Source organism: Mesocricetus auratus, unplaced genomic scaffold (genome assembly GCF_017639785.1).
Source record: "Mesocricetus auratus isolate SY011 unplaced genomic scaffold, BCM_Maur_2.0 Super-Scaffold_100022, whole genome shotgun sequence".
Classification (NCBI taxonomy): Eukaryota; Metazoa; Chordata; class Mammalia; order Rodentia; family Cricetidae; genus Mesocricetus; species Mesocricetus auratus.
This window is the reverse complement of record NW_024429203.1, coordinates 6,905,802-7,037,445: the sequence shown is the minus strand read 5'-3', so window position 1 is coordinate 7,037,445 and position 131,644 is coordinate 6,905,802. Positions and strand designations below refer to the sequence as shown.

General features: G+C 44.9%; 1 protein-coding gene across 1 annotated transcript; it reads left to right on the top strand.

Annotated features, from left to right (window-relative positions):
* Positions 1-68,799: 68,799 nt before the first annotated feature.
* On the top strand, positions 68,800-131,437 carry Jam3 (junctional adhesion molecule 3). The gene is made up of 9 exons (XM_005078493.4): positions 68,800-68,948; positions 122,029-122,094; positions 122,810-122,923; positions 127,213-127,365; positions 127,784-127,986; positions 128,644-128,743; positions 129,888-130,017; positions 130,102-130,156; positions 130,441-131,437. The coding sequence occupies exons 1-9, from the start codon at positions 68,873-68,875 to the stop codon at positions 130,474-130,476; spliced, it is 933 nt and encodes a 310-aa protein (XP_005078550.1). The 5' UTR covers positions 68,800-68,872; the 3' UTR covers positions 130,477-131,437.
* Positions 131,438-131,644: the final 207 nt, after the last annotated feature.

Here is a 131,644-nt window from a genome sequence, read left to right as displayed (position 1 = left end):
TAACAAGAAACATATACCACAGGTCCAAAGTCAGGCTGGGTCAGAGCATTAACAGCTGAGTTTAGTTATGGCTTCAATATTTATTAGTTTTGTAAACTTGGGCAGTTCGCTTAACATCTCAGAGCTCTGGCCTCTCTTCTGAGGATAAGAGGATAATGCGAGCTCTGTCACAAAGACCCACTATTATATACATACATACATACATACATACACACACACCGCAGAGATGTTGATTTGACATAAGGAAAGCCCTGGTTTTTATTCTTTCTTTTCATAATTTCCTTTCCTGTATGACAAAAGCTACAAAATACAACCAGATGAGCCACAATGAGAGAGGGAGCCGCTGGCCGAGATAGCTGTCACATTAACGTCTTCAGTGCTGTACTCTAGCACTCAGACGGCAAGCTGAACACCCAGACTCAGGTCCATTAGTCCATGGAGCTGTTCTCTACATTGAAAGACCATCTGTGGCACTTTCTGACCTGCACTCAGTCGCTGCCTGCTGCGCATTGGAACCTGCCCGCACATCACCCGGAGGTATGCATTTAGTGAATGAGGATTTACGAAAGATGTGGATGTGAGGAGGCAAGGAGTTGGGGCCGTGGAGACTAGGCATTGCATGTACAACTGAATGGGAAGAAGAGTCTGACTTCAGGCTGTAGAGAGTGCACTGGGGCATCAACTCGAAGCCAAGACAAAGAAGGAAGGAGGGAAGTCACCAGGTTAAATCACGGAGAAGCACACACTGTCCATTACGTTGTACCTCTCGGCAGATTAGACTCATGGAGTAAAACAGGGGTGCTGGGAGGACTGATGGTGCCTATGTACCTCTGAAGGGTTCAGGCTATGTAACTTAACACCCAAATATATGTTGGAGAGGGGGTCTTCAGGAAGAGACTAGGATTAGATGAAGTCTTGGAGATGGAGCCTATGCAATGGCATTAGTGGCCAAGTAAAAGAATAGACACCCAAACTGGCACCATATCTTGCCACGTGATGCCCCCTGTCAGCCTATGATACAGCAAGAAGGCCCTCACAGGATGTCAAATAGAGACTAGAGCCATGCTCTTAGACATCCCAGTCTCCAGGATAGTAAGCTAAATAAACCGCCACTCATTGTAAATTACTCTGCATCAAGTATTTTGCTATAGCAATAGAAAATAGACTACGATACCATATGGGAGATGTTGATCTGGGACAGCTTAGTCATCCCTAAGATGGCTTTCTACTCCAAAGATTCAATGGGATCATGGGGACAGACAGGCTACCCAAGAACCACACACTTATAAGACCTTGGGTTAAATACTTTAGATATCATTTTCTGTGTGGGTGTGACTGGGTCTTTTCCCTTACCTATCAGTATCATAGATAAAAACTAACAGAGAGTGAACCCAGCCGGGGTTTCCAGTGTTATCCTGAAGTCGCCGATTAAGGTGTTTTTCTGAGGTCCTGTGTCCTTGCCTGAGATGTATCCATGGCGGGCTGCCTCCTGCCTCTCTGCAAGCTGTTTGTGGGTGCTGAGTGACATACCATGTCCTCTGCCTCTCCTGCCTGTGACTTCACCCAGCCCCTTCAAGAGGCTTAGTAACAAAGCCCATGCTGGCTGTTTCTCTCCCTTCTCCTTCATCCCCTAAAGATTCCCAAATGGAAGGAAGGGAAAGAAGCCAGAGGAGAGACTACCAATTGCTGTGTTGTTCTCACTCAATGCCGATGGCACAGAGCTGATCTAGTCCCCAAGGGTCCTTGCAAAAGCGGATCTGATCTCAGGGGTTGGCGGTCTGTGCTGATGCTGTTTGCTGCTCTGGGAAAAACGCAGTCAGAGCCTTTCTGCTCAGAACCACCTGGCTGCATCCCTCCAGGGAAAATACAGGACAGAGACTCAGCGGCCACGGGATGGAAAAGCAGGCTGGACCTTGATGCCCATGAAAATGGCATCATTTGACCAAAAAAAAAAAAAAAAAAAGGCTTCAGCGAGCTGGACCTCAGCACCTGTCAGCAAAGGTATTTCACGGTCTCAGTGCTCAAGGTAGGTGGCAGATGTGGGCAAGGATAAAGTGAATCCAATAAAACATATTATGCAAGCAGCAGAGCTGCGAGGCAAATGCCAAGGGCAGGAGGACAGCGTTTCTTTCCCATGGGCCCCTGTTTCACTGAAAGACAGTCCACCTTCCACAGCAGCCTAGAGCTGCTCTCCTCCACTAAGTGAGGAAGCCTGCAGCGAGATGTGCAGGGATCTTGACCCCTGGGCAGAAGACAGATACACATAAACGCAGCTTATTCTCCTGGGGGAGAGAAGACCTGGCCAGCTTCCATCCTGCTATTTTGTATACATTGTCACACGCAGAGCCCATTTTAATCTGTTGTAGAGACTATCTGTCCCCAGTATACACTCTTTCACTTCTTCCAGCACAGTGCCACTAAAGAGAGGAATCTGCGTGTTTTCTCCTTTAATGGGAGCAGCAAGAAATCTGAAGTCTCTAAACCCCTCCCTGATGGCTTAGCAAAGGACCCTTGCCTTCTGAAGGACTTATGTAGTCTCTCTCTCTCTCTCTCTCTCTCTCTCTCTCTCTCTCTCTCTCTCTCTCTCTCTCTCTCTCTCTCTCCCTCTCTCAATCTCTCTATCTCTGTGTATGTGTCCCTCCCCCTTTCTCCCTCCCTATCTCGTATGTGTAGAGACTAAAGACACAGCTCAGCGGGTAGACATTTGTCAATAAGCCTGATGACCCGAATTCAGTCTCCAGGACCCAACTCCCCTAAGTTGTCCTCTGACCTCTGTGCACAATCATGCATACACTAAAGAAAACAAACATGTATGAAAACTTAGAAAAGGGCAGTTATTCCAAAGAAAGCTGGGCAAGAAGCCTGGATCTCGAATAGACAATTCCTACCAGGCAATATCTGGACAGCCACGAGATACACCACATTATCTCAATATTCAAGAAAATGGAAGTTGGAACTACAGTGAGATACCAGTACACACCCACTGAGGGAATCAAAATGAGAAAGACTAAGAATGTAAAATTCCCACAGGACTGTAGAGAAAGAGCTTTCGTGTGCTACTGATCATAATTAAAAATGTACATCAGTATGGAAAACGTGTCAGCAGTTCTACCATGACTCAGCAATCCCTGTTACATCCACAGCAAGGCCCACATTAGAATGCTAGGCATTAGGATTTGTAACAAATACCGACAAGACAAATATCCACCAACAATGAAATGAATAGTTAGATAAACTAACGAACCAGCACACAGAGCAATATGAATGAACCCTAGAAGATCTTTAAGCATAATCTTTAATAAAAAAACACACAAGCACATGTAATATGGGATGATATTTATGTAAAATGTATAGATACTACTACCAGTTTTCACAGATGAAAGGCTAAATGGTAAAAGCATGATAGCTTCTTAGAGAAGAGATAACGATGGCCTAGTGGGAAGCAGGAGAGGTGACAACCCTTGTCAAGAGGGGGACAGGAGGGTATGGCAATGCAGTTTACTTGACTTTTGTTGGTAGGCAAATAGGTGTTTGGTTTATAATGGCTGATCGACCTGTACACTTTAGTTCTCTGCATTCTTCTATTTGCGGGTACATTTAGAAATTAAAAACAGTAACTTTTTCAAGTAATGTTTCTGACCTGTACCTGTCTTATAAGATTTGGGCTAAGGATGGGTTTGGCTTGTAGGATTCCATCTTAGCTCTAACTTTACCACCTGGGTGACCTTGGTAAGTGACTTTTCCTCTCTGCACCTCGACTTTCTTTGGAATGTTAGAGATGATGATGGTTAGTAAACTGGAGTGATGGAAGGCATGCATGCCCCATAGTAAGTTGAGAGCCCAGCACAGTCCTAGAATAGATTAGATGATAGAGGAGAGCAGCCAGAGGAGTAGCAGCTGGGACTTCTTGTTCTGCCTTACGTTTACTCTAATCTACTTTTCTGTGTGAGTCAGCTTCTTGTTGCTATAAAAAGAAAAAAACTGAAATAAATCAACTTATAAGGAATAACCGTTTATTTTTGGTTCAGTTCTGGAGAGTTCAAACCGTACTGGCCTTGATACTTTAGGTCTGTGGTGGCACATTGTAGATGGAGAGCGTGACAAAGGAAGCCGCTCACTTGAGTGCTGTGTGTAAAAACAAAGGACATCAGTGTCCCATAGCCCACCATCACCTTAGGGAGCTAGGACTTCTAACTACACCCCATCTCCTTTTCTTTTCTTTCTTTCTTTCGTTTTTTGGTTTTTCAAGACAGGGTTTCCTATGTAAAAGCCCTGGGTATCTTGGAACTCCCTCTGTAGACCTGGCTGGCCTCAAACTCACAGAGATCCTCCTGCCTCTGCCTCCGTACTGCTGGGATTAAAGGCGTGAGCCACCGCCGCCACCCGGGTTAGACATCATCTCTTAAAGATCCCTGAAATGCAGCACTTTCTGGAACCATGTCTGACACCTAATAGTGTCAAGCAAGGACCAAGCCTCTAACATTTGGGCCTTTGGAAGACATCCCAGATCCAAGGTACAGTGGTTGCTTAAACTGTGCTGAAGCAGAAAGCACTCTGGGTGAAGGAAACATCTTCTTTGGCATTTTGGATATCTCGTTTTTCAAATGCAACCCATATTACCTACTCAAAGAGTTCTTAGGGGGATCAGGTCAACTAGCAGGACACTATTAGGGGTGAACTCAATTACTAATGCTTGTTTCTCCAGTGGCAGGGAGGGATGGAGTTAGTAGAGGTGGTGGCAGTTGCTGACTTAGGACATCTACCAAGGAATGCTAAGATCCTCTGAGATGTAGTCTGCTCATTTGTGAAAGAAGGATTAGAGCTCCTTGACCAAAAGCTTAGGAAGTATGATAGAAGCAGTTGTTAGAAAGTACTAACATATCACAGGAAGGAAGGCTGGACCAGAAAACTGAGTGTGGCTTTCTAATGAGCAGTCAGGATCCTACAACTCATTGACTCCAAAGAAGCACTGCCTTTTTCTCACAATTCTGTGGCTCAAAGAAAGAGTGGGCAGGGCTAAGCTGAACTTTTCTGTCTTGAGGTCTCCTGTGCTTGCATTGAGATGTCCACTGAAGGTTTTGCCTGCTGGACTGGACACCCACAGTCCTTACAGGCTTATTAGTCACCCCGCCTTGGGCTTAGACCTCCCTTTAGAAGTACTGACTCCCGCTGATCATGGGACCTAGTCTTAGCCTGGGCTTCCTTGGAACATAGTCATTCTGGGGATCCAAAACTAAGTGTTTCAGCAGGGAAAGGCCAAGCTGATTGTCCTTTAGGACTCAGCCCTGGAAGTCACCTAGTACTGCTTTCCCATAACTTGTTACTCACAATTGTAAAGATTAAAGGACTGGGGACATAGTATCTGTAGCCATCTTTCAGTGTTCAACCTACCTACTATGGCTAAGAACCTTAAGGGCAGCCTTGAGTAGTGCAGGAGTTCTGTCTGGGCTGTATGGAAAGGTAACTGAGCAAGACAAAGGTAGCAAGCCAGTAAGCAGCACTCCTCCACGGTCTCAGCTTCAGTTCCTGTCTCCAAGTTCCTGCCTTGAGCTCCTTCTCTGATGTCCCTCGATGGGGGGCATAACCTGTAAACTGAAATAAACTCTTTCCTCCCCATGATGTTTTTGGTCAGTCTTTAATCACAGAAACCAAACTAAGACACTAGGTAGGACCTCTGATGGCAGACTTACTAACCAGCTGCTGAGGTCTTTTTGTTCTGCCTGGATAGAAAGTATGGGTATGCAGGGGAGGAGCGATCCAAGTGCTGGATTTGGGCAGCTTTGGTATCCCTCACCTTAGCCATTGGCGGTGAGCAAAAGCAGACGGCAAGCGACAACATCGGCAGCTGACACCGGTTCGGTGCTGTAGTTCTCGTATGTGTCTAGAGAGTCCTGATTTCTTGGCCCTTGACAGGGCCACATCTCATCTTCTAGCTGGCCTGAGCATTGAGATTCCTCCGTGATCAGCATTCTACCATCTAAGCTTGGAGTCCCTGCCACCTTTCCAGTGTCTGGAACTTCCCAGCAAGCAGAGCCTACACTTTCTCTTTTCAGCTCCCACCACCTCCTTGTTCGCTGCTGTTGAGGTGCCCCTTCTTCGGCTGGGAAGCAGGCAGCCATCTTGCTACCTTTGCGCATCAGCCTGCTAACTGCTTAGCTGTAGCTGCCACTGCCATTTAGTTTCCTCCTCTGTCTCTGCTGCTTCTTTGTCTTGTCACCAATTCAGCCTACTCCACTAAACGTAGACCAGAAACACTGAAGAGAAGCCTTTTATTGGGTCTAATATATAAGGGGGGGTTGGGGGAACTCACTTTATAGCTGACACTGGCCTTAAACCCCCAGAGATCTTACTTACCTTGACCTCTCTGGGAGAACAAACATGAGCCACTGTGGCTAGTAGGAATCTCACAGTGCTTTAACAATGATTGACACCTACCCAGTGCCAGGGACAGATGATGCCTCTCATCTGTCTCAGGAGGAGGTTTTCTTATAACCCAGAGTCTCGTGGGTGCCACGCAAGTAGTCTGCTACTGAGCTACATGCTCCTTTTACTGCTTTTCTATTGTTGTCATTGAGTATCTGAGACTGGGTAATTTATAAAGAAAAGACACTTACTTTGGAGGCTTGAAGTCTAAGACTGGGCAGTGACATCTATCAAGGGCCTCATACTATCTCACAATATGGTAAAACATTGGAAGAGAAGTGGACATGTGTGGACGGGAAAGGCAGTGCCCCCACTCTTTGCAACTAATGCAGTCCCTCCAGAGAGAAAGCCACTAATCTCTCCTAAGGACACAAACGTCTCATAAATAGCCACCAGCTCAGCTCTCAGCACCATTGTACCAAAAGTGGAATTTCAACGTGGATTTCCAAGGCACAGACCACATACAAACCCTATCAACTTCCTTTTCCGTGTCTGCTTTGTCTCAAAGATCTCTCCGGCTCTGCCTTTGCTGTTCTCTACCATGTCCATCCTGTCATTTATTCATCCATGAAACAGGATTAAACACCTACTATAGGTGTTTAGTACAACTGTTTCCTGCCTTCCTTTCTTTTCTAATGGAGGGTCCCCATTGCCTCCCAAAGGGTCAACAGCTCCTCCCTCAGATGGAATTCCAGGAGACACAGCACTCCTACATGGCCCGGATGGAGGACAGAAGGCATGGGGTCAGTTCTGGTGGAGACTCTGGTGGGGAATCAGGGTTACGGTAACTGACAGGAGTGGAGCATGGGGATAGTTAACAGAGTGTCCAGAGAATGGGCTCAGGATCTGGGTGCAGTGTGGGCTGTGTTCCCCAGGGCTGGGTGGAGCCGGGGCTGTAGCAATAGGAAGTCAGACCAACTGAGACATTCTCTTTTGGATTTACAGAAAACAAAAGGAAGAAGTGAGCCACATCTGACCACTAACCCCAGGAAGGAGAGCCAAGAGAAAGGGGGCCAAAGTGAACTTCCTTTCTCGCAGACGAAGTTTGAATAGGGCTCTCTTGTTGGAACTTTAGAAATGGACAAGTTCTTTGATCAAGAGAGGAGCTCTGGGCTGAAGAGATGACTCAGCGATTAAGAGCACTGTGGTTCTCCATCCTCAGGATCTTTAACTGCTGATCCACTAGGGGTGGGCAGAAGGCAATGAGCAGGGTTGGATGGCTTGTTGGTCTATGGAGACAGCTCTCCAGGGAGACAATTGAGGTGTTACAGCTTCACTTTATTCCAGAAAGAGAAGGTGATACAAAGACTGGGATCGCCGGGCAGTGGTGGCGCACGCCTTTAATCCCAGCACTCCGGAGGCAGAGGCAGGCGAATCTCTGTGAGTTCGAGGCCAGGCTGGACCGACAGCCTCCAAAACAGTACAGAAAAACCCTGTCTCGTAAAACCAAAATAAATAAATAAATAAATAAATAAATAAAATAAAAGGCAGCCATTTGTCCAGCCGACTTGCAGAAAGATTAAGGAGGACAGACAGAAAAGATGTTTTAAAAAAAATAAATAAAAAATAAAAACAAAGACTGGGATCAGTGGCTGGGCATCACCTATTTGCATTAAACAGCATGCTCCTATCATAGTTATCATATATGGAAGCTTGGTCCTATTGTAAAGCTCCTAGCACAATGTTTAATTACCAAATGGGCAGCAGGGGGAGAGCTGTAGCAGGGAACTGTGCCAAGTGTCACACTAGAGATAAATCAGGCATTAGGGACAGCTTTCGGATAAAGACATGCCTCCCAGCCTAGAGACCTTCTCCAAATAAGGGCAGATAGAGAGCAGGAAGGCTGCGGGGATAGGGGTGGGGCTTGGGGGGGTTCCTCTGTGTTGCCAAGCTTGGAGAGAGCTGCCAGGCCATAGTAGACTACAACCTCTGACCAGCAAGGCCTCCCAACAAGCACTAGCTGTCAACTTATTAACTGCTCTTCCAGAGGACATGGGTTCAATTCCCAACACCCATACAATGGCTTACAACCATCTATAACTCTAACTCCAGGGACTCTAACACCCTCTTCTGGCCTCCATGGGCACTGCACACAGGTGATACACAGACATACAAGCAGACAAAATACCTACATATATACAGTATTACAATTAACTTAAAAAGAGGGGGCCCTGCTTCTCAAAAAATCACAAGTGGCTGTTTTGATCAAGGCCGGCTCCTCATTCTCCTCTGAGAATGGGACACTGGGAGCCATAAAAGGAAATGGCTTGTAGACCTGAGGAGCGTAGATCTGTTTCACTCCCTTCCATTCCACCCACCAGCAGACTTGCCTTTCTGTGCCATAGAACAGGAAGCACTGAAGAACTAACTCCTGGGTAAAGCAAAGCTTGGATGCCCCTCAGCACACTTGTGTGTTCGGTTTTCGTAAGACAGCCTAGGTGCAATATACAGTATATTTCCGTGGAGCCCTCAAAATGAAACTTAAGCAGTAGGTCAAACCTGAACAAAAGAAAACCAGCATTTAAACTTTTTTGACAAACTGCCCAAAAGTCCATCAACGGCACTCAGTCCTCTCGAGCCACCTGATGACCTCTGACTTAATCCAGCTCTCACAAAATCACAGCTGGCCGCAGGCCTGCACAGTTGAAAGGTCACAGAGATCCGACTTTTGTCCTCTGAAAGGAACAAACTTTGGAAATAATTTAAGGTACCAGGGAAGAGAAGATTCCTGAGGGAACAGCCAGGAACAGATTAACCAAATTACATCAGGGTGACAAACACACTTACCTTGATCTGTGCGTGATATAAATGCATAATGTCACATTTACCCTTTGGAACTTCCTTCGCTGTGTCCTGTGGGAGGTCGCTTATATCGTACTGTCTTTGACTTGACTCCTCAAAAACAGGTCTCTTCCTCAAACTTTAATTCTTATTTAAAAACATAAACCAAGTGAAACAAGCCAGAGTCAGAGAATCAAATCCTGTGTATTCTCTCTGAAATGAAGGAGCTAAAAAGTCATGGACACAGACAGAAATGGTTCCCAGAGGCCGGAAAGGATGAAAAGAGGGAGGAAAAGAAGAGTTGGTGGCTGGTTGTGGAAATCCCACTAGGACAAAATTCAAGAGTTGTGTGGCACAGTAGGGTGACCACAGTTGACAATAACATGGATTTCAAAATAGTAAGAAGGAAGGATTTTGAATGTTCCTGAAACAAAGAAATGATAAATATTTTAGAGAATAGACGTGCTAATTAGCTTGACTTGATCATTACACACAATACACACATGTCAAAATCACATATTCTGTGTACATGCAATTATGTACGTAACAGGCACAGTTTTAAAAACTGAACAAACAGATGATTTCACTGTTTTTCACCAATATAGAGACCGGAGACTGCCCCTTCCTCAACATCCCTTTCTTCTTTGTCCTTCAGTACAGAGGGCTGAATAAAATTTAAAAACATCTATACAGACGTTTGGAGGAAAGTAGGGTGCTTCTACCTGGTGTAAAAGAGCCTGGTCATTATTGGAAATGCCTCTAGAGCCCTGAAAGAGAGTTGGGAAATGTTCCTGTGGTGAGATGTTCCCATCAGCTAACGAAAGCTTCAAAACTGGGAGATGCAGGCTAGAGGCTGTTTTTGTTAGGAACGTGTAATTAAGAATTAACAGAGATGAACGGGGGGGGGGGGGGGGAGGGGGAGGGTTTGGGGGGAGGGCACGGGAGGAGGGGAGGGAATGGGAGAGGGACCTGGAACTGACTTGTGAAGCAACCTCGTTTCTTATCTAAATTTAAACTGGAAAAGAAAAAAATACTTGACAAAAAAAAAAAGAATTAACAGAGATGGCATGGAGAGTTGGCTCAATGGTTAGGAGCATGTGCTGCCCTTGTAGAGAAGCAGACTTTAGTTCCCAGCACCCACGAAGGATGGCTCATGATCTCCTGTAACTCCAGCTCCAGGATACCTCACACCTGTGTCCTCCAAGGACATATACACACATGTGCATATACACGTAATTAGAAGTAATAAACATAAATCTAAAACAAGGATTAGCAAAAGGACTCTGGAATTGGAGTAGACAGAGAATGGGAAGCTGATGAGGCCCGTTCACAACTGGAATGAAAGGCGACAGGATGCAATTACGAGGTTGTCACAACTCACTGGGCAATGGTTGCAAACTTTCAAGTGGAAGGAAGGGGTTTGAGGATCTCTATGACATGGTGACTATAATTACTAATAATATGTCTTGTGCTTGTTGGTTGCTAAGAAAGAGTGAAGTTGGTGTGCCTACTCCCAGATAATAAACATGAGGCAATGTTTGTGAATTAGCTCAATACAGTCATTTTACAATGTATAGGTGTATCAAAACATGCCTGCATGTCATAAATGTATCTAATTAGTATATTTCAGTTCTAAAGAGTGAACAAATAATATATTTTAAAAGTATACAGAATATTTAAAGAAGTTTTATTCTTTGGAGACATAATTGTATTGTTTTTGTTTGTTTTTATCACTATATAGCCTAAGCAGGCTTCGAACTTGCAGTCTTCCAGCTTCATCCTCTCGAGTGCTGGAATCTATAGCCATGTGTCACCAGACCCAGCTAGAAGCATTCATTCGTAATGGCTAATACAACACTGAATAATGCGATAAATGGCACTCCACTAGTTCATTTTTAAGACACAACCTTTCATTGAAACAGCATGGGGAAAAAAGCCACCCAGCAACATTCACTTTTCCAAACAGTGGTTGTGTCCTTACACTTGTAGTTCTAAGCCGCACGACAGTGGCAGGAGTTCATTAGATACCCTCCCTGCACTGTTGCACTAGACTGGCACACTTCTCCTAGCTACCCCCAGTTGATCTGGCTCTGCAGCCTGGCACAGGAGCCTAAGCTGCACACCAAGCCCAGCTCCTGTGTTGAGTCTCACACATTCAGTGAAGACCTCACAGTAATTTCTGCCTTCTCCTTGAGCAAGGCTGTTCCAGAATTATTTTTAGCCTGGCAGTTTTCTGGGTGCTTTCCAAAATGTTTAGGTGCACATATTGAGGACTCCATCATAAAAATATTGGGAATTCCCCTGAAACCCACCCACTGAATCTTTATCCTCTGGACCCCACATAGGAAGGTCCCCATCTTGTTCTCTGTCTCTCTACTCTTTGCTGTGTTTGAATGCCTGCAGCCAAAACTGGCTCGCATCTAATAATCAAACTGAACTTTGGCATGAATGAAAGAGAAAGCTTTTAAATATATTACTTTTGGGGTCATTAAGCCAAGAGTCAGTTCTCCAATCCACTGAACTCTGTTTGACTCTGGGGCTCATCTGGTTTATAAACTTAGGAGTTGTGATTCTTTCGCCTCAACAAGAGAAGGATAGACCAGAGGAAGGGAGAGGAGGCCATGGTAGAGGAGTCAGCCTTGCCTGTTTGGTATCTGTGGGGAAACAAACGTGAGTGCAAACCCTCCCGCTCTCTCTTCACTTAAAAATCGTAAGCAATGGGACAGAAAGGGGGATCATATCTGGCTAGAGAAAAGACTGCCCGTTGTGTTAGGGTGGCATGTCCTTTCTGATGGGGTCAATAGACAATTCAGTCGCATTCCCCATGCTAAGCTTAAAGGCACTTTCCCTATAAGATGTTTAGAAAGGAGAGAGCTACCTGGAGAATAACCTCATTTAAAAGTAGGTGTGCGGCTAGCCAAAGGGGAGTTAGAATCATGGGAACAGCCCTTAGGAGTGACTGCAAGCAGCTAGTTACTCAGCACTCTGACTCTTCGGTTTCCCCTCCTGCTAAACAATGAGCTAGAGTGAAAGGCTTTAAGACACCATGTGTCTCTAACACAAGCCAAAGAACTAGATTCAGAATGGCAAGCCCCTGGACTTAGCATTAGTGCTAACTGCGCCTCTATTATCTGGACGTTCTTCAGTCACTTGTGGGTGGCACCTTGGATTCTTGTGCCACAAGGAAGAGATTATTGTCTAAGCAGAACCTGTGTTCACAGAAACCCCCAGCTTTGACTAATATGGTGAGTTCTTCATGGAGCAAGATAAGCAGGGAGGGCAGACCTGGAGGAATATGGTTAGGGAAACAAGCCCTTCACTGAGAAAGTGCTACGGTTTGTAGACTTGATGCAGAGAGATTTGAAGATTTGCCTGGCCACGGAAAAGACTACGCCATAGGAACACATGACTATCTTAGTGTGATTTATGTACCTGATAAGTTGCAAGGTGTCCTGGGAGACACTCAATACTTACTCCCAGCTCTTTAACGTCCCACTTAGGTCCAGGACAGATGACTGGGAGGGACGATCATCTGCTCCCTCCAGTGACAGATGCTAATTTTGTTACAGAATGGTGATCACTTGGCTGGAAGTATGGTAAGATTTTCCTGTGCCAACTACCTGTTCAGCATTGCCCTCCAGATTCTGGAGAGCTCACTGCTGCATCCTTCTAGCAAGTCTTGTCAGCACTGGCTTGAGCACCACGGTGGTCCAAAGCACTGAGACTGACACCAGACGCACGCTTACCTGACTTCCCCCATGAAAACTTACCACTTTCCTTACATACAAAGTGATGTTAATTTCTGACTCATCTTGTAGGGGAGCAATATGATCAAATAAATGCGTGTTTCTGAGAAACCCTGACAAGCGTCAGACTCTGTGGTGACACAGAGTGTTGTCATCGCTGCCCTCTGTTGACTGCACGGCTGTCATCTTAGACCTGTTTGCCATACAGGACATCTCTGCCACCTGCCAAATGCATCCTGTTCCAGTCAGTTTTAATAGCTGCTATCTCATTTCCTTTCTTTTTTTTTAAACCTTTTGGGGGAGTTGGGGGAATGACTCAGTGGATAAGGTGCTTGTCACTTTTCTTAGGGTTTCTGGATCAGCAATGAAACATCTTGACCAAAAAGGAAGTTGGGGAGGAAAGGGTCTAATTATGCTTATACTTCTATATCACTGTTCATCATTGAACAAGGTTGAAGCAGGCACTCAAACAGGATGGGCGCCTGGAGGCAGGGGCTGGTGCAGATGCCATGGGGTGGGGGGGTACTGTTTATTGGCTTGCTCCTCATGGATTGCTCAGTCTACTTTCTTACAGAAGCCAGGGCCACCATCACAGGCATGGTGTCACCCACCATGGGTTGGACCCTCACCATCACTCACTAATTAAGAAAATGACCTACAGGCTTGCCTATAACTCAGTCTTATGGAGGTATTTTCTCAATCGAGGTTTCCTCCTCTCAGATGACTTCAGCTTGTGTCAAGGTGACATAAAACTATCCAGCATGGTCTAGTACAATGACCAGAATTTAGGTCTCTAGAACACACATAAAGGCTAGGTGGGTGTGGCAACCTACCTCTAATTCCAGCGCTTGGAGGCACAGACAGGAGATCCATGAAGCAAGCTGGCTGGCTAGACTAGGTACATTGGCAAACTCTGAATTCAATTGCTGGGATTAAAGGCATACCCCACTACCTCCCCCACAAGAAAGTCATTTTGTAAGCTGGATATTGAGGAATGTGTCTGTAATCCCATCAATATGGAGGCTGAGACATGAGGATGGATGGGGCCAGCTAGAGCTAAGTAACAATCTTGAAGAAAAAAAAAAGATGAGGGGGAGAAAGGGGGAAAATCTGTTCCTTTACTGATGCTGCCTAATTTCTCTCTCTTCCTTAACTGTTATTCCAGCAGCTTTGTCATCTAGCTCTGTGGTGTCATAGCAGAGAGTTGGTGGGAAAAGAGATATGCTGAATGGCATCGCATTGAAATCAATGGGTGGCTTCTACATGGTTAGAAAGCCCTCCTAAACCTCATCATAGTTAAATCACCTTTCAGGGAGCTCCCTTTGGCAGGAATAAAGATGGACCGTTGATGGGGGAAGTCTGTCTGTGTATATGTTGTTGCTTGATAAATAAAGCACTGTTGGCCAATAGGGAAGCAAGATAGGTGGGGTAGGAGTTGAGGAGGATTCTGGGAAATGTAGTCAAGAGTAGGGAGTTGCCATGTGATTGCTGTAAGATAAGACCTTATAAAAATCTATATTAGTAATTGTGGGTTAATAATTAAGTCAGAGCTAGCCATTAAGAAACCATAGCAAACGGTCAACAGCTTTATAATTAAGATAGTATCTCATGTATTATTTGGGGGCTAAAGCAGCGATGGGACCCAGGCAGGAATCCAGCAACACTTAATCTCATCACTCCCTGACTCTTAAGTATACAACACACACACACACACACACACACACACACACACACACACACACACACACACCAAGAGGGAATCCATGGAACATGAACTGCCAATATAGGCATGTCTGTGAGCATTTTTCATTATTGGATGGAAGAAATAGATGCAAAGGTATAGAACAGGTGTGCTCATGGGGCTTCAGAGTCCAGGTCACCCCAGATGCCACATTCTTGCAAAATAGTTACATGGAGTTTGCAGATGTGTGTGTATCCTTCCAATTCTTTTGGTGCATTTTTGGGGAGGGAGCTGGAAAGGACACATGGGCTGCCTGGCAGATCATCAGGATCCAGGGGTTCCATGCCTGGCTCTGCCTCTTACTTGCTGTGTCACTGGGAACAGTTTCCTTCTTGGTATGCTGATCTAGGGCAGAGTTATAAACTCTTGGGAAATCACTGCTCCTGCTGTTCAGCAAGTAGCATCATGACTTGGTTGACAGAAATTGGACTATCTGAATCCTAGTCCTGCCACAGAGTGCTGTTTCACCCTCTCAGACCTCAGTGTCCTCATCCTTAGCATGAGGACCAAATGATAAGAGATGCCAACCTATTGCTGTACACAATGCTTCCCTTTAAGAATATAACATTGGGTTTTGCAGATTAACCCTTATAGCTTAGATCATGCACATCTGGGAAGAAGCTTGACAGATTGGGTTGGGACTGGGACTTGATGACTCATTATCTTTTTGGTTTTGGTGTTTGTTTGCTTGTTTGTTTGTTTTAAGACAAGGTTTCTCTGTATAGCCCTAGCTGTCCTGGAACTCACTCTGTAGACTAGGTTAGCTATAAGATCTGTCTGCCTCTATCTCCTCAGTGCTGGGATTAAAAGCATGTGCCACCATACCTGGCTGTTTCTTTGTTGTTGTTTTTTTTTTGAGACAAGGTCTCACAGGGTTGCAGCACTGGCTGACCTGAAGGGAATTAACTATGGAAAGCAAGCTGTCTGAATCCTAGAAGTACAGGTGTAAGCCACCACATCCAGCAATTCCTTATATTCTAGCAGTTCACAGTTTTGATTCTTTCATTGATTCACAAATCCTGAATTTGGGATTAAATTATTAATAATTGAAAGACCAATTACTTAGTTTTGGTTGTGAGCCTAGCCTTTAATGGCTGAGCTATCTCTCCAGCCCCCAATTACTTATTGAAAACCTACTGTGTGTCATTCTACTCTTCCCCTGAAAGATTTACAATAGAAATAAACTACATTTTTAGTGAATAAAATACAGGCAGTACATACTGATTGAAAAATGATGGAATAAATAAAAGATCCTTCAGGATCCCAAGGAGGACATGACCATTCCAGATGCCATGGCAACAGGCACTGCTCATCCCATCCCCCACTGCCTCAGAGCTCCTCTTGACTAAATGTAACTCCATTACAGTTAGAAGAAGTCAAGCAAAATGGATTATTAGGAGGGGTAAAAACTTCAAGTCTTGGGGCTCAGGAGCTAAAGCACTTGTTTGACAAAGCTGAAACCCTAGTCCAAAACCTACAGAAAAAGCTAGGTTTGGGGGGAAGTCATGAGCTCTGACTTAATATTGTTCAGCTAAACCAACACAGTATCAAGCTGCCTCCTAAATACTTACATGTATAGTCAAAGATAAAGTTTGTCATTGGCCTTATTCAGAGAAGTCTTTCCAGTGGACAGGGAGATCTGTGGCTGCAAAAGGGGCTGAGAAGAAGTAACAGTCAAATGATCAACCCTACATGGGGCATTTATGCCATCATTTTTGAGGTTTGGGGAACATTGCAGGAGAGGGTAGAAAGAATGTAAGAGACAGAAGACAGGAAAAGGGACTGTGAAATAACATCTTCTGAGCAGGACATGACCGCTGTAATCTTATATTTATACCAGCTGCTGACGCCTGTACTGGGTCCGCAGCCAGACTGCTGAACTATGTATTACTGAACTATGTATTACTGATAAATTCCAAGAGAGGTAAAGTCATTGTCTTTAGCTGTGTACCTACTGGTGAGCCCACCAGGCTCCAATGGATAGTCCCAAACCACTGGGCACACAGAAGATCCTAGTCATTTAGACTAAGTGGGTCACGAAAACCTAACCAAAAGTCGTGAATCCACGAGATGGACTTGTGTGGAGGAAGGCAAACGACAGGGGTGACAGGGAGATGGGAAAGGGTCGAGGAAGAGAATAGTCAGAATACATTGTATAAATGTATGAAGTTGTGGGGGGGGTTGTGGATTGGTTTTTTGTTTTTTTGTTTGTTTGTTTGTTTTTTGGGGTTTTTTTGAGACAGGATTTCTTTGTGTAGCCCTGACTGTCCTGAAACTACCTGTGTACGTAAACCAGGCTAGCCTTGAACTCACAGAGATCTGATTGCCTCTGCCTCCTGAGTGCTGGCAGGTTCTGGAAGTTCTTAGCTAGCTTTACCAACATGTTAAAATTATGGCCAATGAGAAACTCTATCTCATGTCAAAGGTGGAAGAGTGACACTGGAGATGCTCCTCTGACCTCCACACTCGTGTTGTTCATGCAGCCCACCTATGTGTGAATACACAAACACAGAGAGAGAGAGAGAGAGAGAGAGAGAGAGAGAGAGAGAGAGAGAGAGAGAGAGGGGGGGGAGGGAGAGAGGGAGGGAGGGAGGGAGGGAGAGGGAGAGGGAGAGGGAGAGGGAGAGGGAGAGGGAGAGAGAATTTATATCCAAAAAGATGTAACAAGCTACAAGCTGTCTCAGGCCTTCTATAAGCAAGCTGTTCTGCCAGCTCAAGACCTCAGGGAGTGGTGTCAACGGGAGTGCCCCAATGTCCTTATGATGACCCAATGGAAGAAGAGGTTTTGCTCGGTCTGTGTTCAGAACAGAGTGCCAGCAAATGGAGAGGGGACACCATTTTGGTCTCACTAAGCGCCTGGCCAGAATCTAAGTCTTTGCAGTTCCCAAGATTTGTGAAAAGAAACTCAAGTGGATTTCTTACAGTTTCAAAAAACGGGAAAACTAAATCACAAAGCAGGGAAAGATACTTGTCTGGGTTTCAAGCAAGTAAACTGAAAAGCTGTAGCAAGCTCTGCCTATGAAAGCCAAGCTGCCCAGAATGACTGAAAATGTTACTTGAGTTCCCTTATCCTTCCAGACTCAGGTTTGGGGGAACAGAGAGGCAGAGACCTCCACCTTAGGAAACAGCTTCTTTTGCTGCTGGACTTGTGTTTGGGGAATAAATCACTTGCTATAATGAAAGATTTATAGGCACATGTGATGTACATTATACTGAAAACGTGACATGTGCTTGCTTGAGTTCACTGAGAAGCTACCTCTGGAAGCAGAATTGCTCCCAACTCCCCATTCCAGACCCAAGTATGTGTATCTACAAGGCCCCTGTATGGGGGTGCTCTTCCCCCCAACACTGTGGCGGGGAAGGAAGAGAAGAGAAAAACAGTCCAAGAGAATAAACACCGTCATTGAAAACAGCTGGAAAGTAAACCATTTCTAACAGATGTTGCTCTTGTTTATCTCATGGTATAAAAGTGCCTACAGTGGAAAAGAAAAGCCAGAATTTCCCTGCATGTTCAGCCATGGGGCACTCATCCGTAGACACCAAGCTCAACTGGGAACTCTGATGGCCTCAACTTCCCTGGGAACTCCGGCTAACAGGCTCAACTTCCCTGCTTGGCTTCCGCTGGATGTTGTGAGCACCTAATTTGACGATGTTATGTATCTGCTGCTATTTGTTCTTTTATTTGACAGCCTCACCCAAGGGGACACTCTGCTCTGCCTGGGACTCTTCCAATTGAGAACTCCAGCTTGTTGCCTTGGTGGGCTTCCCCAGTCAATTTTTACCGGATATTCATAAATCTCTTGTGATTGTTGTAATTGTCGACTTGAAACAATCCAGAATCACATGGGAAGAGTGTATCAGTTGGGTTGGTCTGTGAGCATGCCTGTGAAGGACTTTCTTGGTTGGGTTATTGAGCTAAGAAGACCCACCCTAATGTAGACAGTTCCATGTCATGGTCTGGATTCTGAGCTGAATGGAAGCAGAGGAGGGGCTGAGCACAAGTAAGCAGTTTTGTATTCACCCTCCCCCTTGCTCTTAACTGTGACCGTGACTAGTTGTTACAAGTTCCTGCCTGACTTCCTCACTATGTTGAACTGTAGCCTGGAATTGTGAGCTAAAATAGACCCCTTTTTCTTCCCTGAGTTCCTGTTTGTCAGCGTATTTTATCACAGCAACAGAGAGGAAACTAGGACACCTCCAATTTGATGATGTTACCTTCTGCTGCTGTTTGTTCTTTCACTTTGAAGCTTCACCCAAGGGAGACACTGTGCTCTACCTACAACTTTTTTCTGTTAGGAGCTCCAGCTGACTGCCTCACCAGGGCTTCCCTAGTAGTCCATTTCTATTAGACATTTTGAGCACCTGACTTGATGAAGGTTGATTATGTATATGTATATGTATATGTATATGTATATTCTTAAGTTTGCTTGCTAGTTACTTATTCTCATTGGCCCCTCAATCTTGGTTCTTTTGCTTTGCTTTTGGGGGACTTTGTGGCCTGAATGCCCTCTTGTTCATAGGTAGAGTCCTAACACTTATCAAGGAGACGTACATCTCTCTTCTTTGGCAGCTCACTCAGCCACAACAGAGATGGATCTTTGCACCATCATCTCTGGCATGTAGGCACTTGCCCGTCTCTTTCTCTGCTATTTTCCAGATAGGGACAACAGTGGCCTTCTCTTGTGCTTTTCCTCCAGCTCTGCTCACCCACTCCACTGCTGTTCCCTTTCCGGTGCTGTCACCTGCTCTGAAAATTGGAGACTGTCCCTCCATTTGGTTCTTAAAATCTCTTTGTATTATGACAAGATTAAACCTATCACATTGCAAGGAACCCATTGGTTCACCTGTTTCCTTAACAAAGTGTTCCCATAGGCCATAGACTCTGCTTTAGGTGACAAGGTGCACCCAGCATGTAGTGCCTGGCTTTGTACAAAACAGGTATGCAGGGAACTTTGTTGAATAGATACACACTGCTAGACAGTGCCTGGTCTACTGGGAGAAGTTAGCCCCACTACTGGGCAGCAGCAAGGTTTGCAGTATCACTGAGCCTTCTTGTGCTGTCCTCCAGCATGGGGGCAGAACAACACCTCTGATGGGACAAGACCAGCTGTGCAGTGCCCAGAAAGCAGTAACAGGTGGAGTGGAGGCGTTCTCAGTGGAGGCAGCGATGTGAGGGAGGGTGAAACATGCTCAAGATCAGTTGTAGGAGTCACGATGATAAGTCCAAACACAAGAAAACACTAAATTACCAGGAAAATCACCAGTCATGCTGGGTGCAGGGAGAATCAAGGGAATGAATGGGAAATGACTGGTTTGACATTTTTATTTCATTAAGAGCTTTATTTTTTAAAAAAACTTTTAAACTTGTATTTTATTTATTTAGTGTGTGTGTGTGTGTGTGTGTGTGTGTGTGTGTGTGTGTGACACACATAGGGGAGTCAGAGGATAACTCATGGGAGTCAGCTATCTCCGTCTACCATGTGGACTCTGGAGACTAAACTCAGGTCGTCAGCTTCATCATAAGCACCTTTACCTGCTGAGCCTTCTCTCTGACCCTCATTTAGAGCTTTGACTTCTGTGATGGCTGGTGTGACCCAAAAAGTAAGGTAGCATATCTCCGAGCTTAAGCATGTCTCCATGGCCATAACAACAATTCTATGAGTCCCATCTATACTGCCAGCTCAGGGCAAACCCTAGAATGTTCATGACTGTTAGAGCTGATCACAAGATGCCCAGCAAAGGGTTTTAGATACTTGTTATTAGGCAAGATTTCTGTTCCTTTACCAAAACTATACCACCATAACTTCCTGTTTGGGAAGGCTCTGCCATCCACAGGAAAGGTAAAAGTTTGATGGCCCAAATTTTAGCCCAGACCTTCTACCAAAAAAACAGCCCTTTGATGAATCATTTCACCACATGAAGTCTCAGTTCATTTTTCTAGAACCCTAAATGTCTATTGTAAATCTTTTATAGCTGCTACCCCAAGCTGTTGCAGAAATACAAAGTCTGTGGGTTCAAGGAGGGCCATCCACAATCACCAACAGAGGACGTTACATGAAATATCTTCAGCAAGGAAGACAGGACCAGGCCCTAGCACATCCAGACTGATGAACTGCTCAGGCCACGTTAACTCCCTTTCCTTTCTGCTCCTATGTGTATAGGGCATTGGGAATTTTGCCTCCTTATAAAAACCCCTCCCCATTTCCTTTCCCTTGAGGCAGAGACAGCCAATCAGTCCCTCCTCTGAGAAGCTAGCTTTCTTTCCAGAAGAGGCTAACTCGGCTATAACATACTTCTTAGACTTGCAACTCAACCTACCTGCTGATTGCTGATGTCCAGGCAATGACAGGTAAGAGGTTGCAACCTGCCTATCTTAAGTGACTAGGAAGCTTCTGTGACAGAGATGCTTACTACTCTGCAGCTAGTGGGGACTCAAGAGAATGTGAGGAGCTCTGGAATGCTAGGAGCTGAAAAAGGATGCTCCAAGGACCATCAGTCCTCCCTTGCCAGGGAAGCACATGCCTGCCGCTAGGTAGAGGTAGAACTGAGGCCTTGTTTCCAACCATCTCTGCAGTAAAGATCACGGTTTGTGGCTGCTCACTGTGATGGCCGTCTTCCTGACTGCCAGTTATTGTGGCTAGGACGATTCAGGTGTACATGGCAGGAAAGAATTCTGATTAACTCCCCACTCAACACCCCTAATATGAGCTACCTTTGGCTTCCCCAATTTCATATTAAACAGTAAGAAATGAAAAGGAGGCTGCCTATGAACATTTTTTTTTGGACCTGAAGAATAAGAGTTCAGCTCACAGCAAACCAGCAGAACCTAGACCAATCTGGTCATGGTGGCAGGAAGGCAGGGGATAGCAAAGAGCAGGGAATGGAGAGTCAGCGCTCAAGATGCTCCCCACAAGAGCCCGACTCCCACATAGTGTCACTCTCAGCCGTCATCTCCATGGGAGTTCTGGGCACTTGCAGCTGTGCCCTGGGAATATGCAGTTGACCCTGACTGTGTGTCCCTGAAGAAGCGACGTCCCTAATTTTGTAGCTACTAGATGCACAAGAGACCTTCCTAAGGTGGCTTTTCCAGTAACTATGACAGAAAGGCCAGCATCACGGAGGAACCAAGCCGGTTCCACTACACCTAAATGGGAACCTATTCCCATGAAAGAATTGAAGGAAATTAAGCAAGCTATGATGGCTTATGGGGTCCACAGCCCCTTATGTTAAAGAGTTATTAAGCACCTGGGCAGCAAACAATAAAATCACTCCCTCAGATTGGAATAATTTAATATCAGCGGTGCTGGGCCAGTCTTCCCAAATACAGTAGAAAGCTTCCGTGTGTGTCATGTTCATTATCACATTTTTACATTTTGGTAATTATACAAGATCTATAATCTTCCTTCTTATTGGTCCAGTTTCCTTCTTTCTTAAGACAAAGAAGTTGGAAAAAGCAAAATCTTCCCTTAGGGCATGAGATGTTACTGCCCTGGCCTGAGACAAACACTAGATGTAAGATCTAGCCCCAGGCCCATGATACAAGGCCTGGGGCAGGGACCACAGAGAACATCTCAGTATTCCCCATTATGCTCTCCTGGAAGCCCACATCCTCCTGACTTCTCCTTTCTGTGACTGTGCCCCAAACACAAAATTGTCCCATCTGAGTCTCCTCTAAAACCAACTGGACATTTTCAAGTTATATGCAGTTTTAGTACCAAGTCAACATAGAAGCAACGATTATCAACTATGTTGTTATTTATTTACTCATGTGAGAGTTAGATCTGCATATTGTGTGCTATACTGTCCCATTGTGACAAGCACACATTATCCTAGCCTGTTCTGTTTCACTGGTTTGATTTTCTCACTTCTGTTCTGAACAAAGGAAGGATGAACTAAAGAAAACTAAGCTGCTTCTTTGAAGGCACATGCTCAGTTTGACCTCCTCTGGAATGGGAGCAGCTAAAGCCACCCCACCCCAGGTCTCCTCCCAGCTCTGCTGATGGTTACTTTAACACCAGTTCAGAGACCCTGCCAACAATACCCTATAAACTAGGTATTTTCATACTCATTTTACAAACCAGTGAGGCCAGAGCTGGTGACTGGGCATTTGTGCCTGAAACCTGGGTATCCTTAACTAGCATCTTTAGCAAGGAAATCATCATCTCTACTTCGTAGGGATGCTTTCACTGCTTCACCTGTCAGGAACCCTAGCATCTTAGTCCTATCTCCTGACCCTGCATCTCAGGGAAGACCACAACCTCTCACACTACTACTAGGAAGTCAGAGTGAAAGAGCCCTGTGTGGGATATTTTTATTTGTTTCTTAGGAGGTTGTTTGGTTTTGTTCAATGCTGGGGATCAAACCCAGGGCCTTGGGCATTGTAGACAAGTATTCTACCATTGAGCCACGTCTCCAGGCGAGAAACAGTCTTTTGATTATGAAGCCTCAGAAGTCTCAGAAGCTTCCCAGCATAAGAAACCTGCTTCTCTAATGGCCTCTGAGTTACTCGCCTCCTCCCTCAGGCAGCATCCCTCCTTCAGAAGCAGGTGAGGCAGATGGGGAGGCAGAGCTGCTAGCTGGCTGAGTCAGCAGTGGTCCCCAGTGATTCCCCTCCATCACTTAATCACTTGCGATTGTGGCTTCTGACTAGACCCTCACCTCCTACCAGTGGGCGGCTGGCTGTGCTATGCTTCCCAGTATCCCAAAACACGTACCCTAGCAGCTAAGTGAGTCAAGAACGAGGGCCACCCTCATCCCCTCACCATCTGCTCTCAGCACCACGAGTCTTCTGGGGGGCCAAAAGAGAAGGGAACAAAACTCCTTCCTTGTAGAGGCCTCTAGAAGGCCATGAAGCCCTCCATTAGCTGATTGGATAATACCTGCTGTGCTTCTCCTCAGCTGTGACTAATAAAGCTTGTTCTCGATTCCCTAATTACTCAGCCTCCTAAAAAGACTGCCACACCCCCTCCCCCAGTGTGGTCTATGACACCTCTTGGAGCATGATCCAAGGCTTTACCCACCCTCCTGCCCTTCCTTCTGGCCTCCCACTTACACCTGCCTCCCTTCCACTACTGCCAACAAAGTCCGGGGTCCAGATGCCTCTAAGCATCCTCATTTTGGCTTCTAGCCCAAGCACATGGGTACCCAAAGGCACCGTGCCATCTGTCTGTCTCAGGAGTACCACACTGGGATCCCTGCCTTGAGCCACCAGCTGAGGGTCGGGCACACAGCCCTATAGGGCATTATAAACAGGGTTCTTTGTGACCAGATAGTGAGTACATTTCTGTAGTGTGGCACTGTTCCATGGATGGCTTTTGTTTGACTTTTGTAAACACGATAGTGATTACAGCTATCCTCTGAGAACACTTGATGCTGCCACCTCCCCTGGTCTTTGGGCAGTGTGGACAGTGCTTATGAGACACAGAGCCTGGCATCCAGTTATCCCCTGGCAAGGGGGACAAAAAGAACAGGACGATGACAGGACTGTTGGGAGGAAGACACCCCCATTCTCTCCTCCCACAGGTCCACATCAGGGAAAGACGCCCCCATTCTCTCCTCCCATAAGCCCACATCAGGGAAAGACACCCCCATTCTCTCCTCCCACAGGTCCACATCAGGGGAAGACACCCCCATTCTCTCCTCCTACAGGTCCACATCAGGGAAAGCACTCGATGGTAGGGACTCTGTGGAATGGAGCAGCCTGCAGGACAGTGTGTCCCATGTTCTACCCTTCATATGCTAGTTCCTTTTCCAAAGCATTCCCCCAAGCCTTATTATTACCCAGTCCCCAAGGTCATTCAGCAAAGCACATCTTTGTAGTTTAAGGTTCTTACCTACTAGGGACCTTCACCATGTATGAGAATCTGAAAAAAATTACAAATCATACCCCCCCCAAATCCACACATATCCAGGTATACAAGAATATTCTTAGAAGTTCAGGATAATAATCATTTCACAGAGGGTCCTTCTGAGCCCAAGTTGATGAACCTCTTCTCCACGTGATCAGGAAGCACCCTTAAAAATCTTTGTATAGCTAAGACCGCCAAACCTCTCCCTTTCCTTTTCCTCTGCAGCTTTGTACTTGTTACAGAACACCACACACACACACACACACACACACACACACACACACACACACACACACCATACCCCAACCTTGCTTCTCTGGATACTGCCCTTGGCCAGTGTAGAAGCTGTAGCACTGGTTGCGATGGCAATGGGGATGGCTGTTGCTAAGACAGCCAGGAGGCCAGGGTGGGAGAAGAGAGTGGGCAGCCCAGCAGGGCAGCATAGCACCCCCCCTCCCATGCATGTCTAAGAGCCTTAGGCCCTCCAAACGGTGTTCCCAGCTGGCTGCCATGGCAACAGCAGGCTTGGGAAGCTATTCATCTCAGGATGGACAGGTTCCCCAGCCTGCACTTGTGCTTTCTTTTCCCTAAGTGGCTAATTGAGGTGTGAAAGGGTCTGTTGTGAATTGGTAATGGGGCACGAAGGGCAAAGGATTGGCACTGAGCCGATCCCCCAGGGAGCTGAAAGGCCAGGGGTGGGACTTGAACCAGCTCCCCAGCAGAGGACTCCAATTGCCGGGGAAGCAGCCCCAAAATAGAGATGCCTATTTTTCTGCCATAGACCTCTGCCTGGAGGCTCCGTCTCCTCACCTAAGAACCGTCTTGAAAAGACATCCTTGTTCCCACGCCTGTCCCCAGGTAAGCATGCAGCCAAAGTGACACCCGGGTACTTCTAGCATAGCTATTAAGAAGACACAGTGCCTAGGGATTTTTGCTCAGATATAGGGGAAGGATTGTCAGGGTGAGAGTTAGGACTGGGTGGGTCACTGACCAAAATGGGTAGTACTAAGGGATAGACAAAGTTAGAGGCTCCAGAAGCAGGTTAAGTAAGACCTTACTGGGGTCCTAAGACCAATACTTCTCTTGTCTGTCTGTGTGATTTAGCATTTCTTTCTTCCAAAAGCACCGCCTTTGTTGCCTTTATTGAGTAGTGAGTAAACATTGTGCCTATCTGAATTTAATCCTCAAAGCTTGTGTGTGTGTGTGTATTAAATTCAGGACCTTGCACATACTAAGCATGCGTGTTACTAATCAATTACACCCCAGCCCCAAAGTAAACCTTTAAATGAAGTAGTGTTCTCTTTCTATAGTTGAGGAAACTGAGCCTTGTAGAGGTGAACTATTTGCCTAGGGTCCTACAATCACAAGGAAGCAAGCATCTAAGCTTGCATCTGTCTGCTAGCAAACCCCACTCTCGCTGATGTACCAGCAGACATCTGGGTGTCCTGAAGCCACATGGATGCCATCTTTGTGTCTCCTGACTAAAGGGAGCATCAGAGAACAGGGCTTCAGGTGCAGGGACTCAGTGCCTCTCTAGCCACCCATCCTGAAATACAATTCTGAGAACAGTCGTCCAATATCTACGAGTCCAGAAATTGTTCCAAAATCAGATGCTCATATGTGGCCCCTGAACTCCCGGGGCCTGGTGGCAACTCCAGCAGACTCCCACAAGGGAGATGCCCCTCAGCAGAACACACAGAAATCCTCAGGAGAGTTCCAGGAAGTTGCCTGCTCAATCAATCCTCTTAGGTAGTGCCCAGCTGCTGGGCCTGACTGGGGCCTGTGAAAAAAACCGAACTGGCATTTCATAGCTCAAGAAATCCTGACATATGCATTTGTTTAACCTTCACAATAACTCCACAAGGTTGACAGCACTAACATCCTTTACTGTGGGACATCAGGTAATTTGTATGGGCAGCCACAATGGATTCATGCCCAAACTTAGCTGGCTCCAGAGGCTGCACCATTTCTGCTCCATCCCTGGCCCTCGCTGCCCTTGGCTGCTCCTTGTGGCCTGTTAAAAGCCAGAAAACCCCCATGTCTGCTTCGGAGCTTGGACATTAAGCAGTGCACCTTCTTCCTTGGGAGCCCCTCGCCCACACAACAGATGGCATTTTTCATCCTCTGGCTATTTTTATTTCTCTTTTCCCATTCTTCTTACCCCTTTGGCTCAGTACAAGCAAGGAGAGCAAGAGACAGAGACAAAAGTCAGGCTAGGACACTCAGCCTGAATCATTCTCCTCTCGTATGCAGAAGAGGAAATGGGGTGGGCTTCTTCATAGTCCTGAGTCCTGAAGAAGTTGGTCATCATGGGGCCCTGAATGTAGGGCCTCTGTCCCCAGCCTGTCCTAGATGCAAGCTATGACCATAAACGTTGTTCTCTGATCTGTACTTCCATGGGGAATGAATTTCCTAGTCAGGGTGACTATTGCTGTGGTGAAGGCACTTGAGGGAGGACAGGATTGATTTGGCGTATGTTTCCATATGACAGCTCATCATCAAAGGAAGTCAGGACAGGAATTCAGACAGGGCAGGAACCTGGAGGCAGGAGTTGATGCAGAGGCTGTGGAGGGGTGATGTTTACTGACTTGCTCCCCTGGCTTGATCTGCTTGCTTTCTTATAGTACCCAGGACTACCAGGTCAGCGGCAACACCACCACAATGGACTTGAGCCCTCCCCCATTGATCATTAATTAAGAATATGCATTATAAGCCTGATCTTATGGAGACATTTTCTTGAGGCTCCCTCCTCTCAAACGGCTCTAGCCTGTGACAAGTTACCATAAAAGTAGCCAGCACAGGGAACATGTTCATTCCTGCAGCCTCTGCCTGGATCATTTAGTGTGACATTTTTACTCTCTGGGGTACACTTGCTCAGCTCAGGCTGGCCCTCTGTCTCTAGGCAGGAAGTAGACTTACAAACTCAGAGGGCCAAGTCTCTCTTTAGGATGACTCTTAAGAAATAATTTGTAGTCCCTGGAAGGGCTTGGGGTTAGAAATCAAGACCTTCATTCTGGTCCTAGATCTGTTACTGACAAACTGTGTGGCCCTGGGCCTCAGTTTCATCTTTGTAGTAATTGGACCAACTAACCCAATGTAAGATGTAAGATGCAATTGTAAGATGCTGATGTGATCTCTGTTATGCTCTAATTTTGTTCCAAACCTCCTTGCCTTCAGCCAAAAATGCTTTCCACCCCTCAGTCTGATGTTCCTATCCCCTCCAGACACTGTCAAGATCTAAGGAGTACAAGGTTGTGGTTTTGTTGGTGTTATGACTTCTTTTCTTTTCAGGCAGGAAGTCAAATTTAAATTGTGCCCCAATCAGTGCCAAAACTCAGATGCTCTGGTCTCTTACACAGTGGATGACGTAAAAACAGCTCACCTCTTATTTCCCTCTCTGTTCCTGCTCTTTTCCGATCACTCCCGGTCAAGTAATATGTATTAAGAGGCTCTGTCTGCAAGGCACTGTGCAAACATGTAAGGTCCTTGTCCAAAAGGAACTCAAAATCCCACAAGGATGCAACATAGATGGGGGAATTAAAGGCAGCCTGCTGCCCTCATACAGCAAGGGGGATAAAGGATTTTCTAATATCCTTAACGTTTTAGCATTTCTTTTAACCAGATTGATTGTTGATTTGCAGTGCTATCTGTTTGGGGTATCTGTCTTCTGCCTCCTCATCATGGACAAAGTTAGACTGCTCCAAGACATTGGTTCCTTCCCTGCAGACTCCCACTCCTCACTTTCATGCCCTGATATGCCAGTCAAGTTCTATATCTCCATAGCTCAATGCAAGGGTTTGAAGGCCATGACATTGAGGATAGCTCTCTGAGCAGATAGAGATGTAGAACAGGAAACCCGCCTACCTCTGCTCCCAAGGCCTGGAGGCTTTGAGGTGTCTCCTGCTCCTAAATTCACCTCTGAATCCCTCATTAAGTGTCGGAGAGGGCAAGTGCTGCTCACTGCCTCCCCTCTTCTCTTGGTCCTGACGCCTGAACACTTGCATCTGCTCCATCCATAATAGCTTCTCTAGAGCTCTTCACAATGTGAGAAGGGCTTGCACTTACAGTTTCTCATCTAATCTTCTCAGCAAAGCTGTGAGATGGGATTATTATGCTCTTTCTCAACAGATAAGAGCCAGGGACTCACAGAGATTTCATGAATGGTCCAAGCCCTCACAGTGGGAACAGCTAAGCTGAACATTGACTTCACAGGGCTCTTTTGCTTCCAAGAACTACATTTTCTCCCTCCTGTACAGTCTTCTCCATGAAATTCACGGGAAGTTCCCTTCCTTCCAGCGAATTCACCACTCCCCTAAAATGTCACATCTCCCACTCCCTTGGGCTTGCTGAGCCTCGGGGATGCTCTGCCTCTTTATACAGTTCACAAGCTAGCTAGGCAGGGCAGCCCATGCAGGCAGTTACAGGAGATTCAGAAGTGCAAAGCAAGTCCTGGCTACACAGCAAATTCAAGGTCAACCCTGACTACCATTGAGACCTTGTCCCAAAAAACTGAAATGAGGCCAGAGAATTGACTCTGGGTAAGAGCCCTTGCTGTTCTTACAGTGGATCTGGGTTCAATTCCTAGCACCCGCATGGCAGTTTACAACAACCTCTAACTCAAATTCCAGGGGATCCAACACCCTCTATGGCCTCTGCAGGTATGTGGTAAATATATCTATATTCATATATTCATACATGTAGACAAAACACACACACATGCATACATACATATATATATATATAAAGTAAATCTTTAAAAATCAAAGTTCTGAGCTATAAATAAGCAAATTATAACAATAAGTGAACAAGTATACATAAAGTAAAAGTAAATAAATCCCCCAAATTTCTGCACCGTGTGTGTGCAGCACCCACAGACGTCAGATGTTTGTTAGCCGTTGTGTGAGTTGTGGGAATCAAACCCAAGTCCTCTGGAAAAGCAGCCAGTGCTCTGTCACCCACTGAGCCATCTCTCCAGCCCTAATGAACAAATCTTTAACAAGAAAGGGCTCTGAGCTGTGTTTAAGAAACTGGAAAAATAAATAAATAAACAAATAACAAATAAAAGCTCACAGAACCCAGACATTAACACAATAGTACTACACTGGCAGTTTAAAAGAGACAACAGTACATTTGCACAGTGGTATATTATCCAGATAGTAAGAAAAGTAAAATTATGAAATTCAAAGGTAAATGGATGGAGCTGGAAGCAATCATCCAGAGTGAGGTAACCCAAACCCAGAAAGGCAAATGGGAAGTGTTTTCTCCCACATGTGGATGTTAGCTTGAATCTTAGATATGTGTTTTTTATTTGGAATACCCATAAAGGTTAGGGAACTCCTAAAGGCCTTTGGAGAGAAGGGAATCTTTCAAGGGAGGGAAGACAGAATACAGTGGCATAAAGGGAGAAAGGAGACAATGAAACAGGAAGGATTAAGTGGGGTGAGCGTGGGAGGGCAGGGCAGAGGAGGGAATATGGAGAGAGATCACTAACACTAAAGGCCTTTTGAAAAAATCATTGGAAAGCTACTACTGTAGACATCGAACTAAATATACATATACAAACATAAAGAGTTTAAATGGAATTGCCTATAATGGGGGACAATACCCTTACTAAATACCACATGCTAGCAAATTAAAACTCCAGTGCCAGGAATAGATTGCCTTTTTTTGAGTTGTTGGCCAGTGGGGTCCACACTGGCACTCAAGCATTTCAGGTTATTGCCATTGCTATATTGCTCTTGGTTACCCTCCAGAACTTGATGGTAAGACTCTACTACTGAAGACACCACAAACTTAAGTCCAAAATGCGGAGAAATCCAGCTGGGTCTGAACTGGAAACTTCATGCCTACTGGTTAGCTTCCACTGAGTTGTGTGTGCTATCAGAGGTAAAGAGTAGTCAACTGTGAATGCTGTGAGCTACAGTAACAACTATCCTGGCAAGAATACCTCCTACTGGTGCAATAGTGGTATGAATGTTAACGGGAATAACTAAACATTTTCTAATTACATTTAAGGACCACTTCATAAGATGGAACTCATGCTTGGCACCATTACTGGGGCCAAAAAAACCTGTGGCTAGACAGGTCATAGGCCTTATTCTGCTACATGGATATATTATAAAAATGACTCTTGATGATTTATCATTACTCATAGATTAGAGTGCTTCATTTGAGAAGCTTCTCTTTCCAGCAAATGGCAATTAACTACAGAGACAAACAAACGGACAACATGCAGGGAATGAGAAGCTGTAAAGTGATCAGCCCTAAATGGGACATCTATATCATATCCCTTCCCCCAAGGCACCAGGAGGAAGAAAGGACAGAAATAGTGTAAAAGCCAGAGGTTGTGGGGTAACTACAAGGGACAGTGTTTTCTGGACATAACAGGGCAGTTGTACACACATGCATTCACATCGACTGTCACAGCATGAACAAGACCTGAATAAACTCAAGTCAGACAAAATCCCAGCATACGGGGGTGGGTAAGGTGAGCAAAAAGTCCCACTCCTTACTAAGAAGTTACTGGCAATCAACATCTGCAGAAAGAAGGAAAATCAGTTTTCTTTAAGTGCATGACCCCTGGTAGGTCTACCATGCTCCAAGACAAGCCCTACGACCAAGAGTATTTAGTCAGCACTAACTGGATTTGATGGAGTTTTCAAAAAATGCACACGCGCACGTGCGCGCGCGCACACACACACATATAAAGAACATGAAGTTGGGTAGGTAGGGAGGTGAGGGTATATCTGAGATGATTTGGTGGGTGGGGTCTTATGATCAAAACACATTGTAGTAAGTTCTCAATTAATAAAAATATCATTTTCTTAAAATAAACAAAGAGGACAAAAGATTCTCTGTTGCCCCATTCCACTCCAAGTCTAGGCAGAGAGGCAAAGTGACTGGATGTTAGGGTCCTTCAGAGAGTTCAGTCACAATGCATTTTTAAGAGATTACTGGGACATGGCTCTGAGGTTAAGAACACTTGCTCTTCATACAAAAGACTGGAGTTCCATTCCCAGAACTCATTCAAGGTGGCTCACACAGCTTGTGACTCCAGCTGCAGGGGAATCAGTGCTCTCTTGGACCTCCATGGGGACCCACACTCACATGCACCCACCTATGTACAGAAACTCACACACGTGCACACAGAAGTTTTTTAACATTAATCTTTTTAAAAGAAGAGTTTGGTCTCCCCCAACCCGGACAGAAATAAATAAATACATAAATAAATAAAGTGTCAGAAAAAATTTCAGACATAGGCCTAGGAAGTCTATAACTTCAGGTTGTGGAACAAAAGACAAGTTAGGTAACAGAAAGCTTGTCAGGGTTGACCTGAGCTAGCTATCCTAGACAGGAGGTGGAAGGGGCTCTCCCAGGACACCCGTCAGCTCACTGTTGTCAAGGGACAGCAGAAAGGAAACAAGTGAGTCTGCGGCACTGGCAAGTCACGGATGTGATGCTACAACCCCACCGTGTTTCTAAAGGAGCGGTCCACAGGAGCCCTGGAGGCTGTGAGCAGTCTGGAGGCGAGGGGAAGGGATGAAGAATCCCAGATGCAGGCCATGTCTCACAGGCTTCCTCATCGCCTTCCAACCACCTTGAACCCACCCTGGCTCCTTTGGAGAAAGTAATGCCGGGGATTTGGGCTTAGGAGGAAGCAATCTGGGAGCAAGAAGGTACAGGGATGGCGAGGTGGCGTGGACTGGACCTAAAAGACGTGGAGTGAACACAGGAAGCAACTGAAGACAGGAAGAGGAAATGCAGAGCAGGAAGAAGCAGGTAGGAGGACTGATAATAGCAAGGGAGAGAAAAGAAACTGAGAGGCTACAGGGGCTGGAGGAGTGACAGCAGATAGAATGTGAGGAAGAGAAGGCTTAATGACCCTATCCCCGACACTGACACAGGTAAGAGTTGGTATAAACAAGCAGGAGACCTAGAGTCTGCCATTCATAACTTCCCCTCCTGCTCCTTCTTCCTTTATCCCACTTAACTTCCCCTCTCCTTCCCCTCCCCCATTGCTGCCAATGTCTGGGGGCTGAGCCTGGTTCTGCTTTATCATGCCTCATAACCCTGACCTTCCACCTTCTGAGTCTCCCTAAAGTCTCTATTCATTTGCCTCTCACAGTCAGAGAATCCAGAAACCAAGATTCTGATTCTAGATCTCTCCTCCAGTGCCGGGAACACCCTCGAGGGCACTGATGAGGGTGAGGGACTTCCAGTCTGAAACCACCTTTTCTCAGCTTATGAAGCTCCCATGAGAGCTGTCAGGGATAGCACATACACGTGGACTGTCAAAACACCAAATGATACAGCTCACAATCCTGAAACCCGAGCTCCTTGGGTTCCCTTGAGGGCAGGAGATCTACCATGACTGCATAGCATCAATTGCTCACACTTGCTCTGTGGGCCTCAGCACTTATTGCACAACACAACTCACGAGCAGCTCTGCCCACATCAGAAGAAGGGATTCTGCAGAGCAGTCTGGGCTTTGGAGACGCTCAGAGAGCATGGGTGGGCTCCCAGACATCTTGTCGATCTAGACTGTGGTCTAACGCAGGCTCCTAGAGTTAGAGACTGAGAAGTTTGATTGACGGAGCAGATCTAGGCTTTTCCCATGTAGAATAATCGAAGTGACTTTTCAAAGAAGCACTGAATATGTATGAGAGGGGAAAGAGAGAAGGGGTGAGGATATGGATGAATATGAGTATGGGGGAACTGGAAAGAAGCAAATAATGGATAAGGACAAAGACAACAAGATCTAAGGTGTGGAGCGTGGATGAGGAGGGACAGGCATGGAGAAGGGTGAACAGAAAGCAGTAGGCAAAGAGCTCTGGTAGAGCAGTAAGAAGACTAAGAGGAGCTGAGCCAGACAACCGGTAGAGCAGGCAGATGGAACCAGAGAGACAGAGAACAGAGCCACGGAGTGGGCACGCAGCGAGGTCTGGCAGCCAAGCCCTGTGGATTTCCGAGAGAAGCAGATGCTTCCATGGGAGCAGCAGCTGGTGGTCCCTGAGCATGTGCATCCTTGTTGACTCCAGGCCCGGCGCAGCCTCCTGGTCAGCCATCCTTCTCCTGGAGGTGCAGTCTGGGTCCACAGCCTTGCCCCTCTCAGGGCTCCATTTCTTCTCCTCCATCCTCTTCTAGACCCCGCCCACCCATTCCATCTTCATCCCCAGGTCTCATGAATCCCAGGAAAGTCATGAGCAGCAACCTCGTGACATGCCAGGAAGGAAGTGGGCTGTGTTGGAGGGGTGAGTGTGAGCCACCACAAGGGTGTGTGCTCTGGTGGGAGGACTGGGGAGGAGAGAGATGACTCCATGAGCCCACAGCTAAAAGCTCGTGCCAAGAAGCAAGAGCTGTAGAGTGGAGACTGTCCTGCAGCACTGCCGGAGAAAGGGGAGCTGTCTTCCCAGAAGCCCCCTCTCCTAAAGACACCCGCATGCAGCTCTTTGCTACCGCCCAAGCCCTGAGACTGCCACAACCCCTTCTGAGCCAAAAAGGAGTCCAGCAGAACCAGGGTCAAAGAACATTGGGATTTCCCTGGCTTCGTTCTCTTCAGACAGCTGCAGTTTGCAAGCCCCCTTCAATGGGCAGAAAGCAGGATAGTCGGTTTCGGTGTGGGTGACACCTTCTCCCCCCAAGAATTTCCTCTGATAGGAAGGAAGAGCAGAATAGCTAGGGAGGGAGGGATGCTTCACGATCTAGCCCTCTTTCCAGTCCAAAGTAACTCTTCAAGATGGCCCCTCCCTGCACACCGCATCCCTGCAGTGACACAGAGAGCAGGCTCCTCTGCTGTCCTTGTGTCCGTCTTCCACTATCCCTAAACCCAAGGTCAGAGGTTCTCACAAGAGGTCCCAAAGTGAGCAAGAGTCTCCAGGCTCCTGGGGGGAGGGCGGTAGACCCTTCCAGGTAGAGGGACCCAAAGGGCTCCGGCTGCAGTATCCAGTGCAGGCACAGTGTGAGTGAAAGACAGGTAGCAGGGAGCCAGATGGGCCAAGAAGAAACAGAAGTTAAGTAGGAAGAGACGGATAAACAGCAGACACCAAGCAACCAGCCAAGCATATGCTTTGCAAGCAGGCAACACAAGCACCCAGTAGGGTTTGGAGTGGGGGAGGGGACATGGGCCCGCAGGGAGAGGGACATGGGCTTTTGCTGTGACTGAATGTTGCATGGTCAGAATTCGTGATCTAATCCCTCTCCATGGAATCTCAGAAAAATGGAACTGCAGCTAGTGCTGGCAAGAGAAAGCCGCTCTTGGCAGGGTTGGGGAGTGCTTAGGCCCGTTGCCACGGATCGATCTGGGCGGAGGAAACTGCCCCAGACTTGGTAAGCCAGGTGCCATCTCCAAGACCCCAAAGCAGAGATCCATGAAGTCTGAAATGATCCACGAGAGAAGCAGAGAATTGTCTGCCCGCTCAGGAAGTCCTTCAGCCCCGCAGGTGCCAGCTTCCCGCTGATGAAGCCCTTCTAGACTAGAGCCCTCAGTTTGGATGATGTCATCCCTTTGAGCTCCAGGCAGGAGAGGGGTGGAGCCAGGCTGCAGCCTAGCGGAGTTTGCAGGCTCCACCTCCAACCCAGTCTGCTTCTCGCCCCCCTTGGCCAGGTTTCCCTGCCAGCCCTGCCAGCAACCGGATGCTGCTCGCTGCAGTGCAGCCGGAAGGAGGGCCACCTAGACTCACCTTTGCAGAAAGCTAAATGTCTACAAGAATAGGCTTTCTGTACCTGAGCCCTGTCCACCCTTTCCTCACTTGTTCCCATGTTCATTTGGGGAAGCCCCGAGGTTTCTAGAGAGGTCAGCCTTACACTCTCCTCCCACCGTGTGTGCTCCAGTATGCTGCCAAGTTCCGTGTGTCCCAAGTGCTGTCCCAAGGGAGGAGTGCCTGAGACAAACAGCACTGCGGACCTGTCAGTGCTGAGCTAAAGGAATAAAGGTTCTGAGCTGAATCTAAGCCTGTTATAAGTCCTAAAGCCAACCAGCACTCTTAAGAGCAATGCCTTAACCTCTCACGAGGTCGTGCTGGACACGAGCCAGCCCTGTGCCAGCTGCTGGCTTCTTTCCAAAGCTTGCAATCGGCTCCAGCTTTCTGCTTTCCTGCCCCCTCCCCTACCCCAAAACCAACCACTCTGCTTGGAGCATTTGGATCTTTGAGGTTGGCAAAACCCTGTCTTCCTAAGCCTAACTTAGATATCATGATGCTAGAGGGATTGCCTTCAGCAACACTACACCTTCCCCGGGGTAGCACACATGCCCAGTCCAGTCTGTCCCGGGAAACACCACACGGCAGGGTGTCTTGTTTGCACTCAACTGCTTGGCATAGTCCCAGTGCCCAGGAGCTGAAAGGAACCTCCCTAGGTGTAAGCCTTATGCAGTCTAGAGTGGAATGTTGGAGCACCTACACGCCTAGTGCAGATGTTCAGACCATCAGGGCATGCTTAGCCCTCACTAAGTGCTGAGCTGAGCGGTGCTATGTTGGCGTGTGTCAACAGTGAGGATCAAGTGACTTCTAGCAAAGACAAAAAGGATCTGGCACTGAAATTTCTGCTTTGACTCATTGAGCCCTGGACCCCGGGCCTCTAGCCTGCCAGGCAAATCTTCATGTACGTCATAGGTGAAACAAACTGCCCTACTAGTGCACACCGGCACTAGTAGTTTTACTCCAGGCTGCTATCTTTTACATCAGATTTGAGTCCCGTGATACTGCCATCATGAAAATGAAATGATCTGGCCCATTCTTATGAATAAAATAGTATTTTGATCTATTCTTCTGTGAGGGGAAACTGAGGCAGGATTCGAGCGTCTATTTATGGAAGTCTTCCTTAGACTTGTGAAAATATGCAAAAAATAAGTGAGCAAAATAGCTTATTATGAATCAGCTAAGCTGAGGGCCCAGGTGCCTGGACACCTAATATATAATCATTTCTCTGCCTCGCATTCTTAGCTCAAAATGAAGAGACATGGCAAAATGACTGGGAACAGACGCTTCCGCCCCCAGACTGATGCCTGAAGTAGGGCTGAGAAAAGAAAGTGGGGCGACTGCGTGACGAGGGGGCTAACACCTGACAAGCCGGCCTCGACAGAGGCAGCAAGGCTCCCAGAGGTTGGGGGCTTGGCCTTCCTAGTGGGCGTGGCAGAAAAAGAGGGATGGCCCGAAAGGGGACATGACCCACTGTGACCTCATAGACTGTCTAAGGGTATTGTTTCCGTTGACTAGGGTGTGTGTTGGCCACACTCACACATGTGTTATGTGTGTTTGTGTTATGTATGCTCATGGAGATGCTCTAGGAAGGTGTGATGCATGATCTGATGAAAAACTGTACTTTATATGATATATGTATCAGTGGTAAATGCATGTAACATAGAAAGAGAAGGATTGTGTGGGGATGAGAGCAGGACGCATGCGTACTTACTTTCCTGGGTTACTATAAGGGAGAGTTTCTACTGCCAGATTCAAGGACGTGCATACAGATGCCAGATTGTGTTTAGATGCACCTCATGAGCACCAACTATGGGGGTTCATTTCCTAGGACTCCCCTAAGATTCACCAGTGCTTCTCTCCTCACAGTGGAGTTCTGGGAAGATTCTTCATACATTCCTTGCCTGCGGACACACCCATAGCAGTATCCGGGCCCAGAAGACCTGGCAGAACTCCTGCCACTGTGTGGCACGGTCTTTTACTCCCCTCCCAGTTCTGCAGAGCACATAAGTCTTAGTCCTAGGCAGATCGATGGTGGCTAATAACATTTCAATTCTAGCGTGGAGACAGGGAGGATGCCCAGGAAAAATGAAGGTCTCTAAGGGAGACAGAGCCTTAACCGGTCTTGTGTTTGGCACCTGAATTGTCTGGTCTGAACCCCTTGGTGCCTGGAACCCCATGCTGGGCCCTGAACCCCTACTACCTCACTCGTATTGTTAAAGCCATGCTGGCCCCCAAGTCTGGTACTCTTGGGGATGATGGGAGGAAACGTCCCTATCCGTATCTGTGAAAACCCTGAGAAAACATCCCAGTGTCAACGGAACTGGTAGGCTACCTTCTTTACCCTTCCCTGCTTCGCAGGAGATGCCTCAGCCAGAGACATGGTAGATCAGGCCGAGCCAGGTGGCTCACTTCAGACAGCACCACAAGTCTCAGGAAAGTAGATACCACTGCAGCCCCACGCACCTGGCCAGCTGCCAGGAGAGGCTGTCCACTGTCACTACAGGACAGCCCCACCTATCTCCCATCTTCAGCTGTGGGCTGAAATTTATAAGTCTACAACCTCTGCCAAAACCAAGACAATGCCGGCTTTAATCACAGAATAGGCTGCTAACTCCCTATGTCCAGTAGCATCCTCTGCAGTCTTGGCCTCAGCCGCAGCTGCAGGGGGGAGGAGCCATCAGTAAAGAGGGGAGTAGAGGGCGGTGGTGCACCAGGAGCAGACAGAGTGGTCCCTGAGGGCACCTGGGACTCTTCCTCTCCAGGACTGGGGCTCTTCGCATGCGCATGCCGAAGGGCTACATCATCTGAGACTGGGTGCAGTTTCTTGCCTTCACTTTCAAGGGGGATGAGCCTGTGTGACAATGTGGCCGATCCCACGGGTACAGAGGAGCTGGAAGGGACCCTAGTGCTTCTCCCCACTTTACAAACAAGAACACAGGGTGCTGAGACCTCTGAGGAAGGAAATAGATTGGCCATTGTCCCAGAGGCCACATGGTTATAACTGTTCAGGAGCCTTGCTGTTCTTTTCTACCATTTAGAAATGTTCCTAAAGGTTTAACGGCAGCCAGATTCCTTTTATCTGCATTGGAAGATGGCTGTGATTAAAATTCAGCTGCATAGCTCTTGCCAGGAACAGCAGTATTTATTATGCACCAGTGCAGGGCCTAGCAGAGCCTCCTCCCATTTCTGCAGCAAGGGAATTCAAGCACCTTCAAGTGCCAGCAGGTCTTGGAGCATTTGGACTCTCAGTGTGTTTTGGAAGAGGGGTTTACAGTTTTACTTGATTTGTTGAGAATTTGTGTCATACAGTATCAGGAAGCTAGGCTCCAGAGAAACCTGATCTTAACACTCAATTACTAGGCCTCTAACAACAGTCAGGGACCTAAAACGGTTGGACTATTGCTTTCTTGATTTGTGAGTATATATTTTGCACATATTACTCTAAAATCTAAATTCCACAAGGGTTCTTGGTGTGTTCACTTGCTTACCACTTGGCAGCTTAAAACCTGGACCAACTATAATGTGTGCAAACACAAAATTAATAGATTGATTGATCTACATAGTATTTCCCTTCCCCTGACCACTACTTGGCGTGCAAGTCACAAGAACTACGGTCATTTGGGGGACCTATGACAAGAATTTGCAACAATTATTTTGCAATTTAATGTTGTGCCTCAGGATCTTTCACCTACCATTAAAGCCTTACCGCCATGGGAAAAAAATCAAGGCAGTGCACCCCAAACCAAGTTCAGCCTTCATGCTACTGCTGCAAGGTAGAGGGTGGACTCCCTTGGAGGTGGCATGGATGTGCCGAGCTGGTGCAGGAAGCCAGTGTTCCCAAAGAGAACAGGACTGCAACGTTCAGCGTCTTGGAGCCTGCACTTTGACAAGAGCGCTAAACCTGGCCAGGACCACACTGAACCTCCACGTAGGCCACTGGCCCTCTGAATAAATTCCACTTGCCTCTTCCTCCCTACCCTTCTGCAGTTCAGCTGCTAAGCCACTGGGGCTTAATGAGTGGGGACAGAAGTCAAACGAGAGAGAGGCTTATCCTGGGACAAAAAGGGACCCTTTCTGGGCTAGAAGTGAAGAAACCATGTGGGTTCTCAAGGCCTGACTGGCCAGCCTTTCTCCCCTTCCTCAGCCTTCCCCACAGTAGCTGGAACCTCCGGTGGAGAGATGAGCTCAGAGAGGCAGTGGACAGCTGCTGCCTCTGTCTGGAGCTAAAAATAGCCTCCTCGCCTCATCTCTAGCTCTGGCTGGGCCAGAGCTCTGAAGAAGACTCAGGCAGGAGGGACAGAAGGTGGGGCCAGAGACACGTGCCCTCACCAATGGGCAACAACCAGAGAAGACTAGGGCAAAGATGGCACCTTCTCACTGCTACATCTCGTGAACTTTATTAGGTAAGAGCCGGAGTTTCTCGTGGCTACATCTCAGAAGAGAAAAGAGGCACAGGACAATTGCAGGTAGCCTGGAGCAGGCTTTCATATCCAGCGGTGTTGAGTGCTTGGCATACCAGCTGCTGTTTAGAAGTGTGACAAGGACCCAGAGTTGTAGGTACTGGTACCATTTGTCCCTCTGGCAATTGAAGAAAGGAAGGCCCCAAGACAGGTTACTCACAGAGCCAGAAGTGGGGTCTGGATTCTAGTTCACTAAGCCTGGAGCAGAGCCACACCCCCAACCACAGCCCTGAGAAACCATAGAGGAGCTGAGAAAGAGAAACCCCAGAGTTATTATGAGTTTGTCTCCTTAGGGTTCATTTACTGGAAGAGCCTGTAATGGTGGACACACACATGTTATAGCTACTCCCAGTTGTAAGGTAAATTTCTCTTCAGTGTCCTTTTTGATTTTACATGTCTGTACTTCCTTGCCTTCTGCCAAGGTGCAGGGACATGATGACTAGCCAACTCCAGAGCTGTAGAGGCCTTGAGTTGACAAGAAACCATGAGATTGACGGGAAATATAGGTCGGTGGTTAAGAGCTTGACTACTCTTCCAGAGGACCCAGGTTCGAGGGACCCAGTACCCATATGGCAGCTCACAACTGTCTGTAACTCCAGTTCTGGAAAACCCAATACCCATGGCAAAACGTCAATGTACATTAAAAAAAGAAGAAGAAAAAAAGAACCATGAGACATAGGAACAAGGCAGCGAGTCCTGCTAAGCCTTTGGAACCTAAGTTGTTCAAAACAGACTTGGCTTTGGATTTCACAAGAACAGGATGAAGGAGGTAGGGAAGCAAAGAGGGGGTGGGGAGAGAGAGAAGGGAAAGAGGAGTCAAAAAGAGAACAAAGGTGAAATGTCACTCTCAAAGAGACCTGCCACCCTGTCCTTTCTCTCAACTAACGTCAACTAGTAGAGTGTCAGAGGGAAAGGGCAGCCCCTGCGAAACACACAGGAGGGAAGCAGGGCCCCGTGTCAGCAAGCAGTGGGGGGGGGGGGGCGGGACAGGGGGCAGCGCCCAGGATTGCAGGGCCTTGCAGGATGCTTATACACAGTGCTGTAGTCTGTCCTTCTCTGCGGAAGCCTCTGCTGGGCCTGCTTTGCTTAAGGCCAAAGCACATGCCATTCTCCCACAGAGCCTCTAATGCAATTAACTAAACACAGTCATAAATCTTGCATGGCATCCAGAGCTGTCTCCTCTCCTTGAGCACAGGAGCCAGCTCCGGAGATGCTGTGTGGAGAGCTAACTGACCTCCAGGCATCCTCGCTTCCTGGAGAAGACAGAATGACCTTAGTGGCACAGCCTGCAGCTTCCGGCTGGAGCCCGTTGCAAGGGAAGAGGGGGAAAGAAGTGTGAGAAACCAGAAGAAGCCGGGGAGGGGAAGTAAACTTGTGCTCGTAGGAAGCTGACCAAAGGTTCATGCCTTTGGAGTTCAAAAACAACGTTCTGAAGAGAGCCGCAGGCTCACCTTTAGAGAGTAGCGTTTCCTCGGGAGGGCAGACGTGAGGAGTGTAGAAGATGGAGGGTACCCGAGTGACAGGCAAAGCAAGCATGACTTGGCAGCAAGATGGTGTTTGTGTTTGCTTGCACATGTGTATGTTTGCATGTGTGCATGTGTTCAGTCTGGAAAACTGGTGACTCACAGGAACAGAGAGCTTTCTGATCTGAAGAGCTTACATTTAGCTATTTTTACCTCCTCTTATCTTTTGGTCCTTTACTCCATCATTTTCCATAGATGTAAAGGATACTTGGGGGTCATGGATGTTGTATAAGCATGCTAATTTAAACTTTGGGTCCACACACGGGAACTCGATAGCAAGAACATATTGATACAGACATAAGACACATGATCATGATCACATATGGTATGTATATGTCATACCAAGAACAGAAGCAAGCATGATGAGGCCAGAATGACTCTGGAAATACACAGAACAGCTAAGCTATCTCTCATGGGTTAATATATTCCCTTGCTCCAAGTAATCCATCACTCCTGTGTGTTCATGGGTGTATGCCCGACTCACTTCGTACCCACCCAGGGTGGCAGACACCCATGAACATGCTCCATACTCATTTCAGCCCAACCCTCGTGCTTGTGAATAGTCACAAATACAATCCTAGGCCTCCATCTTAGGCAAGAGCCCTGCCCTGTTATCTACACCCTTCTCTGCCCAAAACTTGTGCCAGCGTGTCAGGTAAGCTTTTCTATGGTGGTAGACAGAAGCATAAGAAATGCCAGCAGCTATGCTGAGCTTGTCCACTTACACCAAACACAAAGTCATCTAGCTATGTGGACAGGGAACTGATACTGCCCTCCCCATCAGTGGGGAGAAGAGGGAGCAGGGAAATCAAGCTCCGACAGACAGTGTTACAATCCAGGAGCAGGCTGTGGATGCACTCTTCAGGATTCTAGAATGTCTTCGTGCTTTGACCATGACTCTGTGTTGATGTGACAATATACCCTAGTGCCACAGCCCAGAAATGTGCCCAGCATATGACCAACACTTTCAGTACACCACAGTTCTAAAGGGCTCACACCACTTCTCCCCGGAGGCCTGCATGTTGTACATTGGCTCATGGGGACACACAGCTGCATACACACCTTCTCAGAAGAGTGAATGAGAAATCGGGTCAGGAGGGCACTTATGGGCACCGAAGCAGACAGACCCTGAGACAACAGTTTATGTGTCACTTGAAAGTGCCAGCCCAGGGACTAAACACTAGGTGTCAACTGGTGTCCTCTGTGAGAGGCTATACGGCTGCAGAGAAAGGGCTTTGGGGTCTCATTAGCTGCAGAGACTCCTGGTAGCTACTGGGTGGTAGGCACTAGCTACTTGAAGAAGCCATCATCCTTCCACCAAATCATTTCATTCCACGCAAAACCCGGACGGGAGAGATGGCTCGGTATATAAATCATTTGCCACCTGAGTGTGAAGACTAGAGTTCAGATCTCTATAACCCATCAAAGTCTGAGTGGGCATAGCAGCCCACCTGTACTCTCAGTGCTCTAAAGGCAGAGTCAGGGGATCCCTGGGCGGAGCTGGCCAGCTTGACTAATTCCTGGGTTCAGCAAGGACCCTGCCTCTGTAAATAAAGTGGAGACTGACTAAGAAAGACACTCCATATTAACTTCTGGCTTCCCCACATATGTAAATGTACAGACATGACCACATACACTCAAACATGTGTACACACATGCACAACACACACTATAATAATAATAATAATTATTATTATTATTATTATTATTATCCATTGGGAGACTAGTTTGTGTATGGTACTTAGAGTGGTTGTTACAAAAGAAGGCAAGACAGGCTCCAGACTCCTTGCCCCTACATAGGCTGTCAGGGAAAGACCCCTGCTTGAGTAGCCATGCCTGAGCTGTGCATACATGTACTCAGAAGGTAGAATTACCTCTTTTTATAGGGCTTAAGGGCCTTTATCAAATCAAGGCAGAGATTTTGCCTGGGCCATGGTGGGTGAATGGATTTACAAGGTCTACGGAGAACTTGTCCTTTAAGGGACCAGAGCTGTCTACAGATGTGGTGTTGGGAGTTGTAGACAGAAGTGTGGGAGGGGGAATAAGTTAGATCTTACCAGTGGACACACCTGGGCTCCAATCCTTCATTGACTAGTCTCTGGCTTTGTGACTCTTGTCTGAAGAAGTTTTGAATTATCTGTCTCCCTTTTTATCCCACGTTAAAAAAAAAAGGCAAAGTCCGCTTTCCCTAGAGGATCTGGCTTCCTTCTAAATGGGCGCCTTCTAAGCATCTGTGAAATAGGACCTGCCTCACCAGAGATGTTCTGGAGTGTAAGAGACTTGGTGAAAGCTGTTGGCAAGAGCAAAGTGAATGTGGACTGTTAATCGTTACTCTTAGCCTGTTGCATGGGGTATGTCAGTGATTCTCAATTGATTAAACTCCCCCAGAGAACATCTGGCAATGTCTGAGAAACAGGTTTTGGTCGTCCTACCTGGCAAAGTAGGCACAGCTAGGTGCAGTGTGCACACTGGTACTCTCCGCATCCAGGAAGTAGAGGATCAGGAGGAGTTCAAGGCTGGCCTATACTACATGTCTCAGAAACAAGCCAACCAACTAAATGAACAAATAAAAACTAGCAGAGGTAGAAAGTAGCCTATTCCCAGCATGTAAGGGTGGATGACAGGATGCTGTTATACAGGAGAGCCCACAGCTACAGATCACCCACCCTGAAGTGTAAGTAGCTCAAGAGGTTAAGGAACTGGGTGTAAGAGTGTGATAGCATTAGGACAAATCAGGTAATGGTGCGTTTTTTATTTCATTTTGTTTTTAAGACTTATTTATTTATTTATTATGTAGACGGTGTTCTGCCTGCATGTATATTTGCACTGCCAGAAGAGGGCACCAGATCTCATTACAGATGGTTGTGAGCCACCATGTGGTTCCTGGGAATTGAACTCAGGACCTTTGGAAGAACAGTCAGTGCTCTTAACCACTAAGCCATCTCTCCAACCCCCAAGATAATGGTGTTTTTAAAGTAGGAAGTTATTTTTTTTTAAAAATCTAAGATTTAGTAAGAAAACCCCTTCAAGAAACCCACCACCAGGCCCACAGTTTCCCAGAAGAGGTGGGCACCCAACCACTCTTCATGGCTCTTCCTGTACAAGTCACAATTGAATTAATGGTGACAGGGAGGCTTTGCAGGAGGGGTGGCCTCCCAAAGACCCAGACAGAGAGTACAGAGTTCAGGCTGGTTTATCTGAGCTCCTGGTGTCAGGATGTGTCACATCATTCAAGGAATCTTGGGTAGAGAGAAGGAACTCGGGGAGTCCAGGGTAGACTTGATCAGCTGAGCGACTGAGCCCTTCCCAATATCATCTGCTCTTGTGAGCTAAGTCGGGAAGGCAGGTTAGAAGGACTGGGGGAATCGTTAAGTAGTCAGTGTATCAAAAGTGAACAAGTAATCTCCTGCCATGTGCTTAGTGCTGAGAAGATACTAGCACAATATGAGATGCTGGTTCCTACCTTCACAAATACGACAACTTTAATTGGGAAAGCGGGACTAACAAGTGGAGAACAATCAAAAGGCAATTAAAGACAGAAGACAAAGAGGCTCCGGGGACACCATAGGCTCACTGGATAGAAATTAAATCGCTCTCCCAGTACCTTGGGCCCAATGCAAGTCTCTATACCTTCAAAAGCTCTAGCTACCTCCAACTCAATCATAGATAACTTCTTTACGGTCTAGATGGTAGATAGCAGTGCCACTCCTGATTGACTGGTATTGTCTGCTTGGAGCACTGTGTTGAGGAATCTAAGGAAGCATGCAGCTTTATCAGGTGTGTTGTGATGCCTACGTGCCCACTACTGGGATGTCCTGGCAATATCCTTGCTATGTATTAACCATTGTTGATTAAGAGCAACTGTGGGGGTTACTTCTGAGGACTCTTCCACTTCTGTAATTCTACCACCTAACTTAAATTTCCAGGCACTGGCTGGAAGTACAATGAGGCAGAGATCTGTGTGGGTTGGAATTATCAAGGAAAGAGGCAGCACTTCACTGAGGCCCTGCGATGGGGGAGTGTGAGAGGCTGTGCGGGAGGTAGGAGGACATTTATGTGCATAAGAACAGAGCCGAGCTGAGAGCATGGGCAGCTCTCGGTACGAAACAGAGGAGGCCAGCTCAGCTGGGTGCACTGTCTGGGCTTGGTGTGGTTAATATTAGCCATGAAAGGCTGGTTATGGATGAAAACAAGAGCTCACATTTATAGAGAGCTCACCGTGTGGTACGCCACAAAACAGAGATGATGTTCTGTGTAACATCTCCAAGACTCATGACTCCTCCCAAAGTTAAATCCTTTACCATCCTTCCCTGGGGAAGTGGAAACAGCCCTTCAAAGATGCTCCTATACCACCCCTGGAGCTTCTTTGCCTTTTGCCCAGGGTCAGAGGACTAGTAGGCAGTGGAGCCCAGTGTTCAGTCCGCCAATGTGGTTCTGACAGTTACAGGCACCATTTCTCTGTTCCATGCTCTCCTCCACTCCTAGACTCTGGCAGTGAGGAGTTTCTTCAATGCAGCTAAGACATTACAACCCAATCTGTGTGTTCTGAAGTCTGGGTTTGTGGGTGGGGTAGTTCAGGGGACAGCTGTAGACTGAGAAAGGAAGTCCCTGCCTTAGGCAAGCAATTCCATGAACAGATCCCAGATAAGAGCAGTTCATGGTGGACACAGATCACAGGTGAGGGCTGAGGGCTCATGGTGCCTCATGATTGAGACTTTTCCCAAACCCTAAAGCAATGGGAAACGTCTCCACATGTAGGCTAAGGCAAGGGTTGGAGGAAGGCACGTATCTCCAGAGGCTTAGGGCTCAGCATGTGAGGGTAAGTAGGAAGAGAAGCTATCATGGTCTTCACATGATCCCAGAAGCAAGACCTCACTGCAGACAAGCCTCTTCACCTAGGGCTGCAGCCTCTGGCCAGCTGAGTGCTGTCCCTGCCTGGCACCTGGTGGTGTGCTGGGGAACTTCTGTCTTTTCTTTCTCTCTCTTTACCCAGGTCCTGTTGTATGTCACACAGCATGACCATAAGCTGTGGAAAACATTGTCTTTTCTCGCTTTGTTCACTCCCCCACCACCCTTGTCCCCATTTCCCAGCAGTTTGCAAGATGCGCCAGAATGGCTCAGAATCCTGAGGATGAAAATAAAACCTGCCTGGTAATGCCCAGCCTCACCCACATCCTCCATCCCTGTTTTTCTTAGGTAACCTCGTTCTTGGATGACCCCGTTCGATCTCCAGTGCATCCGAGGGTCCTCACTTATACCTTCTACATCTGATCCCATGGAACTCCCTGGCACTGAGGAAGGGAAGGAACTGAGTGCTGGGCTGGCAGATGCACAGCCTGGCTCTCCTCGTCTGCTCTGGCCGCTGCTGAGCTCCTACTCCCATCTAGTATATACTCATTGATGCAAGACCTAGCTCTAGGTCTGTCCAGAAGCACTTACTTTTGCCTAGGCTGCTGGGCTTGGGCGGTCAACCTCTCTGCCAGTAAGTCCATCTGCATTTTCCAGCTTAGATTCTCAAGTGCATCTATTCCTTCTTGTTCCAGGAAAGAGCTGGGCACACCGAGCTGATGGCTGTACATGTTAGTGCCCACCCCCAACAAAAGCAATGCTCTATTTTATCTTTTTTTTCCCCAATGTGGCCCCGATTCACTGGACTTGAAGCACAAGAGAGAAGCTCTTTGTTCCAGCCTGCTACACATGAAGACAAACTGGGGCTCCTTTGAGCTTGGCTACCTTGCAGAGGTTCTAAAAGAGGACCAGGGACACTCCACTGACTTCTGGCCTTTGTTGTTTTTTCCAGTCAACTCAGTGCAGGTCTCCCCAGCCTCAATAAGTCATCAGTATCCATCTTGATAGGTTGGGTACCACTCCTTTCCCATGATTCTTTCCCTGTATGAGCATCTCCATCCGCTTATGCCCATATGCACACAAGTATCAGGTCCTACCTGGAGCTTTCACTGAAGACTCAGATTGTGATAGGAAAACTGGCTCAGCATCAGAGATGGGAAACCCAATGATGCATCACTGACCAAAGAGCGGGGAGACAAGAGAACAGAGGTGGCCTGATTTGCCAACAGCACTGCAGAGAGCTGTAGCAGAGATGATCATATGCAGATTAGCTCTATGCAAACCCAAGTGCTCTAGGGAACTAACTTGGCCTTCATCCCCTGCCCCCATCTGATGCTGATCTGGGGCTACTCCAGTAGGATTCATTAAGATAATGTTAACTTCTTTCTAGTCATAATAGAACAACTGTGGTCTTTAGCCCCACCAGCCCCAAGTGCTCTATATTCTGAGGACAAGGCAAAACTCCCAACAGAGACTGCTAGAAGGGATGAAAAGGTAAGAGCTGTTACACAATGTCTGGGAGCCGTTCCGATGCCATCACACCCCTGTTCATCTGTAGAGTGAAGTCCCGGTTACATAAAGCTCCAGCTGACTTGGTATAAGTTGTGACTAAGAAAACTTCCCCAACTTTCCAAAGACAGTTGGTGATCCCCCACCCTCTGCCCGTCAAACTACCCCCACAGAGAGGCAAGCAGGGAGGAAGGCTCCCAGCTCCCAGTGGCCCTGACTCATCACACACAAACACTCCCCAACACTCTTTCCCAAAACAGTTCCCTCCCTCCCACCCACCCTCCTACCAGAGTTGGGTGACAAAAACAAACGCCCCAGAGATCTTGCCAAATTCTGGGCCAGGCTTAGCCCAGAGAACAGGCAAGGAGCAAACCTCCCACAGAAGCAAGTCATATCCATGATGTCAGTCAAAGGAAAATCACCACTTGACCCTACCAATACTGGTCATCCAAATAGCTTCAAAAACGCATCAAGTCAGAGTAATGGCTCATAACTGTGATCCTAACACTTGGGAAGCTGAGGCAGGAGAATCTCTGAGAGTGGGACATCAGCTTGGACTGCATAGTGAGTTCCAGGTCAGACAGACATGACTAAGAGTGTGACCCTGACCCAAACAAGAGAAAACAACAAACAGTGTTTGTGATCACAAACAATATTTGTAGAGCTGTAAGGACTCTTATCACTCCTTTCCTGTTTCCATGCATCTACCCATCTATTCTTATTATCTGATGATTCCTGAATAGCTACCGAATCTTCTATCTTCGTCCAAGGTAGAGTTCTAAGACATAGCCTGTTTCCTCAAGGAGCCTTTGTCTTGGAGAGAAGTGAGTGACGAGCCAGCCTCAGAAAGAATGATTGGTGTTCTTGTAGGAAGAACATATGGCTTAGGGTCACTGACAGGGTATACCCCCAACTAGGGAAGCAGAAGGCATTCATGGAATCTCACTGGGAAAACCATGTTTAGACTGAACTAGAAAAGGGGTGTGGAGCATTGCTTTTCCATCACTAAATGGTCTGCTCTTCAATTACCATGGCAAACTGGTCGTTTATGTGCAGACATAGTCCCCACAGACTTACACCTGCAGAGGAGCATCACGGGCATGCTATAAGGCACTGGTAACACTCCCAAGAGAAGCAGGATTGCAGCCCCAGGGAGAATTTTAAAGAGAAGGGAGAGGACATTGCCAGGCACAAAAAGCAGAAAAGGTTTTATGGAGGAGCAGAGTTTGACTTCATCTTGAAGACAGAAAGGACTCAGAGGCACAGGTTTGGTGGGGAAGGCGTTCTACCAGCTAGCCTTGACCAACACACTAACAAGAGAAAAGTGACAGCAGATATGGGTTGAGTAGAGGTAAGCCCTAGAGACAACTTAGTTTGGGGAGTCTTACTATGTAGTCCAGGCTAGCCATGTGTTTACAATCCTCCTGCTTCAGTTTCTATCCCACCTGAAAAGTTTCTGCACCCCGATAAGCCTCTCCTCCAATGTCCCAATCCAAATCAGAACAAATAAAACCAAATTAGAAAAAGTCCACGTTATTAATGGATACAATGCTCCCGGATGGCCTTCCAACCCCCCAGAGAGGAAGCAGGAAAGAGATACCAGAAAACCACACATCTATTTTCTGAGGGGCAGTTTAAATACCCTATGGGAGTGGTCTTGAGCATCTCTGTGGGAGAGGTCATCATTTGGCGGCCTCTCTGAGATGCAGCAGGGTTTGGAAGGAGATGAGGGAGGGGGATTGGGTGGAACTTCCACCATAACATCCCAGACTCTTTGGGTATGTGGATTCCAGAGGCAGGGGTGAAGTTTCTACCATAGCACCACCCAGTCCTGGGTAGCTGCTAAATGGAAGCAAGACATCTCAAAAGTCACAGTGTTAGCAGAGTTAGACCAGGTCTTTTGAATTCAAATTTAGCATTCCTTGGACAAGCAATGCAACTTCCTTCTCTTGGGAAGCTCACATTCCCCTCCCTACTGGTGGAGCCCTCTGAGGGGGAGGGGCTGCCACATTCCCACAGGGTCCCTACATGCAAAGCAAGCTAATTCCAAAGCAAGCAAGCAAGACTGCTCCACTCTCTGCTGTGTAAATTCTCTTAGAGGGTAGAAAAAAGACTAACTTAGGGTTTCACTGTGGTCTTCCTTGTTCCAGTTTGAAATGTCTGGAATCCGGCTCTCTTGTTCACACAAACATAATAACCTACAGCCTTTAGTATTGTTGTTTCTCATACATGCTCAGCTCTGGGCTCACATCCATGTGGAATCTCTGTTTACAACTTCAAGCTCTTATAATGCTAGGACACTTTATATAGAACACCAAATGACAAAGCATTTTTAGGGAACATTTGGCATTAAATAGAAGGCTGGTTGACAAGGGGACTGGCGAGGGAAAAAAAATGAATTGTAATAGTCAGAATGGACCACAAGGTGGAGCAGTGAGGCTGGAGTAACTGGAGGCCAGAGGAGGAAGGGGATCCCCATTCCCACCGGCAGCAACAGTGGTCCAGGGCGCCTAAGAAGCTGCAGAAACAGATTTTCCTCTTTGCCTTCCTGCTTTTCTTGTGTGCACTATCTGTGACCAGGAAAGGCACCAGGACCACCCAGGGCCACTTCAGTTGGATACTGCCCCGAGAAACCAGGGAGAGGGAGCAGCTCCCACATGCCAAGAGCTGGAAGGCCCTGCTAGCCACAGGACTGCTGTACACGTGACCTCAAGGTTGGAGAAAATGGTAAGCAGGGTCGAAGATGTTTTATCTTTGTCATTAAATGAGCTTCTTGGAAGCTAGGTGTGTTTCTGAGAGAAGCTACACTCTGACACTCTGAACAGTATCTGCACACACACACACACACACACACACACACACACACACACACACAGGGTCTGGAACTCATTGTGTGTCCCAAGCAGGCCTCAAATCCAACAACAACACTCCTGCCTCAGTCTCCCAACTCTGAGATTACAGGTCTGACTCACTGTTTAGAGGTCAGAACTGGCTATTTTAAGGGCTTTCCTGGCACAGGGTTTGAAGGCTTCTAGAAAGCACAAGAGCTTCCCTTCTGGTTTCTTTCCAAATTCCATCCTACACAAGGACCACACACGTAAAAGACTCCTCTCACTTCAGCTCATGTGTCCTACACGTCCTTTTCTAGACATTTCCCAGTGGCTCTCTCCGAATTGCTAGTCATAAACATGTCTATGCACAGATGCACACATATCCATCCTCTGTGGAGCCCACATTCCATGGGCAGCCACTTGTACCCTCTCCACTCCCCTCACAAACAGATCCCGCAGAACTACGTGCACATTTGTCTCAGACAGGAAGCAGATGCCTGTACATGCAGGCGTGCACGCACGCGCGCGCACACACACAGCAGCCTGGACTTAGCAAATGTTACAGAGGCCAGAGTAATGATCCCACGCAGCTTGAGGGCAGAGCACCATTGACCTTGGAGTAGGACACTTGTTTTCCTCTTAAGCGTGCTGATTTTGAGCTGAATTCGAAGGGCAGAGAAATGGAGAAGGAATTCTGAAGAGTTGAGCTGTAACCTGTCCTGTTTAGCTAGAGAACAAAAAGCTAAGAGGGAGGCTTTGATTTGGGATTTTATGTGACGTCAAGGGGCATGAGGAGGATACCAGGAAAAGCTGGTCTCAGTAGGGCTTGGGAGGGACTGACTCAGATCTTCAAGCTTAGCCTTCCTGGAGGAACTGGGGGTTATTATTTTTGCTCATGAAAGAAAGAAAAGACATATGTTAGAGAAGTCTATGTGTTTGGGGACATAAATGAAAAAATATATATTTCAGTAGAAGGCAGCCATAGGTTTATACCTGTAATCCCAGCAGGGGGTGGGAGTTGGGGGCTGAGGCAAGAGGATTGCTGTAAATTCAAGGCCGGCTTAGGCTACATAATGGATTCTAGGTCAGGCTAGACTACGCTGTGAGACCCTTTCTCAAAAACGAACCAACCAAATGAAGAACAAGGAGAAAAAAGTACAGAAAGGTTACCAAAGAGAAAGGTGGAAAAGAATTAGGAAGGGGGACCTGAAGGAGGAACCTGGAAGGGTGAAAGTGACATGGGCAGGAAAGGGACCGCCATCTAAGCAGGGAGGAAGGAGGGGAGTGGGGAGTGCAGACACAAGAGCAGGCAGTCATGGGAGCTGAGCCAGCCCCGATGTGCACTGGGCTGAGCAGGCAGACTGTGAGCCCAGCCAGGCCTGTGGGGAAGCCACCCAGCTCATCTGTTACTTACAAGCACAAGCTCCCCCTCAATCCTGATTAACAGGAATTAAGTGGCATATGGCTAATCCTCCCTGCCTCAGTTATTAATACTTCCCAGACTGCGGAGGAATCAGGCAGCCCAGAGGCTTCTCAAAGCCTGGCATTGGGATGACAGGCTCTGGCCATCCACACCTGCTGCAGGCAGGACTGACTCCCCTAGGAGGGAGGGAGAAGTGGCTGGAGAGCTTTCTCTGATCCTTAAGGGACTCCTAATCCTCCACATGTATAGGCACTTTCTTGCAAAATACATTTGTTTCATTAAACGGTCACAGAAAATCTGGGAGTTATGGAGAAATAGATGCTGTCTTTCCCACTTAAAAAAAAAACTGGGGAAAATGCACTGGGCAATGGTGGTGCATGCCTTTAATGCCAGCACTTGGAAGGAGTGAGCAGGGGCAGGCAGAGCGCTAAGTTCAAGGTCAGCCTGGTCTACAGAATGAGGCCAACCAGGGCTGCACAGAGAAACCCTGTCTCAAAAAACCAAGTGAAAAAACAAAATCAAAAACTAGGAAAACAAATCCAAGAGGAGTAAAAGTGTCTGTGAGTCTGATAGGAGAGTTTAGAGAATTAACAGCATTTAGAGAATCCCTGGCACTAATTGGGAGGAAGAAAAAGGAAATACAAGGGAAGGGCACACTGACTGACTTGCTGATCTTGACCTTGCTGTGAAAGACAGAGTGCTTCATGGAGAGACTGCAGAGGGGTAGGGTGTAGGAAACAGGTTACAAGGGAACAAAGTCAGCAATGGTGAGGTCCACAGCCCTACCTCAGCCCATCCTTGGGAGAGCTTTGGGTTGAACAGTGCTTCTCAGTGTCAGGCCTGATAGGAAGGAAGTCAACTGCTAGGCACTCTGGGTGTCCTGAGCAAGATGGACAAGAGGCTCCAAGAGTGATGGGTTCAAGCCATTGTAACCTAGGGACCCACCCCCACCACTGTGGTTTGGATGTAGCGTGTCCCTTCCTCAAGTACCCTGAAGGCCTGGTCCCTAGCAGGGTACTATTGGGAAGTCGTGAAGCCTTTATGAGGTGAAGTCATTGGGGATATCCCACAAAGGAACTGAGCAGCCCCAGACCTTGTCTCTTTGTTCCTGGACACAATATGAGAGGTCTGCTGTGCTATGTCTCCCTTTCCTTATGTTCTGCCCTCTCCAAAGGCCCAAAGCAACATGGCCATTGGGTCTGGAAGTAGAATTTCCACAACTGTGAACCAAAACAAACCTTTCTCTGTATAAGTTAATTGCCCCAGGTATTTTATTATAGTGACAGAGAACTGACTAACACAATCAGAGTATCTTACAATAGACAGAAAACACTCTTCTGAAAGACCATCAACTTAAATGTGCTTTCATTCTTTCTCTTAGGAAATCACAATAGAGCAGAAAGATAGTTATGTGCTAAACATATACAAAGATAAAGACTACAAAGCATAAGGGGATAGCTCCAAAAGTAATTTGGAGCACAGAATGATTTAATTCTGCCAGAGTAGATAAGAGGAGTATTAGGTAGGGTTAGCTTTCGTGTGTGTGTGTGTGTGTGTGTGTGTGTGTGTGTGTGTGTGTGTGTGTGTGTGTTGGAGTGCAAAGCATGAGCATATCTTCAAAGGCATGGGGAGCTGATGACTATATGCCTGAGGCCAAGGACCTGAGAACCCAGAGGTTGGGTTGGGAAGCTTTGGCTTAAGTCCTGGAATCCAAGGACCAATAAGCTTAGAATGCTTATTTCTGAGACAGAAGACAAAAGTTGATCCTAGCTCTTGGAGAAGAGACCAATTCACTCCTGTATCTGTTCTCTTTGACATGGTCAATGGGAAAGGGCTGACTCACCCTGAGGCAGGTCTATAACCATCCTGGCAGGAGAGAAGATATTCCATGTGGAAAGCCTTGACCTCCTTCCTTTGTTTATCAGACTTCTGAAACAAAGTATGCCAAAGAAAAATTCTCCAGGAGTCCCGTGCTAGGGGGAAGAGAAAAGCTGGAAGTCCTGCTGTCTGCCATAGAGGAACTAGAGGAAGAAATTTCACATAGTTCTACCAATTACAGGACCCATCAGAGCCAAGATAATGACAGGTCCGGATGAGTAGACAACAACTTTACCAGAACTATTTACTTGCACATATTTCATGTCCTCTATTTAAATCCTAAACCTTGCATAAGAACCCTGAAAACAGCCTTATGGGGTTATTAGATCCTTTTATTTTCTCTACCCAAAGTGGCCTTGTTAAAGATTTCTCTGCTTAGCATGATTTTTTTTCTTCTTCTTCTTCACTAAGTATGTAGGAGCTGGATGGTCAATCCTAGCTTATTGGAACTGCCAGAAATGAAGGGGACTTTGACCCTAAAAACTCTGGTAACAGATCTCTCCTGCATACTCCACTAAGTTCACATAGTAATCTTCTCTGGGACACTCTACAGATGTAACCAGGCTTACCAAGTTGCTTGGTGATTCTTAATACAGGCATGTTGGCATCTAACATGAACAATCACACCTCGAGTATCCTAATAGGGATAGCTTCTTTAAGCCAATGATCCGCGTTTTCCATGAATTCTAGGTATTCTGAGCCTTTTCTCCACAGTGTTTACATCCTTGCTCACATGCTGTCCTGTAGTTCTTATTCTACACTTGTTATCTGTTGGGTTCCTTATATTTTGGAAATCCATTCCACCCTACCATGAGTTCAGGGGAGCCCAGAATTTCCCTTGTCTTTTAGATGTCAGCTAAAAGTTGCTGGATGTCCTGGCCTCAGTGGAGAATTACTCCAATCTAAATAACAACAGACTTGGACCAGGGCGAGTCTACACCCACCCTGAAGGCTAGTGTCAGGTGCCTGAGAACTTGAGTACGTGGAGCAAAGGAGTGCCTTTAGGATTAAGGGGAAATAATTGCTATTAGCCCTTTATATATGATAATAAATGCCTTCTGCCATTGCTCCCACCTTTGGATGGTTACTTAAGATGATGAATCAATAAACTGGGTGCCTTCAGTATTAACTGATTGCTCTCCTGTAATGATCAGATGTCTCCGTCTTTTCTTTAATGTGGTGGGATAGCTGGCTTTCCCTCATCCACACTCCCCCACTCAGGATCAGACCCAGGGTTGCTCGGCTGGTTCTGATTGAAGCCCTGAAGATGTCAGTCTGTGATAGTATCTCACCACCTCTCTTCATCCTTCCTTCCTAATGTGTCTTTCCCCTTCCTAGTTGTCTTTTGTTCTCCAACTTAATTCTTCCACTGAGGCCTCCCTGTTGAATTGTTTCTTTTGGATCATTTCATTCATCTCAAGATTTGAACATATGTTTTTCCATTTGCTTCTGAGTTCTTGGGTGTGTAGTCTGCAGAGGGTTCAACAAGTTCACACCCCACACAGGCATTTGATGTAGTCCTAGAGGCTTGAATTTGTCATAGGAAATGGTTTTTCTTTTGCCTAGAGCTCAGGGGCAGAACCTGATGCTTTTATTTTTTGTCCTGACCACCCTTCTCCAAGGGAGCAAGTTTCCAATTGTAAAACTGCTGTTTGAACCGGGCCCTCTGGGCTGCCTCTTTACCCAGTGACTACTTGTTCCGATTCCCTGTTCACCTTCCTGCCCTTCTCTTCTTCTGCCTCCCCTTCCCCTCCTCTTCCCACTATTGCCTGTCTAACTTTCAAATATGATTTTGGCTTCAAATCCCTTACAGTTTCTCTCACTTGGGAATTTACATCTCTCTTTCCAGCTTTGCGGATTTAACATTCTTCTTTTCTTTTATGCAAGGTTTCTCTGCGTGACATGGTTGGGTAGTGAACATCAGTGCTGACTCACCCTGAAGTTCTCCACAGCCTTAGTCACTATTTGTCTTCCTCTTGTTACTACTGGAGCACAAGCTCCTTGAGGCAAGAAGCTTCGACCTCAGATCCCAGAGTTCCTACCTTAAAATCTAGCACATGCGCAGCATAATGTCTGTTAAGTGATAGGAGAAACCTATTGGGATCAGGCTGTCCCTCTTAAAGTCACTCTGTAATGTGCAAAATAGTGATTTTTTTTTTAGACTGTGCCCTGCCATAAGAAACTCGATTTTCTCTAAGCAGCATTCGGCTCCATTTTGAGTGCAAACAGAGACAGGATGACTCTGTACCTTGGAGGCATGTAACTAATGTCTGTCCAGTACCACCCATGAGGCAAAGACTGCTCCAAAGCTTATTCTTAACAGCAAAAAGTGCTCCAGCCTACCAAGTTATCCAGGCAATTGGGACTGCATGGGCGCATGGTATTATATGATAAATATCTTTCATGAGAGATGCCACACATTTGTCTGCTCACCCCAGGTAGGGAGTACGCAACAGATACCAGTGAAGTCTAGCTTGATGAATCACGAGTGTTATTGGAATTACTTACAGGAGTATGGGTGAGGGGTTACTTACAGAAACAGAATGACTCAAAGACAGCTGCATCACTAAAACTTCCTCAGCATGGGTGACAACTCATACTACTGGGAACCTGGAGCCCATTCCACAGCTTACAAGCAGCTCAACGGCTTGGAGAGTGTCCTATCCAGGTGCCCCAGTTAGTCTCATTGTCATCCAGGCAGCCTGGCTGGTTTCTGCTTCTTCCAGGCTGATGGCCTTGTCTCAAAGTCTTCTTTGCAGCTTGGCTTATGTGAAATCCTTCTTTGTGGCTCAGATTTGTTCTATCTGAGAGGGACTTTAAACATTAATTGCTTATTCTACCAGGGAGGGGCCTACTGAATCCTGTCAGTTTCAGGCACTTCCTGAAGCTATTTTAAACTGTGTTCCACTTCACACTGCTTAGTGCAAGATAGAATGTCTTAGTCTTGGATGAAACTGTTACAATCGTATTAGGGAGACCAGGCCCACATGCTTTTCAAATATATCAGACTGAGGAAAGAGTACAACACCTTCACCAGTGCCCAATAAGGAGAATGATATCTAACACTGTAATGGCAGTAGCCCACAATGACCTGTCATCTCATCACCTCATGTGTGTATCAATAAAGAGAAAACTCTCTGCTGGTCTGTGGTGGCGCACCCCTTTAATCCCAGCACTCGGGAGGCAGAGGCAGGAAGATCTCTGTGAGTTTGAGGTCAGCCTGATCTACAAAGCTACACAGAGAATCCCTGTGGCAAAAAAAAACAAGCCAAAACAAAAACTAAAAGAACCAACAACAAAAAACACACCAGAGAGCTCTCGACTATTCCAGGTGCTTCAGCTTGACTCTGTCCCACTGTTGACTCAAATGGCCACCCATCACCTGTTTGTCTGTCTGGACTTACAGATCACTCATCTGCCCCTTTGGCCACTTAGGCTTTGTTCTATACTTTTATTGCCTCCCTAGTCTGGTGTGTTGCTTCTGCAATTCCACTTGACCCCATGGCTTGACTCCGCACAAATGCTGTCTTATACAAAAGACTTTTTTTGCATCCCTAGGGATTTTCTGCTTATTTTCAGTTAGGTCTCTTTGAGACTCCTTGTGGCCTCCTTAACTCTTTGCAGAGATTCTGTAACCTATACAATAAGCATTGATTATATGTATATATATGCACATATATACACACACACATATTTATACAAGCATGCACATATATTTACTATGTAACACAATCTGAGAGTTAATATAAGTCAAGATCAAAATTTTTTTAGAACTCATTATTGCCCTTGGTTAGCTATCAAGGGAAATCAGAAGGCTGTGGCCAGTTGTGGCCAATGAAATCGATGTAGCTTGTGAATCTGTTGTCAACAAAACCTGACATAATACACTCACAGCAGTGCCTTTCAAGGGCAAGCTTCTGGGTTTTTCTCTGTCTTCAAGGAAAATATGTTTTCCAGCATCTTCATCATGAAGATATCCTCTTATTTACTGATTTTCTGAGATAGGGTAGCACTTGTAGCTCTTTTGGACCTGAAACAAGCTATGGTATGATATGTAGACCAGGCTGACCTCATATTCCCTGAGATCTACCTGCTTTCTGTCTTTGGTGTATTGAGGTTAAAGGCATGGTAGTGTTTTCTTCTTTAAACGTTTTATAGAAAAGTTGTGCTACTCATGCCATTCATGACTCCATGTGAATGTGTTTCACTTTATTTAGACTTCAAAAATATTATTTTGGTTTTTTTAAGACAGGGTTTCTTTATATAGCTCTGGCTATCCTGGAACTCATTCTGTAGACCAGACTGGCCTTGAATTCAAAGACATCCACCTGCCTCTTCTTCCCAAGTGCTGGGATTAAAACTACCAAGAATATACCACATTTTCAAATTACAAAAGGCACACATATAAAGTTGAATATTAATAAGACATAAAGGCACTCTCAACAAATACAGAAGCATTAATTTTATTTAGATCTCATTTTCTGACCACAACAGTGGGTGAATCTCTAGCAGGGCTGGGGACAGAGCTAAGTCATAGAGTCGTTTACCTAGCATGCTGAGGGCCCTGGATTTAATCCCCAGCAGCATGGGGTAGTGGAGGGGAATATAAAGACTGCAAGAAAGCAGACTTCTAAATAATGACTAAGTAAATAAATAAATAATAAAGTCATGGTCGTAGGGGTATGGGTTATGGCTCGGCAGTAAAGAGCACTTGATGCTCTTCAAGAGGACACAGTTCAGTTTCCAGTAACCATGTGGTTGCTCACAACCATCTGTAACTCCAGCTCCCAGGGACCAAATGCTCTCTCCCGACCTCCACAGGCACTGCACATGTGCGATGTACAGATATACATACAGGCAAAAGACCCATTCTATCTGGTCCAGCATACTTGTCCGTCCAAACTTGAAAGGAGGAGTGAGGATTGAGGAAAGAAATAGACAAGAAACAGAAGATAGATTTGGGAGGGCATCCAGTGAATACTGTGATCAGTCCCAAATTTATTACTCAAAGTTCTTATATACCCTAATCAAAAGTGGGGGGTGGGGTGCAAAAGACTTCCTTAGCGTGATAGGAACAAACAAAATTATCTCCTTAATACTCAAAACATCAAGTAACCACACCCTAAAACAAATATCCTTTTGTTTAGGTAAGACACATAGAAACCACACCTTAGGCCAAATATCCTGTTGTTTAACCTTGATGGAGCAATAATAGGCTTGAACTCTCCTACCTTAAGTCAAGATGTAATGGAGCCTCTTCTGTGGGGCTCCACACCAAACATGTAAAATAAAATTAAATCTTAAAATAAAGTAGTGATCGTTGGACAGTGGTGACACACGCCTTTAGTCCCAGCACTTGGGAGGCTGGGGCAGGCTGATGTCAGTGAGTTCTAGGCCAGCCTGGTCTACAGATTGAGTTCCAGGACAGCCAGGATTGTTACACAGAGAAAGCTTATTTTGAAAAACCTTAAAAAAAAAGTAGTGATCACAAATGAAATCATAAAATACTTGGGACCACATCACTAAAAAAAACAATATATTATGGCTATGGATGTATTTAGAGCTGTTCTAAAAAAAGGATTATGATCTCAAACACATATTTTAACACAAAAGTTAAAAACAATTAGACCCAAAGTCTACAACGTCTACAGATGAAATATGCAGCAAAATCCAATACCGTCTAGTATAAATTAGAGGTGTATGTGTTATATCTGGAAAAACAGAAGAAGGCCACTTAAATTGGATTGAAGAGCACAATGGAACTAGGAAATTCTAGTGGTTTAGTCATGAGGACATACCTGAAGTGGATCCACAGGACATGATTGAGTTCGAAAATGACCATGCCAAAGGGAAGGGAAGTGCAGACAGGAACTATTACACAGCCATTGTTTTGTGATAGCCTCAGGAGTTTTGAGAAAGGTTAAGTCCTCCGTGTAAGAAGACTCAAGGGAACAGAGGGAAAGAGAAGGCACAATACTGAAGCTGTGAAGCTCATAAGCATGATCGTTGATTTTCTAGATGTGACAAAGTGTGGCCTGAAAAGAGTGAATGGGCTCAAAGGTCTCCCCAAGGGTGACCATCAAGGGTGGTGAGACAGAGGTGCTCTTACAGATAGTGGTTCAAGTTCTCTGTCCTTCGCAGGGTCTTTGCTGAGTATCTCTGGTGCTTCCAGGGTTCTGATTGTACTCTAGTGCCTTGGGTCGCAAACTGCACCCTGCTCCCTTAGGCTAACCAGAGGAAATAGAAATGTATTCTATTAATGTTAGCTTAACATTAGTTAAGTTAGTTAAAGGCTGGTTGGTGGGGCCCAAAACACAGGATGGGTGTTTGAAATAGGAGATAGCCAGCCAAATTGATATTATCCTGAGTTTACCTTTTGTGTGAGGAAGGCACATCTAATTGTATATACTGTCATCTGTTTATCCTTTAGCTTTGTGGCCATTCCAGGGTCTCGAGCTGTTTTTCTCATTAATTTTTGTCTGTTTTGGTTGTATGCCTAGCCTTTAATAGCTGAGCCATCTCTCCAGACTTCTGATTCATTTTTAACTAGGCAGCAGCAATAAGAAGTTCAAGGATTGTTGGCCAACATATTAGTATTAGAAGGTTTCAAGCTGCCTCTTATCACAGATGCAGGAGAAACTGGGAGTAACAATTTGATGTGATAATGGATTTACTTGCTTAGAAAATATTAAGTCATGAAAAGTAAAATTTAGCTAGAAAAGAGCATTGTCTCCAATATGACATAGAGGCAAGTAACCTACTAACCAGGTTGTTATAAGGGAATTTTGTACCTTGAGCTTAATTGAAGTTTAGGCTTGCTGAGAAAACATTTCTATTAAGATTTATTCACTGCCTAGTTTGGTCCCATGCAGGTTCCCCAGCTGTCAGTCCAGAGTCTGTGAGCTCCTACCAGCTCAAGTCAGCTGTCTCTGTGGTTTTCCCCATCGAGTTCTTGACCCCCTCCCCCCCTTGTTCATATGATCCCTCCTCCATCTCTTCAGCTGAATTCCAGGAGCTTAGCCCAGTGCTTGGCTGTGGATAATACTAATTTTTTTTTCTAAGACAGGGTTTCTCTGTGTAACAGCCCTGGTTATCCTGTAACTTTCTTTGTAGAACAAACTGTCTCAACATCCTCACCCCCCCCCCCACACACAAAGGATTTATTCACTAAGATTGCCACCAATTAGACCCTTGTCCCCATCCAGGACAAAAGGAGACAATCCTGCTTACAACTTGCCATATTGAAGAACACGTCTCTGTGGGCAGGGCAAGGGATCACTGCTGCCACCAAGTCCCCCTGGATTATCAGGATTGCATAATTCTGCCAGGTGGTCAGGGTGACCCTGAGCAACAACTACAGGGAGAGATCAACACTGATTTACTTAGAAAATAATTATGACAATATCTTTGCCGATTAGTCTTCTACTTATCCAAACAGCCAGACTTAGTCTGCTTCAATCAAATTGCTGAAAGTGTAAACTTGGGACATAGACCTGAAAGCAATTGAAAGATGACAACATATGCAGACCATTAAAAAGCCTAAGACAGATATAAACTGCTGAAATTTCGAGGTTGGTTTCTCTTTGGACACTAGTCAGAACTGGATATGCACTCTTAAAGAGACCTTTCCTTATTCCTGGAGTGATGTGGTAGATTCTCACTGTGCGGTTTAACATGCTACATCACCTCCATGTACCTGATGTACTTTGACTACCTGACTACATTCAGACAGTCATCCTCCCAATCCTAAATTCATGGACTAGTGTGCCATGCAATTAGAGAGAAACTACAGCGTATTAGCATTGTCTTAAGACCTGTGGGTCTGTTTGTTTATTTGTTTTGGTTTTTCCAAGATAGGGTTTCTCTATGTAGCTTTGGATCCTGTCTTGGAACACACTCTGTAGACCAGGCTGGCCTGGAACTCACAGAGATCCACCTGCCTCTGCCTCCCGAGTGCTGGGATTAAAGGCGTGTGCCACTAACACCTGGAAAGAACCGTGGGTCTGAATAATGGGAACTTCCTGAGACTTCTCTCACATAGGTGACCGAGGAAACAGAATCAAATACCCACTGTTTCCATTCCTAGACCATGATATCCAGGGTCTCTGCAATGGCAGCTACAGAGTCATTTCCCTATCTATCCCTGGAAAGGTCTGGCAGTACAGACCAGCACTCTCTGGAAGAATTTACTCATTGCAAAGGCCGGAAATACCAGATTGGGCCTAGCAGAGTCTCTACTAAGGGAATGAGATGCCTTCAGCAGAGGAAGAGTGACAATGACTTGATGGCTTCTGGTTTCTCCCTGGTGTCTTGAGGAAGTAAACACTCTGTGGTGCAATTTGTGTGAAATGAAAATTACCTCTAATTGGAGGGCTGGGATAAAAATATCTCCAATATGTAAACAAAGCATTTGCAGTACACTGGAGGCATACAACTATAGCATAAAATGCCACAGGTTAGGGACACTGCAACAGGAGATGGGTCTATCCTTCCCATCAGGAGCAGTTGCTGCTCCTGGCTTTGTTCCAAAGTAGCACAGGCTGTCCGTAGGCTTCTCAGCAGTCCTAATGGTATTGTGTTTGAATGTATAATGGGGAGTAAAGAGCCCTAGATACTTTAACCCCTGGTGTAGCATAAGTGAGGGACTGTCGTTAACCCTTGACACACATAATATTAGAACATGAAGACACATACACACAAGCACCAACACTTGGGATCCCATGAGATGGTTGTGTTTATTCTTGTTTTAAAATTTTTAGGTGGAGTTTCATGTAACCTAGGCTGGCAGTGAACTGGCTATATAGTTGAGGATAATCTGAACTTCTGATCCTCCTGTGTTACCAAGCCTGGTTTATGCTGTGCTTGGGATCGAACTCAGAGCCTCTTGCACACCAGGCAAGCGCTCTAGCAACTGAGCCACTTACTGAGCTCACTTATGAAAGTTTTATTAATAGCTGCTGCTGAAGGCTTCACCACAGGAAGTCACTTAAAAATCGCCAATAGTGTGACCTTTTTCAACTGAATCACAGGCAAAGCAAGTGAACTGTAGCACTTCTTTTTTTTTTTTTTTTTTTTTTGGAGTAGAAGGAATTAGATGGGTGGGAGAGGGACATTCCTAAGCAAGTAAAACAAAGTATTGAAGACAAAGATGAGAGAAGGAGAGTTGGGGATAAAATGTAGGTAAATATAGTAGAAAATATTGTAAAGTAAGAGGGAGTTGAAAGGGCTGAGAAACATAGCAACATATGACCAAGCTTCTAAAAGCTGTGCAGTGAAATGCTTTGGGGTGGAGACTCCCATAAAGAAAAGAATTCCCCTTCTCTCACGATGGGAAGGCTGACTTCAGGAGATTATTTAGGGATTTAATGACATAGAGAAGAAAATAAAATTATAATTGTGGTGGGTTATTTTGTGTGTGTGTGTGTGTGTGTGTGTGTGTGTGTGTGTGTGTGTGTTTAGAGACAGGGTTTCTCTGTGCAGTCCTGGCTGGTCTGGAATTTACTCTGTAGACCTGGCTGGCCTCAAACTTACAGAGATCCCCCTGCCTCTGCCTCCCAAGTGCTGGCATTGAAGGTGTGTGCCACCATAGTCCAGCAGATGGTGTGATTTTTATATCATTTTTTATTTTAATTTTAAATAGCTTGTTTTACATGTCAATCCCAGTTCCCTCTCTCTCCCCTCCTCCCGCACTCCCCTTCCCCCGCTCCCTCCCACCCTATTGCCAAATCCTTCCACATAGGGGATATCTAGAGTCTGTCATTTTACTCTGGGTAGGGTCCAGGCACTCCCCTAAGAGTCCAGGCTGAGAGAGCATCCCTCTTTGTGCTATAGGCACACGAAGACTGTTTGTATACCAGGGATAGACACTGATCCACAGCTCAGGGCCCCATAGGTTGCCCAGGCCTTCTCGCTGACACTCACATTTGGGGGGTCCAGATCAGTCCCATGCTGGCCTCCCCACTGTCGGTCTGGGGTCCAAGAGCTCTCCCCTGTTCAGATCAGCTGTCTCTGCTGGTTTTGCCAGCCCATTCTTTGCCAATTTGCTCATCACTCCTCTCTCTCTGTCACTGGGTTCCTTGGGTTCAGTTCAGTGATTAATTGTGTGTTTGCCTCTGCTTCCCTCAGTCACAGGATGAAGGCTCCCGGATGGTTATAGACATCAAGTTCATTATCAGGAATGGGCATTCGAGGTGGTCTCTCCACTATTGCTTAGCTTGTCAATTGGTGTTATCCCTTTAGATCACTCGAGGTCACTCTGGTGCCTGATCTGTATTCGATCCTATGATTCCCTCTTCCCCCTATTCTACCCCCACCCCCTCAACTTCCTGTTCCCCCATGACCAACTCTCTTCCTCTTCACCCCCTCTCTTCTTCCCAGGTCCCACTCGGTGTAATTTTTTTTTTAAAGAGTGCTATCTGGTGGTATTGTGACATATGGCATTAATTGCAGTGCTTGGGTGGTAGATGCAGGCAGATCATTGTGAATTTGAGGCCAACCTGGTCTACATAGAATTTTCAGGCCTTGAGTCATTTTCCCAAATTATCATAGGAAGAATATAATAAACAGCAACTAACTGTCCATGTAGAGTTGGCCGTTGGTCTTCATTCCCTCTGACTTTTCTGCAGAATGAGGGTGTTTTATTCACCTTGCAGAACATTGAAGCCATTTTCCCAATCAGAAGTATGACAGCGAGGAAGGGAGGAAGTTTGAGATGTAAATACGTGTTGAGCTCCATCTTTGTTTCAGGTGTTTTATAATCTCAGGCTATCAGTTCAGGCATGAGTCACCACTGCTAGGCCTTAGGACCCCAGCCCTTACCACAGCTGTGGGAGACTGGCTCCGCCCCTCACCTGTGGGGAACAGTCCCAATGGCCTGGACCAACCAGCTCAGCTACCACCCAGACCCACATCCTCAACCTTGGGTTAGCCCATCTACCCCAGCTATGACCTGCTTGCTGGAGTGCATGAAGGGACTGATCCTGCAGAATGCACTGCAGGATTTCCATGATTCAGGGCAGCAGCAGGATCACTGAGAGAAGGTTCAGTGATGATGGTTTGCCAGAAACGAGAGGTGAGTGACATTGGTGTACATAATGTGCAATTCCCAAAGAATCAATACAGAATTATGCTTTTAAAAAGAAGGAAGGAAGGAAGGAAGGAAGGAAGGAAGGAAGGAAGGAAAATGCATCTCTCAGCCAGTGGTGGTGGTGCACACTTTTAATCCCAGCACTCTGGGGGCAGAGGCAGGCAGATCTCTGAGTTTGAGGCCAGCCTGGTCTACAGAGGGAGTTTCAGGACAGCCAAGGCTACATGGAAAAACCCTGTCTAAAACAAAAAAAAAACAAAATAAAATAAAAGACGCATCTCTCCCTAATATGTCATACAGTAGAATCAACACACTCCGATGGGTTACGCTGTGGTGAAGGCACAGATTCCCAGCTCTATTTACCAAATGCATCCAGAACAGTACTTCTGACTTCATTGATTTCTTTCCATGCTGAGTTCAGTTTCTCCAGAGAGAACAGACTACATCACAGACAAATGTGTTACCCTACCTGGCAGCATCTCCAGCTGCATTTCCTTTCCAAGGGCATGTTTTAGCCACCATTCATGACGTGGAAACGCCATGGCGGAGGGAAGTCAATAGTATACAATGGAGCACCTGCCACCCCCTCTCCCAGGAACCTCTGCCCTTTATGAATATCATGATGCCTATCTTTGTGATCTCTGCCTGAATTCCAAAAGAAACTCTAAGACAGAAGGGCATTTAATGGAAAGAACCACGCCATAATGCAAACACAGGAATTCGGCAGTAGAAAGGAGGCATTGGCTTCTAAATAATGGTGCTCTGCCCACACTCAGACACCATCTCACATTCCCCGAGCAATCAGAATGGTTTCTTCAGTTAGGTAACTATGACTGAGCATGTGACCAGAGGAAAAAAGAGAGTAGGAAAAAAACAAAAAACAAAAAAAAAATTAGGCTTAAGGAAAATCCCATAAAACTCTACTTTGTTTTGTGTTTAATGAGGGAGAGAGGCCACCATTGCAAAAATACTTTTTACACACATTCACTTATCACTTAGACAAATGGTAAGCTGAAATGAACAGAAGGAAAAGACAAGTAAAATCATACTAGGTGACTTTAAATTTTTGTTTTGGGTTTTTCTAGACAGGGTTTCTCTGTATTGCTTTGGAGGCTGTCCTGGCACTCACTCTGTAGAACAGGCTGGCCTGGAACTCACAGAGATTCTCCTGCCTCTGCCTCCCGAGTGTTGGGATTAAAGGTGTGTGCCACCAACACCCAGCTTGATTTTAAATTTTTATTTCTAATTTGAGATTAGTTTTTTGGGGGGTTGTAGGGGAGTAATCAATTCATATTTATAGAAGTTTGAGCATTTATAAAATGTATGCTGAAGATCATATAAGGATGGAAGCTGAGGCATGCTTGACAATGACATTTCTCTTTCAAATTCCTTGAAATATCCTTATGGTACCCACTGAATAATAATATTGGTTGTTGGGAATTTCTGGCACATTTTATTAACAGGCTTAGAATTCCATGTTAACTATGTTGTTTCTGGAACCTTAGGAATGTTCTTTCTATATTAAACGCTGTGCAAGCTTTTCTTAAGAATTTTTCCCTTGTCTTAAGAGATACAAAGCGACACTTCAGATTCTCTAGTCTCTTTAGGCCTGATGTCCAGTTCCTTTTTATCCTTCTCATCATCTGCTTATAAGATCTTGCTGCATTTTCCTTCCCTGCCCTTACTATTTCCCACTATTCAGAATTCCGAGCAAGGCTGGTAAAATGGCTCAGTGGGTAAAGGCAGTCACTTCTAAAGCCTGGCAGTCTGAGTTTGATCCTTGGAACCCACGCGAAGGAGGGTCCACAAAGTTGTCCTCTGATCTCCACAAGCATCTACCATGGCACGGCCGTACTCACATACACACAACAACAACCACCATTTTTAAAGTGAAAAGGAGGGCTGGAGAGATGCTCAGAACACTTGCTGCTCTTCCAACGGACCCAGGTTCTTTTCCCAGCACCCACTCCACACATTGCAGACCATTTGTAACTCTGAACCTCTGTGCTCTCTGAGCACACGCACTTACTTGTACAGACCCACATGCAGACGTACACATTTACATATAATTAAAAATAATAAAAATAGTGGGGTGGTGGTGGCACAGACCTTTAGTCCCAGCAGGTGGATCTCAGTGAGTTCGAAGCCAGTGTGGTCTACAGAGTTCCACGACAGTCAGGACTAGACAGAGAAAACCTGCCTCGAAAAACCAACAAATGAATAAACAAATAAAACAATTAGAAAAACCCAGGCATGGTGGTACATACCTTTAATCCTAACACTGGGAGGCAGAGCAGCTGGATTTATATGAGTTCAAGATCAGCTTAATTTATACAGCAAGTTCTAGGACAGCTGGAGCCACATAAACAAGACTCTGTCCAAAAAAAAAAAAAAAAAAGATTCAGTGCCAGCACCAAGAACTACCCTTCTATTGTGTAGGATAAACTATTATACTTCTACAGCAACTTATTGTTTTTATGTACTGAGTATGCTACCTAATGTTCTGTGTGGATTTCAGCACCTTCTTCTTTCATAACTTATGGAGTCAGGGGCTTTACAGGCATGGAAACACTACTGTTTGAAAAATTACTTGGCAACATCTTTTTTCTTTTTATTTATTCTTCTCTCATACCCTACCATAGCCTTCCCTCCCTCCTCTCCTCTCACCCCTTTAATTTCCTTCTCCCCCAGACCCTCTGCTCCTCCTTTTCCCTTCAGAGAAGAGCAGACCTCCCAGGGATAGCAACTGAACACAGCATAACAAGATGCAATAAGCCTAGGAACAAACTCTCAGATCAAGACTGGAAGAGGCAACCCAGTAGGAGGAAAAGGGTCCCAAGAGCAGGCAAAAGAGTCAGAGACATCTCTACTCCCTCAGTTAGGAGTCCCACAAAACAGTGTGTATGCAGAGGACCTAGCACAGACCCGTGCAGGCTCCGTGATTGTCACTTCAGTCTCTGTGAGCCCTGAGATCCTCCTTAGTTGATTCTGTGGGCCGCGTTCTCCCGGTGTCCTTGAGCCTTTTGGTTCCTACGATCTTTCCTCCCCATCTCCTGCAGGGTTTCTAGAGCTCTCTCTGCCTCATGTGTGGGTTTGGGTCTCTGCATCTATTCCCATCAGCTCTGATTCTCTGATGACTACTGAGCTTGGCACAAATCTATGAGCACAGCAGAATATCATTAGGAATCATATCATTTGCTGTTGTTGTTGTTAGCTGTGTGTTTGGTTCTACCCCAGGTCTCTGAGCCATCAAGTTTCTGGATCCTGGTCATCCTGGAAGTGACGGGAATGGGCTTCCTCTCATGGCTTGGGCCTCAAGTTGGGCCAGTCATTAGTCGGCCATTTCCACAAACTCTGAGCCACTATTACCCAGAGCATTTTGTACTCAGGACAGGTGAGAATTGAAGGTTTTGTGGCTGGGTTGGTATCCTATTCTCACCACTGGGAGCCTTGCCTGGTTCTACACATTTTTATTTGTAAACTAACACTCATTAACTAATATATATGTATTTATTATGTGTTATATATAACTAATATATATATATATATAATTGTTTAGTGTGTCTGCCTGCATATATGTGTGTGCACCACATACATGTTTAGTGCCCTTAGAGGTCAGAAGACCATGTCAGATCTCTTAGAACTTGAGTTGCAGATGGTTATGCGCCACCATGTGGGTGCTGGGAATGGAGCCCAGGGCTTCTCCAGGAACAAGTGCTCTTAATCGCTGAGCCATTTCTCCAGCTCCATCGTTTCCTAAATTTTAGGGGAGTAATCCTTCTTAGATCTGTAGCAATAATCTACAGTTTTATAAATCCACCCCGCTCCCCTCCTAGATTCGCCTTTTAACCCTCCTCCCGCCAAGTTCATTGACCAAGATACCACCGGCAAGCTTTGAGCATCATTGTATCCATAGCGACCAGACTTGAGCTTCTCCGGTCACCATGGTGCCGGCCTGGCGGGGGCCGTGTGGTCGCTATGGTAACTGGAGGCGGGTCGCAGGGTCCAAGCAGTCTAGGCGCATGCGCAGAAGGCCGGTTCGGCGCTGCCAGCCTGAGCCCCTCAGATACCCCTCGACATGGCGCTGAGCCGGCGTCTGCGACTTCGGCTCTGCGCGCGGCTGCCTGACTTCTTTCTGCTGTTGCTCTTCAGGGGTGAGTTGATGCGTCTGTGACACTAGGAAGTGGGATCCGTGGCGATGGGAACTGAGCGGCCCGGGCCGCCGTGGAATAGCGGTCTCGGTGCCCGGGATTCCCGGTCCGGCCGAGGCGTTGAGGGGTGGCCTCTGCGGGTGCGTGGCGGGCGCGGCTCAGCGGGCTGTCGGGTCGGGTCTCGGGCTGACCCGCGTGAATGCGGCTGGTCCTGGACGGGGACGCGGCCCTCTAGATTCTAGCAGGATCGAGGCAGCTGCTTCCCGGGCTCGGAAACTTAACTGGAGAAAACACCCCATTCGGCAGCGTGGTGCTCAGAAGTCGTGGACCACGAGCGGATTGGGAAGCTCCAGCCAGGCGGAGCTCCAGAGGCCTGTCCTCTCGGGAGCTGCTGGGGTCACAAAGAAGCCGAACTGGGCAAGGCCGGCCATCCTTGCGCAGAGATGGATCTGCACAGGGATGAGCACCTTTGTTGCAGCGTGGTGGAGGAGACCCTTACCCCCAAATAGCATCTGGGCCGTTTTGATCCCGACACACTGCTAAACTTGAAAGTTTTGCTCGTTTTCTTCCCACTGGAATTCCTGGGAGACCGTATTTCCCTGACCAGTTGAGCAGAAGCACTGTAAGTTTACTTTCTGTAAACACCACGCTGTACTTTGAAGCTACTATCTGAGCCCTTAAAACAGTTCTGTGAAGTAGGTTTGTGAACCCATTTTCAGAGGCTTTTTAAATAGCCCCCTTTTCTTTTCTTTCTTTCTTTCTTTCTTTCTTTCTTTTTTTTTTTTTTTTTAAGCTTGCCTGCCGAACGAGTAAGTAAAGCCAAACTTAAGGTTGCCCAAAGCGCCACTCCTTACTCACAGGTAACCCAACCCGGACCACTCTTCAACCTTTGGATCATTTGTTTTCTGGGTTTGTTGCTGCCCATGATGCTTTCCAAAAAATACAAATTAATACATCAAGGCACTGGCACTGTGGGGAGTGGGGGGGGTGGACAGACTTTCGAAAACAAAGCATATTTGTGTTTGGTGCTTATGCTAGTGGGGTACTCGGGGTGGTGGCAGTAGAAAGAGGGCACCTGGTCCAGGAGTGAAGGAAGCAGGCCTCCGTGATAAGGACAGGCGTATACTGGTGACCATATACTTTGCCTGAAAGTTATTTCAAAACCAAACACAGTTGGGAGATACAGATGGCCAGAGGCTAGCCAGGAGACAGGAGTGTCAGGAATGTACAGCTCCCCCTGTGTTAGTCACACTGACACTGTTCTATTCACAGACTAGAACAGCTCCCTATTGTTGAAGAGATTTGTTCACATGAAAGTCTGCAGTTTTTGTTGGAGATGCATTTGGCAGCTGACTTCAGGCATGAATTTCTACTTGGTGATTTGTTAGTAAAAGCAGAAAACGCTAAGGGCTCCATATACTCTTAAGTTACTGGTTTTGCCCTTCAGGAGGGCCTGCTATTCTTGTAAGAAGGACAATAGAAGTTTGTTAAGCTGGGATTGATGGTAAAGATGAGGCACTAGGATGGCATTAGTCCGTTTTGAAAGCTGTAGCTTTCTGTTTAAAGTGAGGGTTTCCCAGTATGTGGCTTTTAGCTTCCATATATCTTAAAGCTGCACTCCTGGGCCTGAGAGATGGCTCGGTAATTACAAAGGTGTATTCTGGCAGAGGACCCAAGTTCTGTTCATAGCACCCAGGTCGGGTGGCTCAAACAGCACGAGACTCCAGCCCTGGGCATCTGACACACTCCTTTGAGCTCTGCAGGCACTTGCCCTCATGCATGCACATCCCTTCTTCCCTTGGGAGTAAAAAGAAAATACATCTCCAAAAACATGCCATCTTCACAGGCGAAAACTACCTGTTTAATTTTTAGGCTTACGCTATTCAGTTGCCACCACCATGTACTGTTTTCACTTAAAAAATGCTAGCTCCTGTCAGCTGTGGCTCAACGCTTGTAATCGGGGCACGGTGGAGGCTGAGGCAGGAGGATCACTGTGAGTTTAAAGCTATGCTGGGATACACAGTAAGTTTCAAGTCACCCTGGGGTGACTAACTGAATGTGATAGCACATTCTTTAATCAAGCACTTAAGGGGCAGAGGCAGGACGATCACTGCCAGTTCAAGTTCAGCCTAGGCTACAGGGCAAATTAAGGTATGCCAGGGCTACAAAGTGAGGCTCTGTTTCATAGATGTAAAAAAAAAAAAGTTTCCAACACGGCAGTGAACATTTCATGTAATTACCCTTTCTTTGCTGGGCTCTATTACGACAACTTAATGTGAATTCATTCATTTAATTTTGGTAACTTAAGAGTACGTTATTGTTTTTTTGTTTTGTGTATGAAGACTCACCAGCTTGCAGAGGTGAGGGGTGCCTGAGGTGGTGCCTCAAGCATCTTACACTTGGAAGTCTCTAGTCTGTGGTAATCCAGTCTTTGGTTACTTTTTTTTTTTCTATTTGACAGCGGAAATCTTATAACAGATGAGTTTCGTAAAATTATCAAGTATCTGAACCGTGCTGTTTGTATATATAGTATTCCTTTGTGGAATTTAGGACTGCTGTGGCTCAGCTTGACAAATGTTAGGCCTCATCTCCCTTTCGAGTGATTATGTAGCAATTCAGTAACTTTCCAGAATTTTATTGTTGCGTTTTTTGTTTGTTTGTTTGTTTTGTTTTTCCACCGACACAGGGTTTCTCTGTAGCCCTGGCTCTTTTGGAACTCACTCTGTAGACCAGGCTGGCCTTGAACTCACAGAGATTAACCTGTGTCTGCCTCCCCAGTGCTGGGATTGAAGGCCTGTGCCAAACCTGGCTCATTTTCCACAACTTTTGATGTACCAGAGAGAGGCCTTCATTTAGAACTAGAGTAACAGTTTAAGGCCTTGAAGACAGTTTGTAAGGTGAAATGTAGAATTTTCTAATCAAATATCCCAATTCTTCTATTTATTTGGGATCCTGAAACATGTTTTAGAATGGCCTACATTGATTGATTGATTGATTGATGATTGATTGATGGGAGTTGAGCTCAGGGCCTTGAACATGCCAGGCAAGCCCGTTGCTACAGCTATAGCCGCAACTTCTTTATGTTTTATTTTGGGTTTTTTTTCCTTCCTCAGAGCTGAGGACAGGACCTTGCCACTGAGCTAAATTCCTAACACCCTTTATGATGTTTTAATTCCTTTTGATTACCTGATTGTTTGAATCATTGTCAGAGTTGCAGGTGTGCTTTATGAAAAACAAAGGACACCTGGCCCCAAAACATGAACTACTTGGATCAGCTGCTCATCTCCAAGTTATTTGTTTATGGCCATGCTGCAGGCTGAGGAGACCGGATGTGTAGCTGTTAGAGATCTTAGCCATTAAGTAACTGCAGTTGTAAACTCAGAATCACAGCGGTCCGGCTCCTAGGCTCTGTGGAAGGTGAGGGATAGCTTTAAGTCAGTTTCCTGAAAGGTAGCAGATGCTCAGGCTTGTTTTCTGAGATGGTTATGTATTGTAATAGAAGACACCACAGACATGGCACGCCCAAGGAGCAGCTGTTAGAGATGCGATATTCACAAATTCCTTCTCCGTAAATCCTTTGAATTCTTTCAGAGCACAAGTGGGGAGAAAGAAAAGAAAATCTGTGTGAGTGGAGTTAGAATGTACAGTCAGCTGAGGACATCCTAGTGATGACAGATTGTCTTTTAAGGTGTGTTTCCAATTAGTTCTGGGTGTGATGACATTAGGGCTGAGTGCAAATTTTAAATCCTTGCACGTGCCCTCCGAATTCTAGCACTATATGCAAATACCTCCACTGGGGGATGAAGAGATCCGGAAGCTAAGTTGGTAAGCACATTCTTTTACACTCAGGCTAGCAAGGACACTATCCACTGTATGGGGCTAAAGCACTAATTAACTGCCCCTTCGCTGCTTGCCATGGTGCACAGACATCGTCCTGAGAATCAGCCCTGTTTCTCATGCTCTGGGAAGCAGTGGTTTTTCATGTTGGGGCTGTGTGGGCTTTCTTGCCTCTGAATAGTATTTATTATGTGCTCTGTATTGCATGTCGCAGTAGTTACTGTGCCTAGCATGACTGTAGGGTTGTGCTGCTTCTCAAGCCATAGGGAAGATTAAGGCTGTGTAAGCTTCTTCCCTTATGTCTTTTTTCTTTTAAAAGTTTATTTTTCAAATAAATGTTTTATTTTATGTTGTCTTAGTTACTTTTCAGTTGCTGTGACAAAACACTGTGGCCAAGGGAACTTATAAAAAGAAGTGTTTAACTTGGAACTCACAGTAACTGAGAACATAATTTTAGTCCATAAGAAGGAGGGAGGGAAAAAGAGAGAGAAGAAGTAGAGAACTAATTGGGGATGACATGGGCTTTTGAAATCTCAAAGCCCACCCCAGTGATAACACTTCCGCTAGCCAGGCTACACTTCTGATCCTTCCCAAACAGTTTGACCAACTGGAAACAAAGTGTTCAAATATATGAGCCCTGGGGACTATTATTTTTCAAACCATCACACATATGTATAGGAGTTTTGGCTGCACATTTATCTGTGCATGATGTGTGTGCAGTGTCCAAGGAGGCCAGAAGAAGGCATCAGATTTCCTGAGACCAGAATTACAGATGCTTGTGTGACCTGGCAGATTGGTACTGGAAATCGAACCCATGGAAAACCAGTGGACCTAACCATACCTTTATTTGTGTGAATGTGTGCCTGTTTGTCTGTATGTGCATGGCATGTATGTAGATGCCCAGAGAGGTCAGAAGAGGGTGTCAGATCCCCCAGAATTGGAATTAACAGGTGGTTGTGAGTCAGTCTGTGTGAGTGCTGGGATTAGAACCTGGATCCTTTGCAAGAGTAGCAAGTGTTAACTGCTGAGCTCTCTTTCCAGCCTCTTTATGCCTTTCTTTTGTAGAGTATCCCAGTACTTAGTTGGTTCACTTTGTTCCTACAATTATTGTTAAGATCAAATCCTACCAGTCATATTGTTTGTTGTGTCTGATAACTTCAGCTCACAGTAATCTTTCTTGTCTCTGAATAAGCATGCATCTTATTCAGACATTTAAAAATGGCTGTGTTGTGTCAGGTACTATTCTCCACGGTAGGGGTACACAATGAATGAGAGCCCAGCCCCGGCAGAGCCAGCATGTCTGTAGGACCACTCACCCTGGGCTTTGGGTACTGGGTGTGAGTACAATGCATGTTATCCACGATGTTAAAGAAGAAACTGACCCAGAACAGACAAGTGTCTAGTAAGTCTTGCCTGTCTGTCTTTGTCACTTCAAAGCCTGTTAACATTTTTAACCACTCTGTGTGTCTAGGCCTTTTTTGGGATGTCTTATTTTAGTTCAGTGGCTGCAGGAATGTAAGGAAAGCCTCAGTTTCTACTCTAGTAGTTGTTGTGGAAGGAAATGGTATTTTCTGTCATCTACTCTGTAGCTGCAAAGTTAAGAGGAAAAATGCAGAGAAATGCTTATGCACTTTAAAGGACACAGGCTGCGACTACTACAATTTGTGATTACAGTTACGTAGAACACCAGGGAAAAATGTACAAAACACGGATGGGTTGTGTTTCTAAGTCACGGAGCTCGGGGATAGCAGTTCACTGCTCTTGTTCTTTTCCGTCTGATTCTTCTGCTTTACTTTTCTGAGCTTTTTTTTTTTTTCATAATTATAAAAAAGTTGTGTTTGTTTTGATTTCTCACAGCTCCAGTTCTGGAATTTTAGATTTGACATTAGTAAAGGGAAAACGCAATTTGTTTAAACACATGTAATCTGTGCCTTTTTCTAATTTCCTCACGACGGCCAAATTGGATGAAGGAGGAATGTCCTTGAAGTTCAGTTGTTCGCATATGTAGTCTTTGTGACATATTTGAGAGATTAATGGCCGTTCGTTTGGGTAGGAGAACAGCTGTGGCATCAGCAAATGGTTAAGGCAGTGTGAAAGCTGCCCAGAGTACCTGCCCTGCCCCCATTCATTAGGAACAAACAAAAGAACCCGGGTCATTGCTTAGCTTGCTGATGCACTCTGACTGTGCCAGTCGCCGATTCTCTCGGGCGATGAGAATAACGAGGGCAGGTTGACTTCATGGGAAGCAGACAGTTGTCTGCCGGTGTGTCCCATTATTTCTGCCTGCCCTGTGTGGACATCTCTGTTTTTAGATTGAGGTGCAGCTGTCTTGAAGCCCACGGAGTATGTATCAAGTCCTCAGACAGCTGTTTCTCTTTCTTTGGCATTTCTACTGGGGTTTTTTTTTTTTTTTTCTTTGAGGCAGGGCTTGTGTAGCTCAAGCTTGCCTGGAACTTGTGTGTGTGTGTCTGTGTGCGCGCGCCGCCGCGCGCGCGTGCATGAGTGCGTGTGTATGTGGCACGTGTGTGTGTGTGTGCACACGTTCCTGTGTGTATGAGTGTGTGTACGTGCACATGCACTCCCATAATGCCAGAGGTTGATGTCAGGTGACTCTTAATTGCTTTCTATCTTATTTTTTGAGATACAGTGTCTCACTGAACCTGGACCTTGTCAGATTCTGCTAGGCAGGGTGGACAAGCCCCAGGGGCTTCTTGGCACTGCTGCTCCAGCACTGGGGGTTGCAGCTCGCTGCTGCCCTGCCTGGCCCTTTATGTGGGCTCTGGGAAATCCAGTCAGGGCCTCATGACTTTACTGACTGATTCTTCTGCCTCAGCCTTTGGTGTACTGGAGTTATAGGAATGTGACACCACACTTGGCGTTCTTAGGGATATTTTGATTTACTTTAAGTTCAGATTTAGGTGACTGGAGATGCTGAAAGAGATGCAAGCAAAGGAAATGGTGTATACAGGGATGTGCTTGAGAGTGTATATAGTGTCTGCTGAGACTGTGGGTTATTATAATGACAGCTGTTGAATGGCATTTGCCAGGCATTCATTATATAGGTTATACCAGATGACATACCACAGTGAGTTCAGATCATTATGACATAATATCACAAATAGAGTGCCTTAAACCTTGGACATTTGTGTCTTACTGTTGTGGAATCTCGGATGTTTGAGATCAAGGCTAGCAGGCAGGCCCAGTGCCTAGTGAGGCCTTCTTCCTGGCTTGTAGATGACATGGTGGGGAGGCTTTGATGCCTTTTCTTAGAGTGACTACTCTCCAGTGATGGGATCCTACCCTTGTGACCTCATCTAAGCCTATTTATTTTTTAATTTCTGAAACAGGGTTTCTCTGGGTAACAGTTCAGGCTGTCCTGGAACTTGCTTTGTAAACCAAGCTGGCCTCAAACTCAGAGAGATCTGACTGCTTCTGCCTCCCGAGCACTGGGATCAAAGGCGCATGCCACCATTGCCTAGTTACTTTTTAAAGCATGGACCTAATACCATGTTACTAGAGGTTAAGGCTTCAACATGAACTTTAGGAGGACACGAGCTTGAGCTATTTTAACTGGTTTCAGCAGACCTTTTTAGTTGCAGGTACTGAATTTGTAGATGTGGAGTCTGAGGCCTGGCCCAAGGTCACAATAAATAAAAGGGTCGTGCCATATGTGAGGCTCTCTGTAAGGCTCAGGGCCTAGTGCACAAGGGGAGTCAGAAAGAAAGAATGCAGGTGCTCCAAGGAGCCATTGCACCGTAAGCTCTCAAGAGCTGTGACCACCTGCACAAGATTGGACTTGTCAGCATTCTGTCACAGAGCGGGAAGAGCTTGTGAGGCCTCACCTTCTAGAGGACTAATAGTTGCTGGGTAGTGGGACTTATAAAGTTTTTCTGTCCCTCAGAGTCCATTAACAATAGTTGTAAAGCATTTAAACACCAGATTAAGAGATGTGGCTTTCGGACGTGAAGTGTAGAAATTCATTTGTCAGGTGGAAGCAGGAGTATACAAATGAAGTCAGGAAGTTTGGGGTGGAAAGAGCACCTACAACAGTGATTCTCAACTTGTGGGTCGTGACCCCTTTGGGTTGGAATGACCCTTTCACAGGGGTTGCATAAGACCATCAGAAAACTCAGATATTTAGGTTATGATTCATAACAGTAGCAACACTGCAGTTATGGAGTAGCAATGACAATAATGTTGTGGTTGGGGGTCATCAGAGCATGAGGAACTGTACTAAAGGGTTGCAGCATTAAGGAGATTGAGAACCACTGATCTAGAAAGTCTTATTAATAGATTTTTTGTTTGTTTTTTTTTTTGACAAGGTTTCTCTGCAGCTTTGGAGCCTGTTCTGGAACTCACAGAGATAGGCCTCTGCCTCCCAAATGCTGGGATTAAAGGCATGCACCACCACTGCCTGGCTCTTACTAAAAGTTTTAGTAACATTCTGTGGTATAGGTACCCTGGTTCTAGACTCGGTTCTGTTTATATTCTAGTCCCTCCCTCTTAGCTACAGGGAGTCTGTTCCAGACACCCAGTGAATTCCTAAAACTGGATAGAATAGAACCCTGTGTGTCCTGTGATGTTTCTGGTACACAGTATTGAACTCGATGCCTTTCCCCTCATAACTAAGTACCTACTGTGTACTGAGGCTGTGACGTATGCAGTTTGAGGACAGTGAAATACAATGAATTTCTTTTTCCTTCACAATGTAATAGAATATTCATTCTTACCATATCTTAGCAACTTCCAATGACTTCATTTTCTTTGCTTATCAAGTCAAGAATTTTAAACTTTTCACTCAAGAGTAGCACTGTCTAGCTGCTCCATGCCATGTCTGAATTACTAGTGTTGGCGTTTGGGACCATTAAGTAAAATAAGGGTTCCGTGGATACAGTGTGAGATTGTGATAGTTGATCCAGTAGCCAGATGCTCCTGAAGCTAACAGCATTCAGTCATATATACGGTGTAGACATGAAGGACAGGGGCGATTCATGTCCTAGGTAGGATGGCTTGAGACCTCAGCTCAGCACTCAGTGGCACAGTTTCTAACTCAGAACTGTTGCTTTTGGGATTTTCATTTGTTGTTCCAGACTGCCCCTGACCCCAGGTAGGGAAAACTGCTGCCAGGGCTTCCTGTGTCTGAAACTATACCGATTTTAGTGTTGTTCTTGAAATACTTATTTACCGGATACTTTATTTTAGGTTATCAGTCCTTTTGTCTTGGGAGGGTGGAGGGAGGGAGAGGGGGCGTTGTGTGTATTCTCTGTGTCCTCTGGTTAAGACATCTAAAGTTGTATCTGTTGTCTCCTCTTTATTGCTTATCTTTCTTTTCCCTAGCTACATTAAAGGGCGTTCCCTCCCCCCTTTGCCTTTCTTTTGGGGGGCATTTTGAAATGTTACTGCAGTGTGTCACTAAGGTGAATTTTTTTTTAGTTTTCTATTTAAAGTTTATAGTTTGTGTAGTTATGAATTTTTTCTATGGATTTTTAAGTGTTCATTTAAGTAGTCATCTTTTATTTTCTTATTCTTTCATTTCGGGGCTCTGATGGAGTGTAATCAGTTACCGTGTCCTCCACGACTGTTAATTTTTCTCCCATATTTTTATATTCTTGCCTGTGTAAGCTATTCTGGGTTCTGCAACTAGCTACTTCTGCTCCCAGCCTTATCTCATCGTCATTAACCATCCTGGAGGGCTTTTCCCAATGGTTATTTTGTTTATACCTAAAATTAATTATACTTGTTTTTTCTTGGGACTTTTTGCTTAAGTTTTCAATTTTTGGAGAACGTTAGGCATAGTGATATGTGTCTGTGATCAGTTCTGGCACCCAGGGCACTCTCATGGCAGGAACTTGAGTATGAGTCCAGTTTTGGCTATAGATTGAGATCCGTCTCAATCAACAAACAAACACCATGCACGTCCAACTTATTTTCCATATCTGACATTCCAAATATCTAAAGTCTTAGGCATGTAAATCTATTATTTTTTGTTTATTGTGACTTTTATATGTAGTGGTTTGTTTCTGTGCTTATAAGAAACATGGCTAATCTATGACAGCTAGGCCTAACTCAAGGGTGCTTTTTTTTTTTTTCCTTTTTGAGCAAGGTTCCATCCAGTGGCAGCTGCCACCCTCTCGGGTGACTGTTGTCCCTTGCAGGATCCCTGGAATAATTTAAACAGTCAGGTTCTACTTCCCTTTGTTCCCTTTGATTTAAGGAGACAGTGAAGCCTGAGATGTTAAAATATGAGTGTGTGGGCCGGGCGTTGGTGGCGCACACCTTTAATCCCAGCACTTGGGAGGCAGAGGCAGGCAGATCTCTGTGAGTTCGAGGCCAGCCTGGTCTACAAGAGCTAGTTCCAGGACAGCCTCCAAAGCCACAGAGAAACCCTGTCTCGAAAAACCAAAAAAAAAAAAAAAAATATATATATATATATATATGAATGTGTGCTCTTAGTGCCCCCATCCTGCTTTCCAGTTTAGCCCAAGCTATTTCTGTTTGTCCTTTTACTGTCCCCACTGTGAGTCCAGCGGTGCAGCCAACGCCTAGTCTGGGAAGATCTCACTCTTGGGGTGCACTGCATTTCTGGAAAGCTCTGTTTTACTTGTTTCCTCTTTGGATTAACAGAAGAGCTACGTGTTTCTTTTATGTTTGTTAGGGAAGTAATGCATCTGTCATTCAAATGTATTCTGCTCTATTTTATACCCTTCCAGGATGGTGTGATGTCCCTGGGGAGAGAGAGCAGATAACGCTGCTTCAAGTTTGGGACTCTGTCGCTTTAGTCATATGCCTAGTCCTGTGATTGCAATCTCTGGCCATCTGTCATCCAAGACAAGGCAACATAGATGGGGGAGTTGCAATCATCCGAGGTGGCCGTCGTTGCAGTGACAGCTGTGGGTGAGATGTTCAGAGGTCAGAGACAAAGGTGACCTGGAGCTTCCGGCTGAAATCCGAGATTCTTGCTTGTACAATGTGAATGCTGGCTTAACAGAACAGATGCCACCCACTGTACCCTATTCATATACACACACTTGCTGGGTGATAGAGGAGCACTGCATTGTGGGTGTTGAACATTCTAGATTGTTTCTAGATGTTCATGTGATTCACATTCTGATCTCAGGGAAATAATGCTGGTTTAAATCTAAGTAATTTGAAAGTAATTAGGATCACACTTCTTCTCTTACACTACCACCAAAACATGTGTGGTTCTCTCTCTTTGTTATTAGATAATGACTTTTAATTTTGAATGTTAGATCCAAAGAAGTGACTTTCCAGGCATATAGCAAAAAAGTTATTACCTGGTTAACTGAACTAGGATATATTTAGTCTTTATAATTGCATTTGAGAGTTTCAAAAACTTCCAAAAGAAAATCCTTCTACCAAAAGTTTAGATGTGGCCTGGAGCCAGGTAGACGTCATTGGAAGGCCTACTATGAATCGTAGGAGGAGCTCATAGTCAGAGCCAAAGTGTTGGTTTTTTTTTTTTTAGCGCACCCCACCATTTAAGCATCTTTTACTAATAGATCTAATATTTCAAGAGTTCCTACTTTTATTTACCAAGAATCAAAAAGACATAAGGTAATTGGTTGGGTTGGCATTCTTGTTTTCTGTTGATTTTTTTTTTTTTGAGACAGGGTGTTTTCTTTCTAGAAGACACAGTCTCACAGCAAACTCCCTGGTCCTCTGGCTCTGCCAGTCTCTGTCTCCTCTTCTGAAATGTTCCCTAAGCCTTAGATACAAGGATGCTTTGTAACTGTATCCATCCGGCCTGGGCTCCACAACTCTGGATTATGGTTGTTTGTTTTGTAGTGGCCTCCATCTGTTGCAAAGAGAAGTTTCCTTGATGAGGGGTGAGCACTAAGAAGATATGGCAATAGGCCCCTCCGATGGCTTTTTTGTGTTTTTGTTTTTGTTTTCCGAGACAGGGTTTCTCTGTGTATCCCTGGTTGTCCTGGAACTTGCTTTGTAGACCACATGCATACAGTGCCCTTGGAAGCCTGAAGAAGACATTGCATCTGTTGGAAATTGAACCTGGGTCCTGTGGAAGGGAAGCCAGTTCTCTTAACTGCTGAGCCATCTCTCTAGTCCCTGATTTTTTGCCTTTATTACAAGGCATAAACTGGCCAGGTGGTGGTGGCACTTGCCTTTAATCACAACATTTGGGAGGCAGAGGCAGGCGGATCTTTGTGAATTCAAGGCCCAGCCTGATCTGTTGAGTGAGTTCCAGGACAGCCAAGGCTACACAGAGAAGCAAACAAACAAACAAAAAGCATAAACTGGAAAGTATAGAAAGTACAAATGGAAAATACTAAATAGTTCAACATGAGCCCTGCGGCAGTTAATTTTATCTGGCAAATGGTGGCAAATGGATATTGGATTCCTTAGATGCATTCTCTTGTACTCTTCACTGGACTGAGGTTCACTAGTTGTCTTGCCTCCTGCCTGGTTGAGAACCACTGTTTGAGGATGAATGGTAAGGTCTTCAGAGGTAGTGATGTACAGCACATAAACAGAGCGCCTGTCAAGTTCGTTCATGAAGCTGGAGCTTCAGACCCAGTTCTGCCTCTTGGTAGTCATTTCATCTAAAGCTCGTTGCTCACTTCTGTGGGCCGCAGCTGCCTCCCAGCGAACAGTCATTGAGCGCTAGTGCTCAGTGGGGATGCTGACAGCCAGGCACACCTGTCCTGACGTGCAGTGGGCAGCTGCGCTGATCTCAGCACTCTGCAGCCCGTGAGCAGATTACCCACAGAAGACTGAAAGGCCTTCCCCGCCTTACAGCATCTCTCCACTCTAAAATCCAGCATCCTGCATGTCTAAGTGAGTAGACAGGCAGGGATTTGCCCGTGGGTAGAAACAACAGAAAACGGTGAAGCAGCAAACTGGGACAACAGTGTGGACCAGGCAGAGCCCAGGCCTCCTGATTATCTGCCCCATTAGTAAGTAACGAGATTTTTATAAAACAGCTTCTTGCACAGAAGCCCAGCGCAAGAAACCTGTATGGACAAATGAAAATTGATCTTGTCTAGCTCGGTCTGCAACAAGGCAGATTCCAAGATACGTTGTCCAGTGTATGCCTCTAACATAAGCAATAATTCACACTTCCAGACTAAAGACTTCAACTAAAGAGCTGAAGTGAATATGAATACATCTAGGAGACAGACCAGAGTGGCCAGAACTTAGTCCCACAATGCTCTGGTTTAACTGCCATGCTCACTGTATCTTTGGGTGTTGAACTTTGCTGCCCCTACATTTTGCTGATATACAAAAAAAAAAAAAAAACAAAAACAAAGAAAGAAAGAAAGAAAAGAATGTTCTTCACCCAAAAACTATGTAACACAACAACCTCAGAATGTGAAACCTGTGTTTCACTGAGCTGTCATGGAAAAGACAAACGAACTAAAATTCCCAGGTATAGACACACCATACAGCATAGAGGTTGGTTTAGTCACGCGCCTGCCTGTGTCTTGGGCTCCTCTGTCATTTGTTTCTGTTAAGACATGGTCTTGCTAGCTCAGCCTGGAACTCAGAGTCCTCCCGCCTCAGTCTCCTGAGAGTTGGATTATACACATGTGCCATGTACCCAGCTTCCTCCATTTAAGGTGTTTATTTATTGAACCAGCTGTCTATTAGTGTAAACTCAGTGAGTTATGGTGGCAGCTCCTTTACTCCAAAGCCTGCTGGAATTTCCACTAGAATGTCTTACTGTTCAGTGGTTTTTGGTTCAGGCACGAAGATGTCTCCCAGGCATAAGTGGTCTAATTTCTTCTATAAATAATCAGGGAACCACTTTTTGAGACTAAGGATGTCCAAGAAATGTTTTTATTCTTTACTCACAAATTTTAAAATTAATGTTTTGCAGAAAAATTTGGGACAACCACTTGTATTTTGAATATATTTTTTCAACATAAGAATTTTTAATTTTTTAAAAATTTGCAACCTCCCAAATCAGCTCCCCTTAACTGGGAAAAGTGCCTGTGGCTATTCTAACACCACCTGTGTAAAGAGAAGTACAACAGGGAAAAGGCAGAGTGGAAGGAAAGTAGTCATAATTATAGCTAAGGCATCTTTTGCAACACAGAGTGTGTATTGGTAGATGGAATCCAGGGCCTTGGAAGGGCATCCTCTGTAGGCGAGGGCAGGAAGCCCAGGAGCTTCACTTTGTCTCTAGAGAAATAAGAGAACTGCAGCATACAGGTATAGCCGCAGCACCAGGGCTTGGGAACAGTAAATCTCTACCATTTGGTGCTGAAAATCAGTCTAACAAGGCACTTATGGTTGTGCCAGGAACTCTGCTATGTTCCACATGAGCTATTAATTTATTATTTATTAATTAGTTTACTTTTGGATTTTTGGGACAGGACCTTGCAATGTGGCCCAGACTGATCTAGTACCATGTAACCCAGGCCGGATGTGGGCCACCATAATCTGAATTATTTCATCTAAACTCTACCACAATAATAAGTTATTTTATAACTTTGATGGGAGCTCTATACAGCCAGTGTTTTGTAAAATAACCCCACAGAGGTCTTATTACTCCTGGCTTCTAGATAAGGACACCGACTTTTCTGGACATAGCAGGAGTGAGGTTCAGAGTCAGATTTAGCTTATGTTTGCTGTGATAAATAGGAGTGTGTGAGGGAAGGAGATTGTCTCAGACTGCAGCTCTACCAAGAGGCTGCACAGGAATCCATTGGGCTGCTATGGTGAGGAGAGCTGAGAAGGAACGGGAAGAAAGGTGATGTCCCGCATGCGCACCTGTTCATCTATAGTAACAGAATTAAAGGGCAGGAATGCAGCGATTACTCAGAAGACTGAGTCTTACAGAACCTGACAGCATGCTGCTAACCTAGGGATGAAAGCCAACTATTCACGTTTTATTACCAATTTCTCCTTAGTACATATCCAGATGCTTGTAAAACAAGAGGGGAAAGCAGTGGGTCTCTAGAACCCAACTTCATCTCCCAGCTTCTCTTTTGGGAAGGTATGACTCACACATGAAGGAAGGGTACTGCACTGTCACCCAGGAAGCTAAACCCTTGAAGGTAAGGGACTTACCTGGACATCAAGGCTTTACAACAAAGCATGTCACATGATTCTTCCATTACAAATCAAGGAGAAAATGGGGATAGATAAGTCAAGGCTAAAAACGAGTCTTAACTACATACTTTGTGGCTACAGGACATTGAGATCTACCAGGAAGCTCTCTCTTGGCTAGCTCCCACAGTACCAGAAGGTACTACACAAACTACTGAGGAAAAGTATGTATCTGTGGTCTCTCTTGTCCAGTGCTGAGCCTTGCACACTCCAGGCAAGATATGGCAATATGGACAACAGTGGCATGACTTATGGAGTAACTAACAGCATTCTGATGGGATCTGAAGCATTCTCCACAGAAGGGAATTTCTTGCCTTAGTACATAATCCTGGTCATAAGCCCATGGCTGGAAAAGTCATAGAAGCTAAGGTAGAAGTTCATAAGGCTAATTTGTTCAAATGTAACATTGCCAAATTGTCTTTCAATGTTTATGATTAAACTCAGGCTTGGGCTGATCTCAGCCTTGGTCACAGAAGCTTCTTTCTGCACAGGGCGGCAGTCACTGGAGGGATACATGACAGTCAGCACTCTGAGAATAAGAGATTGAGTGCTCAGACCTGGATGGGACATCTTTATCACGTACCATTCCTCCACTGCCACTGCCACCGCCGCCACCAAGTCTCAGGGAACATTAAGGAGACGTAGAAAGAATGTAAGAGTTAGAGGATGGGGAGGGGTACTGTGAAATGCTTGACTTAGCTGTCACACACATCAGCTCACAGCTTTAGCTGTTACCTGTGAAAGACAAATCTCAGCACGGGGGCGCTATCTGCAGGCAAGCTGAGGGGAATGAAGAATCATTCTTTTATGAATGTGTGGTCACATGTTTCCCATGTTCCAGTGCACGGCCCCACCCTACACATGTATGGGCTGCACCAACAAGACTTAGTGGCCTATCCAAAAAACAAAAAAAAGAAAAGAAAAAGAAAAAAAAAGAAAAAAGAAAAGGAAAGAAAGAAAAAGAGATAACACAAATTTTGATTGAGGGAGTCTTGTTGGGAGAGGCTCAGCTGAAGTTGAGGATAAAATGGGGTAGATACGATCCTGTTTCAGTGTATATATGTATAAAATTCTAAAGAAATAATGATTATTATTTTTTAAACGATATCTTCAAGGTTTCTTAAGAACTTTAAAAATGTGTGAGTTAAAAGGTGTTGCGCACAGGTAAGAATAGAAGCAACCAAGTTTTAACAGATCTTATTTACTTCGCACATAGCAAATGTACTTGACAAGAGAAGCACGAGAGAACAAAACACAAAACATACACCTCAACACTCCCCTGATTCTGAACTCCCTGACAAATAGCTTACCATCATTTGCAAACAGCAAGTGAGGCATTAGCCATGGGCCTTAGCCTTGGCCTCAGTGCGGTCCAAATCTCTCATCCAGTGCTATGAAGCATCCTCTCAACATTAGTGCCTGGGTGGGGCGGGTATGATAAATGGACATCAAAAGAGATGATGGGAGAGAAATTCCAGCAACAAATTCATCCCTGAATTTGGTGTTTCCTGTGTGGCTTAAGTCTGCTATCCCTTGCAGCTGTGTTAACATCAGGATACACTGGGAAAGTCACCAGATTAACCTCTCTGAAAAGACACGCATACCTTCTCTTTTTAATTTTTGAAAGATTTACTTTTTATTTATTTGTCTGAGTGTGTGCCAAGTCTGTAAGTAGCCACCCACAGAAGCTAGAAGAAGGTGCCAGAGCCCCAGGAACTGAAGTTACATGGCCTCATTATCTACCCTATGATGTTTCTGGGAAACATTTGAGTCCCAAGGTCTGAACTTATGTTACCAGGCTGGGCAGTGGGCCCTTTTAACTTTTTCCATTGTAATTAATATGAATGCTCATAAAAATATTTTGGAAGACATTTTAATGTTCGCCTTTTCCTATGGAGTATCTAAAACACAAGCTTGTGTTCCCTAAGGGTCTAAAACATTGCTACAAATAAAAGACATGGAAATAGTTGTTCTCATTGGTAATAGCTCCAAAGACTCATAGTTGGCTTCCAAACTCATCATTTAAAGTCAGACGATCTGCTGATGAAACCCACAGAGAGAGCTGACCTGACAAGGGGAGCTCTTGGACTCCAGACTGATGGCTGAGAGGCCTGCAGGGGACTGATCCAGACCCCCTGAATGTAGTGTCAGTGAGGAAGCCTAGGCAGTCTCTGGGGCCTTGGGGAGTAGATCAGTGTTCACCATGGCATACGGATGAACTTTGAGAGCCCTTCCACATGGAGGGATTCTCTCTCAGCCTGGACACATGGGGGAGAGCCTAGGTCCTGCCATGGATGAAATGACAGACTCTGGAGATCTCCCATGGAGGGCCTCACTCTCCCTGGGAAATGGTGTGGGTATTGGGTGGGGAATTGGGGGGCCTGGTGGAGTGGCAGGGGATAAGGGGAGGGAGAGGGAGCTGGGATTGACATGTGAAGCAAGTTTGTTTCTAACTTAAATTAAAAAATATATTGGGAAAAAATACAGTTAGACGATCGGGCTGGAGATGTGGCTCAATGGCTTAGAGCACTTGCTGCTCTCGCAGAGGAACAGGATTCAGTTCCCAGCACCCATCTGGCAGCTCACAACCATCTATAACTCTAGTTGCAAGGGTCTGACATCCTCTTTTGACCTTGGTAGGTACCAGGCACATACACAGTACGTGTACGTGCAGGCAAACACACACATATACAATAAATTTAAGTAAATAAATAAATAAATCCAGACAATCTACAGCCAAGCCAAATATAGCAAAAGAGAAAATGTCCTATCTGATGGTAAGTGTGATGTGTGGAGATTAGTCAGCTCACCTGTGGGGCTGTCTGTGTGTGCCTTTCCTAACAACTAGTCTCTTAGACCATTTCTCTCCCTTACCCCTTCCCTACCTCCTCCTCTTCCTCCTTTCCCTGTGGATGTGCTTCCTGGCCTCCAGGATCTCAGCTGAACTGCTGTACCACACTCCTCCATGACATGATACATGATGAACTGCAAGTTCTGAAACCGTGAGCTAAGTGAACTCTTCCTCCTTTTACAGTTTCAGCACTATCTCAGAACAAACACTAATATACTAAGGAATTAGTTCTAATTAAGAATGCCAACCCAGTAGGGTAGTGGTGGAGCACACTTTGAACCCTAGAACTTGTGAGGCGGAGGCAAGAGGATCTCTGAGAATTTGAGGCTGGCCTGGTCTATATAGAAAGTTCCAGGTTAGCCAGGGCTACACTGAGAAACCCTGTCTCAAACCAACTAAACAAAAACAAAGACAAAAATCTACACAGAGTAATTCCTTAGTACATTTGTTGTTTCATTCCAGACCTGATTTTTTTTTTTATCATCATATCCTGAGTCTTTAGTCCATAGAAATTCAGGATTCACTTGGAAACATGCAAGGAAGGTCATGACGGAGGGTCACAGGGAAATGAGAACAAGCTGTGGTGGTGCATGCTTCCGTGCCCAGAATCCCAGCACTTGGGAGATAGAGGAGGGAAGTTCAGGAGTTCACGGTTATCTGTGGCTACACAGTGAGTTTGAGGCCACACTGTCCTTCATGAGACTGTCAATCAAACAAAAAGTTGAATACAGTTAGTTCTCAGAAAGAAAGAAAATGTTAGGCAGGGGCGTTTAAAACTGTTAAGCAAACTCTTCCCTAAGGTCAGGTCTCATCATCCACACATCGGGATCCCAGGGTGCTTTCAAGATCTCAGCTGAGGAATCTCTTGGCTACAGTACAGTCAAGAGTGGGACTTTTTCTCTGGCGGTGTGCAACAAAGACATTATCTTTTGAAATCGCCTGAGCTACCTGCCGTGTTGAAGACCTCAAACACTTTGCTTTGAAGAGGCTTTTCTTCTTAAATCTATTGAGATTCTAGATTTGGACATAATTGGACTGTTATATAATGTGATTCTAAAACTGAATTTACAACATGAAAGAGCTTCCAGTCCCATTGCCAGCCTACGAGGGGTCATGTCTTTAAAGGAGACTGACTCTATCTACATCCAGAAGCCATCAACCGCCAGCTCCTCAGGTAGGGGTGGGGGGCTTGTGAGTCCCTCCCTGCTCCCTACTAGAATGTTGACTGGCTTGATCTTGGGCAGGTCTTGTGCAGGCAACCAGAGCTGCTGCTGTGACTTCATAAGTTCAATGATCCTGTCATATCCAAAGACACTGTTTTGCTCCAGTCCTCCTGCTCTAGCTCTTACATTATTTCTATCCCCCTTTTGTTATGGACCCTGAGTCTTGGGAGGAGGAGATGTGATATAGATATTCTATTTGTGGCTGTCACTTATTTTTTTTTACTCTAATTGTGTCTGTGTTAACCACTGTCCATTACATAGAGACTTCTTTAATGTGGTCTGAGAGCTACACTAATGTATGGGTACTATGCCATTTTATAAGACATTTGAGGGGGACTGGAGAGATGGCTCAGTAGTTAAGAGTCCTGGCTGCTCTCCAGAGGACCCAGGTTTGATTTTCAACACCTACACGGTGGCTCACAACTATCCCAGGGGATCAAGTGCCCCCTGCTGGCTTCTGTATCCACGAACCACACACTTGGTGTACAGATATGTATGCAGGCAAAACACCCACATACATAAACAAACAAACAAACATCTGCAGGTTTTTGTATTGGTGGGGCTTGCAGAACCAGTTCCTCAAGTATACAAAAGGCAATCATCTGTGGTTGGTAGTCAGTGTCTGAACTCTTATTTTTCAAAGAGCTAACGACTGTATTAAATGAGTTTCTTGGGTGCCACTGGCATTTTTGACCAGGATGGCTAGGATTTAGGTTTACCTTGTTGGCATCAGGGCTCAGAGGTGGCTATGAAGGAGACTGTTCACCTTCCCCTTGTTACACTTTGGGGATAGTAGTCTCTCAAGAACCTCTGTGTCCTTCTCATCCCCTATGATCTAGTGCTAAGATCAGACAACCCATATGACTGAAACTTCTGCATCAGAATCCCTCTTTTAAAAAAAATTAAAATTAGGGGCTGGAGAGATGGCTCAGAGGTTAAGAGCACTGACTGCTCTTCCAGAGGTCTTGAGTTCAATTCCCAGCAACCACATGGTGGCTGACAACCATCTACAATTCAATCTGGTATATATGTAATAAATAAATAAATCTTTAAAAAAATTAAAATTATGGGGCTGGAGAGAAGGCTCAGTGGTTAAGAGCACTGGCTGCTCTTCCAGAGGTCCTCAGTTCAATTCCTAGCAACCATATGGTGGCTCACAACCATCTGTAATGAAATCTGGTGCCCTCTTCTGCTGGTGCAGGCATCATACATGCAGGCAAAGCACTATACATAATTAATAAATAAATTTAGAAAAAGTCCCAGGCTCCCTTTAAAAAATTAAAATTACATTTTATCTATTTTGAACATATGTGTGCATGTCATGACATGTATATCAAGTTAAAGGACAGCTTGGAAGAGTCGGTTCTTCTGTGTGCATGTAAGGACTGGATTTAACATAGTGGGCTCCAAGTTTAGTTAGTATAAATGGGAAAGGCAGAGAGGTCCTGGGTGAGGGCTGGGAAGGCTTCTTAGGCAAACAGCAGCACATGGACTTCCCTGCTCTGGTTGATTTTGTTATTACCAGGCTCTAGACACTGTTTTTTCATTCTAGGACAGCTACCCCTTGAAGTCTCCTCATTTCTGATGTCCCAAACTCAGTTCAGTATTTTACCCTAGTATGCTTTCCCTCGAGCAGAGACTGATTCTCTTTGGGTGTTTCCAGCACCCTGTACTTCAGACTGTCAGCTTTGGTATATTGGAATGTGCAGTTGGTCATACTGATAACATTTCAATTCATCTTTCCTTTGGTAAACAGTGGGTACATTTACTAATTAGACAGGTAACTAACTCACCAAGTGTTAACATATCCAATTTGGCTTAATATTATTAAACATTTGTTGGGTGCTCATGTTGTTCTTGTACTTTCCAGGATGATTTATGGATCACCTAAAAGAATGGGTGGGTGGGTGTTGAACAAGGCTACAGTCACTGCCTTTGCAGGATACTGCAGAAACCCCTTTGCTCTTGACGTTCAAGCCTCACTGAGAGCTTGGGATGAGGACAGACACCTTAAGATAGGAATGGACATTATGATGGCTTCATTTCCTTTTGCCACCTTCTTCCTCAGTGGTTTGCCCTTAGAGTCAGTTTCTAAGAGGAAAACTGGCAGATTGTAGCCACAGTTGTTCATATCTGTGGTAGGTGTTCAGCATTTCAAGTATTTTGCTAATTTGATTGTCCCAGCTGTTGGCCATTCTGCATCATGCAGTCAGGAATAGAGGGCATGGCAGTTCATTAAAACATTTTTTTAGATTATTGTTAGTGTTTTTGGCTGCATATGTGCATGTATAACACTTGTATGCCTTGTGCCCTCTGGAGGCCAGACCAGGGCATTGGAGTCCCCTGGAACTGGAACTAACAGATGGTTGTGAGCCACCACCATGTAGGTGCTGGGAATCAAGACTCCTCTGGAAGAGCAGCTAGTGCTTTTAACTGCTGAACTCTCCAGCTGCTGGCATTATTTTCTTAAACCTTTTGTTAGCTTTATTTTATTTTGTGTGTCTGAATGTTTTGCCTACATGCATGTATGTATGTGCACTATGTATGTTCCTGTTGCCTGTGGAGGTCAGAAGAGGGCATTGGATTCCCTAGAATTGGAATTGTGGTTGGTTTCAAGCCACCATGTGGGGTGCTTGACACTGAACTTCACTCCTCTACAAGAGCAACAAGTGTTCTTATCCGTTGTGCCATCTCTAGAGCCACCTGGCAACATTTTTGATACACATGGAATCATTTGGTAAACCTTTTTGGAGCATGGTGACACAACTTAATACCTTTGCAGAAGTATTCCTATGATATTATTGGCTGTTGCAGCTTGAAGGAGTAGGTTCATTTCTAGCTGTGGAGATGGCTCTTGTTTAAGAATTATGAATAAGCTCTCCGAGATCTCCTGGACAGGGAACTGCAGCAAGCTCAACTTGACCCCGGAGGACCGAGCTACCAGGAGCCTGCTGAGAGAGCCTGCCTATGCCCTTCCCTACCCAGGGCAGAGGCCAAATCTAAGAATAATAGGTATAGAAGAAGATGAAGAAACCCAGCTCAAATGTGCAGAAAACATATTCAACAAAATCATAGAAAACTTTCCCAACCTAAAGAAAGACATGCCAATGAAAGTACAAGAAGCCTATGGAGCACCAAATAGAGTGGACCACAAAAGGAAGTCCCCTCACCACATAATAGTAAAAAACCCCCGAACATACAGAACAAAGAAAGAGCAGCAAAGGAAAAAGGCCAAGTAACATACTAAGGCAAGTCTATCAGAATCACACCTGACTTCTTCATGGAAACTCTGAAAGCCAGAAGGTCCTGGATAGATATTCTACCAACACTAAGAGACCACAGATGCCAGTCCAGACTACTATACCCAGCAAAGCTTTCAATCACTATAGATGGAGAAAACAAGATATTCCATGACAAAATCAGATTTAAACAATACATACCCACAAATCAAGCCCTATAGAAAGTACTAGAAGGAAAACATCAATCTAAGGAAGGTAACTACGCTCAAAAAAACATACGCAATAGATAATCCAACTTTACCAAAATACAAAAGAAAAAGGGTGGTAAATCCACAATTACATGACCAACAGCAAATAAAAAACAAACAAGAATTAACTCTCAATGGTCCTCAATTTCCCTCAATATTAATGGTCTTATTTTGCCTATAAAAAGACACAGGCTAACAGAATGGATACAAAGACAGAATCCATCCTTCTGCTGCATACAAGAAATACCCCAACTTCAAAGACAGACATTACCTCAGAGTAAAGGGTTGGGATAAGATTTTCTAATCAAATGGATCCAAGAAACAAGCTGGTGTAGCTATCCTACTATCGAATAAATTAGACTTCAAACTAAAATCAATCAAAAGAGATGAAGAAGGCCATTTCATATTCATCACAGGAAAAATCCATCAGTATGAAGTCTCAATTCTGAACATCTATGCCCCAAATACAAAGGCGCCCACGTTCATAAAAGGCACATTACTAAAACTCAAATCACACATAAAACCTCACAGTTATAGTGGGACACCCCACTCTCACCACTAGACAGGACCACCAGACAAACTCAACAAAGAAACAAAGGAACTAACAGAAGTTGTGACACAATTGGGTTTAACAGACATCTATAGAACATTCCACCCAAACACAAAAGAATATACCTTCTCAACGCCACATGAGACCTTCTCTAAAATCGACCACATACTTGGCAGCATAGCAAACCTCAACAGGTACAAAAAAATTGTACCTGTGATCTTATTGGATCACAATGCTTTAAAGTTAGAATTCAACAACACAAATTGCAGAAACCCTACAAACTCATGGAAATTGAACAACATGCAATTGCACAATTCTTGGGTCAAGTAAGAAAAAGAAATTAAAGACTTTCTAAAATTCAATGAAAATGAAGATACAACATACCCAAACTTATGGGACACTTTGAAGGCAGTACTAAGAGGAAAGTTCATAGCACTATGTGTACATATGGAAAAACTGGAGAAAAGTCACACTAGAGAATTAACAGCACAACTGAAAGCTCTAGAACAAAAGGAAGCAAACTCACCCAGGAGGAGTAGAGGCCAGGAAATAATCAAATTGAGGGCTGAAATCAATAAAGTTGAAACAAAGAAAATAATACAAAGAATCAATGTAACAAAGAGTTAACCAACAAGATAGACAAACCTCTATCCAAACTAACTGAAAGGCAGAGACAGAACATGCAAATCAACAAAATCAGGAATGAAAAGGGGGACCTAACAACAGACACTGAGAAAATCCAGAGAATCTTCAGGTCATACTTTGAAAACTTGTATTCACAAAATTCGAAAATTTAAAGGAAATGGACAATTTTCTGGAGAGATATCACTTACCAAAATTAAATCAAGAGCAGATAAGCAATCTAGACAGACCTATAACCTCTAATGAAATAGAAGCAGTCATCAAAAGTCTCCCAACCAAAAAAAGCCCAGGTCCAGAAGATTTTAGTGCAGAATTCTACCAGAAATTTAAAGAAGAGCTAATTCCAATATTCCTCAAAGTGTTCCATAATAGAAGCAGGAGGTTTGTTGCCAAACTCTTGAAGCTACCATTACCTTGATACCCAAGCCACACAAATACCCAACTAAGAAAGAGAACTACAGACCAATCTCCCTCATGAACATTGATGCAAAAGTACTCAATAAAATATTAGCAAATCAAATCCAAGAACATTTCAGAAAATTCATCCACCATGATCAAGTAGGGATCATTCCAGGGATTCAGGGATGGTTCAATATACGAAAATCTATCAATGTAATTCCTCATATAAACAAACTGCAAAAGAAAACCACATGATCATCTCACTTGATGCGGAAAAAGCCTTTGACAAAATCCAACACCCCTTCATGATAAAGGTTCTGGAGAGATCAGAGATAACAGGAACATACCTGAACATAATAAAAGCAGTATACAGTAACCCAACAGCCAATATCAAACTAAACTAAGAGAAACTCAATGCAATTCCTCTAAAATCAGGAACAAGACAAGGCTGTCCTTTCTCTTCATATCTCTTCAATATTGTACTTGAAGTTCTAGCTAGAGCAATAAGACAAGAAAAGGAGATCAAGGGGATACATATTGGAAAGGAAGAAATCAAACTTTCATTATTTGCAGAAGATATGATAGTTTACATAAGTGACCCAAAAAAACTCTACAAGGGAACTCCTACAGCTGATAAACACCTTCAGCAAAGTGGCAGGATACAAGGTTAACTAAAAAAAAAAAAAATCAGTAGCCCTATTATATACACAGATGATAAATGGGTGAGAAAGATCTCGGAGAAACATCACCCTTTACAATAGCCCCAAACAACATAAAATATTTGGGGATAATGCTAACCAAACAAGTGAAAGACCTGTACAGCAAGAAATTTGAGTCTTTAAAGAAAGAAATTAAAGAAGATACCAGAAAATGGAAATATCTCCTATGCTCTTGGATTGGTAGGATTAACATAGTAAAAAATGGCAATCTTGCCAAAAGCAATCTACAGATTCAATGCAGTCCCCATCAAAATACTGGCACAATTCTTCAAAATACTGGCACAATTCTTTACAGACCTTGAAAGAACAATACTCAGCTTTATATGGAAAAACAAAAGACCCAGAATAGCCAAAACAATCCTGTATAATTAAGGAACTTCTGGAGCCATCACCATCCCTGACTTCAAGCTCTATTATAGACTATAGTCCTGAAAACAGTTTGGTTTTGGCACAAAAATAGACAGGTAGACCAATGGAATCTAATTGAAAACCCTGATACTAGCCAATACACTTATGAACACTTGATTTTTTACAAAGAAGCTAAAATTATACATTGGAAAAAAGACAGCATCTTCAACAAATGGTGCTGGCATAACTGGATGCTGGCATGTAGAAGACTGCAGATAGATCCATGTCTATCGCCATGCACAAAACTTAAGTCCAGATGGATCAAAGACCTCAACATAAATCCAGCTACTCTTAGGAACTCTTAGAAGTGAAAGTGGGAGGTACCCTTGAACGAACTGGTACAGGAGACCACTTCCTGAACAACACACCAGTAGCACAGACACTGAGATCGACAATTAAAAATGGGTCCTCTTGAAACTCAGAAGCTTCTGTAAGGCAAAGGATACAGTCAACAAGACAAAAAGTCCACAGAATGAGAAAAGATATTCACTAACCCCACATCTGACAGAGGGCTGATCTCCAAAATATACAAAGAACTCAAGAAGTAAGTCTCCAAAACACCAAAGGATCCAATTAAAAAGTGGGGCACAGCACTAAACAGAGAATTCTCAATAGAGGAGTCTAAAATGGCTGAGAGACACTTGAGAAAGTGCTCAACATCCTTAGCCATCAGGGAAATGCAAATCAAAACAACTCTGAGATACCATCTTCATCCAGAGAGTCTGGGAAACAGGGTGGACCCTGAGAGAGATATGCATGGTAACCCAGAGAAGGGGAACAGGACAAAATCTTCTGAGGGAATTGGGAGCATGGGGAGCGGTGAGGAAGCTGGGAGAAAAAGAGGGGGTGAAGAGGAGGGGAGAGGAGGACATGGGGAGCAGGATAGTTGAGTAGGGGGAAGAATAGAGAAGGATGAGAGATACCATAATAGAAGGAGATATTATATGTTTGCAGAGAGATCTGGTACTAATGAGATGTCCAGAGACCTACAAGGATGACACCAGCTGGCAACCTAACCAATACTGGAAAGAATATCTTAAATGCCCTTCCCTGATAACGTGATAGACAATTTCCTTGTATGTCATCCTAGAGCCTTCATCCAGTGGCTGAAGGAAGCAGAGGCAGACACCCACAGCTAAACACTGAACTGAACTCCTGGAACCCAGCTGCAGAGAGGGAGGAGTGATGAGCAAAGGGGTTGTGACTTGGTGGGTGAAACCCACTGAAACAGCTGACCTGAACAAGGGGGAGTTCATAGAGTCCAGACTGATAGCTGAGAGGCCAGCATGGGACTTATCCAGACCCCCTGAACGTGGGTGTCAGTGAGGAGGCCTCAGCATCCTTTGGGGCCTCACGCAATAGATCAGCATTTATCCCTGTCATCCAGATGGACTTTGGGAACCCATTCCACGTGGAAGGATGCTTCTCAGCCTGGACACATGGGGGAGGGCCTAGGCCCTGCCCCAGATCATATGACAGATTTTCGAGATTCCCCCATGAAGAGCCACACCCTCCTTGGAGAGTGGAATGGGGATTGGAGGAGGGGTTAGGGGAGAGTTGAAGGGGGGCGGGAGAGGGGGAGGGTTGAAGGGGGCGGGAGAGGATGGGAGGGAGAAGGAACTGGGGTTGATATGTGAAGCAAACTTGCTTCTAATTTAAATTAAATTAAAAAAGAATTACGAATAATTCTGTAACATTTGCTGTGTTTCTGACTGGATGCTGCTCACTTCAGGTTGACTGTTCTCTGATGAATCCCATAGATATGGAAAACAGACTTAAGGCCTCTCCTTCAGGTTGTTGTTAGTTTGCATTCCCTCCCCAGCAAGACTGGGAGGGCCCTCCTGCACAGCGCTGGCCACGAGGTTGTGTTTCTCAGCCCCCTAAGTGCTGAGATTACAGTTTTGCATCACCACACCTGGCTCTCTTTTTAAATAAATTTAAATTTATCAGGGCTGTGGAGGCAAACACTTTAAGCCCAGCACTTGGGAGGCAGAGGCAGGTGTATCTCTTGTGAGCCTTGTCTACAAAGTTTCAAAGCTACACAGAAAAACCCTGTCTCAAAAAACAAAAACAAAAACAATTTAATCTTTTTTTTTTTTTTTTTTGAGACAGGGACTCTATTACATAGCTCTGGTCGTCCTGGACCTTGCTATGTATACCAGGCTGGCCTTGAACTCACGGAGATCCAGATGTTCCTGCCCCCTGAGTGTGCTGCCACCTAAAATCCATTCTGACTTTTTTTCCTGCATATGTGTGCCCTTTGCACTTTAAAATGATTCTAAGTTTTTCTTGTTAGGGACTCTGGCCCTTGAGTGTTAGAGGGAGGGGAGATGGAGAGAGACTGAGGTAGGTTCTCTTTTTTTGTTTTGTTTTGTTTTGTTTCTATGAGACAGGGTTTCTCTGTATTGTTTTGGAGACTGTCGGTCCAGCCCAGCCTCGAACTCACAGAGATCTGCCTGCCTCTATCTCCTGAGTGCTGGGATTAAAGGCGTGCGCCACCACTGCCCGGCTGAGGTAGGTTCTCTTAAGCCTTGTTTGAGGCAAGGTCTCTCTTGCTTCTGCTCCTGTACTGTGAACTACAGCCTAGCTGGTCCATGAGCTTTTGGGAGATCCTTGTGTTTCTGCTTTCTGTTGCCCCAAAGTAATACTAACTAGTATTGCAGATGTGCACTGCAGCATCCCGTTTTTCATACAGGCTCTGGGGCTCCAAAACAGGTTGTCAGGCTTGCAAAGCAGGTACTTTGACCTGCTAAAACATCCCTCTGGTTTGCCCTCGAGTCTTTTAAGTTCTTGAAAAGTTAGTGCTGATAGAAGTGTGAGAACTACATTAATTTTTTTCTAGTTATTTCTGTTTGGAACAGCAAACTTTTATGTAACACACAGGAAGTATTTCCTTTCCCACTTAGTTTCCTTGTAAATCTGGCTCAGATCCAGCCCTTGGGACTAGTCAGTATTTAGGGCAAGCCTGCTGTATACGCAGGAATGAACAGCACAGGCTCTGCTTTCTAGAAGGGTTAGCTCTGCATTTTTCTTCCCTCCCTCCCTCCTTCCCTCTTTTCTTTCCTTTTACTTCAGTCCTCCTCCTTTCTTCCTTTTTTTCCCCTTTTTTTGGCAATCTGTGTAGCTGTCTTGAAACTCACAATGTAAACATGATGGCTGGCCTTGAACCCACAGAGATCCTTCTGCCTCTGCCTCTGCAGCGCTGGTCCTGCTAAGCCTCACTGTGGATGTAGACACCTAGGAAAAAATTAAGAACTGCCTCAAGTTAGTGGAAATCTGTTTGGAAAGCTGTCTCTTACAAAAATTGATGCCCAATGGCTAATTCCGTGAAACTCGGAGTTTCATGTGAGATATTTGGGATTTGCTAAATTAACTACAATGTTTTGGGAAAGAAAGTTAAATTATTTTTAATCTGTCAAGGAGTCTTTTCCTGCTTGTACAGGAAGAACTGTGGTCTCTGATGCATAAGTGCCAGCCCAAGTCCACAAGTAAGTGCTTCTTCTAGTTGGGCAAGCTGTTTGCCTCTATGTTGGCCTTGTCATTGAAGTGGTAGGGAGAACCTTTGCTGCTATGACGTGCTCACAACATTGTCGCTGTGCACCGAACTGTGAATTGAACTAATCGTATTTTCTGTTTCTTTCGTGGGTCTCGTTTAACATCATATGGAGTTTCCTATCCATGTGATTTCCCAGCCATCTGGTGATGTTTAGCTTTCCACCTGCTGATACTTTCAGGGGCACTCAATAAATAACTCTGTTCTTAGGCTCTTTCCCACATTAGTACCCATCAATATTTCATCAGTAGAGGCAAAACTTAGGCTTGTCAGAATCTTGAGTCAGTCCCTGTTTAAATGTATGCAGTTGTGCGGCACAGGAGTGAGGCGAGATCAATGTGAGATGCAGGTGTTGGGGAAAGCCATAAGCACGTGACTGCAGGAGTCAGAGTGACGGCTCAGACACAGGTGCCAGAGTAGTAGTAAATGATGTTGAAGCCTGTTTGCATTCTCTCAATTTTCTTTTGTTCCTTGCCTTCTTCACTAACTAGAAGGGGATTTGAGGGAGCACATATAAGGACTCTACTCTTTCACTTAGTCCTCTTCTTCTCTGGTGGTAGTATTGGAGAAGACAGCACAGTGGAGAACAGTTAGGCGATGGTGGCGCACGCCTTTGATCCCAGCTCTTGGGAGGTAGAGGCAGTTGGATCTCTGTGAGTTCAAGGCTAGTGTAGTCTACAAAGTGAATTCCAGGACAGCCAGAGCTGAGAAACACTATCTTGAAAAAAATAAAATAAAAAAAAATAAACAGAAGCAACAAAAAGAAAATCGGGGAGCAGAAGAGTATTCAGTGTTGCCACACTGGCAAGAGGGACTGTCTTAATTACTTTTCTAGCTGTAAAGAGACGCCATAACAAAGGTAACTTATAAAAGAAAGCTTACAGTTTCAGGGGGTGAGCCCATGATCATCATGGCAGAGTTGGGCATAGATGTGGAGCAGTAGCTGAGAGCTCACATCTGATCCTTAAGCTTGTGGCAGAAAGAAAGCAAGGGTGGGGCTGCCATGGTCTATTCAAACTCCAGAGACCAAGGCCAAATGACACACCTCCAAGAAGGCCACACCTCCTAAAACAGTTCCACCAACTAGGGACCGAACGGTCAAATGGCCAGCCTGTGGGGGCCATTCTTATTCAAACCACCAAAGGGAGTGAAATATCTGGTGAACTTCCCACTCTGTCTTCAGGTCCTTAAGTGAGATCAAAGTTTAAGAAGTCCTGGTCCCACCCACCACTTGTCCATTATTGTCTGGCTTTGGTCTCATCCTGCAAGGTGGTCTGACAGAAATGTGTGATATCTGTTTCTGGGATATAAGATCTCCTTCTGGCTGGCCGCTTTCCTATCTCCCAGCATGAGATTCTTGTGGACATTACCATTTCTTTGGGATCCATTGCATCAAGAGTCTGACAGTCCAATTGAGAGACACAGTGTCCCTTTAGAATACCTTTATTTCTTCCAGGTTTGCTACAGTATCTTTTATCAGATGATAGGTCAGTAGATATAAAGATAGAAATGTATTCCTGTTTATCTTCATGTACATGTGGCAACACATGTGTGAGGATATACTTTCATGTTTGTGGCGGCCAGAGGTCAATCTCAGTGTCTTGAGAGCCTTCCATTTTGATTTTTGGTTTTTGAGACAAGGTCTCACTAGGTAGTCTTGGCTGACCTGAAATCACTATGAAAACCAGGGTGGCCTCAGACTCAGAGATCTGCCACCAGAGGGCTAGATTTAAAGGCATGTGCCACTACATCTGGCTTGTTTTTCTGAGATAATCTCTTACTGGTGTCCAGGGATCACCAATCCAACTGGGCAGACAGGTTAGGGAGCCCTGGCGATCTTGTGTCTACCTCCCTAGAGCTGATATTATGACTATGAATCAAATGCCTGGCTTGTTTACATGGGAACTGGGGTTTGAACACAGGTCCTTATCCTTGCATGCTGATGGAACTGTTTGACCAGCCTGCATTTTTGTTTTCTCTCTCTCTCTTTTTTTTTTTTTTTTGAAAATGAGTCATAGCTACTATGTAGCCCTGGCTGGCCTGGGACCCATTGTGTAGACCAGCTTGAAATTACACTGATCCTAGCACCTCAGCCTCCCTAGTTCTGGGCTTATAGGCATGTTGACAGAAATATAACATGTAAAAATTTTATTTTTATCTCTATGTGTGTGCAAATGTGAGTTTCTGTGTGTCACATGCATGTAGGAGCCCATAGAAGCCAGAAGAGGGCATTGGACCCTCTGGAGCTGGAGTTACAGATCCTGTGAGCTGCCTGCCCGTGTGTTCTGGGAACCAAGCCTGGTTCCTTTGCCAGAGCAGCAAGGGCTTTTCACTGCTGAGCCCTTTTCCAGCCCCAGAAATGTACTCTTACCACCTCAAGTATTTCATTAAAACTGTTAGGTAAATTGTTGAGACAAGGATTGCGTTTATTTTTGATGAACATACGCAGTAACAGTTCTGTGGAACATTTTTATACTTCCTCGGTTGCTCCTTTCCCACGGCTCCTCACGCTCGTCCAGTCCTCGTCCTCATTCCAGCTTTTTGTCACATGTATTGTCATACTCCTCACTTCTTTTTAAAATTAAATCTTTTTATTAAAATATAACTGCATTGTTTTCCCCTTTCCCTTTTCTTCCTCCAACCCCTCCCACTCCCCCATTCCCTCTCAAATTCGTGGCAATTTTTTCTTTGATTATTATTCTAACATATGTGCATGTATGCACATATATATGTACACATACATAATATTTAAGTACAGCCTGCTGAGTCCATTTAGTGTTACTTGTGTTTATATGATTTTAGGGATGATCACTTGGTATTGAGTAATCAATTAGGGGCTCATCTGCGAAAATTGGAGTGAATCTTGACCTAAAAACCTCCTTCCTGAGGTCTAACTTTCATAGTACCAGAAGGTGTAATGCAACCTGCCATGGGAGGGAATCAGTCTGTAGTCCTACCCAGCTGTGACACCTGCGAACCACAACAGTGACCAGCCTGATGAGCTGTCCCTAAAGGTGCAGTAGCCAACAGCTCTCTAATTGGCCTCTTGGACAAGAGGGAAGTCATGCTTAGTACTGAAAACATAGTCAACTACCTGGGGTCGGTAAGGTCATATATCTTATTGTAGAGCCTACTGTTGTCACCTTACTAGACCAGCATTTAATTCCTAACTGCATGCTAAAACTTATCCTCATACCCACAGATGAGTGTAGCGCTGACCTTTCTTCAAAGCTTCTCTTTGCAGCAGATGGAGATCACCAGAGAAAACCCAAACTGGTCAGAGTGCAGAGATGAACTGATTGTGGGTGCCCACGTCCAGCAGATACATCTGCAACTCAAGTGGTGCACCTAAGGCTCAGGAACATTTGGAAGAGGGGGCTGGGGAGCAGGAAGTCTGCTGTTGAGATTTTGTCTCCTAGAAATAAGAGGGAAGGTACAGCTATAATACCTTAGTGATGTGGATGCCTGAACAGTGACAACACCAATAGACATGCTAATGTGGAAGGGGACATCTCAGAGGACCCCAGCCCCATACAAACAACTCATGCCTTTGTTTAAAACCTCTGTCTCTCTCTCTCCCTCCCTCCCTCCCTCCCTCTCTCTCTCTCTCTCTCTCTCTCTCTCTCTCTCTCTCTCTGAGACAGGGTCTCACTATGTAGCCCTAGCTGTCCTGCAACTTATACTATAGACCAGGCTAGGCTGAAACTGAGAGATCCAAGCTGCTTCTGTTTCTTGGGCTGGGACTAAATGCATGCACCGCACGTGGTCTCCCCTTTCTTAAAACTCCTTCGCGTCTCATGGTTCCTTCTCTAATTTCATGACTTCTCATACCCACTTCTATATAAATGCACATATATAAAAACTTAGAAGCTCAGACTCAAGTGAGAGAGACCATGCAGTTCTTTTGAGATTGGGTCACTACACTTACTATAATCTTTCCCAGGTCTATTCGTTTTCCTGAAATTCTCATTTCATTTGATTTATGGCTAAATCAAAGTCCATTGTGTGTATGTACCACATTTCTATTATCCAGTCATCTGTTGATTGGCATCTAGGAAATGTATTTCCTCAGTGTTGTGAACAGAGGAACAATAAGAATGAATTGTATCTTTGTGAGAGGACATGGAAGCCTTTGGGTATATGCCCAAAGTAGTATATCTAGGTCATGTGGTAGTTTTCTCTTTTTAGTTCTTAAAGAAACAGCCACACTCCGCAGTGGCTGCCCCAGTTTTTACTCTCTGCACCAATGTTCCTCTTTCCCCACATCCTTATCAACATTTGCTAAATAGATACTTAACAGTGGATGCCAGGAAATGGGGTTTCTCCAGGAATCTCATTCTGGCAGAAGGAAAGCACCAGCCACAGAGGGGAACTTGTTCTCAGGGGAGAGATCTACAGCTTAGACCACAGGATGAGGCCGGAGTCAGTCAATGGGATGATCAGTGGTGGGTGGGACACGCCTGGATAGGGACTGCACCAGTGTGCAAGCGCTTGTCCCCTTGTAAAGATGGACTAGAAGCTGGTCACAGGATCTCTCTGTCCCTCTTCCCACGTGGTCACGTTGAATAAACCTTCTTACTACTAATTGGTCTTTTAAAAGTGGCTTTTTTTAAAGGACAAGTGGCTGAATTTGGCTGTTTGGGGTACAGACTGTTATCCCCAAGTGTGGTAGCATTTTCCTCTAGTATTCTTAGGGGTTTAGGGTTTAAATTGAGGTTTTTGATCCATTTTGATTTGATTTTCATGCAGGTGAGAGAATAGGTCTAATTTTAGTCTTCCAAGGGTAGGTATCCAATTTTGCCAGCACTCTATTTGTTGACTAGGTTGTCTTTTCCCTGTGTATGATTAAAGTTATTTTAAATATATTTTTATGTGTATGGTTATTTTGCCTGCATGTATGACTTCGTACCATGTGCGAGCATGGTGTGTCTAGTGCCTACTGGAACCAGAGTTACAACTGTTCTAGGAATTGAACCCAGGTCCTCTGGGAAACCAGCCCGTTCTCGTAACTGCTCCCAGCTCCCAAGTGTATGTTTTTGACAGTTTTGTTAAAATTAGATGGCCGTAGCTGTGTAGGTTTATTTATAGGCTTGTATCTTGTTCTGATGCTTATCAATAAAAACTTGGGAGTCAGATATTAGGGCAAGAACCTAAATGATCAGAGAAGCAGCAGAGAAGCGACCAGAAACTCTTTTGTTCCTCCATCTGAAAGGGCCAAGACCCCACTCCTTCCTGTGTCTATCTGTTCTCAGTCCTCCAAAACCTCTATGGTTAACTTTGGTCAACTAATAGCTAGCTCCGCCTTCTGATTCAAAACAAACTTTATTGTTAGTCTCTGGTGCATCAGTATGCAATCAGAATATCACACAACATTGTTCCATTGGTCTTCATGTCTTTTTTTGGGCCCTACCTTGCTGCCTCTGTGGTTCTGTAGTATAATTTGAGGTCAAGTGTTGTGATACTGTTCTTGCTGCTGAGGATTGCTTTGGCTGCCTGTGATCTTTTGTGTTTCCGTATAGATTCTAGGACTTCTCTTTTCTAGTTTTGCAAAGAATCAGACACGTTTATGATAAGCAAAGTACTTAAGTTAATCGTTCTCCCCCAACCTTAAGTTAGTAGTTATTATCTATGTATATAAAAAGAATCCTATATTTTTATTCTGATCTTAGCTCTTCTGTGAGGTCCATGTGTCTTCTGAAGAGTGTTTGCTTTGTGCATAACATACAGTGTTCTTTGCTGCTTTCCGCCCACAGAGCCTTTCTTGGTGAGGAGGAGGTGTGATACAGGAAAATTATGAAGGCTTTTCAGACCTGCTTTAATTGATGGCCCAGATGGTGAGGAAAACCCTTTGGGGAGCTAAAAATTAAATGAGTGATAGCAGATTTAAAAGTTCATAATTAGACATTCACATTCATATTCCTTCTCCCCCTTCCCACTCCCTCCCTTTGCGCGCCCCCGTGTGTGTGTGTGTGTGTGTGTGTGTGTGTGTGTGTGTGTGTGTGTGTGTGTGTGTGTGTGTGTAGATGAGGGTGACCTCTAATCCACTGTGTAGCTCTAGATGACCTTGAACTCCTGATCCTTCCATGTGGAGGCAGGTGCTACCACTTAGCTTACTCTCTTTTCAGCTACTACCTGCAAATGCCAAGTCTCTTATTTATACATGAAGAATTCTATTTCCCTGTTGACAATAAGTTCTTTGAGGTCAGTCTTGAGTTTGTACAGTGTTGATACCTCAGCACCTATAAAATTATCCTCCAGTGTAACAGTAATGCTCTCCAGATGAGGGACACTGCACTTTGTATGTGCTATCTTACTTACTGTTAGTTGGAAGACATTGCTGGCTGGTCAGAGGTTGCAGCCTCCCCATGGCCTGGCAGCTTTCTCTCGATAGCTCGGCAACACTCAGCAACGTGAAGCTTCCTCCCTCCAGCAAAGCCTCCTGCCCCTACCTTACCAGTCCTGGGTCTGGAGGACTGATCTTACTTAAAAACTGACTTTAAACCAGGTGCCTGATTCGTTCTTAGCTTGGCCCTTGGCACAGATCTCTGCCAGAAGACTTGTGCTAGGACCTTACTGCCGCATACAAAGCCTTGTGATAAGAGCATGCCACTTGATGCAAATTAGGATTTGTCCCCAGGATCCCCATTCCTATATATTCCTTATACTGTTTATGCTCATGGGTGGCCAAAACTTTCTGCCACCCCATCTGTCTCTTTCCCCTCTCCACCTGGTGGTCAGTAGTCTAAGGGGGAAAGAGGACCCCCACATTATTTGTTGTCTGAGAAAAGAAAGCATTATCATTCAAGTTTTCTGCATTAGGTTAGGTTAGGATCCAAGACAGGACAGCTGCTGAGCAGAACTCAAGCTCCACGATATCACATCACTTCCTTATCAAACACTTAGCTTTTAAATAAATATCTGTTGAGCAAGACGGTAAATGAACTGAGCTTAAAATTAATTTTCCAGAATCCCAGGGATGTTTGATGCCTCTACAGTAAACTGCTCAGTGTGAGTGGTCAGCATGCTGCTGTGCTCGGATGCTTGTAATTAAGGAACATGATGCCCCTGACAGGTTGCAGTGTAAACACATTGTTTCTCCACTTTGCTTCTTTAAAGTAGACAACCGGGAGCAGCTACCAGCATGTCTTAGTGAGGGGCTTCACAAGCACTGCGTAGTGCGTTGCTGAGTTAATGTGGCCTTATCGTTTCAGTGCAAATTCCAATGTGTAAGTGACCTGCCCTGGGAACCACCGAGTATTCCATGGGACATGGTTAAGTAGAATCCTTGACTGGTGAAGGGTAAGACCAGAATATTTATACAGCTATAGTATCTTGGGCCAGGACTGTCCTGCTTCCTGTTAGCCTGTGCTGGACTTAGCAGTTGCTCTGGAGTCATGGTGGCTGTGGTCACTCTCAGGAGCCCTAAGAAGTCATATTACTTTGACATTGCTTTGTAGTTAGGGGAGACTGGCTACAGAGCTCACAAGATGCTCAGAGGGCCCCTTCCCTGAGGTTAGCCAAGAGGTAGTCAGTTGGTACAGGGGAGCTCTGGAGTACAGCCTGTGAGTGTGTGGGCATTTTTTAAGGGTGTAGCATTTTTGTTAGTTGTCCATGCTTCAGGTGGACACTTCAGTCCTGAAGAGCTAGAAGTTGCCCAGGGGACTTCCTGGTAGTGTAGCTGCCTTTGTGTCACCCAGGAATAATCTCAATAGACATTGATTCTCCAGGCTGGACTTGTATGGGATTGTTTCTTTGGCCTTCCCTATATAGTGCAGATAGGTGCTCAGGTGTTTTGTTGAGTTTTTAACAATGTTTACATTATAAGCATTTTGTGTGTGTGTGAGGGGGGGCAATGTTGTACAATGAGCATAGTGTTCACAGAGATCAGAAGAGGGTGAAAAATCCCTTGGAACCTTGGTATAGGCAGTTGTAAACAGCATGATGTGGGTACTAGGAATTGAACTCTGTGCTCTTAATCACTGAAGCCGTCTCTTCATCCACTTGCTGAGTGTTTGTTTGTTTGTTTAACATCTCCCCAGGAAGAGATGAAATAACTTTATACTCTAATGTTGAGAACATTGGGGTATGACTCAAGATGTCAGGAATTTATGTTTGTTCCAGTTTGGATAAGCTTTCCCCTTTTCTCTGGAAACGGAAATATTCTGGTATACTAGAAAATAAGTGAGCTTCTTCATACGTGTGTTGGAATACAATGTTCTTTTGGTAGGATTTTCTGTCCACTTCAGCAGTACCTCTCACTCGCTCAAAAAGAAGTCTGATCATATTACTCTGCTAACTTTATTTATTTCACTTTTTATTGAGTACTTGCATTATTGTAAGTAAGTCCTTTGTATGTGACACTTAATTATGTCAATTACTTTATGAGATAGGCACTGATTTCAGTTTTCACAAATAAGAAACAGTAACACCCCAAATAGCATGGTAAATGGCTGGTCTCTTATCAACCTAGACAGTGCAGTTCCAGAACCACAATGTCAGTTACTGTCAGTGAAACATTTCCTTCTCAAGATTCAATAGCAAAACAATTACGAGCCCCTATTACATGCTAATTCCTGTTCTAGCACTGATGGCTCAGAGATGACCAGACAGTGCTCTCTTTCAAGTGCCCTTGGCTAGAGTGCTTTGTTAATGACCTCGTAAGTGATTTATGCAGGAGCTCTGGGCCACTCCAACTCCTGCCCATTACACAGAAAGCAGCATATTAAGTTTTCTTTAGTATCAAATCTGTTGCTTCAGTTCTCCAAGGAGATGGGTTTTTATCCTCCCACCTTCCTTTCTCATGTTGAAGATGTCGGTTAACATCCTGTACTTTGTAAAGACGACTGTTTGGGCTTTGCACAGTATGTGCTCTGCCCTCCCATGACTGGAGACCCTGTTGGGTTTCTCTCCTTCACCTGTTGCACTCAGTGACTGCATGTTCTTGCTGAGTCTGTTTCCTTGGATGGAAACTGGGTGATCACAGTACCATCTTCTTAGGATAGTTGGGAGGGGTATAGAAGTTGTTTAGGAAGCCAGGTAGTGGTGGTGTATGCCTTTAATCCCAGCACTGGGGGAGGGGGAAGTAGAGGCAGGTGGATCTCTATGCGTTCCAGGCCAGCCTGGTCTATCGAGTTCCAGAACAGGCTCCAGAAATACGGAGAAACCCTTTCTTCTGGGGTGGGGGGGGGCGTTTAGGATTGTGATGGCTGGCACAGAACAAACACAGCAGGGAATTCTGTGTGAGAACATGTAATCCACATACACACATAAGTACAGTAGCTTAGACTGTCTGATTTGAAATGAATTTCCATTCTGATGCTGAACATGGAGCTTGGTGGTGGTTGTTTTGGATTTTTTTCGTTTACCAAGACAGGTTCCTACTGTGTTGCCCTGGCAGGCCTGTATATCATTATGCAGCCCAGGTTGGCTTCAAATTGGTAGTGTCTTTCCTGCCTCTGCTTCTGCAGTGCTGGGATTTCAGACATGTGTAGCCATGCTTATATATACAGCTCATTTAAAATTGTCTTCCAGTGACGAGAATGTTGTCTGAGATGGATCGTTTCCTCATAGAAGCTATTTTCTCTTCCTCTCCCCTCCCCTCCCCTCTCCTCCCCTCCCCTCTCCTCTCCTCCCCTCCCCTCCCCTCTCCTCCCTTTCCCTTTTTTCCCCTCCCCTCCACCACTTTCTTTTATGTTGTAGCCTCATGTTAGGCCTCATGTATGCTAGATTAATGCTATATCTTAGCCTGTTTTTTTATGATTTTATTTACCTATTTCTTTTTCTTAGACTTGTATGTAAACAGCATAAAAAGGAAACTGTTTGACCTTTGATAGATGGCTTCCATATGTGTTGGATAGGATGCCATTATGGAAATGCAGGATGGGTGTAAAAGGAACAAAGGCATCTCTATTCCCTAAGCCTCTCCTAGGAGGACATGGTTGTATTACTTCCATACCTGTTTTCTAGTTACTGTTTTAATTGGTCCACAGCCAGTACTATCTTTTGGGTTTGGAGTTAAAAAAACAAAAACAAAAACAGTTGAAGTATAGTTTCTATATAATAAACTGTATATATTTTAAATATTTATTTTGATAAGTTTAGCATATATGAAAAGCCTTGCAACCACCACATTAAAAATAGAGACTATAGCCACTATCCCCAGATACTTCCCAGTGGACATACCCCTGAGTCTACCTGTCCCTAGTGGATATTGTACCACTTGTAGTTTTTTCCTCATGGACATATGCATCACCCACAGGAATCCTAGTGCTCCCTTGTAATCCACCCTTTTCTCACTGTACCCCACTTTTCTTCCTCACTGCACAAATACTTGTATGTATACTAGCTTGGATTTTCACAATTTTTAAAAGGATTTTATTTCTTTACAATTTTTCAATTGTGTGTGTGTGTGTGTGTGTGTGTGTGTGCATTTGTGTGCACAAGTGCAGTGCCTGCGGAAGCCAGAAGAGGCCGTTGGAGTCCCTGGAGCTAGAGTTACAGCTGTTTGTGAGCCACCATGTTGGTGCTGGGGACTGAACTCCAGTCCTCAGTAAGAACACTGTGTGCGGTTAACCACTGAGCCATCTCTCATTTTATATAGCTGGAGAAAAGCTGACATACTCTTTGATCAGGCTTATTTCACCCAGTGTAGTCATTCTGAGCTTCATCTGTGTTCCCGTCAGTTCATCCTTTCTTCTCGATGCATAATGGCATTGCGTGAAACAGCACCAAATGTTTTCTCTCTCTACTGAAGAACATTTGCATTATTTCAAGTTCTTACTGGTATATATACACACACATAATTGCTCTGAATATAATTTCATTCTCTTTGTATCGAAGGGTAGTATGGCTGGGCAAGTAGGGATGTATTTCAGTTTTGCATGACAGTTCTCCAAATTGCTTCATATTTTTACTGGAGAGATCAAACGTTTGATGTCTGTATCAACAATTGTGGTTGGCCATTCTTTTCAGTGTATAGTGATGCCTTACTGTGGCTCTAGTTTGCAGCTCAGTGATGATGTGAGCATCTTATGTTTACCACCTGAAAAATGTCTTACAGTTACTCATCTCTGTTGTTTTCAGAGTGCAGGCAGCCATAGATAATAAGCAAATGAAGAGTGTGGCTGTGTTCCAATAAAATTGTCTATATTAAAGCAATTGCAGCTTGTATTCAGCCTTGGGATTGTAATGTACTGTTCTCTGACATAGATGATCATGTCCATTTGAATAAAGACAGTTTTGCTTTTTCCTTTCTAATTTTTTTTGGAGACAGTCTTTCCATGTAGCCCTGGCTGGCCTGGAATTTACAGAGATACTCCTGTCTCTGCCTCCTCCTGTCTCTGGGATTAAAGGTGCATGCCACCATGTTTGGACATATTATGGGTATTTGTTGTTTAATTAATCATGCCTGTGTGCACCAGTAGAGCGTTGACTGGAAATTGTGGGAGTAGATGTCCTTATCTTGTTCCTGATCTCAGAGAAAAGCATTTAGCATTTTAATCTTAGCTGTAGTTTTTACAAGCATGTTGTTTATCGGATTAGGAAATTATGTCTTTTTTGTTGTTGGTTTTTTTTTTTTTTTTAACAAGACAGGGTTTCTCTGTATTGTTTTGGAAGCTGTTGGTCCAGCCCGGCCTCAAACTCACAGAGATCCTCCTGCCTCTGCCTCCCGAGTGCTGGGATTAAAGGTTTGCGCCACCACTGCCCGGCGAAATTATGTCTTTTTAATTTTTGGTTTATTGGATGAACCAGCTTTTGGTTTACTGGTTTTACCTCTATCATTTTTTTTGGTCTATCTCAGGAAATTGGCTTTATTTAAAAAAATATGATGAATGTCTTCTTGATTCTGTGTTTCTATTTTTTCCTCCTGTCGAGTATATCAACTGATCCACAAATGTCAAACCAGCCTCATGTTTCTGTCCTAAACATGGTCCTCTTCATGATGGCTGATTTTGTTGTTTTTATACAATAAAGAATATATATTTATTATAAAATCTTTGGTTTTGATATCTGGGTCATGCTGCCCTCACAGAATAAGGTGGGAAATACTACTATTTCTTCCTCTTCTACCTTCTCTTCTTCTCCTGTGTTTCTGTGAAGCTTAGGAAGAGTTGGAATTTTCACATTAAATTGTTGGTGATATTCACTAGGGAAGCATGCTTGGCCTGCAGTTTCTTTTTTTTTTTTTTTTTTTTTTTGGTTTTTTGAGACAGGGTTTCTCTGTATTGTTTTGGAGGCTGTCGGTCCAGCCCGGCCTCGAACTCACAGAGATCTGCCTGCCTCTGCCTCCCGGAGTGCTGGGATTAAAGGCGTGCGCCACCACTGCCCGGCCGGCCTGCAGTTTCTTTATGGGGAAGTTTTTAATTATGAAGTGTCAGATCCGGTCTGTATTAGCCCCACATTTCAGGGGCCATTTATCACGGACTGATGTCTTCAGGGTTGCAATCAGAACCAGCCGAACAACCCCAGAGTGGAGGTGTGTGGACAAGGGAAGGCTAACTATCCAATGGCATTAAAGAAGAGACAGAGACATCTGGTCATCTCAGGAGGGCAATCAGTTAATACTGAAGGCCATCGTTTATTGTTCCATCATCTTAAGTAACCATCCAAAGGTGGGGGCAATGGCAGAAGACATCTGTTATTATGTATAAAGGGTTGATAGCAGATATTTCCCTTAATCCTAGAGACACTCCTTTGCTGCACATACTCAAGCCCGCAGCCGCCCCCACATCAGCGTGTCTCAAGTCCTCAGGTACTCCACACCAGCAAGTCTCACTAGCCTTCAGGGTGGGTGTAGACTCTCCTGGCTCAAGGCTATTGTTATTTAGAATAAGAGCCATTCTCCACTGAGGCCAGGCCATTTAGTAGCTATCAGCCTACATCTAAAAGGCAATAGAAGTTCTGGGCTCTCCAGAATTCGTGACCAGGTGGCATAGATTTCCAAACTATATGGCTCCTATACTTTACTCTTGAGTGAAACTTTTCAGTATTTTTCAAGGACTCTTTATTCCTTGGCAATACATGCATTTCTCTTGCTCTGTGCATGCCTGTGTGTGTTTCATCATTTGTGTACAGTAAAATAAAAGTGTTTATGCTGGTGTGTCTTCTAGTCCAGCTCGAAAGCTTTGATTGCCCCTGCATACTTATTTCTTCTCTCTTCGTAAGAAACTTGGTTCTCTGTCTGCAACATGGTTTATCTTTTTAACTCTTGTATATGTAAATACTGTGTTCTATCTGAGATGCTAACTCACATTGCTGTTGGGGGAAAACCAACTAGAGTGCAGTGTCTTGTCAGAAAGTACTTTTCAGTAGTTTTTGTTGTTATTGTTGTTGCTATTGTTTTCCCTCAGGGATTCCTGTGTATGAGGTTCTACATTTTGTGCGTCCTCCATCTTAGCTCCTAACTTCCTAGCTGATTCTTTTTTTAAGTTTCCATACAATAAAGTTCACTCTTTATGATCTCTAATTCTAACCTCTAGACAAACGTTTAGTTATGTATTCACTGTTGCAGCATTATACTCCTGAAATTCCATTATGTCATCTTTCTTGCCATCTTTTTACTTTATTTATTTATAAAAGACTTACTTATTATGTATATAGTGTTCTGCCTGCATGTCTGCCTGCAGGCCGGAAGAGGGCCTCAGATCTCATTACATATGGTGGAAGCCACCATATGGTTTCTGGGAATTGAACTCAGGACCTCTGGAAGAGCAGCCAGTGCTCTTAACCACTGAGCCATCTCTTCAGCCCCTATTTTATTTATTAAAGTACCTTATTTCATAATACTGATAGTACATATTTTTAAGCCATGCCATGGCCAAGTTTTTTCACAGTTGCTTTTGAAATAAAAAGTAGGTAGATTAGTCAGACTAAATTAATTGAATTTTGACACCTGAAATTAACAGTAAGGAAATGATCTAGAAATATCATTGCTTTGTTTGCATCCTGTGCTGGAATGGCTGAATTCAGCATGGGGTCTTGAATAGTTCCCTCTGAAATAGTACCTCTCATGTTTTTACCCATGGCACAGCCATTTAAAACAGCGAGTGGGAGATGACCAGTGGAAAAGCAGCCAAAGGCCTCTGATTAGATAGCCCAGAGCCTCCCACTTCTGATGCTTGTAAAACCCTTTCAGTGCAGTAACAGCTTCTGACTATGAGGTGTGTTGCGATTTCTTTTCTACCTTTTTAAAAATATTTTGCCATTCTTGCCCTTTTCTTGTATTTATGAATTTATTCATTTATTCAGTGACCTTTAGATATTAAGTCATGATTATATATATGGCATTAAATTGTAGACTTTCCACTTATAGTGGCCTGTTTCCTTAAACTAAACGTAAAACTAAAATATTTGTTGTATTATTAGTATTTGTTGACTACATTTAATTATATTATCTGTATTTGTATAATTTATACACTGAATATACATGCACTTTTCATGCTTTAAATTAAAATATAAGTAAGGTGCTTTTTTGTTTTTTCCTGTTGTGAAACAAAGCCTCTCTGCGGCCCAGGCAGGCCTCACACTTGCTGGGTGTTCAAAACTTACCTCAAAAGGTCTTCCTTCTGTTCAGTGTTCTGAGTGCTGGAATTCTAGGAACTGAGGTAGCACAATTAGCTGGTTTGAATATCTTTCTTTACTCATTGAGGAAAGAAAAAATAAAACTAAATTGCTTCATCTGTAAGAATATAAGTCAGTGTTCATGAGGCAGAAAAGATTTTCCTGTAATAGACTTGGTAGTCTATATTCTTATTCTGTTTTGGTGGAACTGACCCGAAGCTAAAGTGTACACATGAGAATTGAATTTTTTCTTTGTTTTAATAACGACCACTCTTAATTTCCCCATCCTTTAACATTTCAGTTACATTGGATAATTTTATACCATGTTTATTTTTCTTTTAGCATGTTACGTTAAAAGAAAGCTGAAAGTTACACAGCTTGAATGTTTCTTATTGCTATGACAATGGAATGAAACCCCATACCATCTTTACAGTGGTCTGTGGTAGGTCTGATTACCCTACCATGTTCAGTCTGGGAGCATGAAGTGACCATTCCATTCAGACTCTAAAGTAGGACCATGTTCCTTCACCGCCTTTGACAACAGCAGTGAAGGCTGTTTCCATGTACCTCTTGAGGCTGCTGAGACAAAGAGTTCCCTGGAGAGTGTAAGCAAGAAGACCATTGCAGAATTTGTGCAGTTGGGATGCAAATACAACTTTGAGTTAGTCTTTGTAGAATGTAAGCACACATATTTTGTTTTGGGATTCTGATACTAGGGCTTGTTATGATATGCAAATAGCGTTTGCAGGAGTGGGCTCACACAGAGTAGCTTTGTGCCAAGGTCTCTACCCAGTGAAAGGGTTAGGACTGATGTATTTGCAGAGGAGGTGTTTTACAGAGCAAGAATGTGCCTTGACACATGTTGTGTATTTAGTCGTAATCACTTGTCATGCCTCAGCACCTCCAAGATGAGTCTCATGGAAAAAGACTGGAGGATTTTATGTGTCTGTCTAAGCTTCAAGCCAAGAAGAGTAAATGCTTGGTCTTATTAGTCTGCTGGGTTTGTTTGAACACGATGCCTGTTTTCTTTTTATCAGCTATGTTATGGTTCCATTACTATTTCAGTGAAAAGCTAAACTCATGGTAAGCAAAGCAGGGATGCAATCTAAGCTTTGTTTTTGTTGTATACTTTTTGAATGATTAAAAAACATAGGTTGGTGGCGCACGCCTTTAATCCCAGCACTCGGGAGGCAGAGGCAGGCGGATCTCTGTGAGTTCGAGACCAGCCTGGTCTACAGAGTGAGTTCCAGGACAGCCTCCAAAGCCACAGAGAAACCATGTCTCGAAAAACCAAAAAACAAAAAAAAAACCAAAAAACAAACAAAAAAAAAACCCCATAGGGATCATGATGCTGTTATTCTGGGTCACTCTCCCTTCTTCTTTCCCTTTCACCTTTCTCCCCCATTCCTGCTCCTGCCCCTAGTTCTTATTTGCTGCCTCCTCCTTCCTTCCTTCCTTCCTTCCTTCTTCCTGGAAGAGCCTGTGGTGCAGAAGGAGTGGGAAGCCATATCATATTGCCTGGTAGTTTGGTACTGAAGCCTGTGACATGGCTGTTCCTTCTCTCTTTTAGTCTTTTCCCATAGCTTCTGTGCACACACCACTAACTTCTCCCCTGCAGACCTTCTTAACGTCTATAGAGCTGCATGTTAGAGGAAGGAGGGAGTGGACCACTTCTTCCAGGACAGTTATTTCTTTAGTTATTTCTATCGCAGGCTTGCTAGACTGTTTTACTGTTTTTATATTAACCATATTTGTGCTTAAGAAATCTTTGATGAAGCTGAGCAGTGGTGGCAATTACCTTTAATCCAAACACTCAGGAAGCAGAGGCAGAGGCAGGTGGATCTTTGTGAATTCAAGGCCAGCCTGGCCTATAGAGTGAGTTCCAGGACAGACAGAACTACACAGAGAAGCCCTGTCTCTTAAAAAAAGAAAGAAGAAAGGAAATCTTCGATGGTGGGACTGGAGAGAGGCTTGGCAACCAAGGATGCATACTGACCTTACAGAGCGCCTGGGTGAGACACTCACGTGCACATCAGGTGGCTCTCAGTCCCCTGTGACTCTAGCTGTAGGGCATCCAGTGCCATCTGTTAGTCCCTGAATGGATCCTGTGCATCCTTCACCCCAACATACACACATAATTAAACATAAACATTTAAAAAATAAACCCTTGGTGGCTTGAGTTGAGAGACGGTGGAGTCAGATAGAAACAGCACCTCATCTGATGGTTGCCTACAAACTTAATGTCTCCGTGTTACAAGCCACTGCTCAGACTCCATGCTCTGAGTTTCCCTTGGAGAATTCCCAGCACGTGCACAGTGGAATCTCATACTTTGTTCTTTTAAGAAGAACCGCAGCCAGGGCATTAGCCTGTCAGCATTCTTCAGAGACACATCTCCAGAGAAGAGGTGTGGTAAGGGATTGTCTTGTACGACCACTGACATGATCAGACTTTACAGTGTGGCCCTGCAGCCTGGTGACCCTGGAGAGACAGGGGTGCTGCCGAGTCCAAAGACATTTTGCTGAAGAACTCCCTTCTCTATCGGGAGAGCACTCTTCAATTCTATTTAGATATGCAGCCGGATTTTAGGATAAGATCTAATGATACCACAGAACCCAGAGTGCCACAGTTTAAATAGTAATGCTATGCAAAAACACCCTCCAAGTTGACACATAAAATTAACTATCCAAGCCAGATTTATTTTTAATCAATCCCATCATGTTTGACTGGGCATTTTTTTTAAATGACAGAGTCTTACTCTGTCACCCAAACTGGCCTAAAACTCATATTTGTCCTGCCCTGCCTTCCATGTGCAACGCCAGCCTGGCTTATACTTTATCTTTAAGGGTCTGTTTGATGATTCTGACATTTAGTTATGCCTTGATCACAGTGGGTGAGCATAAGCAGGGCTTCATCCAGCTGTTCTACGGTCAGAACCTGTTTTGAATGATTTATAGTCTGCTGTATGTGTAGGTGAATGTTCTGGATAATAGTATTTTGTGTCCTTTTCCCTCAATTCTTGTCCTTAAATTCCTTGAAAGTTAGCAAATAAACTGTGATATTGTTGAAAAGATGCTTTTTACTAATATATTAGTACACATATATGTACTTTTCTGTAAGGTGGATTTCACTGAGCATATATAAGCAAGCGTTCTGTTTTGAACAGTAAACATGTAGTTAATGTTCATGCAAAAGCCTGCTTTATATTTAGACTTGAGCCCCAGCGGGCCAGCAATCCCACAGCGCTGCGTGCTTGAGTCCTGGTTAGTGGAAAGTTTCTTTTGAGCAGGAGACAAAGTGAACAGAATGTCAGAAAGCTAAATATAAATCCTCTGAGAGCTAGTCATACATAAACTAGTTTTTAGCCAACAATATATCATAGACTGAATTTTTTCTTTTCTTTTCTTTTTTCTTTTTTTTGGTTTTTTGGTTTTTTGAGACAGGGTTTCTCTGTGTAGCTTTGGAGCCTGTCCTGGAACTAACTCTGTAGACCAGGCTGGCCTCGAACTCACAGAGCTCTACTTGCCTCTGCCTCCCGCGTGCTGGGATTAAAGGCATGTGCCAGCTGAAATATTTTTAAAAGAAAACTTTTATCTTGGTTTATAGTGATGAGTATAAATATATATGAAATGATAAGATTATTGATTTTTCTCTTTTAGCTGGCACTGTAGGTAAATCATAGCCATTGTTAATGATAGAAATCCTTTTATCCCTTGTTATTGTAGCATTTTATTTTCGAGTCAGTAGATCTGGTCTACTGTTTACATGACTTTAACTTCAAAAAAGAAAAAGAAAAAAATGAAAAAAGATGCATAGTTTGCTTCGAGATTTTGAGCAGTGTTAATGTGGGCTGTCTAGTCACCTGTGGAACTTAGTTTTTCCCAGTGTGCCACAGCTCCTAGAACACTGAACTAAGTGTGGGCCAAAACTCACAACATTTTACACTTCAGCACCTCCTTTGGTTTAAGTCTTTTTGTTGTTGTTGTTGTTGTATTTAACCTTATTGGTTGGTTTTGCTTGAGGCTCTAGAAGCATTTTATAGCCAATACCTCTCTGGATAGTAAAAGGAAGCGTAGGCCTGGCCATGCTGGGCAGCAGGCTGTGTCTGAGTGTAACTGTTCAAGGCTTCCTAGGTAGCACTACATGTAGGACTCTCCAGGCTTGCTTTAAGACCTAAAGCTGTGTACATTCCAAGGAAAAAGGGGGAGTTGGCAGTGGAACTTTTAAAAACACATTTTTAAAATGAACTATTTTAGTTAGCACAGTGGCTTTCATTGTGACATTTTCATATGTGCATGTCATGTTATTGCTCATATTTGCCCCTCCTTCTGCCTCCCCCATCCCTTTCCACCCCAATAGTTGTCCTCCTCCTGACCTTCCCCCTCTCTCGTATGTATGAGAAAAATACACTATTTTCTTTCTTTTCACCCTGTTCCCTCTTTTGTCCCCTTTAGACTTCTTCCAATGTCGTGTGTGTGTGTGTGTGTGTGTGTGTGTGTGTGTGTGTGCGCGTGCCTGTGTGTGCAGCTGCATAAGAGAGAAAACATGCTATATGTCTTTCTGAGTCTTGCTTGGGAAGTAGAACTTTAAAAAAGTGAAGGATCAGTGTACGACTTGTCCCCCATCCTATCCCCAGACCCTGTCAGGCTCCCTAGGTCTTTCTACACTGAAGGAGGAAACTGCAGTTGTTGTCCACAGCTGCTACAATTGTTCCAGATAAGGAAAGGGAAGGGGAAACCAAGAGCACGGTAGCCCTGAGGTCCTCTGGCAACGAGGAAGGGCATTGTGAATGTTCGAGCACCCACCCGTATTTCCTCCCTTCCCTTATCATCAGCATCTTGCTGGCTCCCTGCACTCCCGGTTAACTTAGTTCTGTGTCTTCATCAGGAGGAAGAGGTGTTGGGTTGAAGATGACAGTGCCAACTGCACATCACACCAAGGCCTTTTTTAGGCCACTTCCCTTGCAAACTCATCTAAAAAAGGGTTTCAATAAAACAATAGGCTATCCATTTAGACTTCAAGGTCTGATTCATGTTTTCCTTTGAGTATAAAATCTCTGTTACATGTGTCTGTTGCTGTCTCTTTTATTTCTGAGTAGACTTTAGCATTGTGTTTCCTATAAGAAAATTTATGAAATAAATCAAGAAGTCGGAATGACAGGTCCAAACTACAGGCCCTATAGTCTTGACTGTCCTTGTTGTCACTAACATCCCCAACCTGGGAAGAACATATAGTAATCTTTAAACTCAAGGGATACCAGGAGGTGGGGTCAGTATTGAGAATGTGTTGTTAGATAGTCCCAGTGATGCATAGATGTACAGCAGCACTGCGCACGACCTTCCTCTGCTCCATTACCTGTCAAAGTACCAGGGGGAAGGGGGCGTTACAGGTCTGTTCGTTCTTCTCTTTACAATAAGCATCAGTCTGCAGGCAGAATGGTAATCTCCTTTAGCAGAATAGTCATCTGACCTACAAGAAAAAGTGAACCATCCTAGTTGGTGCCTGTCAAAAGCATGCTGTCTGTATGTTTAGGTTTTATTTCTGGTCAGCTTCTCTGCACTCTACACACCATAGCTAGCTTTTCTTCCTTTCTTCCTTCCTTCCTTCCTTCCTTCCTCCCTTCCTTCCTTCCTTCCTTCCTTCTTTTCTTTTTTGGTTTTTCAAGACAGGTTTTCTCTGTGTAACAGCCCTAGCTGTCCTGGACTCACTCTATAGACCAGGCTGGCATCGAACTCACAGAGATCCACCTGCCTCTGCCTCCTGAGTGCTGGGATTAAAGGTGTGCACCACCATCGCCCAGCAGAGCTAGCTTCTTAACCAGAGGACATGAACACTAGGAAATGACTTGAGGTCCTCAGACCCTCTCAGCTGAATTTGCTCTGCTCAGACTTAAGGTATCAACTCTTCTCCGTTTTGCTCTCATTGTGTTACCAATGACCTGTGTCTGGTGCATCCTAGGATATCCTTGCCTTTGGACCATGTTAGTAGATTATAGATGGAGGTTTCTAGACGTTTATCATCCCTTCCTCAATGTTCTTTTTGAGACACGGTCTCTCTGTAGCCATAGTCGGCCCTGAATTTACCGGATATCATAGTTTGGCCTCAAATTCTTGATCCTCCAACCTTAGCCTCCTATTGCTGAATCACAGGCCTGGGCTTCCACTCCTGGTGCTTCGTGTCTTTATTTTTATTTTATTATTTTTAAATAATTTTTTGTTTTTTGAAAATTTATGCATTTATACAATATATTTTGATTAAAGCCATACATAACAACCTCTTTCCAACACCACCCTCTTTTTTAATACCTACACTATTTCTCTTCCAGCTTCATATTCTCTTTAAGTTGCTGTTGTTGTTGTTATTAGTAACCCTGAGTCACAATAGTGCTGTCCATGTGCACACGAGTGTGTAGCCATCCCTTGGGAATGAGCAACTGCATCTTCAAAGAAAGTTTGTATAACGAGCATACTTCCCTCCAGCCTGGTCCCAGAGCCATGCAACCCCAAATGACACACAATGCTAGCCAATATCCAGGACTTCTCATTGGCTAGTTCTGGCTTAAGTATTAGCCCATGACTACTAACATATATATTTCTATAAGGACTTATCTTTCCAAGGACGCCATCCTGACACATCCTCTCTTCCCAGGATCACATGGTAACTCCCCACTCTTTACTACATTTCCAAGAATTCTCCTCAACTCCTAGTCCCACCTATCTTGCTTCCCTATTGGCCAACAGTGCTTTTTTATTTATCAACCAATAAGACAAACATATACACCGAAGAACTTTCCCCATCAAGTCTGGCTCTTTTTCTCTCAGAAGCCATCAATTGCCTGTACTTCCTTCAATAAGAATGGGGCCTTGGGCCCTCCCCAAATCACACTGGAATTTTGACTGGCTTGATGTCGTACTGGTCTTGTGCCAGTAACCACAGTTGCCATGAGTCTGTGAATGCAAAACTTGTCATATCCAAAAGTGAGCACTTCATTCTCTCTTCTCCATCCGCTGGCTTGGACATTCTTCCCACCCTGTTCTGCGAAGTTCCTTGGGCTTTGAATGGTGTGGCACTGATATAGATAGTGCATGCATAGGTGAGCACTCATAATTATTTATACTTGGCACTTGGACCAGTTATGAGTTCATGCACTAACAACTGTCCATTGCAAAAAGAAGTTTCTCTGCCCAAGGTTGAGAGCAGCAGAAATCTGTGGGCATAAACAAATCTGTAGAAAGTATTTTGACAACATAGGCATTTAGTAAAAGTACAACTGTAGGATCCCCAAGTCATAAGCCTTTGGCTAGGTTTACAATACTAGGTACAAACACCACCTCTGGGGTAGGTTACCCCCATAGTAGTCATGGCACTGTTATACCAGTGGTCATATCTTGCAGGAGGTCGGTATTATAGCATGCAGTATCTAGTACTTAGTAAAACTGTTGATGTCTTTTTTCCTTAGCAGCCTGCATAGCATCTTCTGGCACAGTTTAAGCTGGTTTTCTGTGAATTTGAGTTGATTTCTCCAAATCCTGCAACCCAAGTCAGTGGTATCCAAAGCGTCTTTAGCAAGAGGGTCTTACATCCAGTTAGTGGACGGCTGAGAGCAATGGCAGAGGCCTGTGTTGATTTGAGTGCCTCTGAGACCTCTGTGACCATTAGCTCAGGGAGGACTATATCAGATTATAGTGGCAAGTCTGTGGGGTCATTTTCTTGAATATTAATTGATGTGGGAAGGCCAAGCCTATTGTGGGTGCTGCCTACTCTGTACCAGTGGTCCTGAGGCATATAAAAAATCAGGCTCAGGAAGCCATGAGGAACAAGCCAGTAAGAAGCACTCCTTCATGGCCTCTGCTTCAGTTCCTGTCTTGACTTCCCTCAGCCATGGAGTGTGAAATGAGTTGCAAGATGAAATAAACCCTTTTCTCCCCAAGTTGCTTTGGTCACAGGGTTTTATTACAGCAATAGAAACTCAACCCAAGACCCTGTGTGTCATTTAAAAATAAAATATAGGCTAGAGAGAGAATTTGGTCAATCAAGTGCTTGCCTTGAAAGCGCTAAGGACCTGGGTTAGCTCTCTAGAGTCTTAGAAAGATGATCATTTCCACTCTCAAAGCTCTTGTCTTATAGCCTTTTAGATTATGAGAAACAGGGTTATTGTAGGCACGCGTATCTGTTGGCCTTCGTGAAAAGTGATTCTGCCAGCACTGTAGCTACCCCAGGGCCTAGACAGTAGTCCTGGAGTTCACCCGCTGTTGTCTGCTCTGGGGTTTGCTGATAATCCCACTCATCTCCTTACATTCCACCTCTCTCTGGTCCTCTTGTGACTCTAAGTTCTCTACCCCACTTTCTTTAACTCATATTCATGAGAAAAAGGACCTGATTTAGTTGTTCAGGCTCTTATGAGTCACCTCAGGGGACCCTTTGGTCATCTTTGGCAGGTCACAGTCCCTTAAAGCCAATTTTAGGTTGTCATCTCATACCATACCAAAAGACCTATTAGTGGTGACTTCCATTAGAAGGAACCTGGGTGGGCTTGGCGGATAGTCAGTGTATCACATGTTACTCCCCATTAGTGAACCACTGGGAGCTTTGAGGTTGAAGCAGAAGTAGTGTTGTGCATGCAGTATTTTCTCCTGGCCCTCAGAAGGGTAGCTCATGGTGATCCCAGAACAGATTGTCTTCAGGTGTCTCGGTTCTGCAGCCTTCCACAGAATAACAGCAGCTCAGGTATATTACGCCTCTGCTTCCCATCACCTTTTTCAACTCTTTTAGACTTTTGCTAAAATGTGAGTGAATTCTTAGCAAATAAGGAAGTGAACACATTGTATACTACAAAGGAAACAATGGATGGCCATGGCCAGCAGCCTGCTAATGTAGGAGCGAGGAAGCAAATGGTGTTCTAGAGGAATTCCATCTTTTCTCCAAGTATTAGGCCCAACACTTGTAAGTCTGCAGTCTAAACTCTTACCAGCTTACAGCTGTCTTTAGCCACATAGAAAGCCAGTATGCTGAGCCACCAGTAAATGTTTCCGTGTCAAAGCTCTCTTTGGCTAGAAGCCTCTCTCAGAGGCCAGAAGCTGAAGGACAGCATATTATAGGTGGTTATTTATCTCTGCAAGATTGGCTGGAAAATCTTGAGACCACGGAGGCAGCTATGTCGATCTCATCAATTCTACAAATTTAGCTGCATGGAAATCACTAAATATACTGATAACTTGTTATTTCCCCTGGATCTGGTGTGACCTTCTCCATGTACTAGATGCCCTAAGCAAGATGAAAATACAGTATGGCGGACTCTTATTTGGCTGGCTGCCACGCCAGAGAAGGTTGGGGCATCCTGAAGGGGCGGGTGGCTTCAGGTTCTTAACTGTGCTGCGCCATCAAGATTGCCTTTATGGGGCGTGGCACCTAGAGGAAAAGGAAAGGCGGGAGGAATGGCAGAGGCCCACGGTCCGCACAAGAGGTGGCGAATTGTCAGTGAAGGAGTGCTTGGAAAGGCACTCTGGGGGCTTTGTCTAGGACTGAGGAGGATTGTGGGCTTCAAGGGTCTTTGCTTTCTCTTGGTTCCTGCCAGAGGGCATACCAAAAAGAAAGCAGCAACTGCTGTTTGTCCCTAAGAGACTGTTTAGGATGTATTTTCCCATCCCCTGTGTTTTCTGACGGACATCCACATCCACATGGAAGGAAAAGCTGTGGCCTCCACCCAGTGTTTCTTGCTGTTATGGAGCTGTAGAGTATCTGATTTCACTTTTGTTTTTCCCTTCAGGTTGCTTGATAGAGGCAGTGAATCTTAAATCCAGCAACAGAAACCCAGTGGTACATGAATTTGAAAGTAAGTACAAGAAAAATGGAGAGGAATGGGCCCCCTAGTGGACATTGGTAGCTCTGCAGCTAACACAACACCTGTTTTCCCTGTTGTGATTGATTAGTTAATTAATTAATTAATACATTTGTTTGTTTGAGATGGGATCTCACTGTGTATCCCTGGCTGACCTGGAATTCATTACAGAGGCCAGGCTGGTCTGGAACGCACAGAGATTTGCCTGCCTCTGCTTTCCGAGTGCTAGGATTAAAAGTGTCCACTACCATACCCAATCTATTATCACTTAAAAAGTATTTATTTTATTTGTGACTGTGTGTGTGTGTGTGTGTGTGTGTGTGTGTGTGTGTGTACATGTTGAAGGGATGCTGCCGAGGCCAGAAGGGGGCCTTGGATCTCCAGGAGCTGTGGGTGCTGGAACTTGCACTGTTCTCTGTAAAAGCAGTAAGTGCTTTTAACCACCGAACCAGCCCTCAGTCCTCTGTATGAAATGGTCAACAATGTTTAGGATGGCTGTTGTGTATGGGTAGGCTAATAGTATACTCTGCGGTTTATGTTGGCTGCCATCTGTTTCTTGCCTATATGTAATAGATTCAGTGTCTTTAAAGGAAGCTGTATTCCCTATAGTGAAATCCTCAATAATGATTTTATTGTTTTTCTGGCAAGAAAAATCATCTTGAAATACAAGAATGATTAAGTGTATACCGTTTCTCCCATTGCTCATTAGGTGTGGAACTGTCTTGTATCATTACGGACTCACAGACAAATGACCCTAGGATTGAATGGAAGAAAATCCAAGATGGCCAAACCACCTATGTCTATTTTGACAACAAGATTCAAGGTATGACCCCATCATCCTCTGTGCTGCTCACTTCTCTTTTGTCCATACGGCTTAGAATTTATTTATAGCAGAGATTTACCCCCAGACTGCTAACCCGCGCCTGTAGTTAGGACCATTCTGATTTTCTGAGTTTATTCTTACAGAAAATTTCAATTTTAGCACTGATATTGTCAGCTAATTAGTAAGGACTTGGATCTCTGCACAGCCTGCCTGCCTGCCTGAGGAATCACAGGAAACACTTTTCTTGGCCTTGTTGTTATGGCCTGTGACATAGTATGAGCTAGTGACAAAGAGGTCATCACAGCAGCCTGGGGCCACAGGTTCTCACTGAGCTGCGCTGTCCAGTGTGACGTGCTGGGGTCTCCCCACATTGGCTGGCAGGACATTATCTCGGGGCAGTGCTAACACGAGCTGCCATGGGATGGCGAGGAGGAGGAGGAGGACGAGGGCCAGGCATCAGGACGGTCGGCTGCGGAGTGCTCGGGTGACCAGACAAGATAGCAAGTGTGGAATGGTCAGAGGTGTGAGGACAGAAAGCTGCATACGGACATCTGGAAATGCTGTGCGAGGAAGATCCTAGCTAGCGGTTAGAGCTGCAGCCAGACAGGGAGGTGAGGAGGACGTGGGGTGTACTAGCTGTCACACAAGCAGGACAGTAGTCAGTACCCATCAAAGGTGCTAGGAGAAGCCACATGGCCGTACCGTTCGAAGACTCGGGTGAAAAGAGACGAGGTGAGCTAATTCAGGGCAGGACCATATCATATCAGCTTTCCTTTGACGTCCGGTGGGTGGGGTTGCTCTCAGTGGCTGAGCTGAGGTACAGACATCGGAAAAGGAAGGGTAGACTTGTTAGGACACGGCTGTGCGGAAGGAGGTAGTGTTGAACAGCGAGAAAGTGTTACAGCTCTGAGAGGAAAGGGATCCTGGCAGGTGGGAGCCAAGGACTACCACAAAGTCACACCACACAACAAACTTCACACAAGAGATTTATTGGGAAAAAGCATAGGGGGGAGGGTAGCTGCCTCTGCTCAGGAGAGAAGTAGCAGAGAACTGGGCAGGAGGCCCCTTGGAGCTTTCCAGGGTGGTGCACCTGATCCTGGGGCAAGCTCAGGGATTGGTGGGATTCTATGGTCTGATCTTGCCTATAGGGCGGGGCCTGGCCACTCTCCTGTGTGAAGGAGCTGGAAATGACCTGTTAAGGCAGTTAGAGAAGTCTGGGGAGCTTGCACCTCTGAGGGGTAACACAGTAAGATGTTATTTTCCTTCTCACATTGAGGGAAGAAATAAATAGGAGGTTAAGTGTGGATATGTTCAGTTTTAGGGAAGTTCTATATGTTATCAGGGGTTGTATGCTCTTAAATATAGTTTGTTGGTTACAACTGTAGCTCAGTGGTGTAGTGCCAGCCTAGCATTCATGAACCCTGAATTCAATCTCTAGGACTGAGGGGGAAAAAGGCCAAAACCCAACAGCATCCAAGGGCTGTGTGTGAAGCTCAGTATTAGCACCCCTTGGAGGTGCACAACTCCAGGGGATCGGATGCCTTCTTCTGGTCTCCACAGGTTACGTATGCATGCATGGGGTGTATAGACAAAACACCCATACATAAACTATAAATAAGTAAATCTAAAAAAAGCCATACTTATTAAAAACATAAAAGCCCAAAGTATTTTGGGGGCCCAGAGAGACGATTGAGTTGTTGAGAGTGTGTACTATTGCAGAGGTCCTGAACTCAGTTCCTAACACCCACTCAAGGCAGCCTGTAGCTCCAACGACTATCTGATGTCCTCTTCTGCACTCTGCAGACACTGCACTCATACCTGCACATACCCACACACATATACATACAAAACAACCCATAAATCTCTTCTGCAGACACTGCACTATACCTGCACATACCCACACACCTATACATACAAAACAACATAAATCTCTAAGAAAGAAAACTTTTATTTCCCCAGAGTGGGGGGGGTAGGGGTAGGTAGAGTGATGGACCACTGATGTAGTATGCACAAGGCCCTAAATCATAATTTGGATCACAAACAATAATAATTTTCTTTTTATGAACTCTTAGCCATAGGAATGGCTAGCATAAAGAACTACCACAAAGAACCAGGTTGGAGGCAGGACTCTTATTATGCCTTGAGGTAGGACTGTGCCCAAAGCACCTGTTAGATCTGTCCCCTTGGAGCTGTTATATGCACATAGGTACAGAACTACTGCCCTGTCCAATCCCAGAATCTTTCCATAGCCAAGAAGAAAACCATCTCATGAACAGGCAGGACCCTTCCCTTACCTCTTAGCAACCCTCTATCTACTCTTTCTCTCTGGACCTTTTTGTTGTTGTTCTTCTTGGCTTCTTCCACTTAGCATAGTACTTCCAGGACTCATCCATGGATCACATGGATCAGAACTTTGTTCCCTTTTATGACTGAGTCAGTGTTCACTGTGTGGTTACTACATTATTTTGTCCATTCATGTGGACAGTTGGGCTGCTTTCACATGTTGGATATCAGTATTTTGTACTCATGTCTGTGTGGAGACCAAGCACATAGCTACTGAATCATACAGTAGCTGCATGATGAGTTTTTGAAGCAACTGTCAGGCTGTTTTCCAAAGTAGTGTCATTTTTTTCAAAGATTTTATTTTACGTGTCTGAGTATTTTATCTGCATGCATGTCTGTACACTAGATACGTGCGCTGGGTACAGAGGTCAGAAGAGGGCGTTGGATCCCCTGGGACTGGAGTTGTGGATGGTTGTGAGCCACCATGTGATTGCTGGGAACCAAACCTGGATCTTCTGCAAAAGTAATATAAATTGCTCTGGCATCATCATTTTACATTTTCACTAGCAATGTCAACCCACATCCCACCCCTGGTCTTTTTTTTTTTTCTTTTTTTTTTTTTTTTTTTTTGGTTTTTCTAGACAGGGTTTCTCTGTATTGTTTTGGAGGCTGTCCTGGAACTCACTCTGTAGACCAGGCTGGCCTCGAACTCACAGAGATCCGCCTGCCTCTGCCTCCCGAGTGCTGGGATTAAAGGCGTGCGCCACCAACGCCCGGCGCACCCCCCTGGTCTTACCAACACTTGTGATCATTTGACCTTTGAATAAAGGTATCTCAGTGAAGTTTTATCTTCATGTGTATATTGGGCAGGTATAGATTTTTCTTGGGAGAAGTATCTAATCAACTGTTAATGCTAATTTAAAAACGTGTATATTGGTTATTGCATTATAAATTTACATATTCCAGAGACTAGTCTGATATGACGTGGAGAGTTTCTTCCACCCCGTAGATTGTCTGTTCGCTTGCTTATGTTCTTTAAAGCACAAAGGTTTTTGAACTTGATGAAATCTAAGATAGCCCCAATATTTTGTGTTTATGCCTTTGTTGTCATATCTAAGAAGCTGTTACCTAACTCAAGGTCATGAAGATTATGCCTTCTGGAGAAATGGCTTAGTTGTTGAGAGTTCTGGCTGCTTTTGCAGAGGACCTAGGTTTGAGTCCCAGCATCCACATAGTGGCTGGCAACTATTTGTAATTCAGGTTCGAGGGGATTTGATGCCCTCCCTCTGTTTTTGTAAAGGTCAGGCATGAACCTGGTGTACAGACATACATGCAGACAAAACAGTCATATACATAAAGTAAACTTTTATAGTTTTACTTTTGGGGATAGCACTTTGCTAATGTTGCTTACTATGTTGTCCAGGCCAACCTCAAATTCAAGTTCCTATAAGTTTATAGAGTTGCAAATAAATGTGTCACTAAGCTCAACTTAAAATTTTTTTCCCCCAAGACAGGGTTTCTTTTGTGTGGGCCTGCCTGTCCTGGAACTCGATCTACAGACCAGGCTGGTCTTGAACTCACAGATATCCACCTGCTTCCGCCTCGCCAGTGCCCCACCACTTGGTATTTCATTCAACTCTTATGTAGGTGTTTGCTGAAAAGGAAGGGCAGCCAGTGTTCAGCTTTCTTCTTTTGCATGTGGATAGCCACAACATCTTTTGTGGATTTGTTTTTTAATGTTTATTGGTTTTCCTTTAAGTGGGGATTCTCTCCTGGAGATAATAAAGAGAAAAGAAGATTTCTGGCTTTATCTTAAATACCAGTTGTTATTTTTGATGCTCAGGTTGCATATAGGAATAAGGCAATGGCCCAGTCCTCAAGAAGATCACTTCTTTTACCTGGGGACAGGACAGAAAGCAGTCTGCAGTCTTCTTACTCTACCATCAAGTCCAGCTCCACACTGTCTTCCAGTGGCTGGTAACTTGTATCTTCTTTTTTTTTAATAGGGGACCTGGCAGGTCGTACAGATGTGTTTGGAAAAACTTCATTGAAGATCCGGAATGTGACACGGTCAGACTCAGCCATCTATCGCTGTGAGGTCGTTGCTCTAAATGACCGAAAAGAAATTGATGAGATTACCATTGAGTTAATTGTGCAAGGTGCGAACCCATTAATGTGAAGCATTTCCACTGGCCAGGCCTTACGAATCCTTAGCTCTGGAATAAGAGACCAGCTCACATTTTCATTCTTCCGGAGCTGCATTCCTGGGGCTAGCTGCAGTTTGGAGAGGGAGCTAGTGCGGCTGTCATGAGGTGGGGTGGGAAGGGAGGCGGAGCGCCTGTTCTGTTCCTTAGCTGCCGAGGTCCTGCCTTTGCATCGTCTCCTTTTCACCTTACTTCTGAAGGGGGAAGAACTGGAAACCGGGACTGGACACACAGAGTGGAATGAGCTCCAAGAGAGGGCGGGGTGCAGGCAGTCGCAGATGGGCTGTGGTCTTTGGAGCTGCTTATCACACTGGGCTTTTGTTACAAGGGGCTTGCGCTGAGATTTAAACCCCAACCCATATTTTTCCTGCAGTGAAGCCAGTGACCCCTGTCTGCAGAGTACCGAAGGCTGTGCCCGTAGGCAAGGTGGCGACACTGCAGTGCCAGGAGAGCGAGGGCTATCCCCGGCCTCACTACAGCTGGTACCGCAACGATGTGCCACTGCCTACAGATTCCAGAGCCAACCCCAGATTTCACAATTCGTCCTTCCTGGTGAACGCGGAGACAGGCACTCTGGTAAGAGCTCTTCTAAGGTGAGGACGCAGACGCATTTGGCGAAGGAGGGCCAGTGAGGGTCCTTCTCAAGGCGGAGGCGGAACCCAGAGCATCAGAAACTCTATAGCAAAAGGGCTGGCTTTCTATAAGTGTGTGCTAAGAGGAAGACAAAAGGAACCCTGTTCTTCTAGGAGAGACCAAGGGGCATAAGCAGATGGCTAGGCATCATCAGAATCCTAGTTTGAATAATCAGCCTATGGACAAATCATCATGTGAAGGAACTGTGATTTCTGGGCAGATGTTTGATAGCAAGTAATTATTAACACAATTGTATTGTGATTATAGCTTTTAAGTCCTCGTCATATAGAGTAGTGGTTCTCAACCTGGGGGTCAAACAATCCTTTCATAAGGGGCACCTACGACCTTCGGAAAACGCTGGTATTTACATTGCGATTCATAACAGTAGCAAAATTACAGTTATGAAGTAACAATGAAAATAACTTTGTGGTTGGGAGGGTTGTGGTTGGGTGGTTGTAAGCGCTGAGGTGAGGATCACGTGCCAGGGAGGCCAGGGAATGAACTGACGACGTTGTAGCCTCACCAGGCCTGTGCCAGCCTTGGTGCATGTCCCTCAGTTTGTCCTGTTGAGTGAAGTAATACTTGTCATTTCTGGAACAGGTTTTCAGTGCTGTCCACAAGGACGACTCTGGGCAGTACTACTGCATTGCTTCCAATGACGCAGGCGCATCCAGGTGTGAGGGGCAGGACATGGAAGTCTGTGAGTCACTTGAAAAGATTACATTGCAGTCTTGGGAATGAGTAGAACATTTAAAGATGAATACTAGACGTCAGTTTAGCTAACCACTCTGCCATGGGTGGATTTTCCTCTGGGGCTGACAAGGGACTCATCAAATCCAGCGCAGTCTGAAGGGGAGTATGAAAAGAACACTATCTAAATAAGTAGATCCTCAAGCTTCCCGGGAGCGTTGGGTGTTGACAAGTCATGGAACTTTCACAGTTGTATGGGGAGCCCTGAGGGGCCTCTAAGAATCTAGTCAGTCAGTAGCTATTTTTGCAGGAAACTAAAAGCCCCAAGCTTTTCCCTGTTCTGTGATATCATCTAGGGAATGGGCTCATGGGAGGGCGGTGTCAGGAGGATAGGGAGAGTTGAGCCACATGGGGAGCTTCTCAAATTCTCAGTTGTGGCCACCTCGGAGCAGTGGTTTCCACAGCCATTTGGAGGACTGTTACAGGTGGGGTCCAGGAACCACCCGGAATTGTTGGAAGTGTTTGTGTATGTAGCATTCTGGTGTGTCTTACCTGTCAAGTTTGGGGAATTCCTTTAGGGTCATTTGCTATTGTAGAAAGGTCTCCTGCATTCTTCACACATCTTTATTTACATGAACTACTAGAGCCCCACCCACCTGGATCTTGCAGGGTTTTAAGAGGCTGAGGATAGGCGGCCAGTGAAGTGAAAGGACAAGTTTGTACTTAACAGTTTTTATATCTAAGATTGGAGGCTTTCTTCTCCCCCAGGTAATCTACAGAAAAGGCAGGCTGTATAAATTAGGAAGGTTACTTTCCTTAGGGCTCCTGGCTCTTAATTCTACACAAATATAGCCACTTCTTCATGAGTACTATTTACAAGATCTTAAAGCTTTTGCTACACTGGTAAACTTCTCAATGGCTCTGTGTATAACTGCATTTGAACCATCCATGTTTTAGTATGTTTTATGATCAGGGGTTATGGTAGCCTATATCTTCTAAGCCAGAGAGATGCTAAGAGTTAGTTTCCTCTTCTGGATAGAGTAGGCATGAATGGAGAGAGGGGTAAATGGGGAGGGGGGTTGGAAAGGTGATCTAACAAGGTCAAGGTCGTTTGATGGATCACACCATTTCTGCCCACAAATTTTTTTCTGCAGATGATCTGAACATTGCTGGGATTATTGGGGGAGTCCTGGTTGTCCTTATTGTTCTTGCTGTGATCACGATGGGCATCTGCTGTGCATACAGACGTGGCTTCTTCATCAACAATACACAAGATGGAGAAAGGTATGCCAGTCTCGTCTGAAGGTGAAGTTCAGGCTTGCATTAATAACATAGGCATGCCACTGAACTGTCCTCTTCTGTTCACAGTTATAAGAGCCCAGGGAAGCATGATGGCGTTAACTACATTCGGACAAGTGATGAGGTAAGAGAGCAGAAAAACTAATGGTCTAGGTGTGTCCTGCCAGGAGACCCAGGGATCTCAAGGTACCTGGGACTCCCTGAGCTCCTTGGCCTCCATGGTAACTCCTTCCTTGTGGGTTCAGTATTAAGGGGGTTTACTTACTATTCAGTGAGGCTTTTCTCTGCTTAGTGTTGTCCCTGGCTTCCTCTTTGGGGGCCATGATTAGTCCACATTTGATTTGACCAGTGTGTCTCCAACACCACCCAACAAAGCCCCTGAATTGGTTCTTCATGTTGTCTTTGCAGGGTGACTTCAGACACAAATCGTCCTTTGTTATCTGAGACCTGATGGCTGGGAGAGCACTTGCAAATACCTCTATTGGAGACTGGTCAAGGGCTGCTGTGAGCCCAGGGCACCTGGTCAGAGCTACCATGCAGAAGCTTTTTGTTTTGGCCAAAGTCGATTCCTTCCTTGCTCTTTAACAAGCCACACGAATAAAAGAAATCCTCCTGAAGATGGGCATAGTAACCTAGACTGTTGCTAGCCTGATTCCCTTATGGGGATTAGGATGATCTTCAATGCCTTTCTGTTACCAGTTTTCTTGTGCAGGGCAACTTGAACCGTTCTTGCCCCAGGCTGCTTAGCAGCCAGGACAGCGCTGGCTGTGAGAAGATGGGCCGGGCTGCAGCAGCAGCTCTGTGAGCATGCCCGCGGCTGTGCCCCAGGAAGGTTTTCAGGCAGTGCCTTGCTCCCTGGACCTTGACCCACCGTGTTGCCTCTGTTGATTGGCCAGTGTTTTCATGTCCATCCTGGAAAATTTGTTTGGATCAGCATTTTATAAACACCCAAATCAGAAAGGTAAAATTGCTTACTGGAAAGAGATCTTACCCAGATGACTCTCTTTCCCAAGAGCTGCCAGGATTTAGGAGAACCTCTGTCTTAAGCTATGTCTGAAATGGTACTGAAGTTTGCTTTTCTATTGGTCTTTCTTATTTTATAAAATTTTAACATTCTAAATTTTTGCTAAAGATGTATTTTGATTATTGAAAATTTCTATATAAATTGTAAATATATTGCCACACAGTGTTTCAAAACGTATTTTTTTAAGAGTTCAACTTAAGGTTAGAAGACTTGGGCTACTAGTGTTCAATTGGAAAATACCAGTAATAAAGTCTTTTAAGGGATTCTTTTAAGGCGGCTGGCTGAACCTTCCTTTGTTCACAAAATGTTTTAGTATTTTTTGTAAGAAAACTTACTGTCTGACCACTGTTGCTTAGGAAACTATTAAAGAATTCAAATCTAGTCATGTTTGTATCTTTTTGCATAAAGAAACCCTGGGAACTCCTGAGCTAGTTTTGAATGGCTTCTTCCTAAGATTTCCAACTCCCAGAGAGATACTGTGCATACCAAGTCGGGTGGTTCCTGAGGTTAGTTAAGCCATTGCTCATGGTCACTAACTTGTATGGGATGGAATGTCCCCTTATAGCCTGCACAGCCCTGACCTCAGCT

Bases quoted from the DNA above. Each gene is read 5' to 3' on its own strand.
- Jam3 (XM_005078493.4), top strand. From the start codon at position 68,873: ATGGCGCTGAGCCGGCGTCTGCGACTTCGGCTCTGCGCGCGGCTGCCT. The intron at 130,018-130,101 runs GTATGCCAGTCT...TTCTGTTCACAG, and splicing joins AATACACAAGATGGAGAAAG to TTATAAGAGCCCAGGGAAGC. The intron at 130,157-130,440 runs GTAAGAGAGCAG...TTGTCTTTGCAG, and splicing joins ACATTCGGACAAGTGATGAG to GGTGACTTCAGACACAAATC.